The 133,729-nt window shown below is 40.0% G+C and overlaps 1 protein-coding gene across 3 annotated transcripts; it reads left to right on the top strand.

The window, feature by feature from the left end:
* The first annotated feature begins 14,161 nt into the window (after window positions 1-14,161).
* tafa3a (TAFA chemokine like family member 3a) lies at window positions 14,162-129,002 on the top strand. Of its 3 annotated transcripts, none has more exons than XM_077197983.1 (5): window positions 14,162-14,581; window positions 99,182-99,294; window positions 120,255-120,404; window positions 124,705-124,829; window positions 128,255-129,002. In XM_077197983.1, exons 2-5 carry the CDS (start codon window positions 99,183-99,185, stop codon window positions 128,264-128,266), a joined length of 399 nt encoding a protein of 132 aa, XP_077054098.1. In that variant the 5' UTR covers window positions 14,162-14,581; window position 99,182; the 3' UTR covers window positions 128,267-129,002. The 3 variants fall into 3 exon arrangements, with proteins under 3 accessions (XP_077054098.1, XP_077054100.1, XP_077054101.1); XM_077197985.1 differs by lacking the exon at window positions 14,162-14,581 and adding an exon at window positions 45,589-45,704 and having other exon boundaries at window positions 128,255-128,406; XM_077197986.1 differs by lacking the exon at window positions 14,162-14,581 and adding an exon at window positions 90,303-90,379 and having other exon boundaries at window positions 128,255-128,406.
* The last annotated feature ends 4,727 nt before the right edge of the window (window positions 129,003-133,729 follow it).

Below are 133,729 nucleotides of genomic sequence, written 5' to 3'. Positions count from 1 at the left end.
GTGAGAATGGTGACTTTCCCCGCTCCCCCCAGCGTTCCTAGGCGGAAAACCAATCTTGCAACATGAGGATTAACGTCCCGGTAAGTTGGAAAGAGGATGTCTCATGAGAAGCGAGAACAAGCGAGAAACACAAACTGCTTTACGGCAATTCGACAGAAACACACACGCCGCCCCCCAATGTGTATGATGTATTACCCACCTCGGTAGACATAGCTTCACACGATAAAGTTGGCCGGCTCCGATAATAACAACTGCACTAGAGCAGCAGTAGAAAGGGGGAGGAGGGTGCTGCAAGTGAGTTTTTTTACGACATTGTGGTGAAATATACGCCTCACAGCTGTAGGGGGAGCTCATTGACAAAACATGCAACAATAAAAGTGAAAATCAGCAAAGAAATTGCTAGAGTTGCCGAATGCCCCTTCAAATAGACCTTATTCACAGTAGTGCCCCCGCCATCTTTGATTTGTAACGGGAATGATCAATGAAAGTGAGGCTGTGACATAGCATAGGCCTAGGCCTACACATCATTAGTGTGTTGTAGTAGCCTACTGTTATTTAATGTGTATGTGGATTCAACGTGATGACGTAGTTCCCGGCGCATTGCAGATCAGCTCAATCCACACAATTGTAGCTAAAAGGTATATATATATATATATATATATATATATATATATATATTTTTTTTTTTTTTAATGACCTATCGTTTCGCTAAACAAGACCTTCCTCCTCAGCTGCGATCGTGCACACAGCATTTTCAAGCACTTCAAAGACCTTTGAAACTGCATTGATTTGGACTTCAAAACAGTGGTTGACATTGAAGTCCATTATTCGAAGAAAAATACAGAAAAGTTTTCCTCAAAAACCTTAATTTCTCTTCCACTGAGGAAAGAAAGACATGGATATCTTGGATGGCATTGGGGTGAACAAATTATTAGGAAATTTTCATTTTGAGGTGAACTAATCCTTTAAGTAATTTTACCTATAAATTCAATAGGGGGAATGAATGAATATGTCTATCCCTCACAGCCTCGCTTTCATACCTGTCATGGCGCTGCTCTTAAGGTCTATACTTCTATCCACATGACATAGCAAACGAAACTGATTGCAAGAAAACTACGGTTGCTATCGTTTTGTTACCTCTCTTTTACTACTTTAGGCTCTGTTTGCCGAAAATACACAATATTGACTTGTAATTTAGCCTATTAGTGCTGAACCTTTTGAAATATCGGTTAAAACCAACACTCTAAAAAAATCGTTCTTTAAAAGTTCTTTACACGTAGTGATAGTTCTATTTAGAACCCTGTATATGCTGAAATAGTTATTTGCATAGAATTTAGGGTTCTGTATTCCCGCCTTTTTGTTTTTCAGATCTGTAACTGTCAAAGCCCCCTCATTAGGCTACTGATTTTCTGGACCTCAGGTATACAACTATACACAGACTGTCAACATATCTCAGTCTCAACAGGGAAATGTCTTTTTCTCGTTTTAGTTCAACGAACATGTAGTGTGTGAGCAGCTCTGTTCAGTTCTCTTTCATCATCTCGTGTTCGAGATCCACCTATGGGAAGGGCATCCGTACCTGACCTCTGCAGAAGCCACCAATTGCACCAAGTCTGGCTAGACAGACAGAAGCGCGCTGCCAATGCCAGGTTTGGCCACACCCCCTTACCTACGGGCATATAACAGCTGGGCGCGCTGCTATTCCTCAGTTGACATTCGCTTCTTGCGATCTCTGCATCTCACAGCTCGGTTGATTTTACACTGCTCACCCCGTGTCTTCAGGAGGACATATCGTCCAGATCAGCCTCCGCCGGACGTGACAGTTGTTTATTTTTCAATATAAGTGACAGTTTTTTTATTTTCTGGTATGTCACTGTCTAAGCCTGCAGCCTCTCCAGGGGATAGCCTATCACGGGCCTGCCCGGCCGCGTGTGGTGCCCTTATCGCGGCTAAGGATCTTCATCAGCTTTGCGTGGTCTGTTTGGGTCCTAAGCACGCTCAGGAAGCCCTGGAATTGCAGTTTCTGCCTTATGCTGCCTAGGAAGCTGCTTAAACAACGTTTTAAGGTGGCAGTGACACAGTGCACCGGGCTCAGCCCTTCTGACTCGGACCGGGGACACGGTGATAACAACGCGCTACCGGGGGCCGGCGAGCTTGGCGAACCGTTTCAGCTCCCGAGTGGGTGATGCGTACAGTAATGCAGGGTTACAGAATTCAATTCGCAGTAAAAGACCCCGCATTTCAACGGCATTCGTTTTTCTCACACGGAAGAGAACACCTCTCATATTCTGAAAGAGGAAATTTCATCTCTCCTAAACAAGGGAGCGATTCAGGTGGTGGCCCCCAATCACACGAACCAGGGCTTTTATTCCCGTTATTTTCTGGTCCCGAAAAAAGGCGGCTCTCTACCCCCTATCTTGGACCTTCGAGTGTTGAACAAACAGTTGAGGAAATACAATTTCAGAATGCTGACACAGGGCGCACTCGCCCGTGCCATAAAACAGAACGACTGGTTCACATCAGTCGATCTGAAAGATGCTTTCTTTCACGTAAGCATCTATCCTCCACACAGGAAGTTTCTTCGTTTTGCCTACCAGGGCATATGTTACGAATTCACTGTTCTTCCGTTTGGACTCAGTTTGAGTCCCCGGTCTTTCTGTCTGTTCGCGGAGTCGGGCTTAGCAACTCTGAGAATATCAGGTCTGAGAATCCTGACTTACATAGACGATTGGCTCATCATAGCCGAATCAAAGGAGAAGGTGTTGCAGGACACCATCCGTGTGCTCGCGCACATCACGTCGCTCGGGTTCCAAGTGAATGTGAGCAAGAGCAATTTCACGCCCAGTCAGAATGTCATTTTCCTGGGCTTGGAGTTGAACTCCGTCTCCATGCGAGCGCGTCTCTCTCAAGCGCGCGTTCGCTCTCTGATGAACTGTCTGTCGCAGTTCAGAGAAGGGGCGAAAGTGCAATATCGCAGTATGCAATATGTCTCAGGCTGCAGGCTGACTTCATCCACCCAAGTTGTGCCGTTGGGACTCCTGAGGATGAGGGCGTTCATGAAATGGGTTTAGTCACTACATTTCAGCCCGATTCGCGACCTTTGCAGCTCGGTAAAAGTGACACGCACCTGCTCGGCAGCCTTGCGCCACTGGGAGAGCGAAGACTTTCACGCACGGAGAACCCCTCTGGGGGCGGTTACGATGCGGAAAGTTGTGACGACAGATGCGTCCTTAACAGGCTGGGGTGCCACCCAGGAGGGCAGAACGGTGAACGGTCTGTGGCCAAACAGACTACGTTCAGCGCACATAAACTATTTAGAGCTTTTAACCATTTGGAAAGCTCTGAATCATTTTCTGCCTCACCTGCAGGGACATCACGTTCTAGTACGGTGCGACAATACCACGCCTGTGGCTTATATCAACCGTCAGGGCGGCATGCGCTCGTCGAAACTCCACACTCTAGCTTACAAGCTTTTGGTGTGGAGCAGACGGGTTTTCCTGTCGTTACGCGCAACTCACGTTCCAGGCATTCTGAACAGAGGCGCGGATCTGCTATCAAGGGGAAACCCAATCTACGGAGATTGACGTCTTCACCCCAGTAGATAGTGGAAATGCTATGGATGAGATTCGGACGGGCGAGCGTAGATCTATTCGCCTATTCGGATCTATTGTCCCAAGCCAACGGGGAGATTTACCACCCCCACCCAGACAGGGTGGCTCTCTGGGCCTGGCCCGAGAGAGGACGAACCTGAACGCACTTGGGCTTTCGCCGCGTGTCGTCGCCACTATTCAGAATGCCAGGGACGTCTCCACACGGTCCTTATATGGCTGTAAGTGGCAAGTGTTCGAAGGGTGGTGCGATGGGCGCTGTCTCACATCTTATCGGTGGTCAGTTCCTGATATTTTGTGTTTCCTTCAAGACCTCATGGAAAAAGGGAGATCCTTTTCCACCATTAAGGTCTACTTGGCTGCAATTTCAGCCTGTCATGTGGGTTTTGAGGGCTCTACTGTCGGGCAGCACCCTCTAATCCGCAGATTTATGAAGGGTGCACGCCGCTCCTTGCCAGTCATCAGGAGAACTGTTCCGGGGGGGGGGGCGACCTCTCCATGGTGCTGGAAGTGCTGTCTCAACATCCTTTTGAGCCTCTGGGGAGTATTTCCCTTAAGCTGCTGTCCTTCAAGACAGCTTTGCTCTTGGCCTTGGCATCTGCTAAACGTGTCAGTGAGCTACATGCACTCTCGGTTCACCCCTCGTGCATAAGTTCTCCCTCAGTGGAGATAAGGTTTCCCTTAAGCCTAACCCGGCCTTCATGCCAAAGTGCTTCCCTGCGTTCACTTCGGAGGTGTTGGAGCTGTCCGCTTTTCACCCTCCACCTTTTACCTCTCTAGAGGATCAGAGGCTGAATGCTCTGTGTCCAGTCCGTGCTTTACAGGCATATATGACCAGGACCAACGCTTTCCGGAAGAGCGACCAGCTCTTTGTTTCATGGGCCCCACCGCACAGAGGGAGTCCCATATCGAAGCAATGCCTCTCACATTGGGTTGTGGACGCTATAACTATGGCTTATGAAGCAAAGGGAGTGCAGCCCCCAAGGGGCATCAGAGCTCATTCCACAAGGGGCTTAGCCGCCTCTTGGGCTTTGTTTAGGGGAGTGTCACTTCAGGACATCTGCTCCGCTGCCAGTTGGGCTTCTCCTCATACCTTTGTGCGTTACTACCGGCTGGATGTCACCAGAACCTTGGTAGCACATTCGGTTTTAGGGGTGGGGTCTTCTTAGCTCTTACCTGTAACCCTGTTGGGAAAAAAACAATAAGAGTGAATGGGCCGGCTGACCATGTTCATTCCTGTCATCAAACATTTACTTCCCTTTATGGGTACAGTTTATGTCCCTTGGTGGGTTGGGGTTACTATCATGTATGTGCCTCATGCATGTTTCATGTCCTGCTTGTCCACAGCAGTTAGGTGTGGCGTCACCTTTGCAGGTTCATGATTAATGGACGTGTCAGGCACCGTCTCTCCGAGGTGACCGTCTTTTTCTGGCTTTCAGAACCTCACTGTGAGTGTATTGGGCAATCGGGGAGCTGTCCATGTCTCTCCCATAGGTGGATCTCGAACACGAGATCATGAAAGAGAACAATAGGTTACTATCGTAACCCCGGTTTGCTGAAACATCGAGAGGAGAGATCCACCAGCTTTGCCCCGCTTGCCGCACGAGAAGCGAATATACTTACTGAGGAATAGCAGCGCGCCCAGCTGTTATATTCCCGTAGGTAAGGGGGTGTGGCCTCACCTGGCATTGGCTGCGCGCTTCTGTCTGTCTAGCCAGACTTGGTGCAATTGGATGCTTCTGCAGAGGTCAGGTACGGATGCCCTTCCCATAGGTGGATCTCTCCACTCGATGTTTCAGAGAACCGGGGTTACGATACTAACCTCTTAAGGATACTAATCTCCTCTTCTCCACAAAGTAAGTAACAGAGTTATGGAATGTATGGATATGGATCCATATTGATATGGATTCATATTGTTTGATTATTTTTAAATTATGACTAATGCTTATTTGTGACTGGGATAAAGCTATCTATATTTTTTTCCCCTTTTAACATGATAAAGGGCTCATACTGTCCATTTTTGCTAATATTGGCCATCATGAACAAAATTGTGCATAATCAAATGGAAGAGACACAATGTTACTCTAAACTCAATTGTTTATTTCAGATGCTGTCAGGTATCATAACCTCATCATCTGCAGAGGGAAACTCAGAATACACAGGTAATGAAGGACGTAAAGACAGAGGATTGTGAAGATATTTCACTGGACTTCACTGGTCTTCATTACATCTATATATCGTGTCATCTATATCTTTGTTAATTGTTATTTATTAATGTATTCAGCTAACAACTGTTATTAGAGCACTGTCATTTTTGCCACAATCTGCCATGTCAATAAAAAAGAAAAGTACCTAGGTGACACAACATGCTGTTTTCTTTTTCAAATGTAAAACCCAAATACGTAGAGGCAACAATATACTGTATAAGACCAGGCAGATAGAGGATTAAAAAACAATATTAATACATAATATATAAAAATAATGTTAACAATAGTAATATGAAGAGACTAATATACTAATATTAATAAAAATAAATATTGTTGAAAAGGTTATCTATAATATAAATAGAACTTTTGGCCCTATAGCACTTTCAAAGCATGGTTCTTTATGGAACCTTATAAAAGGTTTTCTACTTAGCACCAAAAAGGGTTCTGCTATTGTTACAAGCCGAAGAATCCTAATTTGGTACGGTTTAGAACCATTTTTCTTAAGAGTGTATAGGAAAAAAATAACTTGACTCACAATGTGAGTATAAAAGAGTACCTATACTACTTTTTATTTTAGTGAAATCCCTTTAAGACGAACTACATACACTGTCTTCAATGTGGATATCAAATGTGACACATTAACACATGATTTAGCATCATCTTTATTGAACCAAAGCCAAGGTGTTTCTAACAAAAGCTCTCTGCGGGGGTGCAGTGTTTCCCATGAGATCCTTGAGAAGGAATGATGCACTACGGTTTGAGACGCCGTCACATTGTATTCTCAGTAACACTCACAGTGAGAGACTAGAGAAATACACTAAATCAAAGATGCCTTCAGATGTTCTCTGTTCTCTCAGAACCCCGATGCGCTTCTTCTGAAGAATCCTCTCTCTTCTCCATGTTCTGACACCATGAAGCATCCATCACTGAGAGATACGGCCTGCCCTGTTGTTCCATATGACACTGGTAAACATTTAAATACCATGTCTGGAACTTCTATCATCAAAGCGTGTCAGGGTTTAGCCACATGGTTCTCTTTTTGTGTGTGTGTTCTTACTTGATCAGGGCTAAACAGATCTGTGGCATAAACATTCACCAACACCACAGGCTTCCTGCATGCAGCCAGCACTTAGCAAATATTTTCACTTCCTCATATAGCAAGCAGCTCAAAAAAAAAAAAAAATAAAATAAAAAAAAAAAAAAAAATATATATATATATATATATATATATATATATAAATATGGCAACCACCAACACCCTAGCATCATGGTGGCAAGCACTCACATTTTCTTCGGAAAATGTAAAAAATCTTTTGTTACTATTATGGTTACTATGTCTTTTTTTTTTTACATTAAAATATTATTTTTATCTAGATAATCTAATTTGAGTGAGCCTGTATTGTTCAGGATGTTGCTTTATCTCCATCCGTTCTCTCTCAGTTTCTCTTAGCACTCAAAATGAAGCAGGTTCTTGAAAACAATCATCTTTGAGAGATATGAGCAGTATTATCATTGCAATGATTGCCCATAAGAGTGATTAACATTTAGTTGCCTAGCAGGCATCTTAATGTGGAGAGCAGCTCTGACCACCTCTTCACAGTCAGAGCACACACACTTATCTTTATGTTAATTCATCTCATTAGTTTGAGGCCAGTATGCAAAACGATCAAATTATGTGGACCTGGAAGGAATATTTCATCAATAAGTAAACAAACAAACTTATAAATGAATGAATTAATAAATATACAAAATCAAAGATAAGACAACAGGTTTTGAAATCTGCCATGTTTGCTCATGGACAGTAAATTCTGGACCACAAATTTTATAAGCCAATTACTAATCCCTGAATAATTTAAATTTTAGTTTGTTCATCATACTTGGATATTACTCATGCAATATAGTATTTCTAGCCCTTATTCCAGGAATCACATTCTCTCTTTTTTTTTCACCAAAGATTGTTTCTTTTTAAAATCCAATTACAAACATTTTGGGTAACACTTTCTTTTATTATCCTTTTCTTTTCCAGGAAGGTCCTATTGAGATTAAAAGGGAGTCCTGGCCAAGATGGCAGTACTAAAAATTACACATAAACATATAACACACACACATATATTTTACAATAAGGTTTAATTTGTTAACGTGTATTAACTAACATGAACCATGAGCAATACATTTGTAATGTATTTTTAAATCTTTTTTAAATTGTTTGTTCATGTTACTTCACTGTGCATCAACTAATGTTACCAAATACAACTTTTAATTTTAATTATGTATTAGTAAATGTTGAAATTAACAAAGATTAATAAATGCTGTAGAAGTACAGTTCATTGTTAGTTCATGTTAATTAATGTAGTGTTACCACATTTAGTGTAAAGCATCAGCATACAAATCAGCATTTTCATTAGAATGATTTCTGAAGGATCATGTGACACTGAATGATGCTGAAAATTCAGCTTTGCATCACAGAAGTAAATTATTTTAAAAAGCATATTCAAACAGAAAACCATTATTTTAAATTGTAATATCATTTCGCAATATTACTATTTTTTTTTATCAAATAAATGCAGGCTTGATGAACATAAGAGATTTAAAAAACATTAAAAATAGTAATGTTTCCAAACTTCTGACATGTACTGTATGCTAATATATTTATTGTGAGAGATGCTGAGAATAAATTGGATTATAACTACAACTACTTTTCCTTTATTTCAACTTTTTCAAATGAACATCACAGTACACAGTAAAAAAAGTATACGATCAATAAGTTGACAACATATGTTTTTACATTTTACAGTAACTCACAAAAATAAGTTAAGCCATTTTCAACTTGTATAAGTTATACAAGATTCAACATTTTTTTTAAAGTCAGTTTAATGTAATTTAAGTTGAAATGACTTAAACATCCAAGTTGATTGTACTTAAAAATTTAAGGCAGCAACTTTTATGACATTTACACTGAAATGGTAGATTTTAAAAACAAAATCGAACATTTTTTCCATTACAAAAACAAAAGAATAGGGTAGATAAAATCTTTCACTCACTCATGAATCAAGGAAGTGTTCCAGGACTCTTTCTCATTCTAAGCTAAAGACTGACATCTACTGGCTCTCACATGAAATTGCAAGTAAAAAAAGTACAAAAAAACTTGACTATAAACCTTGCTGTAACAATTTCTGTTGTATTGTTCTGAAAATCATATATGATTATTTTCCATTATGCTAAAACTTATATATATACATTTTTGGAAAACGTATATTTCCAGCTGAAATATTTCTATTTGATTTTCCACAGGAAATGCAAGGTACTGGATCAACCATTGCATGACCAGCTGCAGATAACAGGTTATATTGAGAAAATCTATCGATTAAAGTGTAAATGAACACACACAGTAATGTTTACATAACTCTCCATGTGTGTTGTGAACCTGTTGCATCATGTTGGCAATAACAGGAACTCCTATTGAATTATTGATTCTCTCTCTCTCTCTCTCTCTCTCCACATTACACTTCAATTTTGTTTTAAAGCTCAAGACAAGCTGCATTCATCACATTCACAGAGACACTTTGAGTTCAAATGAAGAACATGGTTTTGTTCAAGCCATCTTATTTTGACTCATTGAATAGCTGTACTCCGTTAGACTGGAGTCTAACTAACCAAAATCCGTTAACAAAATTATAAAAGCAAGAGGGTGCATATGTTTCAGAAATATTTCTTCTACCACATCTTAAGAGGTCAAACTAAATATTTTATGAACTCCATCCATCTATTCTCCAACCCCCCTGTCCTAGGGTCCTAACATAACTGTCCTAAGTGCTGGAGTCTATCCCAGCATCTCAGCCCGAAGGTGGGAAAACATCTGGATGGACGATCGCTATAATTAAACTTAAAATTAAGATTTATATATTTGAATTACAAATAAAATTTCCATCAATTACACTGTTTTAACATCAGCAAACAATTCAACTTAATGTGTTGCATATTTATCAGTCATGCATAAATGAAAATAATAAACTTAAGATTTCTACACTCAATAATCATATAGTTTATTGTTAACTTTACATCTATTTGATTTAATTTAAATAATGTATAAAAATTGCTTAGAGCAAGCATGAATCTGTTAATTTTACTCAGTTAAAAATTATGAACATGGTTCAATTATGGATAGCTGTGGATCAAGCAATAATAATTTAGTGAAAATACATGGATTTATATATGATTAATAAATCTGGTTATTTTGTATTGGAAATACATTCAGATTATTAGTACTGTTACAGAAATCTTACCCGTTTCATTTATGACTGAAATATGCATCACATTAAGTTTATTAGCTTGTTTATAATAAAACTGTAATCCAAATGGATTGAAGTTTTATATGCAATTCAAATACACAAATCTTAAATTTCAGTCTAAATATATTTTGAGTATATGAACTCTTTTTTAAATTTATTTTATATGTTTATATAATATAAGTTTATGGCATGCCCTCAGGGTTGTGTGATTGCAGAATAAAAAAAAATTAAAAAAAATAAATATATATTAATAAAACAAAATAAATGTAAAACTACTTTTCTTGCAACATTATATATATTTTATGTTCAATAAGAGTTTTTCAAACGTATCAAATAATTCTCAAAAATGTAGACCTAAATAAGTTTTGAGTGTACGAACTCTTATTTTCTATTTATTTTATATAAAGTTTATGGCATGCCTGCTTTCATTTAATTTAATTTACGATATGTATAAATACAATTTCAAACTCAGGGTTGTGTGATTACAAAATAAAATAAAAAATAAAATAAAATGAAATAATGATTTAAAATAAAATAAAATAAATAAACAAAAATAAATGTAAACTATCTACTTTTCTTTCTACAGTATATAACTGTATATATATACTGTTCAATAAGAGTTTATCAAATGTATCAAATAATACTCCAGAAATTAGCAAAAATGTTGTCCTAAATTTATTTTGAGTATAGTAACTCTTATTTGAACATTTGAATAAAATAAAATAAAAATATTGATTTTCTATAATAAACTGAAGTAAATGTATCTGCTTTTCTTGCTATATATATTTTATGTTCAATGAGAATTTATTAAACATAACAAATACTTCTCATAGATATTAGCAACAATGACATGTTTCAGTAAGTATATAAAGGTTAGATTTATAAAAAATGACACCTTGGCCTTAAACCTTGCTCTATGTATTTCCACACACTCAAAAACAGTGTTGTGTCCCAGTCAGCCTTCCATTCACAGCCACAATTGCTTCATGCCCTTGCGTCTCCACACAGTGTGATGGACTGCTTGGCCCTGAAACGAATGAATCTCAGGAAACATATAACACTCTATCTCAGAGGCTTGACTTTCACCCTTAAGCGAATGACTAAATGAGATATGGACCAAAAGTGCTGGCTCCAAATAAGGACAAATGTGAGCAGTCCTTATCCTCAGCATAACGCAGATGTGAGCCACTTGTCACTTAGTTCTCATGTGCCTTTCACTATGTTTTTTAACCCGTTAGAATTCAGAATTTGTGCAAATGACCCAAGGGCATGTCATTACATCACAGCTGTTATTTCACAATCATGTCATGTATCGCAACCTGGATATAGCGGCGTCCTGCTTCAATCTTGTTTTGATGCACTGCCATCAATTCTTTGGGAATATTACACGACCAGCGAAGATGGAGCACCGTCAGAGCAAAGGTTATATAACGCAGTCCCACAGACACACATCCATCATGATAATGAGGACAGATTACTCCAGAATACAGCTCCTTCATGTTCCTCATCTTCTATGTGCTACAAACCCACAGCTGAGGACGGTTGTGTTTCTGGCACTTGGAACGGTTTTGCTTGTTAATTTCATATAGCACAAAAAAATCAGCTGATCATCTGAGCATAAGAGCTGCAGATGTTGGTAGTTTTCTAAATCACATCATCACTTTACATGGCTGATATGTTCATTTATTTGGGAGAATCGAGAAAACTGTCACTATGTGAACAGAGGTCTATTTCTAAGACCATAATTTTTTTTTAAACATTACGACAGTATATATAGAAAAATCCTCCTTATCCCCCACCCCCATTCTCATTACTGTAATTCCCAAAAATCATTCAATTCCATCCATCCATCCATCAATACTTAAACATTATTGTATTGTTGTATTGTTATACTGTGTGTATATGTATATATGAAAAAAAATCAAAAGGGCTTTTTTGAGTTTGACTCAATATAGCCTATACATACAGTATATATTACAGTTACAGTAATATATATTTGTTACAGTAATTTGAAACAGTAAATTAAGTTTCGTTTACTAAAATCAAAAAAAATTTTTTTATTTAATTATTTAACTGTGAAGTATATGGTATTATTGCTAATTTTAGCACATCTAGATAATAATAATTCTGATGTATTCCAATAACAAGAATCACCTTTAAGAATAATGGAAATTACAAATAGACTCATTACGCTAATGACAATGTGTTTAATTTTCATGAAAATAGTGTCAAAAATCTTCATGGTCATATAGGCTTTATTTCTTTTATACAGAATATATATTTTGTCATTTACTTTTTGGGGGAAATGAGACTTGAACATGTTTTTTTGATACCGACTTCATGTTGCATTTGAGTCATTAGATGACCTGATATATTGATTTATTTATCTGTATTAAAAATTTATATTTGTAAAAGTTCTTAAAATGGACCAACAATACAAAAGGCAACAACAACAGCAAAAAGCATTGATCGGTTTGTGCAGGGCACGAGCCATCAGCGGGAGGGTTTTGTTTATGATGCTAGTAGAGTGTCTGGTCATAAAGGTGAACACTAATGTACTGTGCATCATCCCTGAGCCAAAGCAATCACTGACCTCATTGATTATTCTTCCCATCTGCCTCTTATGGAAGTGGGAAGCCAGAGCAATCTGATGAAGTCATAATAGTGCTGGAATTATCATATGGAACCATTTTATGAGTGAGACCTAATAGAGATTATAACAGTACAGGCCATATTCGGAGCAAAAACATGCACGTGCAATGATGCACATTTCGTTTTGAGGCAGCTGGGAAAAGTGCGGCCATCTTTGCAAAGCAGAATCATTCATGCAATATCAAACTCACTTCTCAGTGCAAATCATGTTGGAATAGCCTGAACAAATTAAATAAGTGATTAGTGATCAAAGTTCTGTGCAATTTGGGGTTCAGATGTGTTTTGATCTGTATTCCACTACTTTTGATTCCAAAAGTATTTTGAATTTTAAACAAACTTAACTTCTTTGCATGTGAAAAGTCTCAAATCAAGTTACATCTGCAAACAAATTATGCTAGAGTTTTTAAAAACGAGAATGCTTGTTTTCGTTTGACATTTTTCAATGATAATATTTCTTTTGAGTTTTTTACAATTTTTACAAAATTGTAGCTCTAAGATAATAGCACATTTAATCACAGATAATAGCACTGTTATAAAATATGTTAATATTAAATATTTATCACAAGTATTATTATGAAAAGATATGCCTCTAAGCAAATGTATGGAAGCACATTTCCACCAGACAAGGGGGAAAAATATCACGCTAATTAATAATTATGACGTAAAAAGTCGAAACTATTAATGCGAAGTCATATTTATGAGATGAAAAATCTAAATTATGACTTAGATCATAATAATGACATTAAAGTCAAAATTATGAATTAAAAAGTCATATAATCATGAATAAAATTCGGAAATTATGACATAAAAGTAATAATTATACATACAAAGTAGAAATTATGACAAAAAGTCATAATTATGATATAAAAGTAAAAATTATGACTTATATGTCAATTTCGATTTTTTTAAATCTCATAGTTATGACTTAGTATGTCATAATTTCGACTTTTTAAGCTCATAATTATGACTTAGTATGTAGTTACTTTTATTACATAGATATACGCATGTAGACAAATGTATGGAAGCATTTGGAAGCACATAAGTGAAAAAAAGCGAATTCATTATGACATAAAAAGGCAAAATTGACATACTAAGTCAAAATTATGACTTAAAAATCATATTTATAAATAAAATAGCGAAATTTCACAAAAAGTCATAATTATGAAATAAAAGTGTCATATGTGGAGGAAATAAGCCTGCATACAGATGTAAATGGGTCCTATATTTTGTAATCCAATGGCGATGACATTCATTTATCACGTGTAACGAGTCAGTAGCCACCAGGGGGCGCCATTTCTCCACAGCGCCGGGCGCGCACAGAATGATCTCCCATGGGTTCCTCCGGATGCTTGAAGTGCTGAACACTTGAGAGGCAGGCGAGTCGAGCACCTCACCATCCCTCTCCACACAACACAGCGAGCAGCCATCCTGAACACATGACTGCAGCAGCCCAAAGCCCTCACTTCACAACCACATGAGAAGCCTAGAATGGATATTTGAACCCTTCGTTATAATAACTGCAACTAAATATCTCACCATCCATGCTTATTCAGATCCGTTCCAGCGCGCAAAGTTCAGACGCATCTGAAGGAACTTTGGAGAGTGGGAGTTTGAAGGACTCATTTGAGACTTTCTGGACTGGTGCAGGAATCGTTTTAATTTGATTTGCATTCTTGTTTGAATCTGTAGGTGATGCTTTTCTCTGGATCGTTTTTGCGCGAAGGGAAATTATCAGTCTTTGCCACTGCTGGGGTTTTACTTCTGACAATGAAAAGCAAATGAGACCGTTATTAACCCTTCACTTTTATTGACGGCTCAACGACAGGTAAGTCCTACATTATTTTATATTATAAATTAGCTTTGAAATAAGAAAAATGCGATGCAGCCTACAATTGAGTTACTGAGAGATAAAGGATGTTGGAAATGGTATGAGATTTTATAATAATTGTTTATTTATTTTTAATATATTGTTATAATTTTAGTTCCAAATTAAACAAATAATAAAAACAACACACACACACACACACACACACACACACACACACACACACACACACACACACACACACACACACACACACATATATATATATATATATATATATATTAACATAATTGACAGCTACTCTACCTATTCCTGATTTAAAGTGTATTGATGCAGATTTGCTATGTATTTATTTCATAACTGTGGAATTTTGATTTATAAATGATACAGAGCTGGTGATATGAAGATGGTAATGGTAGTGAGAATACCAGAGCTGATGATGATATATGTGGATGGATTGGGTAGTTAATAATAGAGAGATGATGGTGTCCAGTAAAGTTGGACATATGGTGTAACACATGAGGAACACCCAGCGATCGATGTGAAATCCTCTGTGCTGGTGGGTGTGAAAGTTTAATCGGCTTGTTTGGGTCTGTATGATTGTTGATTGTTGTTGGGGTTGCAGATCAATGTCACATAACCCATAATTACTGAACAAGTATTATTATAGTCAGTCAGCATCTATGCTGCAGGCCACAGTATACAGGTGCACCTTTGCAAATAAATTCAATGACTGTGTTCGTAATCTTCAAAATGCTGCCTTATCATTATCAGGCAGTACTGTGGGAAATAATCCAGGAACCGCAAAGTTTGCCTGACATTCCTTAACTTCTTCCCTTAAAAACCAATCCAATCTCAAATGAAGTCCCTCCCTACACTTTTTGGTTGCACTTTATTTTACAGTATGTGCACTTTCATTGTACTTACCCACAAATGTGTAAGAGGTAAAAGGTACTGTACTGTAACTGCATGAGTTATGTGGTTTTCCCCAAGTCACACTATTGAAGTAAAATGCTTTTTGAACATTCCCTGTGTTCCATTCCGAAGGGCACATCCCTATGCCCTAATCCCTTTGAAGGGTTTACCTTTAAAAAATGAGAGCTTAGAAGGGACGAAGAAAAAAAAAACTGTTCTTTAGAACGCACTTCTGCGTCATCCTGGAGGCGCAGTGGTTGTGTACGCGGCTTTCCTGCTCAAAGAATCATGGGAGCGAAGTGTCCATCGGTAGTTCCCTTCAAAATCCGTCATTCTGAAGGTTCCCATTGAAGTGGCCAGTTTTGAGCACTTCAGTATGCTGGCCATGATTGTTCTCACTCTGAAGTGCCCTTCAGAATTTATCTCATATGAAACGCAGCAATTGTTTCATGTTGATTTTAACCTCATATTTACTGATATTGCTCCATCTAGTGGTTTTTAAAGTCATTAGTACATATATATATATATATATATATATATATATATATATATATATATATATATATATATATATATATATATATGTCTACTTCACTAACAACGATTCCATAAATCTGTTCAGTTCAGTGGTTGGTTCAAAGAATAAAAATGGCATCTGATGGAGCGGTTGAAAGTAAATTAATTTATGAATGCCACTTTTTCAGCTTGTGTTGCGGTTATTAAATATTCACTTGGTTGTCTAAAGCTCATTTACATTTGTTCTATAGATCATCAAAATTCAAAGCCTTCTGAGAAATTTCGAGTTCTGAAGTCGTAATTCTGATATGTGATTTGATGCATCGGATGATTCACAAGTGATTTGGTTCATTTAAGTGATATTTTTGGAAGTAAATGGACATAGATAAGCACTTTCATATAACTTTAGCTCTTTTCACATTCTGACAAAGAAAGGCTTTTAGGAAGCCTTTTAGCGCTATTGTAACAAAGTGAACAGCAAAGGTTGCACAACAGGAGTGTAACTGATCTTTTATCAGTGTATTTTATCATTCACATGCTGCCGACAGAGAATGATGAGAAATTAAGTTTTGTCACGAACGTTCCTCATGAACTGGCAAAATAAGTAGTGTTTTCTGGCATGCCTTTTCACTATTATTCATCAACAGTGCAAAAAATGCCTACAGATTTAAATAGCACAGCAGCGGCTGTGTCTGACAGCTGAAAAATGCTGCCTCTGCAGGCCGGATACAGAGAAGGCAACGAGGCACGTCCGAATACTAAGTCAATACTAAGTCTAAACACCCTGAGATACTTTCATCTGATTCATTTTTGAAGGCAGCACAGATGTATCATGCACTGACTATGGTATCCCACAACCCTGCGTGCTCGATTCCATGATAGTAGAGAGAAGAAATAAATATGGCGCCTGAAAGTTGTAGGTGGTGGTCAGTTTGTGTGACCAACTTTTTCATTTCCAGCAAGAAATGACTATTGAAGTAATTAAGTATTTGCTTTGTTATCACTAAATCTCTTTCTAATTTGTTGTAGATCATTAAAGCCTTATGCTGTATAAGTTTTGTGTGGTACCTCCTGCAGAGTCATTGCCTGATAGGGCAGCGAGGCAACAAATCAGCAGCCTAAGCTTTCAGACGCAGCCAACATTTCCAAATGACAAGTAGTTTTTTGGTACAAGCTCGTACTTTTGCTCAGAAGGAACTGTAAAAAGGGACTTTTTTTTTTTCTTCGGCACTCTGTGACTGTCTGTCTACAACTCTGCATAGCCTCATAATGGAACATACTGATGATGAGCAGGTTTCTGAATACATAGGTTGATAGGCAGGTTAGACATTCTGTCCGAATGCTACGATTGGATGAAAATGTTTTGGTCCTGAGTCTTCCAAAGAAGATGCATGCACATTTTTTTTAATATTTAGACCACTTCTATTATTGATTTCTCTTTGGACGTGAAGAGAGTTTCAACCAGCATAACAAAAAGTGTTTCTGGAAAACATTTCCCTTTAATCCATTAAATGAAATATAAGAATCATCAAATACCATTAAATATAAATTGTCTGTATAATACTGTATGTGTTCTTTTATTAATTTCTGGGGCTTGTTTTTTCATTTTGGCTAGTCAGTCCAATAAGTGACAATTAACTACAGCTCTTCCTTTTTTATTATACAAATGTGTCATTACAAATGTTTACAACTTTATAAAACTGATCCAACATCATGTAAAAACCATGGGTTCACTGAGATGGCTGCATCCGAAATCACAAGAAATTTTCAGTCACGTGACTACCATGGATACCTGGGGGGGCAACAAACGCTGACAAAATGGCAACAAACAGTGGCCAGCCAGTATAGTGAGGCTATTTTGTTTCAAAAGCACATTAAAAAAAACGTTTAATGACACTAATACACTAAAAACAATACAATTAGTAAATATTAATAATATCACTAAAATGATATAGGCCTAAAAACAGTCTTTAGTTCACGAACAGCACAACTCTGTCATCTGTGAAAATCAAAAGCAGCTTCAAAAACTTGTTTAAAAAGAAATATTCTTCAAATTTTTTACTGTCATTAATGTAGATCCACAAGAGAAGATATTAAGCCAGTAAATTAAGATAGTCGCTATACCGTTATATCCATCGTCGTCTCTGAGAGAATGCGGCGTTAATGCAGCGACAGATGCTGAAAGCTCAGTTCGTTTCTACTTTCACTTTCAGGGAATGAGCGCATTTACATGCACGTTCTTAACCCGATTATGCTGAATAATAGTGCATCCAATCGCACAACAACTATCTGGCATGTCGTTTACACCTCAAAACACCAACTTTTGTATATTAAAACTGGCGATGTCCTGGCAAGATCCTTGATTAGTTCACTGGGTTTCGTTGCTAGAGAACGACGTTCTTGCCCGCCAGCCACTACTTGTGACGTCACGTGCAAAGTATGAAGAGACACTTTACTTTCCCACGAGGCCACTGCAGAGGATTTATGAATGATGGTGAAGCGACGCAACTGACACTGGTAGGTCCCATGATAATGACAACATGGCGAATGTAGTACGTCCAGATTACATGTACACATTCATTCTATATAGAACATACTTTTTTTAGCGGTCGTGAAGTAATTACTTATTCAAAATAAGTACCTACTCAAGAGAGTATGAGATTTCAGATGCAGTCAGAGTGTTAGTAATCAAGACCCATAGCTTATTCGCTTATAGCCTGTAATGAAATCCTCAAAAGGAAGTGTCAAAAGGAAAATGAACCATGCCGTAAAACAAGAGCAGAGCAGCAGAAATGAAAGCGAACACCCCTGCTTATCTTGTCAGCAGGGCCGGCCCTGACTTCACCAACTCTCTGCACAACTTCTCCTCCTTTTACATCCCCTCCTTTTGTCTCCATCCTTTTCATCTGCCCTTCATCTTGCTTTCCGTGTCTCGTGTGCGGTCAGCTGTTTTTTGCAATTAGCGCTATCATCGCATTTCATCCAGCAGAACAGCGGCTGTAATAACCTTACGGCTTTTGTTGCATGCTGATACTATTCGCCCTTGATTAATTGCGCTCCCAGGAGAGCGACTGGAGAGCCGCCGTAGATCTTCCCTTTCACGCCCCATGACAAGTGACCCATTACTGTGCTTTATAGATCGCCGTCAGCAGCCTTTGAAAACGCCTGTGGGCCTGTTGGGCGATGATTTTATTGTGCCGTGTTATTTGTGGGAATTGCTGACAGACAGACCAAAGGGCAGCTGCGGATTTTTTTTTTCCGGTTTGTTTCACTGCGAAACGTGGCGCTGCTCTGTTAAAGTCAATGTGTCTGCTGGGCAACTTAAATTGGTTATGCTCTCCGGGTCACGCAAACAAAGGTCACAGCATTGCAATCTGTCTCGCATCTCAGAGCATCATTTGACAGTCTGATGACAGATCGCAGTGCATTACAGAAACAGACGCTCGCTTTCACCCACATATTGGCGTTTCAGATCATTTTCTACCGCGCCACTGAGAGAATTGGTTATCAAACAAGGCCAAAGAAAAATTCCTTGTGTGTGCAAGACAAGCACACTTTCTGATTCTGATTAATCCAATCATTAAAGGAATTGTTCACTCATAAATACAAATTCTGAAACTTCAGAATTCAAAATTCATTATTTACTCACCATCATGTCATTGATTCAAAACCTGTATGAACTCAAAAGAAGACTTTTGCACAATGTCCTGGCTGCTTATTTCTATGCATCTACTTTGAAACAATTTTCAAAAGAAATTGCTAATAAATTTCACAAATAATTAGAACAGCAACACAATGAATTAAATGGGAAATTTTGATGTTGAAAGGCTGGAATAGTATTTTCCTGTAAAACTTATTCAATGTTTTTTTATTTATTTACATTGCAACAAAGTACCCTATAAAACAGTTCATATGACTTATGACTAGATTTGAAATCTTCTGAAGCCATATTTTGAGGAAAATACCAAAATGTAAGCTATTATTCAAGTCAAGTCACCTTTACTTATATAGCGCTTTATACTGTACAATAAAGATTGTTTCAAAGCAGCTTTACAGTGGTAACATGAAAATTATGCATTTTGTATGTTGTTCAGCTCAGTGTTGATTCAGTTCTGTTGAAAAGATGATCAATTATTAAATCAGTTCATTTAATCTAAAAAGGAGTTATGTTGTCGTCCAGCTCAGTCAACAGCGTCAGTACAGTCAGATCAATAATATTGTTGAATAATATTAAGTGTCTCCAACTAAGAAAATCAGAGGTGACAGTGGCAAGGAACCATTAGGTTACAGAATGGAGAAAAAAACCTTGGGAGAAACCAGGATCAGTTGGAGAGCCAGTTCTCCTCTGGACAACGAACACAGTGTGATTATGATTCGGACTGCATCACAAGTCAGAATTCAGATCGGGATCGGTAGCATTCATTGGAAATCTTTTTCAAATCTCATTCACTCCTGCATTCATGCGAAACTGGATCATCAAGAAGTGTCATTCTAGGTTTGATGACGACAGACATTTTATCTTTAGGGGAACCATTCCTTTACTAGAGGTTGCAGCAAAAGTAGCTTTCATATTTTTCAGAATATTGCTCTTAACAAGATGAAAATAATCCCTGGCATTTCTCCTTCCTCTTACAAAGAACAATGTTGTTTTTCTACTAATGAACATGAAATCCCAAACTGAAAATGACAGCATTTTAATGAAGAGTGCTTTTCTAAGCACTTCCTCTGACAAGATCGTAAAGGCCAGTTAGATTTGAACAGATATTTCTCGTTTGTAGCCGTGGTCAAGCTCAGGTACTATCCGTTTGAGAGCGTGTGACCTTCTGATCTGTGAGATATAGATAGATGGCGGTCTAGCACGTAGGAAGAGCTCTCAGACTTCCTCTAAGGCAGGTCAATGCGGCAATCGTTAGCAGTAATAGGATGACAAGATGCTTTTCTATACAGACATTTGCACTAGCAATTATGCAGGACTTAACATTTGCTTTTAAGGTCAGGAACATTAGAACAAGACTAATGGATCTGTGAACTACACATGAAGCATATCTTGAGTTTTCCTCTGCAAGTGTACGTATGTGTAAGAAGCAGGTGCATGAATCACTTCTGCTATTGCACAATGATTTCAGGAATAGAAGCTTCTGGTAAGCAGGTGGTGTCTAGCTGACTTTTTGTTTTTTACATCAGTGGTTCTCAAGTGGTGGTCCACAAACTATAAATGGCTTGAAGGTCTTAATGCAGTTCTAATGCAAGTTATAATATGATTATATATATATATTGTTTTGTTATATCTATACATATAAATAAATAAATATAGATTTCCATCCATTGCCTCTTCATATGGGTTGCATCCAGTTCTGGACATTTTATCTGTCTCGTATGTCCAACAATATGCAAAAGTGATAGTTTTATTACATTTTACATCTTATTTTAATTTACTTTTTGTATACTTCTGCCTCCTGATGTCTAATGTAAACTCATTGTCCTGAAGCGAAACCAGTTGAGAATGTCTCTGCATCTTCTATATTGATACAACTTATATTTCTAGCCACACCGAGTGATCATAGATCATCATTGTTTGGAGGGAGGGGTGTTTAAGATCACTTCACATGCATGAGATGGCAGGTGATTTATTGCAGAGACGAGGCAGAAGTGCGAGAGGGCCGTCCAGCCTGTTTTGTTTCCTGGGGAACAGAACGCTCTAGTCGTGTCCTCGACCTTTAGCCTGTCGAATTCTAGAGGCTGTAATTTGGAGATATTGCTTTGCATGCTTGTGAGAGGGAACTGCAACCGATGCGAGATAGATTTGCCATTGTCTTCCTGCCTCAGAAATGAGGCTCGGCTCGGTGCAATCATACTGTTGCTGTGTCAAATTGAAATCATGCAGCCAGTCTGGTCTCTGTTAGCAAGGAACGGATGAAACACAGGGACTTTGTAACAAGGGCTCAGCAAATAAGAGCTTTTTAGTCAAAAGACCAGTGTTTTATATGTTATCTAGGGCATGACCAGATCTCGTGCAACGTGTTGGGTTAGATAGGATGTTCAATAAAACCATATGATTACTTGCTTTTGATACTTCATTTGAACCGATTATTATTGCCTCTTTATTACATATGTATTTAAGTCATTTTAAATGCAATTGCTCATTTCACAGTTCTATTTCCTTACCATAAAATAATCAACCGATAAAAACTAAAATAATCACTTGTGACAGCCCTAGTTAAAACATTTCAAAATGCATCTGGGTTGTTTTGCATTTTGCGATTTTCAGTCGAATAAAAGACTATTTTTCTAGTCATATATTTCATCATGGAAGATTTCTTAAAAATGGTGTCAAAATCATCTCGTCTCATTTCTCGTGAACCCAATATCTTGTATTGTCTCGTCTCGTGAGTAGAGTGTATGTCACACCCCTAATGTTACCCTTTACCTTTTTGTTGTCTCATGAATTGAAATAGTGTTTCATAAATGTTTCACTGTTTAAATGTAGCTGGAAAACCTAGATGTATCTGCTAACAAAAATATGCTCTGCTTTTGCCAGTGAAAAGTAAATATACTAAAATGTATTTGAAATATGTATACTACAAATACATTTGCATATTTATGTACTTAATATACATACCCTGCAATTGTACTTTTAGTATAATAAATTGGTATACTTTAAGTCTGCTAAATTGGAACAACTAATTTTACAATGCACTTTAGTTATCCAGAAATAGTGCTGAAGTCCATATATATATTTGATTGTGCTAAAGTGGAACTATTGCAAGTATACTTTAGGTACATATCTTGCATTTAAACACTGATATTATAGAGATCATACTATCCTTACTAATAGTCATATTAAAACACATTTTAGGCTTAATATTTTAGAAATGTGCATTATGCAATAAAGATATACTCTAAATAAAGTGTAATTATAATATTCATATCAGTAAGTGTGAAGTGATAATGTCAGTAAATATGTTAATGGATTTGTAGTATACTTAGTATTAAATAAATGTATTTTAAATGTATTTTCACTAGGCTAATTTTCCCATTAAGTTATAAAAACATTATTTTTGATGAACGTCCAGTTTTTCTAGGTTATGCAAAACGTTATTAAATACCAGGGGCCGGTTGCACCAGCTGTGCGTAAGTTACAACTTAGCCTAGTTTTGACGTAAATGGGAACAAAGTTACAACTTACGAACTACTAAATATTTTTACGTTGCACCATTAAACTTAGTTTAAACGTAACTCTACGTTCCAACTAAATATTTAAGGCAGCCTCCGATCAGGAGTAACGGTTGGAATAAAATATCAGACAGACTAAACTGCATCAATAAGCTCTTCTTTTACCTGACATACTTCAAATCTTTAGACATATATGATAATGCTGACATTTACACTCGCTTACATTTTAAGAGAGAGAACATTATGTGAAAAGATAACTTTGTTAGCGGCTCTTTAACACCAACTCGTCCTAAACAGCGCCGCTGTGTGCATCGGTCCATGTTGTGCATGTCAAATATCAGTCATAATCCATAAACGTACTAATATCTTATGTTTTTTGTATCAATATTTATTTATTGATGCTTATTTCATTTTGAATACAGTTTCTGAATGTTATTTACTTATAAAAACGTCTCGGTTACGTATGTAACCGACGTGTCGTCGGGGGAGTTCCCTGACGAATTGGGATCACGCTAGGGAGCCAATTGCCTTCGAGAGAATTAAAAACGAGCCAATGGACATTGGCATGCAAGATTTGCATTCCGCGACCCGCCTACCAGCGCGGGTATAAAAGGCGGAAGTAAACATTGCGCAGTGCTTTTCGCTGAGGAGCCGAACAGTGTTCAGTCCTCCGCGAAGGTACAGCGACATGGCGAAGGGACGACATGTCTCCGTTCCCTGTACTCAGGGAACGAGGGTTACATACGTAACCGAGACATTCCCTTTCGTCCTGGGAACTCCGACGTGTCGTCGGGGGAGTTCCCTGACGAATTGGGATCCCTAATAAAACGCCATGGTGCTGCCCCTTCTAGCGCCCGGCTAAGCTACCCTGCAGCAGTTTCTTGAATTAAGTTGCGGGAGCTCGCACGGGAACCGCACTGCTGTTCCGCAAGACCCGCACAGTGGACATTGGATAATACTGGTAAAGCGTTCCCTCAAGAGAGGACTACAGATGTCTGTCAGCAAGGCGCCTTGAGCCAAAGCCCAGGAAGCGGCAACACCTCTAGTGGAGTGAGCGCGCAACCTGGGAGGACAAGGCTCACCCAGAGACTCATATGCTCGGGTGATAGCATCCACTAACCAGTGGGCTAACCTCTGCTGTGAGATGGCTTTCCCCTTCTGCTGGCCTCCGTAACAGACAAAGAGCTGATCTGAGGTTTTGAAGCTTTGCGTTCTGTCAATATAAACCCGCAGGGCACGGACGGGACAGAGAAAAGCCAGGGCTGGGTCTCCCTCCTCCTGGGGCAGCGCTTGCAGGTTCACTACCTGGTCCACGAAGGGAGTGGTAGGAACCTTGGGCACATATCCGAGCCAGGGTATCAACACAACGTGAGCCCAAAAAAAGCCTGCAGATCCCCGACCCTCTGGAAAGAGGCCAATGCCAACAGGAGCGCTGTCTTAATGGACAGGATATTAAGCTCTACCGTCAGCAAAGGCTCAAAGGGAGGACTTTGAAGAGCTCTAAGTAACAGTGCAAGGTCCCAAGAGGGTACAGAGTGCGAAACACGAGGTGGATTTAACCTCCTGGCACCCTTAAGGAATCTGATGACCAGGTCGTGCTTCCCTAGGGACTTACCTTCCACTGCATTGTGATGCGCGGCTATTGCTGCAACATACACTTTGAGGGTGGAGGGGGACAGCCTCCGCTCCAACCCATCCTGCAGGAAGGAAGGCACGACACCGATAGGGCAAGTCCGGGGGTCCTCCTGACGGGAGGAACACCATTCGACAAACAGGTTCCACTTCAAAGCATAGAGGCGCCTCGTAGAGGGGGCTCTAGCGGAAGTGATGGTGTCTACCACTGCCTGTGGTAGACCACCTAGAACCTCCGCGTCCCGTCCAGGGACCAGACATGGAGTTTCCAGAGGTCTGGACGCGGGTGCCATAGGGTGCCCCGTCTCTGAGAAAGAAGGTCCTTCCTCAAAGGAATCGGCCAAGGAGGGGCTGTCGCGAGGAGCATGAGTTTGGTGAACCAAATTCTGGTGGGCCAATACGGCGCCACAAGAAGGACCTGCTCCTCGTCCTCCCTGACCTTGCACAGAGGAACCTGCCTCGAAAAGACCTGAGGCAGGTGAGCACTGACTGGAAGTGTTCCTCTGTGAGGCGCGCAGTCCGGGCGACCGAGTCCAGCTCCATACCGAGATAAGAGATTCTCTGCACGGGGCAAAGTTTGCTCTTGTCCCAGTTGACCTGAAGCCCCAACCGGCTGAGGTGCCGAAGCACCATGTCCCTGTGATCGCACAATACATCTCGCGAGTGAGCTAAAATGAGCAAGTCGTCGAGGTAGTTGAGGATGCGAACGCCTTGTTCTCTCATGGGAACAATGGCCGCCTCCGCGACTTTCGTGAAGACGCGGGGTGACAGGGCCAGCCCGAAGGGAAGGACTTTGTACTGATACGCCCGACCCTCGAAAGCAAACCGAAGAAACGGTCTGTGTCGAGGAAGAATCGAGACGTGAAAGTACGCGTCCTTCAAGTCGATCGCTGCAAACCAATCCTGGGGACGGATGCATTCGAAAATGTGTTTCTGCGTGAGCATCTTGAACGGGAGTTTGTGCAGGGCCCGATTCAAGACTCGCAGGTCCAGGATTGGTCGTAACCCACCGCCTTTCTTGGGTACAATGAAGTAGGGGCTGTAAAACCCGGACCTCATCTCGGCAGGAGGGACCGGCTCGATCGCGTCCTTCGCCGGCAGGACATCGATCTCTTTCCGCAAGACAGGGGCGTCCACCGACCGCACACGTGTAAAGTGGATGCCCCTGAACTTGGGGGTCCGGCGTGCAAACCGAATTGCATAGCCGAACCGAATGGTGCGGATGAGCCACCAGGACGGACTCGGAAGCGCTAGCCAGGCTTCCAGGTACCGCCCCAACGAAACCACCCGGACCACCGGCGTACCCGCGGAGGGGCAGCTAGGTGGAAGACAGGGACCCGGGTCTGGTGGCGTTGTAGCGACCAAGAGTGGGGTCTGGGCGTGCTTGACACCAACCTGCTTCCACCTTCTGCTGCGGACTGCCGGGTGGCGAGGGGAGGGGGAGAGACGAGGAATGAGGCCCTGCTGCCTCCTCGTGTGCTGGTCTCTGCGCCTCCGGGCCCAGCCGCAGACCGGCTATCCGCAAACTGGGAAGAGGGGAACGGGGGTATAAGCGCTCGGGGGCGGCACACCCTGCCGTTATGGCCCTCTTGGACGGGGGAGACTGTGTGCCCACCAGTCTCGGCCGTGGATGACCTGGAGGAGGAAGAAAATGTGGGTACCGCTGACCAAGTGGCCAGCGGCGGAACAGAAACAAAAAGGAAAGAAAGATTTTCCGCCCGGCCCTCCCCCGGGGGAAGGAGGCGTGCAGGGGCACCCTCCGAAAGAGCAGGATCCAGAACCTCGACCAGGTCTTCCGTCTCAGGGATGCTTCCCGGCCTTCTTTTTACGGGAAGGGGCGGGAGGCGTCTGAGCGGGCTTGGCCGCCCTCTTACAACCAGACCTCCGTCCTCTAGGGGTGGACTGCTGCCCTGAAGGAGGAACGGCCGCAGAAGGGCGACCTCGGCGACGAGCAGCCGGAGGCTCTACGGCCACAGAGGACGGACCAGCAGCAGTCCGCCTCCTGTGCAGGACGTGCCGTACCGCCTCTGACTGCTTCTGGGCGGTGGAGAACTCTTTGGCGAAGCTCTCCACCGCGTCGCCGAAGAGGCCCCCTTGGGATATGGGGAACTTGAGAAGCTTGTTCTTCTCTGCTTCCCGCATATCCGCAAGGGTGAGCCACAGGTGGCACTCCTGGACCACCAAAGTGGACATCGCTCGACCCAGGGAACGTGCGGTGACTTTCGTCGCCCGGAGGGCGAGGTCCGTCGCCGCACGCAGCTCCTGCAGCAATCCCGGGTCGAGACCACCCTCCTGCATGTCATGGAGTGCTTTGGCCTGGTGGACCTGCAGCAGCGCCATGGCATGCAGGGTGGAAGCGGCATCTCCACACGCCATGTAGGCATCCCTGGTCAGACCAGAGGAAAACCTACAGGCGCGGGAGGGGAGTGAAGGGGCACCCCACCAGGAGGAAGCGGTCTTTGGACACAATTGCATCGCAACCGACCGCTCCACTGGGGGGATTCCCTCGTTCCCGTGCGCCGCTCCGCCATCGAGAGTGGTGAGGAAGGAGGAGCGAGGTTGCCTACGCCTGGTCGCAAGGGGGGCCAGCCAAGACTTCCTAAGCTCCTCATGCACTTCAGGGAAAAATGGTACTGGAGCAGGCCGCGGGGCAACAGCATGGCCCGCTCCGAGACACCAATCATCCAGCCGCGAAGGTTCGGGACCCGGTGGAGGGTTCCAGACGAGCCCAACATTCGCAGCTGCCCTTTCAAGCATAGCGGCCATCTCTGTATCCGGCTTAGCCGCAGCCACCACGCCCGAAGGGGGTAGACCCGCTGAGTCATCACCAGAAGATGACCGCTTTTCCTCCGATGCCGCGATCAACATCTGATCCTCAGGCGGTGCCCTGAAGGAGACAAACGGAACCGCACGAGGTGGTCCCGGAAGCCCCGCCGGGACATTCACCAGACGGGACATTCCGCACGGTAACCCTCATCCGCTCACCAACAGGAATCACTGAAGTAGCCGTCTGCTGAACTGAACCGGCAGACGAACTAGATCGGGGATTCTCTGAAGGGACTCCCCCATATTTCATGGTTCGCAGTCTCGAACGCAGCATCGCCAGAGTCATGTTCCCGCAATGAGAACACGACTCGTTCACAAACGATGCCTCAGCGTGCCCTAAGCCCAAACACGAGAGGCAGTGTTTATGACCATCTTCCTTAGGGAGAAGTCGACCGCATCCAGAAACGCTCGGGTGAAAGACATCCGGAAAAGGACGCGAAACGCCTGTGTTGCTCTTTTAGATAGGAAAAAGATACTCTTTTATGTGCCGAGGCACAGAGGGACCACCGCGGCAAACACAACGGGGAAACTGCAAGCACCTGTGTTGCACTCACCACCAGTACCAGCCGTTAAAACAGCTTCTTTTTTTTTAAGAGAGAAACGGCCGGCTGCGGGAAGCGATGGTCGCTCAACAGCACTGTGATACCAGCACCGAGGATCCTTTCTCCTTCCAAAGAGGACTCGTTGGTTTTAAAACTTCTCAGAGACAGCAGCTTAGCTCAACAGAGAGACATACTGGACGGCTCCGAAGCAAAAAGCATTGCGCAATGTTTACTTCCGCCTTTTATACCCGCGCTGGTAGGCGGGTCGCGGAATGCAAATCTTGCATGCCAATGTCCATTGGCTCGTTTTTAATTATCTCGAAGGCAATTGGCTCCCTAGCGTGATCCCAATTCGTCAGAGAACTACCCTGACGACACGTCGGAGTTCCCAGGACGAAAGGGAACACTTATGTTATGATCAAGTATCGTATTTAATGGAAACTTATTTTTACCGTTAGTAACGTGAGGTAAAAGTTGTTAGAATGAAGGATAAACTGAAATTCACGGCAATTCAACACAACTTCTGCTCACCTATTTGAAGGCTGCTACTGGTTCATCGAGGCTAAACGTCATAATATGCGACTACGCATTACTTTACGGAGAGCTTAGGACCTACTATCTACGTTCTGCCTTACGAACAAATGGTGCAACGGAATATAGTACAGAGTTAGTTACAAACTAGCTAGTAGTTACTAAGCCTCTAGTGGGACTTTACGTTCCAATTTAAGAAAGAACTTACGAATGGCTGGTGCAACCCTACCCTGATAACTTTGAAAGAACGTTCTGTTAACATTATTCTGTTAACGTTATTCAAGGTTCTAAAAACATTCCTTGTTAGCTGTTATGACAACATGCCCATAACAAGAAGCCCCAGTATTCTCATTTACTGTCGTCACTTAGCTTGTTTTCATTCATTTCAGCGCATCCACCTGGTATTTACATTCTTGCAGAGCTAGCATGGATAATGAAGCAGCATTGGGGATTTTTCCTCTATCGAATCTTAATCTTTGAGTTTGTAATTAAAAGTACTAAAGCAGTCTCAAAACAGCATGGTTGAATTACCAATTCAGAGCCACTGCAGAGCATTGAATCTGCAAATATAGCAGCTACAGCACACATTGAGATGGATGTCACACTCCACGTAATGTGTCCAAAGCTCAGTTGCGTAGCCAATTGAGAAAGCTGTGATGGCTCATAGGAGCCGTGGCTTATCTCACTGTGTGTGTGTGCAAGAACAATGACAAAGCCTCTACAAAATAACAATAAACAGTCAAGTAACAGCACAGACCAAGAGGAAGAGAAAATGATGCTGGTCCTAATGATGGCCACACAGTTAGATAAATGAACACTTTTATTCAGCAAGGATGCATTCAATTGATCAAACGTGACAGTGAAGACATTTACTGTATAATGTTACAAAGATTTCTATTTCAAATAAATACTGTTCTTCTGAACCTTCTATTCATCAAATAATTAATAGATGTAAAAAAAAATGTTATTTAATGTAAGATGTATTTAGATGTTAATTAAAAAATGTATCACGGTTTCCACAAAAATATGAAGCAGCACAAGTGTTTTCAATAGTGATAATAATAAGAGATGGTTCAGGGCTCCAGACTAACTTTTCCACTGGTTGCACTGGTGCTACCAACTTTCTCAGTTGGTCGCACCAGCATATGATTTGGTCGCACCTTTTTTTTTTTTTTTGCTACATGCCATGGGATTAATCAATGCATGCTGATGAATAGTGGTTTCAATGGACCAAGGCTAGCAAAGGCTTTCTGGGTTGCAGCAGAAATACCTGTAATATATTATTTATCATTGCCAAATTTCAGGATTTTCATGGATTTTGGACAGTAATTTTAATCTGTAATTTTAAGCATTTTACATTTGAATTATATACAATCTATCTATTTACATTTGAATCATATTCTATCTATCTATCTGTCTATTATCATCTTTCTATCTTTTAAAAATCATTAAACATTCAAATGTATGCATTACATTTTAAAAGATTAAAGTATTATAATAAACTGATACAGATTTTTCGTTATCAAAGTTTATAGTTGTAACAAAAAGCATAAATCTCACACTCCTTACCTTCTGCATTTTATAATAATTTCCTTGTCCTCTGTCGAGCGATCATGAGAGTAATCACTCGACAGAGGAAAATATAACCGCTGAAAAGACGTAGGAGGAAGGGGCTCTGTGTTTCGTGAGACCATTTGTATCATTTTTATATGCCTTAATTCGTGAATTCGTAATTGGCGCGTTTCACCATCAGTGTGCAATGCGCGTGACGTCTACGTTCGTCAATAAATAAACTGCACATGTATTGCGGAAGAACATTGTAGACGGAACTTCTCTCCGTTAATGTCTATGGCGAGTCACGCAGGCACGGGCCTACTCCGCAGCCGAGACGACCCCGGGATAAAATAGTCAGAATATAAACACTTATTATAGGAGTACCGTAGTGATTCAGAATAAGGCCCTGTTTACACGAGAACGATTCTGGGTGAAAACGTAAAAATATTTTATCGGATGTGCCTTTCGTTTACACGGCGACGGCGTTTTGGAGGCTTAAAAACGCAAAAAAGTGAAACCACCCTCCAGAGTGGAAATCATAAAAACGATCCACCGTCGCGTTCCCATCTAAACAGTAAAAACGCAAATCTGCTCACTATGGCTCTCGTCGCGTACGTGTTTACGTCACAGGCATGCGCCATTACAGGAAAATAACCCCAATATGTCGGATTATTGCCATACGTCGGACCTTCAAGTTGCCCTAGCAGCTCTGATAAACGTACAAGAGTCTTTTCAGCAGTTGTACAAAATATTCTCAGATACTGGTGTTGTTGTGTCGCAGTGCTTCACATTGCCACCTAGCCGCCTGGAGTGCATACTACATCGAATTTCACACACTTTTGCGTCACCATATGCACGCGGATTTCCCCCCGATAACGCTCGTCTAAACGCAGAATAAAAAGCGCCACTTTTGCGTTTTCTCTTCAGATCGTTTCCGTGTAAACATAGCCTAAGTCAAAAGCACGGTTTGGAAAATGTATTCATGATGTAGCCTACTCGTTCATTTTGAACATAACTTACGGACTGCAGCAGCTGATACAACGGCGTTCTGTTGCTCAAGCGTCCACTCGCACAAATGCGACCACATAACATTTTAACTCGCACATTCTCAAAAAATGGTCACAGTCTGGAACCCTGTGGTTCTTAAGCAGAAAATCAGCAGATTAGACTGATTTCTGAAGGATCATGTGACACTGAAGACTAAAGTAATGATGCAGAAATTTATCTTTGTATCACAGGAATAAATGACATACTTTTGTATAAAATATATTATTTTAAAATAGAATTACAGTTTAAAAGGTTCCTTTAAATTGTAATAATATTTCACAGTATTACTCTTTTACCATATTTTTGATCAAATATATGCATAATTGGACAGCATAAACATCTTACAGACTCCTTAAATTATATTATAATTTTTTTTTAAATTTAATAATTATTATATTTTGAAGACAACTGAAATAAAATGAATCTGGCTGGCAATAGATACACCTAATTATTTATACTCTAATGTTCAGTTTGGCATTAATGCAATAAAAAGCATATTTTTCAAAAGAAGTCATGGTAATGTTTCCAAAATAATTTCCCCTCCCACCCACTATTGTAATGTTATACTAGATGTATAAACCATGGCTGTCTACAGAAAATCCTTGTGATTAATCCCATGATTTTGTTATTTAGAGGGTCAATTATATTAAATCTGTAATGTAATGGATTAAGTTACTAACTGCAATTTTTTCATGTAATTTAGAATCAGTAACATACTACAATTTTTAAGTAATTTACTCAACACTGACCATTCATATGTGTATGAAATCTCATCATACTGTTTGCAGCCAAGCAGACATAGCAACCAACTCATCCAATGATGTGAGTTTGGGGGCGGAGCTTTCTTTTTCTCCAACCAATAAGAAAACAGGCGAAATGATCTGGAAACCAATTCAAAAACAGTCATTGTTTGCAATTCCATTTGATGACTCTATAGTGGTGCAGAAGTTACTTCACCTTTAAATTGTTTTTAGAGGGAAAATCCATTAAACTGGACTTAGTTGTTCACCACTTAAGCAGCTAGTTGGGAATCATTAGTCTAAAATCGCATAACCTTAATTATGCAACAGCGTAACCTTGCGGATATTTTGCAAGTGATTCTTCCCTGTGCCGATGTGCTCTTTCTTGAATGCAGCTCCATGTGTGATTGGATTTAGCAGAGAGCAGGGCAGCTTTGTGAGCGCAGAGAATGTGAGTGGGCATCCTGGAAGCTTCTGTGCCATCACATAATGCCTGACTGATGTGAGGAGTGAGAGACAAAGAAGAGAGAGAGAGAGAGAGAGAGAGAGAGAGAGAGAGAGAGAGAGAGAGAGAGAGAGAGAGAGAGAGAGAGAGAGAGAGAGAACGAGATTCTGGAAGAAACAGAAGGAGGGAATGAGAGAGAAGGGATAAAGGGACGGATAAAGAAAGGGGGATACAAAAACGACAGTGCATGAGAGAGGGATGAGGAAGACGGGCGACAGAGGCCGCATGTTTTATAGATGCCATTTAAAAGAGCGTGCTGGAGTGGAGGTAGACTGCAATGAACTGTGACCGTGACAAAACACCAAGACAATAAACAAACAAATTGGTTGCCTTGGAGTCGTCGGTGTGCCATCCCGCCTCCCACCGGAGCGAGAACATCCCCATATCCTGCACGGTGTGTTCCTTTGAGATTAAAACAGGAAACACATCTCTCTCAGTCTCCTTCTTTCTCTCTGGCCACCGGTTCTCGATTGCTCTCATTTTTTTCTTTTCTATCTCTCTCTCTAACTCCTAATGTCCCCAAAGGAAAATGTTATTGCTCAACGGTTGCTTTTTCATAGCTCATGAGATCTCAGTTATGTTTCATTCAAGTATCAACAATAGATAAAAAAAGTGAGACAATTGTTGATGACATTTTTTTACAGTATGCTTTTGAAAGAAGTCTCTTATGCTCACCAAGACTGCAGTAATTTGACCAAAATACATTAAAAACAGTGATGTTGTAAAATATTTCCCCTAATTTGTATATATTCTAAAATGTCACATGGTCCTTCAGAAATCATTGTAATATGCTAATTTGGAGCTAAAAACATTTCTTATTATTATCAATTCTGAAAACAGGTTGTGCTGATTAATATTTTGAGCAAATCTTTTTTTTAGGATTCTTTGATGAATAGAAGTTCAAAATAACTGCATTTATTTGAGTTAGAAATATTTTGAAACATTGCAAATGCCTTTACTGTCACTTGAACAATACAATGCATCTTTGCTGAATAGAATAATGTCTTATATATTATAATCAGGGCTTGACATTAACTTTTTTGCTCACCAGCCACCGTGGCTAGTGATTTTCCAAAGTTACTAGCCACTCAGCATTTTCACTGGCCACAATTGTGACATTGATACCTTGGGCCTTGGGGAAACACTGCCATATAGAAATTTTATTATCTCACAATTTGGCGCAGGTATATTAGGCTGCTGTCACTTTAAGACCTGACACATGGATCCATTATACTGTTACACATGGATTTTTTCCAACGGTTTACTTTGACTTAAAACATATTGTGTTTTAATGAATACTCATCAAGACTTGCATTTTAACATAGTTTTGTGTGTATTTGACTGTTTACTACTGAGAGATGGCTTTATGTGCACACACTTTGGGTGAACAGATAAAATAGAAATAAAAACAGACAAAATGAGACTTAGTAGAGAGCTATACAATGAATTGATTTCAATCAGTAGCACAGTTAAGATTATTTTGTTGGATTTGATGAGAAATATTCGAGATTACATTGAGATTTCTTTTTTCCTTGCACACTTTGGTATATTTGCTAATCTACAAGAGCAGTTTGACATTGTTTTTCCCCCTGAAACTCTAAAAGCGACACATGAGATTACTGGAGTCTTTTTCTCAGGGGATAAGTCTCCATTTAATCTCATTTCTCTGATCTCATAAAGAGATCTCATTCGTAATTTTACTATATTTATATCTCCACCTCTTGTTTTTATCCCTACTTGCAAATACACCAAATGTAATTGTGTATATGTTACGGTAGTTGTTTTTTACTCCAGTGACATCTGTGTGTTGCTTGAGTTTCAGGAGTAATGCTGCCTTCATTGGAATTATCGTAAATATGAGTTTCCTAGTAAAAAATGGACATGAACACCCTCTCATATTGTATTTACCACTGGGAATCTCGGAGATAATTTTGATATCCGAGTTCCTGAGTTGAGCCTGCCGTAAACTATAAACATGACGGAGGGGAGAACGATTGCTGCTGTGACAGGTATGCTTTATTAGTTATTTCACAACAGCGACATTGCCTTGTCTTATCATTAGAGTAATGCATAATTTGAAGCATATTGTAGAGCAGAAATAGCCTGTATAAACTTCCAGAATCGTCAGCAAGCTGATTATCTAGACAGCTCTGTGAATTTTTATTTTGTGGTCAATGAATGGGACACTAAATATCATTTTGGCTTTAATAAGATTTACCCAAAAATAGGGAAGAATAAACCCATGATTCCTGTTGTTTCCGACAACAAAGCACTTGACTGGTAATCACGACTTCAGAAGTGGAAGGATATTTCCGATGGCACACGAATTCAGCATATTTCTTACAGTCCGTGAGCTGGTCACTGTTTGTCCACTGCTTGCCCTGGGCTCCATCAGGCTGAGTTTATGTGGCAGTCTTGTTGTGAGGCGCAGTGTAAACACAGTGAAATTGCTCAGGGCCACATTCCTCTCTCCACACTCTCTTTTCGATCCCACCGGACTTATTTTCAATATGCCACTCTCAAAGCAAACCATATTACCATAAGCTCTCTCAATATACCAGGGCTGTGCAGAAAAATATCGTCCCAGGCTGAAATTTTGATGAACAGCTTAGCGTGACTTTTTCAATTTTCCAATGCCTACCTGATATCAGATCGACCGCTCATTAGTTTACTTTCACTTACAAGTTTGGAAAGCATAGACGGGCAAATTTAGATGCGCTTGGAATTTAGGCATCCATGATATTTCTGGTACAGCCACATTGTTTCAGTCAGTGTGGCTTACTGGCTTATTATTTTTCTCAGGGTGAGAACTAGTTTTCAAGCCAGGGTGAGAACTAGTTTTGTTAATTAAATTGTGAAGAACTTAGATTAAAGTCTATTCAAATCAAGAGAAAAAAATTCTTCTGTGATGGCAAAACTGAATTTTTAGCATCATTACTACAGTTTTCAGTTTCACATGATCCTTTTGAAATCTTTATAATATGCTGATTTAGTGCTAATAAAAAAAAAAATTATAACCAATGTTGAAAACAGTTGTGCTGCTTAACATTTTTGTGGAAACCATAATGCATTTTTTTCAGGATTCTTTGATGAATAGAAAAGAACAGCATTTATTTGAAATATAGATCTTTTGTAACATTATAAAAATGCCTTACTGTCACTTTTGACAACCCCACTTTACCTGGTATTAGACATGCCTTACTATTTAACAAAATACAAGAACTATAGCACACTAAAAACAAATGAAACAAGAAACCAATACACTTACACACTACTGCTGACATCTGCTGCTTGACTGCTTCTCCAGTAATACTTTGTAATACTATACTATTCCCTTGATATGAAATTACTCACCATGTTTTTGTTATACTTTTCACCTCTATTCTAAAATTTTAGCCTGAGGAGTTGAACACAACAACCATTAGGATCAGCATCTGACAAGAACATTTGGGTTGTATAAGGATTGTGTCGTTAAAATGCCTGTAGAAACTCCTATAAATGTACAATTTACAGACAAATGATTTATTGCTTCATTCATTTTATGTAATTAAACAGGACATATATGTAATGACTATCTCATTTGTTTACTATGAGCACAACATATAATTGAGACATGAGGTGTTTGCAAATGGAGAGCATACGCTGTAGAGTTGTACTCCACCATTACAAGTCACGGATGTACCGCCCACGTTCCTGACAGCATAATCATGGCAGTGCTGGAACTGGCCTCAGAGGCGTCCCACTTGCCCGCCCCTTCTGTGGGTTCCCGCTCCTGCCGCACACCCATGCCACGTTTGTTGTAGCGTGTCGGCGTTTGGCAGCCCTTTTTCCTTCCCCTTTCTGTTTTCCCAAATCTCCATTATCTCCAATGCCGCAGAACGTCCTAAGGCCTTTACTGTCAGTTATCAACAGCTCTTAACGTTCGGTTTGGCTTTGCGTTTTCAGATAAAGAGTTGTGTTGTGACGGAACAGGAAAAGTTTTAATTTGGTGTTTCTTCAACTATGGGAACTTTTGCCCTGTGGAAAATTAATTTTCTCAAAACACTTTTCAAATTCTTCCCTAATTTTGTCTGCTAACATATCCAACAGTATATACAGGGGAATTCTGCCGTTTTTGCCATTTCTTATGAATGTCAAATCACCATTAATTCTGTAAACGACGGCAATGGAAGTTTTCAGGGGACAAAAATGGTCTTGCTAAGGCTAATTTGATAACATGCATTTTATGTATCTAAATACACAGAATCCATCCATCCATCCATCCATCCATCCATCCATCCATCCATCTATATACCTATATCTATCCTGATACTGTTGTCTTACCAAGTGACTTTTAAAAAAACTTAATGGCACAATTGATGGAAATGATCATGTTGGAATTGTTTCAAAAAGAAAAAAAAATACAATGTAATTGGCATATAGTTGAAGAGACTGCACTTTCTTTTCTCTGTTAATTCGCATTGCACTTTTTACGTCATCTCCTTGTATCTCTCTCTCTCTCTCTCTCTCTCTCTCTTGCTCAAGCAGTATTCATGCATCCCAGCAACCTCTGCCAGGTCCGCCCCACGCCTGTAATCATTAGGCTGCAATTTGGGGCTGAAAATCGCAATTATAGGCTACGGCAAATCGGTTGTTATTTTTCTCTGATGCTTGTTATTTCTTTGTCTGGGCAGAAACGACCCCTCTCTGATTGTAATTAGGGGAATATGAGACAATAAAGCACACAATTATGTGAAAGGTTTCCACATTTTTGCGCTTGTCAGGCAGGGCTGGGGGCGGTAGTCCCCTGGTGTAAACTGCAGCAGTGAAGAGTTGACAGATTGAAATGGGCGCCCCTGGCAGTTTTTGACCCTCTCATGTCTGATAAATAAGCTGGCAGAGCAGAGATCGAAAGATCGACAGAGGAAAGATTTTAATCTCTTTTTCTCTCACTTTTCCACCACCTGCCAGGGCACTTTCTTCTGACCTAACATAGAAAGTCTTCAAGTTACTCATCGTCAGACAATTCTTTGAAAGAACAGCAAGAACTTCAAAGGAGGTCTCTGATCATAAATTCATTCCACGCCGCCTTGTCTTAGCCTTGATCTATGACAAAGAATATGAAACAGATATCGGAATATTCGCTTTCGTTATCTCTCCCCCTCCCCACCTCAAACTCCACCCTCTACTTGGACTTGGCTCAAGGGCAGCTTTGGGCCGTTTGATCAAGCCGTTTTCTCTCATATGTATATGTGAATACGTAGAGATAAGACTAGATTGTCAGGACTCAAGATCGAAGCAATTCATTAGTTGGAATGGAGCCGTTTGAAAACCTAACAAGCGATCACATAAAGATTCCATATCGCTGGCACATTTTGCGGGGGAGGAATCAAATCCTTCACGGTCCAATTGAGCTTGTCAGTTTTAGCAGGCAAACGCAACATGTGCTTCTTTTAAGCATTTCTTATGACCATTGTGGCAGTCTAACACTGTGCTGAGATTAGTTTTTTTGATTGAGCGCTGAAATTGAACGAACCTGGAACACAATCATTAACAACCATTGTCATTGGTTTAGGCTGTTACTATTGTGTCAAGCCTAAGTAAAGTCAAAGATGGTTTGTGTCTTTTTAGCAAAATGGAGGATAAATGCTTTTTTTAATGCTTAAACTTTATTTCAGAGCCCCTAAAGGCACGTGGGAATGGGCAAAAAATGAGATAATATATTTCAAAGCTTTTGCATTATCTCATAAAACTTTTGCTTTCACCTGAGAAACTTTTGTTTCCCTTAATTCTCGATTCTCTTACAGATGACATGTTCAGCTGTGAATACATCTCTTAAATGATATAATGGCTTGGCTCACATCATTTATGTGATATTTTTTAAGAAATTAAAATAATTCAATTAAAAATATTTTAAGCAATAATGTAATGTACATGTTTTACATATTTTCCTGATGTTTTAAAAAAAGATTCCATAACAGGAAAATATTTAATGACAAAAACAACAAAACTTGACAAAAACAAAAACAAGACACTCGCCATCTACCGGTAAATTACCATATTAGCCGATATATTGGAATAGTACTGTTGCTAACATAAGCAAAGTATGTATGCATACATAAAATTCATGGTGATTTGAGAATTACTGTTTGAGAATTAATGACTTTTAAAACATTCTGACAATGTCTCCTTCATATCTGTCATATCATACTACAAGAATTCAAGATAATGGAAAGACATTTTGTGTCCTTTACTTGCCTAATTTAAAGGTCTGAGGTAGATATCTTTACAAAATAATGAGATTTTCTGGAAATGAGCTTGCTGGAATTTTACACATTTTTGCGCTGAAAGTATTAATTTTACACATTCGTCTCATTGATTTCGATTTTCTATGGAGCCAAGAAGCTTACAGAACAGCATCAAGCAGTCCAACAAACACTCCCCAAAAAACAAATAATAATAATAAAGAAAATTGTTGTTACTAGGGCAGTTCCCCCAAATGGACATCTTTGTACATTAGGGAACGTTTACATGACAATATCCGCGTTTCCATTACCATTCAAATTGCGCACATTGAAATTGAAAATACGGCCAATGGAAACACGTAAATTTAGCAAAAACTCCCATTTATCGCAAAAAGTTTTTACGCCTGAGGTGGTTTTTCCAGGCAACTCGAAAAAGGAATATTTTGCAAAACTGAAATGGAAACAATGGCATTTACAGGTCAGCTGACGTGGATGTTTTGGACAGAAGACAGAGTTCTTTATAAAATTCATAAAATACAAAAGAATTGCAGGAATACTGGATTCTAAACCTTAAAGAAATGCCACAATCAAAAGCTTGAAGCAGATAGGAGGGAGAAACACCTCATATGTGCTGCTCACAAGTATAAGGGGCTTTCCTTACCATTAATGCTTGAAAAACACGCCTACGTCTCGTTCAATTAAAAATAATGACTGGTGCGGTGGCTGAGATATATATATATAAACCATATAAACCTACCAACATCCGTTGCCATGATTTTTGGAATGACTGACCGCGAGAGGAAAAAAATGACGTTTTAGTCGCATAACATCGGTTAATGGAAACTCTGTCATTTCGCAATGTTTTTTTATCGAATCGCAAAAGTTTTGCACAAATCTGTAATGGGCGTATAGACAACAACATCGTCCAAATGATTCCTGTTCACACGGATCCGGATTTTATGGCAGTAAAGAAATATACTGTACATATGGCTAATTGAGAAGAGGTGTACTATTACCTTTCCAGACTAATATTGACCTGGTGGAGGAAATTTTCCATAGACTTACATTGAAGGAGGTTCAAGAGTCATATTTATGCTAGAAAATAATATCATGAGACTGAAATGTTTGAATTGTTAACTTTGGACACTCATTGATAGATCACCAGACAACCAAAAATGCTGCTCTTTACAAATTAAGCCAATTAGGCACATATGGTTAGACATCTTGAATATTTATGTCACAGTCACTCTGTGCAAAAAAACAAAAACAGAAAAACTTTTCAACCATTACATTCTCAGGGTTTGCTTCTAGAACAATTTTAAGCACAGTCCCACGGCCTTTTCCACAGGGCATAGCAGTGGGTTGGATTCCAAAGCAACATTTTGAGACAGTGTCAAGAATTACTATGTAAGGAGAGAGAAGACAATGGCTTATCTGCAGCGCCTCTGCATCTGTGGAGGTGACTAATTTCTCTGAGCTACGGAACCATCACTTAGAGTTCAGCGGGAAAAAATATTATAACGTGTGAGAGAAAGAGGCAAGCCAAGATTGGATGAGCTCTGCTCTACTTTTCACAGGAAGGAAGAGCTGCCCACATCGCTGGAACCTGACATGCTCTCTTTTCCCACTCTACGGCCTCCTGTCTGTTTGACAGCCTGATCCATGTTTACTTCCTCTCAAAAGCTATACGGACAAATCATAGACGGCCATGAACCGTCTCTGCCTCTCCCTCAATCTTTTTGTCTGTGTGCGAATGTGTGTTCGAGATGCCAAACCTGATGTTTCCTCTCTCCAATTTCCACTTTCTCAATGCATGTCAGCCAAGTGGAAAAGACCTGTCAATCAAATAAAGCATGCACACAAGCCAGTATTTCCTAAAGATTTTTTTCTTTGCAGAAATCCTTGTTGCAACCGGGTCCTTACTACATCCTTTATTTTTAACATTTGTTTATTTATTACAATTAATGTTGTGAATATAATTGATTAATTTAGAGGAATTCAAAAAAAAAATAAAAAAAAATGAATATGCACCTTGACCACTACAATACATGGCATAATAATGATTTTTTTTCTACCACTGGAGCAATTTGATGTCATGCTCATTACAAGTATTATTAGCTCACAAGAGTCATCTAGTTGTGTGTAAAGCTAGTGAAGCCAATGCAATAGAAAGACATGTTGTCTACAACATTTTTTCATGCCATCACATTCAATTCAGACCGCCAAGTCACAACTCGGGAAAAACATAATTTCTTTTGTCATGGCGCTGTGTAGGAAAGACTGGCACACACATAATTAAACGTCAAAGAACACATGCGGATCTTGCAGTAAAAGTAATTCTACACTTCCAAAATTACTCTGAATTCTGACAACAGACAGATGTTTCCATTGATTCATTCTTTCAACGGAACGTGTTCTCTTGAACTTACATAAAACTTATTTCACAAAACTTTGTAGATGGCTTTTCTAGAGGGCCACAATTAATGTCAAATACCATTCAAAAGTTTTGGGGTCGGTAAGATTTTTTTATGTTTTTAAAAGAAGTCTCTTTTGCTTAAAGGGGTCATCGGATGCAAAATTCACTTTTTTTTAATTGTGTTTGCATATAAATGTGACCATTAATCCATTCACTCCTTTTTTTTAATCCTCAAAAAGCCTAAACACACATGCTCCGCCCACGACCGCTGACGGACTGTCCCGTATTAGCATATTTCCACCCTCAGCCTTTTGTATACTATCTGCCAGCAGGTTGCCATGGAGGTGTGGATACGCCCCATGGAAGAGAGGGGTGGGGTGAGCAGTTGCTCATTATCATTTAAAGAGACATGCACGTAACGTGTCGCTGTCAACAGAGCTGTTTTTGAGGAGGTAAAAAGGGTGTTGTTTTACACAACCATGGAGGAATTTTAACCGAAGTATATTACAAACTTTACATGAAGATGACCCCTTTAAAAAGGCTGGATTTATTTAATAAAAAAATACAGGGAAACAGTAATATCGTGAAAAATGATTGAAATTTAAATGAACTTTTTTCTGTTTTAATATATTTTCAAACAATTTATTCCTGTGATCAAAGCTGAATTTTTCAGCATCATTACTCCAGTCTTCAGTATCACATGATCCTTTAGAAATCATTCTAGTATGCTGATTTTCTCCTTAAGAAACATTTATTTTTTATGTTTGTGGAAACCATGATACTTTTTTTCAATATTATTTGACCCCAAACTTTTGAACGATATATTCATAATCATTAGATCATCATCAAAATGAAAAAACGTATTTCTTTTATTAGCCTATACCTAAAATGTTCAACTTTATTGAAAATTAAAAATACACAGAGATAAAAGGAAGGTCTTTAACGACCACAATGATGAATGTGTCTCAGAAATTTGGCCATAAAGTTGTACGATCCGCATAAGTGGGCACTTAGAGGGAAATCTTTCTAGTGCTAAATTAAGTTTTAAAAAGGGGCTGACCTACAACCTACATCTCCATAACTGAGATCTCTGCAATAATTTTGAAAGGATGCTCAGTTTCCAAACAGTTTGTGTTAGTGGAGTTTTTTTATTTGAACAAACCATTCTCATTCACTTCCATGTACTATATTTTGGTCATTGAGCTCTCTCCCTTGTGAAGCACATATGGCTTTCACGATCCACACACGGGAAACAGGGGTTAAATCCAAAAGCAGTAGTTTTATTAGGGATAATCCAAAATCGTAAACCAGTCCAAAGCAAGGGTCAAAATCCAAAAGGCAATCCAACATGAACAGGAACAGGAACAAAACAAGAAGCAAGGAAACTGGATGACAGAAGTAGCGTGATACATACAAGGACTCCGTGACACATACTGAAACAGACAGGGTTATATACACAGGGAATCGACAATGATAATGGGGAATTGGCTGAGTGCAATGATCAGTGATAAGGAACAGCTGAGTGCATGATGAGACAAAGGATCGTGGGAAATGTAGTTCATAAGTGAAGGACACCTTGGGAAAGGAGGACATCTAGTGGACATCAGGGGAACACAAACCCAACACTGTGACATAACCCCACCCTCTACGGAGCGGCTACCAGACGCTCCACGACAACAACAACAAACAACACAGAAAACACATCACAATAAAAGAGGTTCAGGAGGGAGGTGGAACGGTGGAGGATCAGGGGGAGGGAAGGTGGGCCAGGTCCATGAAGGGAGACAGGAACAAGGGGTGAGGGTTTAACCGGGGACCAGGGCAAAACAAAAAATCTATCGGGCATCCAGGGGGAAACATAAAGTCCATCGGGAGGCCAGGGCGAAACACACAGTTCATCGGGAGGCCAGGGCGAGACGCAAAGTCCATCGGGCGGCCAGGGCGAAGAAGACCTCTCGGGGGGCCAGGGCGGTGACGACCCCTCGGGCGGCCAGGGCGGTGAAGACCCCTCGGGCGGCCAGGGCGGTGAAGACCCCTCGGGCGGTCAGGGCGGTGAAGAACCCTCGGGCGGCCAGGGCGGGGAAGACCCCTCGGGCGGCCAGGGCGGGGAAGACCCCTCGGGCGGCCAGGGCGGAGCAGACCCCTCGGGCGGCCAGGGCGGAGCAGACCCCTCGGGCGGCCAGGGCGGAGCAGACACCGGCTCAGGAACAGCAGACACCGGCTCAGGAACAGCAGACACCGGCTCAGGTACAGCAGACACCGGCTCAGGAACAGCAGACACCGGCTCAGGAACAGCAGACACCGGCTCAGGTACAGCAGACACCGGCTCAGGTACAGCAGACACCGGCTCAGGTACAGCAGACGACGGCTCATGTACAGCAGACACAGGCTCAGGTACAGCAGACACCGGCTCAGGTACAGCAGACACCGGCTCAGGAACAGACACCGGCTCAGGTACAGCAGACACCGGCTCAGGACCGGACACCGGCTCAGGAACAACAGACACCAGCTCAGGTACAGACACCGGCTCAGGAACAGACACCGGCTCAGGAACAGACACGGGCTCAGGAACAGACACAAGAACTGTAACAGTCACAAGAACAGACACAAACACAGAAACAAACACTGGCTCTGTCGCTGGAACAAGCACTGGCTCTGGAACAGACAATGGCTCCAGCTCTGGAACAGGCACTGGCTCTGCCTCCGGCTCTGGAATGGGCATTGGCTCTGCCTCCGGCTCTGGAACGGGCATTGGCTCTGCCTCCGGCTCTGGAACAGGCATTGGCTCTGCCTCCGGCTCTGGAACGGGCAATGGCTCTGCCTCCAGCTCTGGAATAGACACTGGCTCCGGCCCTGGAACAGACACTGGCTCCGGCCCTGGAACAGACACTGGCTCTGGCCCTGGAACAGACACTGGCTCCGGCTCTGAAACAGCAGACACGGGCATTTCCAGGATCCGAGCCAGACGCTCCAGATAGTCCAGGTCCATGAAGGCAGACGGCACTGGCTCTGCCTCCGGCTCTGGAACGGGTACTGGCTCTGCCTCCGGCTCTGGAACGAGCACTGGCCCTGCCTCCGGCTCTGGAACAGCAGACACTGGCTCCGGCTCTGGAACCGCAGACACAGGCATGTCCAGGATCCGAGCCAGACGCTCCAGATAGTCCAGGTCCATGAAGGCAGACAGACTGTGAACAGTCTCTGACTGGGCAGACGGAACGTGAACAGTCTCTGACTGGGCAGACGTGACGTGAACAGTCTCTGACTGGGCAGACGGAACGTGAACAGTCTTTGACCGTGACGGTGAGATGTTGGCTCTGAGCTGTCCCTCACTGGCCCAGGGTCGAAGGGGGGCCAGGGTGGAGAGTGGTGTTGAACTTCTTCTCGACCACCTCCTCCTTGCGACCTCCCCGGGTCCCACGGAAAATGACTAGGCGGGTTCCCTGAAAATAATCTCTCCTCTCCCGCTCAGTGGCAGGGGAAGAGAAGTTTGAAAACATACCGCTGGATTTAGGGTGTGACGGAGTCCTTCTGTCACGATCCACACACGGGAAACAGCGGTTAAATCCAAAAGCAGTAGTTTTATTAGGGATAATCCAAAATCGTAAACCAGTCCAAAGCAAGGGTCAAAATCCAAAGGAGGACATCTAGTGGACATCAGGGGAACACAAACCCAACACTGTGACAATGGCTGCTTTGACCTTTTCTTACTTCAAAGTCTGACTATAGCACAGGGGTGTGAAGGAGCATATAATTGGTTGGACATACTGAATGAATATGCCCATACTGTACTGAATGAGCAATGCTTTCCCTGCCAGTCAGAATCACAACACATCATTAATGAATGACTCTTTTGAGTCAGTTCACTCGTGTGAGCTGGCCAAACAACATAGCAACATTGTCTGAATCGGTTCTGCATTAAGTTAAAATCTTTTAGACAGTTCATTCACGCACTGAATCATTTGGAGCTTATATTTACTTACAGTCTTTTGTCATCAAACATAGAAATCCATTCTGGTTAGAGTCGAAGAATTTAAGTTAAATCCCATCACATGTAGCCTGTGAATGACTCTGTATGATCAGGCATATCCAACCAGAAAATATATCACAAAGTCAAGTAAAAAGGATATTAGCTTATACGTATTAATTTAAAGAACCATTATATTACTGTGTGTCTGCTGAATTCCGTCAGCTGTTTATTAGAATCAGAACGAGAGATTCACGATTCTGTTCTCTTCAATGACTTGAATAAACACGGTTGGAATCGGTTCATCATGATCCAGTTCGAATCATTTCGTACAGCCCTATGCTCCGACGTGCTAACAGTCGTTTGAAGCGGTTTCTCATTCCGTAAAATATTAACACGAAACTTTTTAACACAAATAGCGCCGGATTAAGTAGATATTCCCCTACAATCCATATAAATACATATTATCGTCTACGAGCGATGAAGGTCTTCACAGTGTGGAAACACCTGCACGCGCCACTCCCGAATTAATCTCCAGGTAAATAAAAACTCGAATGTATCATGCCGATTACCATTACCATATTTTTTGGACATGTACTGTGGTTCTTTGAATAACATTAGAGTACTATTTATGTAAATGTCAGAGACAACTGAGAACATGATAGTCATTTAGGCCTGACGTTACCTCTGTTGTTTTAAAGGGTAGTTTTGATAAACTGTATCGTGTGAGTAGGCTAAGTGGTTTAGAGATAATTTGTTATCAGTTTGTGCACCTTGCATCTGGCTTGTTTGTTAACCACCATTAACACCAGCTGGCAAAAGAGTTTTTTTGTTTTAGTAGCCTACTTCTTTTAGAGACGTTTTTTCCCCCCTAAGGCCATGTGTCCACCAAAGCGTTTTTAGCCGGCTGAAAACGCTAGGCGCTCTGCTGAAAACGTACTCGGTTACCTAACGTAACCTCGGTTCTCTCTAGAAGAGGGAACGAGTATTGCGTAAGTATAGCTTACGCTACGGGAAAGATTAATCTTTTCGAGATATTGAAGCCAAAAAATTATCCTTAATTTTTGTATCCATTGTCAACGCAGTGCCGCAGCTAGCAGACCTTGAGCAGGCTGTCTAGCGTGCTCATAGGCTGCCCTGCGGGAACTGCTGCAGCCTACCACTGAGCCCGACGTGACGTCACGTCCAATGAAGGGCGCTCGCGCCTTCAGAGCGTCGAAGCCCGCCAGAATGGGCGTGGCTTAGCGTATATAAGCAGGCTCGGAGCCTGAATTCTCTGGTTTTCATCGACTGAAGCGAAAAAACGCTTGTGCACAAGCACGGCAGGTTACGCAATACTCGTTCCCTCTTCTAGAGAGAACCGAGGTTACGTTAGGTAACCGAGTACGTTCTCTTACGAGAGGTTCTCTCGTTTTGCGTAAGTATAACCCCTTGTCAACGCCGTGCGCGCCAGCATACACTTATGAGTCCCAGAAAGATACGGGGATCCCAGATCAGCGGGAATAAGCGCATGTAATATAAGCGCAGTAAAAGCACTCACAGGGAATACAGAGCGGCGATGCCGGTCAATGTATAAGCATATAGCACATAACCTGATACAGCGCAGCTCAACCAGAAGAGCTAGTCACATGAGAGTAGTTTGCGCATGATAGTACCTGGGCAGAACTGACCTCTCACTTAGACTGATAGTAGTTTCACCTGCAGGGCGGGAACTTCCAGATTGTATAATCTGACAAAGGTGGACGGGGAGGCCCAGCCCGCCGCCACACATATGTCATGGATAGAAATTCCACTGGACCATGCCCACGAAGAGGCTACCCCTCTGGTGGAATGAGCCCTGACGCCCAAGGGGCATTGCAGACCTTTTGCTGTATAAGCAGCTGCAATCGCATCTATTATCCATCTGGATAGACTGTGTTTCGAGGCGGAGAGACCTTTGGTGCGTCCACCAAACAAAAGGAAAAGCTGCTCGGCGCGCCTGAAAGGGGCCGAGTGCATAATGTAAACTCTCAGCGCCCTGACTGGCAGAGGAGATTAACATCACTCTCGCCATCGGATGCTGGCAGAGCCGATAGCGAAATGACCTGTGCTCTGAACGGTGTGCCAATCACTTTAGGAACATAGCCATGTCTAGGTTTGAGGATGACTTTCGAGTCATTCGGGCCAAACTCGAGACACGTGGCGCTAACAGACAGCGCGTGTAAGTCCTCCACACGTTTGACTGACGACAGAGCGATCAGAACAACGGTTTTAAGTGATAAGTATTTTAGATCCGCAGAGTCTAAAGGTTCAAAGGGGTATGCTTTCAGGGCCTCGGGGACCGAAGAAAGATTCCACATAGGAACTGAAGGGGGGCGCGGGGGATTCATCCTCCTGGCTCCTCTGAGGAAGCGGATGATGAGCTCGTTCCTGCCTATCGACTGGCCGCGCGTCGATTCTGAGAATGCTGCGACGGCTGCCACATAGACTTTGAGCGTGGAGGGGGACCTTCCCTTTTCCAATAGCTCTTGAAGGAAACTGAGCAACCGCGGAACCCCACATTTCAGTGGGTCCAGATTTTTTTCAGTGCACCATTTAGAGAACACAGACCATTTAGACGCGTAGAGCCTTCTGGTAGAAGGAGCTCTAGACTGCGTGATAGTGTTCAGTACTGCGTCTGGCAGGGCAATGGGTAACCATTGGTCAACCATACGTGCAGAGACCAGCGCTCTGGATGGGGATGCCAGATCGAGCCGCGAGCTTGAGAGAGGAGATCTGCTCTGACTGGAATTGGTCACGGGGCTGTCTGTGAAAGCCGCGTTAGCTCCGGGAACCAAGTCTGGTTCTCCCAGCGGGGGGCTATGAGGAGCACTGATTGGCGCGTTTCCCTGATTCTCTTGATCACCTGTGGTAACAGAGATACTGGGGGGGAAAGCATATAGTGGGCGGCTGGGCCAGGTCTGGGCCAGCGTGTCCTCGTTCTTTGAAAAGAACTTTGGGCAGTGAGCGTTGTCCTGTGACGCAAATAGGTAGACCTCCGCTTTGCCTAAAAGGCGCCATAGCAACTGGACTGTTTGAGGGTGCAGGGACCATTCCCCCGGGGGAACATTGTTCCTGGACAGTCTGTCTGGGCCGTCGTTCAGATGGCCTGGCACATGCGCCGCTCTCAGCGAGCGCAGGTGGTGCTGAGACCAAACGAGGAGGCGTTCTGCCAGATTGCAGAGATTTCTGTATCTGACACCGCCCTGGCGGTTCACGTAGGACACCACAGACATGTTGTCCGAGCAGACTAGAACATGTGGGTCCTGTATAAACGGGAGGAAACGCTTCAGCGCATTCTCGACCGCTATCATTTCCAGACAGTTTATATGAAGGAGTTTTTCCCGGTCTGACCAAAGGCCAAAGGCCTTCCGGTATGAGACTGTCCCCATAACCAGTCCCCGCTAGGCCTGTCGCGATAATCAATATATCAATTAATCGCACGATAAAAAAAATGAGCTCGATAATTTTTCCGGCCGCAAAAATTTCCATTTGCATGCTTGTTTTGTTTTCCTCGTCTCTCTCTCTCTCTCTCTCTCTCTCTCTCTATCTCTCTCTCTCTCTCTACCAAAGAGACTGGATGACAATATCAACGCTGACCGCCACACATTGATTTTCGAGTGTTTTTTTTTTACTGAGCCTATTCACAATTGTATTTGATTGCAGAGCGCCATAGCGCGTACATCTCTCTCTCTCGCGCGCGCTCTTTCACCCTCATATGATCCGTCTATGGCTTAAATCAAACTTCATTCACGCACACATATATGAAACACTTGTCTTGCATACACATATATTAAGTAGTCAAACATACATGTACACAGCTGAATGCTCAAACAAATAACCTACATATGAAATGCACAACGACACACCTAAAGTCGCTCACGCACATACACGCAAACTCTACACACACGAGAACTAGATGCGCACACACACACACTCTCCACGCACATCATATGAGACACGCGTGCGCACAAAAACTCTCCACGCACATATGAGATGTGCGCACACATAGACATCATATGATGTCTATGCGCGCACACACACAAACTCGCGCACACTCATATGAGCCGCGAGCGCGCGTGCACACACACACACACACACACACAAACTCGCGCACAAACTCAATGAGACGGAGCACACACACACACAAACTCTCCGCGCACATACTCATTTGAGACGCGAGCACACACACACAAACTAGTGCACATACTCATATGAGTTGCATGCTAACACAGTAGGTACATGATGCATATGATTCTCAGTGTGAACGGAAGTCACACATTGGTAAGTGCATTTTTTGTTAACAGAGACAGAGTCCATTGCTTTTATTGTTTTTGGTTGTTTTGCTCATTTAAATAGTCTTTAGAAATTTTTATTGATCTTTGAAAAGGTGTACCTGCATTATTATGTCATTATCATTATTTTAGATGAAAATGGTCTCAGACAATATTATCGTTTATTATCAATATTATCGTTTATCGCAATAATTTCTTGGACAATTTATCGTCCAGCAAAATTTGTTATCGTGACAGGCCTACTCCCCGCTGGTACCAGTCGGCCACTAACCAGGGCTGAAGAGCTGTGATACAGCTCTGAGTCACTCTGATCCGGGCACAGCCTGACTTCCAAGCTCGGTGAGTCACACGAGCGGCCAGCCAGCGTTGTATCGGGTGCATACGTAGCAAACCCAGCTGAAGTACCGCAGCGGCTGAAGCCATATAACCCAGCATCTTCTGGAATGTTTTCCAGAAGAAAGGATGTTTTCCTCAGCGCGGATGTTTTCCTCAGCGCGCGCGCTGAGTTGACAAGCGGGCCGTCATAGCCACGAAGTCCAGTTCTATTCCTAAAAAGGAAATTGACTGACTGGGCATTAATGAGCTCTTGGTCCAGTTGACCGTGAGACCCAGGCTTTCCAGGTGACTGAGGAGCACAGCTCTGTGAGACAGTATTTCTGACTCTGATTGTGCTAGAACCAGCCAATCGTCCAAATAGTTCAGAATTCGCATGCCCTGATTTCTCAAGGGGGCGAGTGCTGCGTCCATGCACTTCGTCAATATGCGGGGTGCTAAAGACAGACCGAACGGCAGGACTGTGTACTGATAAACCTGTCCGTCGAAGGCGAATCTCAAGAATGGCCTGTGACGGGGTATTATCTGAATCTGAAAATGGGCATCTTTCAGATCGAGAGATATAAACCAGTCTCTCGGGCGAACGTGCGCGAGGAGTTGTCTGGTTGTAATCATTTTGAACGGTCTTATCATAAGAGCTTTGTTCAAATGTCTCAGATCTAGTATGGGTCTGAGACCCCCGTCCTTCTTGGGAGCGAGAAAATAACGGCTGTAAAAGCCTGCCTCACTCAGAGAAGGCGGCACCGGTTCTATGGCCCTTTTGCATAGCAGTTTTGCTATTTCTGAGCGAAGTAGATGTGCTACTTCCGCATTCACTGTCGTCGTGGTCCGTGCTTGAAAGCGTGCTTTATTGTGCTTAGCACCCATTCTGATACCCCTGGAATCGCTTCCCATCCTTTTATATGTGCAGCTAGGGGCAGAATGACCTCCGGGTTCTGATCGCCGCGCTGTGCGGGCTCGAGAAACTGGACCGGAGGAATGAGCTTTGACGGTGGTCCAGCCGCGGCGAGACCCAACAGTCTTTTCTCTCTCACTGTTGCTAGGAGGACTTCGCTTGCTCAGGTTTCAGCGTGATCTTTGGCCGCGGCCCACGTGGGGGGTGCGGTCTGCTGCGGTTAGCTGAGCGCGATCTGGGGCAGCCGCCCTGTCGCTGCGAAGATTGGCTGGACTGTCTCGGCTGAACTGGGCACTGTGTAGTGGCTCGTGCAGGCGGCCGGTCACGTGGGCGACCTGCAGCGGAGCTAGCGTGACGGGGCAGGAACAGATTCATAGCCTGAGAGGTTTTCTGAACTTCAGAAAAACCAGAGTGGGAGAGAGGAGCGTCGAGGAAGGCAGCTCGCTCAGTCTCCCTCATGTCAGCCAGCGTTAACCATAAGTGTCTTTCTGTGACAGTAAGCGAGGCCATGCACCGTCCTAGGGCTTGAGCTGCAGCCCTGGAAGCACGAAGGGAAAGATCCGTCGTGCTTCTCAGGTCCGTTACGGCAGCTGGATCCGGGCCTTTCTTGTCCCATTCACGGAGGAGATCGGCTTGTAGGATCTGTAGGACAGCCATGGAGTGCAGGGCGGAAGCTGCTTGTCCGGCGGCCGCGTATGCGCGACCGACAAGAGAGGATGAAGTCCTGCAGGCTTTAGAAGGCAAAGCAGGCTTTGAGCGCCATCTCTCGGAGGGCGGGCAAAGGTGTGCAGCAATCGCTTCCTCAACCCTGGGGATCGAGCTGTATCCCTTCTCGTGGCGCCGTCCACTTGGGAGAGTGACGCGGAGATAGAGGATTGGAGCCTCGCGGAGAATGGAGCGTTCCACGATTTTGAAAGCTCAGAGTGCAGCTCTGGAAGGAAGGGTGCAGGCCTGGCAGGGGGCGCTCGACGGCTGCTTTCTCCAGAGTCACCGCCGTCGACCGCCCCCTGCCAGGTCTTTTGTGCGCGGGCTCCTTGGGCGGCGACCACTCGAGCCCGAGGTGGTCAATGGCCTGTGAGAGGAGGCGCATTAACTCAGCGTCCACTCCAGTGCGGGCCCTGCCGGATTCCTGGGTCAAGAAGGCGGCGGAGTGCTGAGAACTCGACCATCCCTCACTATCAGAAGCCAGGATAGAACAGATGTCCACAGCGGCGGGTCCTTCCGCCTCATCGTCAGACGCGGGGGCAGAGCGGACCGTAGCCGGTGCCTGCGCGCCGGTGAAGGTCGGCGGAGAAGGCGAGGCTCGAGGGAGGGACTCAGGCGAGCGTGTCGCAGCGGCCACAGGCTCCGGAGTCTTTGGGAACGGCGCTTCGTCCTGCGCGGTCCCCCAAAGGGCGGAGTGACAGCTTCAGTTTTGCAAGCTTCGAGTCGAGCCCGCAGGGTCGACATCGGAAGCTCTTCACAGTGCTCACATCCTCCGGTAGAGAGGTCAAGAGCAACGTGGTCCGGTCCCAGGCAGAGAGTGCAGATAACGTGGCGGTCTCCGACGCTGAGAGGGGCTCTGCACGAGCCACAAGTGTAACGAGGCATCTTGAAAAAGACATCTCGCGCTCTTTTAGATAGAATAGAAAGGATACGTCGCTGGATAGCGTAGCTGGCATGGAAGGCTGAAGGTGGCGAAGATAGCCGGCGTCCTCAGGCACTGTCCTTAGCTGGCTTGTCGCTGTTTCGACGGCTGCGGCGGCGGCTTCTCTAGATCCAGCAATGCGAAGAGCTCGCTGAAGAGATGAAAATCAGATAATTCAGCCTCCGAGCCTGCTTATATACGCTAAGCCACGCCCATTCTGACGGGCTTCGACGCTGTGAAGGCGCGAGCGCCCTTCATTGGACATGACATCACATCGGGTTCAGTGGTAGGCTGCAGCAGTTCCCGCAGGGCAGCCTATGAGCACGCTAGACAGCCTGCTCAAGGTCTGCTAGCTGCGGCACTGCGTTGACAATGGATACAAAAATTAAGGATAATTTTTTGGCTTCAATATCTCGAAAAGATGAATCTTTCCCGTAGCGTAAGCTATACTTACGCAATACGAGAGAACCTCTCGTAAGAGAACGCCTAGCACTGGGCGCTTGAGAGCGTTTTGGCAGCGCCTAGCGTTTTTTCAGTTGAGACGATTCGTTGCTATGATACAGAATATCCGCAGCACAGTTTACTTGTAACTGATTTCGTAGCTAATTCGTTTCATACTAAAAATGTATTTTTCATCCATTTTGTTCGGTTAGCTCTGCAGGTTGATGTCTTTGTACAGAAAGAATGTTGTGACAGTTGGTCGGTGTGGTATTCGTCGTGTGTAAAAAGTGACAGTGATGAGCGCAGCGTTTTACACCAAAGTTGAACATTTTTCAACTCTCGGCAACCAGTAAAAAACGCCGGGCGCTCAGCGCTTGAGCGTTAAATACACGCTCAGCGCCTCGTTACGCTCATGGCGTTTAAAAAAACGCGGCGCTCCCATTTAAAAAAACGATTGGAATTTTATGCCAGCTGCATGAAAAAACGCTTAGGTGAACACACGGCCTAACAATTAATGACATGTAGGTTTATAGTCCTTTGTAGTCACAAAATGTAGTCTCCTTTATATACATGTAGGCCTATATAGTTATACAGTATGTAGTCAATAAGAACATGGTCACGAACAACAGGTGAAATTATGAAGGTTGTAGAAAATGTGTCACTGAAATGTGTCCCTGGTGACCAGTCAAAAGATAGAAATCTCGAAATCCCCAGCACTAGCTCGGCTCCTGCATATGCATCCATCTACACAGCCACATCTGTGCATTCATGTAAAACTTTGAAAGCACTATTCTCCATTATTTATAGCCTTGTATTTCAGGCAAAAAATTAAGGGATGGTGTGTGCGTGTGTTGTTGATGAAAGCAGGAGTGTGTGTGGATGGACATGTCGTTTTGGCCCCTCATTAATGACAGCGAGAGAGCATGAGGCCTCTCTAATGCATCCTCTTACCTTGTTCTCTCTCCTCCGTAAGCAGCCTTTGCCTTGCCCTGACAGGCCAGAGCCGGTTCTCAAAACTGGTGTGATGGTCGACAGACAATTTTCTAGGTTTTTTTTCTTCAACCTCCTTTTTTACCTTCATTCTCTTGGGTGGGAGCACCGCTTCTGTGAGATGGAGGGATGAAGTGGGAAGAGCAGGGACGAGAGTGGCAGGAGAGTGGATAAAAAGACTGCTGTTCTTTTTCATTTGTGTCTTCTTTTTTTCTCCCCCTCATTTTCCCTCTTCTCTCAGCCAGCTTTTTCTCTGGCTGTCCTGGTTTTTGGTTCTCCAGGGCCAGGCCCTATATTCGACCGCCATCGGTGTGGGGCTGAGGTTTCTCTCAGATTCTTTGGTTTAATCAACTTTCAGCAGGCTGATAAAACAGAAAAATTCAAAGTGGATATCCAGCTTTAGTTGCTCTCTTGTAGTGATGGACGATATGGCTGGTGTCGATATCTTGAGCATATGGTGGCTTATTGCTGATATAATGCCAATGCAATGTATGAGTTCATTTGCAACTAAAGCTATTGAGTCTATAGCAAATATTTATCATAAAGCTGTGCTGATTTTGATTGCAAAGTAAAATTATGCAACATTGTGATTCCTGTAGTGATCTTAATGCACTTTTATTTGGTCATTAAGTTTCCTGAGGAGTTTGTCATTAGACAGTTTTTGCGATCTTTTCTTATCTTCGTTTGAGAGCATATTTAATTAGTGTTTAATTAGTATCTTTGACTAGGGGGAAAAAAGCTCTTAGGCCACTCAAGTCAACCTGATGGCATTACATGATGGTAAACTTTACAATTTTTATGGAAGTTATGAAAGCATGGGTGAATTTCATTGGAAAGTGGACATCACAATGTCCTATACTTTAAAGTCCCCATGAAATCAAAATGTATGTTTTTTGGCTTTACGTATGAATATGTTATTTTGGGTGAACTATCCCTTTAATATCCTTATGGAGAAATTTAATAAGAAAATTACTCTCAAGGCTGCTAAAAAGTTGGTTATGTTAATAAATAACCTCACATTTCAAAATAAATTGTCAGGGATCATGTTGATCATAAACCGCACATTACTTCCTTGAAATGACTGTTGTATTTACATTTCACTAATGGCCTTCGAATGCCTTTTCCTTCCTGCAGTGATTCTGAAACTGACATTTATAATTCGCCTCATAACGTACAGAATGAGTAAGTTAATTTAGCAAATGTGGGGTGCAAGTAGTATAGATTACTGTTTACATTAGGGTGCAAATAGCATCTGCCAAACTTTATTTTAAAATGTTTCATTTAAGGTTTTGTATCTGTAAACAAATACAATGTACAGTTCTGTAGCTCATTCACAACGTGGCTGTTCTCTTTGCCACAATTATTTGCTAAATGACAATAAACTAACACAAGAGCAGAATGATCTCTCTCGCCATCGGATATTAATAAAATTCTCTTCCTGTCAGGCTGATAATAATGAGACTTATCCTTTGTAAATACCTGCAAGTATGTAAATGGCATAAAACGAGGGCTACTGCACAATGGCTGTCAGCAGAGTCTGCAGTGAGAACTTTATTAAACTTGCACAAGAAAATCAATTTGGAAAATATAGAGGCAATTATTTTGTCTCCCACACAGCCTGACAAAATAACTGCCAAGTGAAGCTGGGAGGAGAAATAAATAATGAAAGCGAGAGAATGAGAGCAAGCAGTGAAGAGACGTGACTACAGGGGACACATTAAGAATCTCGCAGCCGCACAAACCCAAACCGAGGCATTAACACGTTTATTGACATATGTAAATATTATTCAGGAACATACCTTTAAATGTAATGTTGCATTATTGTGTTTGTTCTACTAATTTATAAGTAACTAATTACATCATAACTTATAGAATGTAAAGTTATTTTACTATTACTGTCCTTAGGCTGAGAGTTAGTTTTTCTTATTTATTTAAAGTCACCATGAAATAATAATGTACAATTCCTATTATATGTAATATTGCAGTATTCATTATAAAAAAATTATCTGTGCACATAATTGTTTTTTAAAATCCATGTGTATGAATTCCTCATAATCTTTTATTAAAATAACTTTCCCCCTTAACCCCATCTCTTTTCTGATGACTTTTTTGGTGCGAGGGCAGAACCACCTGTCACTCACATGACATCACTGCAATCAAGTCCCGTCCTAATTTTTGTTTCTTGTTTGAAAAGCTGTCTGTGTTTAGATACACGTCACAATATGGAAGAAAAGACTATTGCAATATCGCATCTGACATTTTCTCCATAGTTTGCAAGCAACAATTATGCCCCTGGGAATACATTTTGGAGAATTAAAAAATACAAATTTGTCAACATGAAATCAAAACTAATCCCATTTGCTGTCTTAATGCGTCTTTCTGGTCTTCATCAAGATATTTTGAAATTACAGTGGTCGACTGAATTTTTTAGCGAGAAGTGTGGCCAATACAATGTTTATAATACATGGGTGTAAATTTTTTTGGTTGTGGCAGTTTCACAAACATAAGATTTTTTGACATCATGAAATGGTTTAGCTCATTAATATTTATGCAAAATTATTTATTAACATCTTTGATAGATAAATACTCTGTATGGTCTTTTGACCTGTTAGTCTGCTGGTAACTTTTTTGCTTTGAGTGCAGGAGATTGGGGTTCAAATTATCCCAAATATTATTATTTATTTACTGAACCAAGATTGCATTCATATGCCATTGCATGCCAGAGAACACATTTGTTTGCAGCAGTTATCAACTGTAGTAAAATGCCCTCTGAGGACTTATTTTATGTTGGGCATAAACTTTTTGATCTATACCTTGAGTCCACAGTTTAAGCAAAAAAACAAAAATATTGCTTGAAACCAATAGTGTGTTTTTTTTGACAATGATAAATTGCATTTTGCGTAATTAACTCTACTCATCGGGTATATCAGCAAAAGAGCGACCCGTGACAACAACACTAATGGAAAGAATGTGTTTTTAGTTTGGTTGGTAATCATAGTCGGAGAGTGAACCAACTCCAGGGAGAAGTAGGGCTGTGTGTATCTGTCAAAAAATACAATAAATATCCCGATACAGAGGCCACGTTACGATTTATATCGGAGATACGGGTCTGTACTAAATTTGAACTTAACAGAACTCACTGCATACTAGAAGGCCACTGCTAATTATAGGCACTGTGTAACAATATAGGTAATGGCGTAGGTTTGGGCACTCCCCAACAGGTACAATATCCTGATGTTTTCTTGTTTTTTTAAGCACATAAATAATAATTTACTCATTCTTATAAATTTATATTGTAGTGTACTCATTCAAATATGTATAAAGGTAGGCAGATTGAACATTTTCAATGTTGTAATGGGAATATTATTGTTACTGTAATCTTTGTTAATCTATATAATAAAATAATTTCAAATTACTGTAATTTTTCATGTCCATATATTTATTTAGTAAGTAACAAAATAAGTTGTATGACATTGTCAAATGGTCATTATCCCCAAATAAACTCCTCCAGAGTGTTGTATGTTTTGAACTCTGTATGTTTCTATACCCTAAACAAGAAAAACGGATCTGCCGTAACAGGAAATTTCACTGTTTAAGTTAAAGCATTCTGCATTTGGTTCAGTAGATTTTAAAATATCCCTACCCATGTTAAAACAGAACCTACGTTAGGGCTGTCGCGGTGAAGGAATTTCCCTTGCGGTAATTTTGAGTGGCTCAATAGCGGGATATGCGGTTTTACCGCCATTTATTTATTTACATTTATTTGTTGCTATATAAATACATGTTATGATGTGGTCAGCATACACAAAAACAATGTAACCAATGTAACCGAAACTAAACAGCGTCTCTGCGCACTGAAAGACTGTCACTCAGCGCGCAGTTGTTACGGCAACGGACTGTCTTTGAGTGAGTCATTAAACCGTTCATTCAACGAAAACGTTCAAAAAAGCTGATTCCTTAAATGATAGATGTAATGAAACAAGGTGTTAATTATTTTTTAACTTTGAGCTCCACTTTTCAAGGCTCAGCTGGCCAGCAATGCTTCACTTTTGGGCAAAGCTGAAGCAATGCTTCACTTAAAGCTCCAGTCGGCAAGTCTGGCAGATTGAGTGGACTTAGGCAAAATTTTGAATGTTTACAACTCTCATGTCCCTGCCCCACTATCAACGAATATCCTCCCACCGAGTTCGTGGCTTCGTGCTCGTCAGTGCCAGTGCACCAGATTTTCTGTGAACGCGCCCGTCTCATCAGCATCCATCAACACCATGAAGTATTTTGTTATTGTTGTTTTGTCATTTTGGAGTAGATTGTTACGAAATGGATTACCCACCAATTAAACGTAAATAAACACCATCGTCTGTCTGAAACGCTATTATTGCTGTATGTGGCAGACATGGTCATTGTACATTTTTCTGCTTATATATCAGAGCTAGTAAGATAGCACATACAATAACAGTAGCTTTACTACTGTTCTTACTCTCGTAAGAAAGATAGAGTAGCATTGATTCTTCCTAAAAGCCGAACTTTATCCCTTCATCTGGACATGTTTATCCACCTAACGTTACATTCACACGGATTTCAGTGCAAACAAACGAACCTGCCCAACAAGTGCTAACGTTAGCTATCCATACCAACACATTTGGGCAAACATACTTAGATTACTAACATAACACTTAGAAATAAAGGTACTGGTTGATAAAGCACAATTACCTGTGGAATTACTAACATAACACTAATAAATAAAGTAACTGGTTGATAAAGCACAATTACCTGTGGAGAAGAAATGTTGCAAGCTCTGCATCCAGCTTGAACCCAATTATATCACGTAAATCTCTCCACCTTTCAAATGCCGATCTGATGTTGATCCTGGTTTATTTACGCGCTTTCTTTCTTTACTTCTTTCTTTTCAGCAGGTGTTCTCTTTTCCTGTGTTGTTTTTGACCTCCTAGCTCTTGAGGTTAACCAAGGAATTGGAATCTTTTCCGCCATCACTCTTCATTACTGCGCGAACTTCAGGCGTGTGCATGTGATTGTAACGTGCGCGAGGGGTGGTGTGTGCACGACCTGTGATTGACAGTCAGATCTCACACCCCCCCTGCGCTGATTGGACCCTATGATCCGGGACAGGTGGATTTTTCCAAAACAAATAACACGCTCCAGGTGGAGTTAGAAGCTCGGGTTTTTTTCTAAAACCACTTTATTTATGTTGTTCTGTCGGATTATAGTGTCGATTTCACTGAATATGATCAAAAAATTGTTGCCTACGGGAGCTTTAATAGAGACCAATGGCATTGATTCAATGCGTGACTCGCTGCTTTCCCCCCACGGCTTCCTCGCGCTGTGTAATGCTGACCAGCGCTGACGCCATTCATGGTAAATACACTTACACGTTAAAAGGATGGTAGCCTACGACAAATATTTCGCTTTCCTTGGAAACGGCAACCTTTTCACGAATATACATGACTTGACTTCAAAGACAGACGCAAGTAATCGCACGCGCTCAGTCGATCACATTCACTGTCTGTTTAGGCTTAAGTCCAAATCCACGAATTCTCTGTACAAATCACCATGATAAACAGTATTGTTATCATTATTAACTTATTTAACATTCAATACACATGGTACGAACCACGAAGGGTGGCCTTATGAAAAAAGAAAACGCGGTTCGCGGTTGCTGCGGTTACTTGCATTCCTCTGCGGTTGGCATGTCAGTAGCGCGGTACTGCAATATTGCGGTTATCGCGACAGCCCTAACCTACGTCCTTGGAATTAATTATGTTGTTTCTTTAGAATTTCATTTTTGACGGCATAGGCAATTATCGAGGAGCTAAAAAGCATTTTGTTGAGTGCTGCACTTTTTGTAGGGCTGATGGAAATTACTTTGGACTGTCGTGTTGGACAGAGAATGAGCCATATGAAGACTCGGGATCCATCAAGATGAACTCACGCTCTACAGAGAGCTGATGAATGGACGGAAGTTTTGATTTTGGGGTGTGTCTAACTGACAGGCTCCTCCCATCTCCACAGGGTCTATCTGTCTGTCTGTTGCTCTCTCTTTTCCCTTTCTGCTTCTGTTTCTGGCCCTTTGGGTAGGCTGATGTAACCGTGTGACAGAATCGTGCAAATAGAGGAAAGAAAGAAGAGGATGGAGGGATGAATTTGTAAAAGAATGAGTGGGAGATTGTGAGGACAGGAAGACACAGTGGGAAGATCAGGTGATCTGATTAGACCAGGAAAGCATGACTGTAGTTCTCAAGGGCTTGACTGTATTCTCAGATGGCTGATTATTTTTGCCTACATTTCAATTTGACCTCAGTGGTTATACAAGAATGGGAAACCGTTCATCCAAAGACAGTGAGGCGTATTGACTAAAGTGACACTTAGCGTACAAAACAGCATTTTAGTCACTAACCTTCAACAATTCAGCTTAACCAGTGACTTTATTTAGTCAATAGTAATACATCAACGCATATAGTGTGGGCAAGTAAACTGACTCAATTCATTCATGTTTAATTTTTAGTCGACATAACTGCATTTTGTCCTCTTGTCCTCCCACATCTGCTGTAGGGGGTTTATTTTGACTGATTCAGGGGTGAATTTTGTGTGAGTTCTCTTTAAACTCAAATCATATGGTGTGTGTTTTGTGAAGGTTGTTATTTGATTTAATAGCCAGTATGTCAGTGAGCTTTGAAATATTCATATTTTTGGATATGACAGCTGTGAGAGCTGGAATATGGGTATGGGTGTACACATGACAGCTGATGCAGAGATAATGATAAAGGTGACAGGTTTGTGCCACTGAGGGACTCTTTTATTGACTTATTACTGTTTTTTTGAATATACAGTAGCTGCTGTAAAACAGTTTTTATGTGAGTTACAGTACATCTTTTGATAGATACTTGAGCTGAGCAGTATAGATAAAGTTGATCTCGACCTTTCAAAAATATTTGTTTCATTTCTATATCAAGATGTCTATGTATCTGAAGTGCTGGAGAGGTAGATTTATTGATGTATTATTGATTTATTTTATTCATTTATAATGGAAGGTAGACTTCCTTGAACATTTAGTGATAAATAAATGCAGTTATCATTGGATCTATTTTGAATCAAAATAATTGAATCAAAATAAGTGCTGTAAAATCATTGCAAAGTTGTTTAACTTTAGATTTCTATACAATATCATTATATTGAATATTCAATATATTTATCGTCCAGCCCTGATAGATACAGTACACTATTTAATTTGATAGGAATGTAAATGAGGTTGTTAGGGATGAACATAGTTTTTTTTTCATAGGAGAAAGGTGTGGAAAAGCATTATGTCATGAATTCCAATTATAATAAATATATTTAATAAATATATTAATCCTTAAAGTTACAAAAGTTATTGGCTACACAGCCAAGAGCAGTGTGTGATTTTTTTTAATAGCCTCGTGCGCAGTGAGCCTACATATTAGCACAGTTGCACTGCGGGCGTCCCGAGTTCGAGTCCCGGCTCGTGGACCTTTCCCAATCCCGTCTCCCTCTCTCTCGAACTTTGCTTCCTCTCAACTAACTGTCCTATCATAATAAAAGGCAAAAACGCCAAAAATATATCTTTAAAAAAAACATAACATTAAAACAAAGACAGCAGCAGGTTTATTATAGGCTGCTGTCACTTTAAGAGCTGCACGAATCCAATATACTGTTGCACATGCATTTTAAATTTTTCAACTGTTTATGTTCACGGATATAACGGATTATGGTTACTAGGATACTCGTAAACTCGACTGTCAATTTTTTTATGTAATTTTATAAATGTAAAAAACGTGCAAATGATAAACTTTCGGGATGCCTCACTGGCCCGATCAGGCAAGTGACAGTCAACTGTCCCAATGGACATTTACGCTGGCCCCAGGCCTTATTGTCAAGCCCTGCTATCATGTCTTATGAATTATTTATTTAGAATAGCAGTGTTCACTATAAACTATTATTATCAGCACTTAGTACTGAGCTACATTTGTGTGCCACAACAAATACTGAATCAGCTAAACGACACCTCAAGTAAAATATTAATACCCTCAAACTTTATGTGGGTTTCTAGGACTAGGCCATAAATACTTTACATAGTATATTATTTTACAATTGCTGTTTCAGGGATTTTTATTTCATTTTAATGATGATAAATACATTTTGTACAAAATTGAAAGTGTGCAGTTACAGAATACTGTATATTTTGGACTTACAGATAAAATAAAAAAGAAGTATGTGTATTACAAATACTTCAAATGGCAAGATCTAGTGTGCAAATATACCAAATCAAATGTGTTAAATTACCAACAGCAAAATTACCCTTAACACTGTAGACCCTTAATCTAACTTCTGTTTAATTAGCACTAGTGATTACTCTGCAAATTTTGGTATTTATGGGCATATGCTCAGCAGGCATTCCCAGAATCCACAATATGTGTGTTCATAACTAATATGATTCTGCATCTTATACTGTTGATCACCTCATCTAAAAATAGTCGATTGCGTAGTGTGGAGTCTCAATGTAACATTTCTTTATTTTGTTTGATTTCCTCCATTGTTTATCGTATATTTTAGTGTTGTCTAGAGACTTGATTTGATCTTAATGATGTGGCATCAGATTGTATAATGATGTGTTCATTCCTCCGTGCCACTTTCTTGTTTTTCTTCCTGTACTCTAGAAGAAGAGCACAAGAGAGGCCACCCGGTAAACAAGGCTAAAAATAATGACTCCTAAGCAAGGTTTGATTCGGCCGGCTCTGTCTTGTCCCACAGGAATTACTCTCTGAATGCACACGGCACCAGTTTTGCCTCGAATTTGCCTTTTCTCTGTCCTCAGAAACACACAAATGCCCATTCAATGGCTTTTGTTTAATGAGTTAAGCATTTATTTGATAGTCCACTTATACATGGCTATAGTTTTCCTCTCTCTTTGCTGAGTGTACGTGTGTGTGTGTGTGTGTGTGTGTGTGTGTGTGTGTGTGTGTGTGTGTGTACGTGTGTGTGTGTACAGGCCAAATTTATTGATCAAGTTGTTTTTTTGCACCCAACAAATCAATTTAGTAGCAAAGCAAAGGCCTTGTAGAGATGAAGATGCAGTATAGTAGGACTTTGCATTATGGTGGTTTATACCATGTGATGATAGAAATTGGTTCAAATGGTAGATTTAGCTATGCTGCACTGTAAACCTTATATTCATAAGGACTCTAACTCTCAAAATAATGAATTGGTTTGAGTATGACAAACTTAAATTAAACAAATTAGTTCAGTAAAATTTACTTTTATGAGTATTTAGAACTTTCTTTTTCTTTCAAGTTCACAGAACTGATATATTTTAAGTAAACTGAACTGTTTCATTGTTTTGAGTTTTTTGAGTCTATTTCCCAGCATGCTTTGCCAATGGCACTTGAAAGGGAGAGTAAATGCTAAAAACAATATAATGTTTTTTTGTGTGCAAGATTAATGTTAAGTGGGTGATTTAGTAGTGATTAATGTTTTTTAGGCTAATTTAGAATAATTTCTGTTAAAGGTTGTATCAGCGATTTCAGGCCCAAACAAAAATTATCAGATTCATCTAATCTTTCCTAATGATCCGCTAGCTGCCCGCCCCATAAGCAGGCTGTCAAAAAACCAAGTCTCTGTAGGCAGCCTAGGCTCTGAGATCTGCACACAAAACAAATGGGTACAACCACCACTCAAAATCAAAATAAACAGTGTTCTAACCAATCACCGACAAGGGCGGGTGTTGTTTGTTTTTGCGCTCGTGCACGGCGCCTGCACGCGAAGTCGGAGCTGAAGAATAAGGCAGCATCTATCAACCCTATGCTATCAACGGACCAGATACATTTAACATGGAAGAGGCAATCCCCAAAAAGAGAAGGAGGATTAGGGCGAGGGAATACCCTCGTTTTTCGTCAAAGAAACAAATAATAATCGGGAAGGCTTTTAAACGGTGGAGAGAAAATTTTTAAATCGGACGCCCAGGTTGCACTGTTTCTTTTGGACAGGTGAGTAGCTGCTAGTGATGACTTTTTTGTATGTGAACTGTGTGTGAAAATATAATTCTTTAAAAAATATGAGTGAAGCTCGACTAAACTTGGATAGCTCTAGCGAATATCAGATTGTAGGGAGGGATTTAGTGTGTGAGATTGGCATGCTAGTGAGCGAGTTGATTCTGACGAATTGGAATCCGTTGAGGGAGGGGCGAGCTAACTTTGTTTGTTTGGGATCTCGCTTCAAACACAAACAGAAGTGACTTCACCCACAATCGCTGATACAACCTTTAATGTTGGTTTTAGGATAGTTACCATAATGGTTAGTTACCATATTTCAGCCTTTTAATCATTTTTATAAAAAGAATGAGTCAAAAAACATAAATTACTGACGTTTACAATGCACATTAGCTTATCTTTTATTATTAATAGGAAAATTCGGTCCGATTTTCCCGTGGCGTCTGACGTTGCTATGCAACCATGCACTGCGCTCTCCACAATGACAAAAAAGTTTTAGTAGCTAATGCATTTTTTCATCTCACTGCGCCTGGAAAAAAATAGCGCGTCACTTCAATTATGAGCTTCCTACATTTGAAATAATGCACTTGAGCGCGCAAAAGACGCGATATGTGAACGGCCCCTTGGCGAGTTACCTCCAATCAGGCCATGAGCTACTGGTAGCTCGCGAGCGACGTGTTGTAGACCCCTGGTTCATACTAATAAAAGTGTTCACATTGAGATTACATGAAAATTTAAGTTAAATGTATTCAAGTTAAGAACAATTTAAATGTATAAGTACAAAATAAAAATCTGCCAGTTCTACTTACTTAAACTTTTTAACTTTGATTTAACAAAATTTGATTGCCTTAAATTTGAGTTTTGCCAACTTATTCAGGTTTACAGTGTGTTTAGTGTTTCAGTGTGTACACTACCGTTCAAAAGTCAGGTCGGTAAGATTTTTAAAAATTCATTTTTTGTAAAAAGTCTCTTATGCTCACCAAGGCTGCATTTATTTGATCAAAAATACAGTAGAACAGTAATATTGTAAAATATTATTACAATTTAAAATAACTTTTCTAAAAAGTAATTTTTCCTGTGATGGCAAAGCTGAATTTTCAGAATCATTAGTCCAGTCTTCAGTGTAACATGATACTTCAGAAATCATTCTAATATGCTGATCTGCTGCTCAAGAAATAAATGTCGAAAACCGTTGTGCTGCTTAATATTTTTGTTGAAACCATGACAATTTTTTTTTTCTTCAGGAAAATGAAAATGACAAGTTCAAAGGAACAGCATTTATTTGAAATGGACATTTTTTGTGACATTTTTGTTCAATTTAAAACATCTCTACTGGAAAAAAATATAAATTTAATTAAACTAAACTATAATTTTTGAAACTAATAATTTGTTTCACTTTGTGTTTTTTCATTAGGCAGGACGAATTGATACTAACTATTGACCTATTGTACTTCGGTGTCAGTACCTCGGCCAACGAATAAACAGTCTTGGGCGACTGATGAAATGAAACTTTTTAAGAAAAGACAACAAACTAATGTGTAAGCAATTCATTTAGATGACAGCTAAATATACTGTAAGTGCACATTAGATAAAATCACCTGTCAGACCAGAGGTTTGTACAAAACACAGTATTGCAACCTTTTTGAGCTTCAATGGTAATTTATATCCATGATAAAAAGAGTGCAAATGATGTCTGCTTTTGAAATTGGTTTATATATAAATTATATTGGTTTATATATATAGTTATATTTGATAAATGAAGCGTTATAATTCAGTAAATGCATTAAAGCAATAGATTACCCAAAAATTATACTTCTGTCTTCATTTACTCTAACTCATGTTGTTACAAACCTGTAAGTCTTTCCTGTCCTTCTGTGGAACATTCAACCAATTTTGTCCAGTCAAACAACAATCTTCAAAATATATTGTTTTGTGTTCCGCAGCAGAAAGAAATGCAAATGTTTTGGATAAACATGAGGGTGAGTAAATTTGCTGAATAGAAACGAGTGAAACGATTATTTGAAAAAAAAGTGGTAAATGCTGGTACTCTGGTGCTAGAAAACAGCAGTAAATCCAAGCTTGCAAACTGCAGTTGGGCTCTATTACAGGGACACCATGGGTAGTGACATTTAGAATTATGATTCATAAGTGAGTACTACGTACAACTGTGTGGCTATACTTTGATAACTGTAGCTTTTGACTCAAGCTTTTAAGGGCCTTTCAAGTCTCAAGACATCCCAGAATTCTTTCGGTAGACTGGCTAAAGCATTTCCTGTGATGTAAAAATGGAGCTGTAGGATGACAGAGTTAGCTTTTGTTGAAGTGACGCTCACCTCCCTGTAGGTTTGATCCATTTGAGAGCCTGTCTTGCTTGTGTTCTCCACCGTCAAATTGAAACTGCTTCGTTTCTCCAAAGCTGAGAGATCCGGAGATCAAGCCATCTCGCCTGTGTCTCTCCTGCCGGGCCTGGTCTCTCTCACAGCTCCAGCTGAAGACTCGACAATGGCGTGATGTTCTTCGCATACCTGCTGTGTCAAAAGATAAAAGCCTCTCGTCTTTGTGGCGTCTGAATACAGATTGTGGTGCGGTGGCACTCTCCATTCTCTGACCTCCTGCCCAGGCATCTGCCATTTTTTTGCGCTAATGAATTGCCTTTTCCTAATTACAAATGTCACATTCTTCTCGCAGACAGATAAGCCAAAATGACAGCTAATAAATAAAAGCCGGAGAAACAGAAAATGCACTGGGTCTTCTGGATTAGAGAACAGATGCTAAGGCTGCTTGTGTCGTGCTGTATTTTCCCCATGTTTGGCGGAAGCCTGTGAGGAACATTGCCAACCGATTAACAGCTTCGTTTGGTAGATTCGTTGATTTTGCACCCTCTGATGTGAAATAAAAAGGAAGTATGACATCACAGAAAGCTTGACAGGAACATGCAGAACTGTGCCTGAAGGCTACTGTCGTTTCGCCCTCTTTATTGGAGAGTTGCCCTTTCCAGCTTTGCGCCGTCTAATCCTCGCCCAAACTTTTGAGAAGAATGTCAAAGTTCACTGATCTCATTTCAGGTCTTATCCGAGTAAAGCTGTACAACGTCTTGAAAGAAGAATCTGTTCGTTAAAGTGATTCTAACTTGAGAAAGACAAGAGGTGCGCTCGGAGCTCACCTCCAAACCTCTTGAAACCCTCAATATCATCTCGACTAGCTCACCTTCAACACATCACTGGTTAACATTCAGCTCACCGTCAGTTCCAACCTGACAGGTCACAACCCAACTGAGAATTAAAGATTTGTTTCCCTGAAACGATGGAATATTTTCTTTCAAGCTAATGAGAGGGGCTCAGGGCATTCCTGTTCTAAAAAATCCTTAGCATACTCATCCAGAGTGCTAGCAGTGCCTGCGGTCGATGAGCCGTTCGTGGTTCCACCTGAACTTCAAGGCTGTCATAAGTTAGGCTCAAGAGGCCTTTCTTCTGAAGTGGATAAAGAATCTTGCTACTACTGAATCATGTTTTATCATGTTTAGGGATGCACCGATATGAAAATTTTGGCCGATACCGATAATTATTTTGAACGATAAATCTAAATCTAAATCTTGTTATATAGTTTTTGAGAGCCTAATTGCAGAAACAAAAAAATGTCTCAAACACATATGCAGTACAGTAGCCTAGTTTGAACCCGTGTAAGTTTTAAAATTAATTACACCACTATGGCCAAATAAAACGATGCCTAAATAATGCAAACAAGTCATTGAACAAAATACTTGCTTATGAAGAATCAAAATGCATATGCAATGACTAAAATAAAATAATCCATTATTTATTGGCTTTAAGATATAAGACAAAATTTCTTATTGGGCCGATAACGATAACTTTAAAAATGGCTGATACTAATATGATGGCCAATATATCATGCATCACTAATCATGTTGCTTCCTGCTATCTCAGTGCAAAACCTGTGGCTCATTTACTTTAACTACAGTAGTGGCCAAAAGTGATGACTCGAAGGGAATATTAGTTTATGTGCGATTAAACAATCAAAATATGTGGAAAACATTTTATTTTTAACATTTTAAATATGTTAAACTTAAAATTTGTTTCATTAACTAAATTGAATTCAAATTGTTTATCCAAAATTTAAATTGTGTCAATTTTACTCACCCTCATTTCATTTAAAATCCATAAGACTTACTTTCTTCAAAAGAAAGATCATTTAAAGATAAAGTTAAGTGTTATCTTTTGTATATTATTTGATCTGGTTGGGTAAATTACAGCATATAATTTACAGCAAATTGCAACATATACTGTCACTTTTTTAAAATTAATTTTCTTTCTTCAAATTGCTATCGCATTTTCTACTACCTGATTTGCATAATTCCTTTTTTTTGGTGCTAAAACAGCATCAACGTGTGTGTCTAAACAGTGCTGTCAGCCAACGCAATGTGTTATTGATGAATTCCCTTCTCAATGTTTGCCCATCATTATATATTGTCCTTTAAGTTCAAAATCAAATCAACCTTCCTTTTCTAAAATGTGATAATTGCTGATGAATTAGTTGCTCCAAATGACAAATGTGCAGCTTTTTCTCAGTACAACAGAGCTGCAAAATACAAGAGAATTAATTATGCTAAAAATGAACCCACGGCACACAAACTGTTCACGGCGGGAGAATGCTAAATTTGCTGCAGTCTTTTGTTTATTTGATCCATCAGTTTCCCCTGTTGTTTGCAGATGCAGTTCTAAAAAAAAAAAAAAAAAAAACCAAATAGGTTGGGAATTTTGTTGTTGTGTGCAGCTACATTATGTTCTGCCTCCAATTCCAAAGAGTTAGATGTTATGCCTGATACATTATAATGCTTGTATGCTAATATGCTTCAGGTTTGTTGCTGTCAGGAAATGAAAAACGGTTGGTCACACATTGAACTGTTTCCCTCACCTTATCTCTGAGCCCGGCCACAATACAATAATGAAAACCGCAGGCTGTTCCTTTCAGAGTTTGACTTTCTTATGGTGATAAGGTAGATGTGAATACAATGTGAAAGGCTAATGGATGAAGATGTCCAACAGGCTCATGCTGTCATGCAACTGAATTAAATAATGCCATCATAAATCAAGGAACCCTGCCATAAAACTATAAGTCTTTGTCATTGTACTTACACACACACAGCAGAATATTGTGCAGACTTTTTTTGTATTTCTCAGTAATCTTCTCCATAATCATCTCCTTGATTAATCATCTTGATTAAAAAAAACCACAAGATGCTCCTAAAAATTTATTAGTGAATTATGTCTCCTAATAATTATTAGTGAACCTGGCTAATACAAGCCTCACTATTATTTTTTAACATCGTAGCACAAACGGTGCGTTATGAGTTAAGTTACTGACATGAATGATACTTTAAATTATAGTTATTTGTGAAAAGAGTACTTTAACTGATCAGACTTACTTTTCTCATGGCTGACATTAAAATGTTAAATCCTTTAAACTTACATTGATAGAAAGCATGTTTTCGGAGCATAATATTGCCACTCTAGCAACTGCAAAATAATAAAGTCAATGCTTTTTGCGCTCTCGCGCAAACGTTTTGTGTTCCCCGAGAAACTTTGTGTTCGCTCGCAAAGAGCTCAGAAGGTTTTGCAAGCGAATAAAAAGTTTCTCAGGGAACGCAAAAGCATTTACTTTTTATTTTTTCTCCAACACTATGTCCCTTAGGGGCTCCGTAATTATATATACCATTTAAAATTATTTTGAAATCATTTATATAGTTTTAGGTGTGGATGGGTATAGTTTTAGAATTATAAAAGCACTGGTTCAGAAACTGTTTAGCTGATAAATTAGAAGTTTACCACTATCCAAGCAAAGTTTTTTTTTAACTTTGACTATGGAAAGTATAGGTGTGTGATATGACCAAAATCGTATTTCACAATATGAAAATTTATTTACAGTATAATACAATATCACAAAAATATTAATCAAATTAAGTTTTTCAGGTACAATAGGTTTATTTTTTTACATGTAGTTAGAAATAGTACAGAAATGTAATAATTAAATATAAAAATAAAATACTAGTAGTATGCACTGTCTTCACTGTATGAACTCAATATACATTTATTCTTATATAAGAAAAGTTATTCAGTCAAGAGTCGCAAGATATTTTCTCTATTGTTTGATTAACATTAATGACAGCTTGTATTAGGCTGCTGTCACATTAAGACAAAACACACGGATTCATTATACTGATACACATCCGGTTCACAGTGTTTACTTTCACTTGAGACATAACCGACTGTGTTTACATGGATACTCCCCATGATGGGCATTTTGACACAATCGCGTGTGTATTCGACCATTCAAGCGCAATAAAAGAATGATGAAAGATGAAAAGATGAAAGAACTGAATTCGCATGTTGAGAGACGAGTTTTTCTGTGCGTGTGCTTCAGCAGTGTGTCAGTCAGGTACAGTAGGCTATATATCGCCATGCTGTCCAGCCCTAATAGAAAGTATTTTTTGGTCTTATTATATGTTGTAATCGTAACAACTGAATAAAGCTGTTGTACAAAATTGACTTTATCTAAGAAGATTTGCCTGTTTTGTATGTCTCTTCTCATTGAGTTGAGGACATGGAGTATAGGAGGTTATTTGAGATCATATAATTGGAGACTACATTCGTTTAGGGTTAGTGTAATTCTTGCATTTGTGATAGTTGCAAAGTGAAATAAAGGGAGGTTTGGGGGGTTTTACTCATCAGTTTTGTTTTCAGGCACTGCCTATCAGAGATTATGGATCTTAACTAAGTTTTTACTTTGTCAATAAGAATGATCTTGTGCTATTTTGAGCGTTTGCTTGACAAATGATTCGGGCATTCATTGAAATTCATTTGCTTTATCTTTTGGATGGAAGGGCTTATCGTCTTCACATTAAATGTAAAATCAGATAAGCCCTCTGGAAATAAATCTGTAGAGAGCACATTATATTTATGGATTTTCCAAATACAATTTTATAGCTTCTGTCTGTACCGAGTGGAATTTATTTCAGTGTTTATTGTAAATATTTGTCTGTACTGTTTCATAGTAAGAGATCTGATGGAAATAAAATTACTTGCCATTTGCATCCATTCATTCATTTATTTATTGCATTTAGGCCTGAAAGTTACTTTTTAAGTCAAGCACTTCTAGATACACAAGCTCGATTTAACAACTCAATTTGACACAAAAAGAGTCATTTAGCACAAGTCCAAGCTGTTCTTTTCCACCAATGAAAGTGAATAGTGGCCATGCAAGATTTTCAGTGAACAATGACTTACCTATGCAAGATGACGCACTGCTATCATTGTTTCAGAAGTCTTGAAATATAGCACTGTAGCACATGAGTCATACGGACTGTATTTTTTTTTATGTTGCATTTTTGGAGCTTGACTGGCCCGGTCCCCATCCACTTTCATTAAGTGCATTGTGAACGTTCTTCAAAACATCTCTTTGTGTTCCACAGAAGAAAGAAAATCATAGCGGAGAGTTGGTAAATGATGACCATTTAAATTTTAGGGTGAACTAACACTTTAATGGCACTGGCATTAACTTGATTGCCCCTGAAGTAATGAGGTTTAGCCTACCATTATTAAGTATTAGCCAAGCATTTGTGTCTTTGTTGGCATACTTGCATAGAGCATGTTCTTAGACACTTTCTTACTAAATCTGCCTGCAATACAAGGCATATTGCATTTAAGGGCAATGCCCTGAACCTCAGCAGCATGACATATTTGAGAACTCCTAAGAGCACTGAACTGTCTGTGAACCGGCACATTTACAGTGCCACTATGGTAAAGTCGGTGTGATATTTAAAATGATGTCAACGCAAAGGAACAAATGATGTGAGGAACATGTTTCAGAACCATGGACAGCAACCTAAATAGGCACTACACATTAGCAAGTGCTTAACGTCTAGACTCTGCTAGTTCTCCAGAATTATAGAATTGGGTGCAAATGGTTTGTAATTTTTTAGGGTTCTTCAGTCTGCCGCTGGCACTTATGTTTAGTGCGGTAATGAGGCTCTGTTGACGGGACCTTGTAGTCGAGCTAATAGAGCGTGGGATAGATTTGACCAGCTCATCTCATTAATTGTGGCTGTGTGACATACCATTACCACTTCGACCCAGATTAAGTGGACTATATTTTAACATTCAGAGGTCAGCGGAGCTTGCTCACGTTCAGATTGTCCCGGTCACCGTGACTTTTTAAAGTCACTTTGAAATGTTTTTGCCACCCATTTTACTTCGATAATATGACATGTTCCCAAGTAAAATGTAGGTGGGGTGATCAGGGCTGGTGGTCAGATGGTAGGGACTATAATGAAAAATTACAACATTACATTATTGCAAAAAATTCTGATAATTCTTTGTAATACTAGTGAATCGTTGAGGTATTTGTATGAAGAAAATAAAGAGGGGCAATTTTGATGTTTAAATCTGTCTCTTTTTCTGTTTTTGGCATGATCTAGTGCCCCATTTTTGCATCTGGAGTGCTGAAAGGATTCCAGCCACAATATTGCCTTGAAGAGATAATTTATGTAGAGACAATCATGCAAATCAGTGTTAAACATACACATTAATAATTGTTCTATATTAGGTTTAAAATAATGTTCTGGGTTCAAAATAAGTTCTATCAGTAGCGTCTCTGGCTTGCTGTGAATTACCACAGATCATGTTGACCTTCAGTTTGTTAAATACACTTGCACAATGGAGGGGCGACTCTGAAATGGTTAAAGCAGTGTTTGCATTAGCATATTATTATTAGAGGAATGTAAAAGACATGTTAACACTAATGCAATTGCAATTGAGGTCAATGGGCAGGGCATTCCATTGGGTTTGTGTTACAGCATGTTTATGAATTCTTCTGTACAAAAATGATAATCATATTTATGCTCAATAAAGTGATATTTACACTGTAATGTTGTCTAAATTATTCTTTAGCTGTGTTACTGTTCTAGGCAAAACAATACGGCCTTCACTGTAAAAAGTGGTAACCTGCAATTGTTTCTTTAAAGTGTAATTTCTACCTCATTTAACTTTGTTTTCTTGGTATAAATTAATGTATATAGATTGGTTCAGTCATGTTAAATTATATTTTTGGCTTGAATAAAGTTAACTCTTTCCCCACCAAACACGTAATTTTACGGGTTTCAGTTTTTTTATTGTTATACGCTATGGGGCGCTATGACACAGCTTCTGAAAGAGTACTGAATCTCCTGATCAAAGCACATACGAAGAAGTTACAGAAACAAGCAATATCATATGCATGTAAAATAATGTCATCACCAACATTAAACCGCTTATATTTAAAACTGTAATGTTACTGAATGAAATGTCGACCCAGGATGAGTTACAGGACTGTGCAAGCATTAGGGGTGTTGATGGACTAGATCTACTTCATCTATGTTTTGATCATTGTTCTGAATCCGATCCAGACGTAGTATTTGGCGAAAACGTGATTTTCTCTGGTTTTTGCTCAAAATGTTGCTTTTTTAATGAAACTTACCTATATTCAAGTGTTTATATAAAAAGAATGCATAAAGCTAGAAAAAAAAAATTTGTTTAAAAGCCGAGAGTCTGTTCTTTCTTTTGATGTATTGCACGTTCAGCCTGTCATACAACAAAATATTCTGGGGGCCATTATTTTTTTTGGAAAAAATTATCAAAAACGCTTGCGGTGACTGGCAACTTAAAAGAAAAATGCTGACGGTTACCTTGTAGGTAAAGTTTGCTTTGTTTATTCTCACTCATGTCATTCCAAACCTGTGTAACTTTGTTTCTTCTGTGAAACACAACATGGTCCGAAGAACTGTACAGGTCAAAGTCTCAAAAACACCATAACAGTAGCTATGTTTCCATCCATATTTTTATGTGCAATTTGGGATATTGCATAAAAATGAATGTAAACGGCAAGATGCCCATGAATTCTAAAAATGCACAAAAGTGTCCGCTCAATTGCACGATGGGACATAATAACCGGACCAATCGTGTTACACAGCATCAAATTTGGTTTTGGTCATTCTGAAATGCCTTAGCCCAAAGTCTGTCGTCGAAGTGGTTCGGTATAATTATCTCCCAGAGCTGTCTTGCACAACTGGATTCCCAAACAGCAGGTATCCGCCACTGAAAGCAACGTAAGCAAGATAACATGACACCATTTATTGTATTTCGTCTGCGCGCTCTGAGGCGAAAGGTTATTTATTATGAAAAAAAGACCCGCAGTGGCTTCTCCTACTGCAGCAACTTCCATTTTTCTTAGTGATATCTTGCTCTAGATTATCAGGAAGTGACAGTTTTGTTCTATTCAACTCACTGGATGGAAGCAGTGTCTTATATGTTTTATACGATATTCCAATTTTGCGCAACTTTAAATTTAAAGTTAAATTTGCAACTTTGGATGGAAACCTAGCTAGTGGTCCATATGACTACTTATGTGTCCAGACCCCATTTAATGTAATTGAATGCAAAACATGAACCAGTACATTCATTATTCATAAACAGTTTCTTCCAGAAAAGGAACAAAGTCACGTGGGTTTGGAATGCCATCCAGAACATTCTTTTCACCCCAAACCAGTTCATTATTTTCTTAGTGCATGTTTTTGTTCCAAAAAAGTGAAGTAAGATAGAGAGAGTGAGAGTTGGAGAGAAGGTTTTATATTGAGTGAAAGCGAGGGGACAGACAAGAGGAAAAATAGTTATAAAAAAAGGAGTTGACATAAACTGAAATAAATAGACGTCACCTGGGTGGCCCCTGGGCTACGCCCCTGAACTCTGCGCTTTGGAACTGCAATTGTGGAGGCAGTGCCCTGCCCCAGGCTACCTGCAAGGGGTTAACTGGCAATTATGTCTGTTTAATGCAATGTCAAGAGCATCTATTCACAAGCGAAGAAAACGCTGTTCCCCTCCAAGCTCTTTCCTCTGTTCATTTTACACATAAGCAAGCACAGGCTCATGCAGATGGCTTGCCGACAGCACAATCTTTCCCGGAATCCCTCAGTTGTTCTCTGATATTCAAAAGAATACATTTGTTAAAGGAGTATTAGGATTTTGAAGTCCATCAAAGGGCTCTTTGTTAGTAAAAATGAATTGCTTAGTGATGCCTTCTTTTAAAAAGAATTTTTTCCAGTTCTATCCAATTCTAAATTGTTATTTAGAGAAGATAAACTGCAGTGGCCTCCTTTGTGGGCAAATAGTTCACCCGTTCCTTTACTTACTTACTTCCAGTGTGTGTAGCTATTTCACTATTTCTTATTTTAACTCATGACTCATGCGTGGTATTCCAAGTTTCCTAAAACCATGCAGTAGCTTTGTGTGATGGGGAAAAATAGATAAATTGAAAATTATCATTATTCGCTGATAATTTTTTCCAGCACTGCTTTCATATCTCATTTGCATATATTCAAATATGGTAAGTCAAAATGTGTCAAATGTCATGTGGTTCTCATGGGTCTCATAAGCAATCACAACATGGCAAATTTGAATATGCAGATATTTGCAGGAATAAGAGCTATGGCAGTGATTAAAAAAAAAATTCAGTCTGTTTGCATTTTGTCTCTCAACACAAAGCTACTGTAAGGGATGTAATGTTGTACACAAGTCATATGGTTTTGTGGTGCTATTTTTAGTCTTTCTTAGTTTTTTTGTCACTTTTTTAAATTTAGCACCACAAACATTGTGCTTAACATCCTCTTTTGTGTTTGACACTAGACAGATACTCAGATTTGCAGCAACAAAAAGTTGAGTAAATAATGACAGAATTATCATTTGTGGTTGTACTGTTGTGCCTACTAAGTGTCTAAATCGAGTTTGTAGCTGCTGTATGTTCAATCATATTTTTGTTAATCTGCTATATGTTTTTTTCTTTATTCACCGCAGTTTCCTTGCAGCTGAAATATAGCCTTACGGTCTTTATTAAATTTTGAATAATATATGGAAAAAGTGTTTATTTCTCTTGTAATGCATGTTGATAACAACAAAAAATATTGTGTCATAAAAGCAGCTACCGATTTAGTGAAGCTGCTAAACACACAGCTTTATGTAGACTAACGCATCACAAGTTTATGATGATATCCAGTAATATTTTTCCATAATGCTGCGGGTGGGTGTAAATTTGCTGCAAGACTGCTTTAGGCAAAATAAATATTAAACTATGCGTAGCATCAAGTCAAGACTATGTGCATATGAATAAATGCAAGGTGGAAATATGCTTCGGCAAAGCCTTGAAAGCAAGAGTAAATGAAGCAGTTAGGAAGTCAAACATGCCATTTTCTTTGTCTATCAGCTCTGGAAATTAAGAATGTCATATATAGTGGTTGACCGATATATCGGCCGATATTTGTCTTTTTTGAAATTTGAAAACGTTTTTCTGATGTGGAACACTTTTGGTCGACTTTTATTTTGACGGCGCTCCGGACTTTTATTTTGAAAGTGAAGCATTTGCCTTCGCTTTTACAAATAATATAAAAGCAAACAATCAGACTAAACTACTTTCTCATTTACCATTAACATTCAGCAAATGTGCATCTAACTCATTTAAACAAATATCTGAATATCTAATAAACATTTAATTTCACAAACCCTGCATTTTTAATCGCATCCAGCTGTGATATCTTGTGAAATGTGCATTTGTAGCCTGGATAAATGTATTTCTGCGAGTAACAGTCTGTCCGTGCAAAGTGAGTGAATGCAAACAGAGGATCAGCTTCACAGGAGATGCGATCGAAAAACTTTAAATCCTTCATTTTAAAATATGCTGTGCTATATCCAGTTGCCCACTGTGTCATATTCATATCGTTTTCACTTACATCGTATGTAAAATTAGCGTTACCTTGTCTTTATTTGAAAAAATATGATTACCAGTGTGCATGATTACCAGATTACCCCAGTTACAGCGTTTTCTTCCTTTTTATTCACATATTCATACATTTTTAAGTAATTACTTTATTTGTGAAAAAAACAGTTATAAGATTGCAGATTCAAGAAGTTGCCATGTAAAGTATAAGCATGTTAATTTGAAAGATTTGTTTTTAAATTATTTAATTGATTAATATTGATTTAAAAAAAAAAAAAAAAATATATATATATATATATATATATATTTAAAAATATTGGCTTTATATTGGCCATCGGCCACCCTGCTCTCTAAGATATCGGCCATCAAAAAACCAATATCGGTCGACCACTAGTCATATGCATGCATGCACACATACGGGCCTTAAATACTCCACCTATGGTACATGGTGAATATTTTCTTACAGTTCATAGCTTTATTCCTGTAATTATATTGCTGAGAAACTGATCTGTATGCATTAGGAGTGGCCTGCGTAATGAATTTAAAGAATTCAAGATTGTGGAACGTTAACAACTGAAATAAAGGAATAAAGGCTCAAAATTGCTCTGAGAATTAGCTTGTCTAAACATGCCAGAGAACTCAATTACATATCTAATTAATGTCAGCAGCGTCTCACAAGGCTAAGAGCTGTAGCGGTTTTTATTAGCTGCCCTTGAAAGGAATTTCACATTTTGCAAACAAGCACATATGTTGTTCAGATTCAGTACAAATGAATGTCATCTGCAAGGCTTTGAAATTTAGTGCTGCTTGCTGAGGAACATATCATGATTACTAATGCTTATCTTTTAAAAGATAAATAAATAGTCTGAAAGTGTAACTCATCCTGTAGGCTACCATTTGTTCTCCGGATGTGAATAATATTTCAGATCATGTGGCATGTTGAGTAGAGGTGTATTATTATTTTTCTAAGTGGTCAGACTTACACTTTTCACCTGGCAGTCAGATGATAAAATGGGTAAAGAAAATTCCACAGGCTTACATTGAAGCAGGGACCCGAACCATATCTAGAGACTTGCGGATGGGTTCTTTTGACTTTAATCGGTAAGCAACCACCCAGAACACCCTAGCAACCACATAACAACATGCTGAAAAAACGGTACTGTACACAGCTGTATCAGTGCCATGGATGTAAATTTGATTCGAACATCTTTGAGCGCAAACTCATGCAGTCTATACTTTATATTGATAAATGAAAATAAAGTTATTGGAATATTGGTAATAATTAGGAGCCTATTCAACACACAAGCACACACACACACACACACACACACACACACACACACACACACACACACACACACACACACACACACACACACACACACACACACACACACACACACACACACACACACACACACACACACACACACACACACACACACACACACACACACTCAGATAGATAGCATTCTTGTTTTTGACTTTAGTGGTCATGGGTTGCATATTCAGCTTGAAATAAACCAAACAAAATTGCTACTAAATGTTTTTTTTGGGTCATGAATGGGTGCACATTTGTTTGCATTTTATTTCGTGACTTCTCCAGAACAGAGAGTGTGTTGCTGAGCGAGGTGGATCGTGTTTTGCTCTAGAAAACCGTGTCAATTGAACCCTTTTGCATCCATAAACCAGCTTAAAGAATCAAAAAGAACTTGAACGGAACAAACACAAAAAGAAAATCCTTTCCCAGTTAAATTGTTGGTGTGTGATGTCTTGCTGATGCCAGCAATGGAATAATCGTAACATGGTGGCAAAAGTGTAGGCCGTGGTAATTCTTTTGCGTTATTTTATCATCCTATTATTCCTTGTGCTTACTCATCAAGTGGTGTTTTTTCCCATGGTAGAATGGTGCAAAAAGCGCCTCTTTAAACTCAGATTATCCTGTTACCCTTTTGTGGACCATCTCGCTCTCTCTCCCTCCCTTTGCTCGCTTCCCCTTTGCTCGCTGCATTGGTCAATAATGTAAGACTGCATGCTCGCTGCTTCTTGACAGCAGGGCAGCAAATGGAGCAGCCAAACCTGTCTGCTGGTTCTGTGAATAATGCAAGTAAGGCTGTTCACCAGGCAGTGCTGTTCCAGAGGCACACCGTCTTCTCTCCGCTTGCTGACTAAGACTAATGGGGAGAGAGAAAGATTCCTGATCCTAGATCAGCATTCTCACTCTGCAGACCTTCACAGCAGGTGTTTTAAAGAGGCCTATTACCAAAGCCAAAGCAGGTCTGAGAGTTTGTGGTTTGCATTTCCCTCTTTTGCTTAGCTTCAATTCCACTGCTCTCAACCCATTAATGTGAATCATTTGTTTACTTACTAAAAGCTTAGTGCTTAATAAAACACAAGCTTATGGTAATGGCTGACCAGTTTCTGGAGATCAAGGCAGCCGGTACATTTGAAATAACTGCAATATTGTAGTTTGACTTTAGTTTACATTAGTTACTTTGGTGATATGGACTAAACTATAAAATGAAAAATTATTAAATATGGTCATTTTATTTTAGTGTAATTTTAAATTATTACTAATATTTCTTGGTAATTTCGTTTAATTGGTCATTAATTTATAATTATTTTACATGTCCTGTTTTTTTCCAGTTAGTCTTTTGTACTATCACTTTAAAAGTAGCCATTTCCTCAACTATTCTATTCTATTCTATTCTATTCTATTCTATTCTACAGCATTTTCTTGCCAATAATCAAGTTAAAAATATATAAAGTTTACTTCTGAAAGTCTAGTACTCTGTTTAGTTCAGAAGGTGCTGCATATCAGGAATGACCTGTATGATATAATTTAACAAAAATGAAACATTCTTGAATGTGGATGTTTCATAAAAAAAAAGCAACATTTTGAACAAATTTTTTTTTTCAAAGACTACAACGTGCATAAGAAATGCTATTATCGCTTGTTTCTGCTTCGTTTTTGCCTGTGTTTAGATCCAGAGATCCTCTACTCTTTCAGACATTGTGTAATAGCGTCCCCTACCGTATAACATTGAAAACACGGAAAGCCGGAAAAATTATGTCAATGGCTGGGAAGCGTTGAGACACTTAAAACATTTTTAAAAAGCTTGAACTCTTATTTTTCACAAAACTCAAGAACAAGATTAACAAGAAAATGTGCATTATTGTGGTGCTATTGGCCATTTGCTCTGTGTGTCTTGAATATTGGTCGACTGCTTCTTGTTAATAGAGCCTCCTGTACGGTTTTAATACTTCACGGATATGATTTGAATATATACAGAGGTGTAGGCAGCTGAAACCTGGTTTTAGAAAAAAGAATGTTTCAGACAATATGTCATTTATTGCATCATTCTTTCATCTGTAGCTTACAGAAAAAGTCTTGTTGTTATTGTCTGTACAGATGACAAGTGCAACATTGAAGAAAACACAATTATCGATCAAACTCGCAGTCATAGAGTGAAAATCACAACAGATCATTCTGTTCGAGCACTTCTCTGATACAAACTCTGCAGTGTCCAATGTTTCATGGTGGTCTGCTGTGAAGAAAGAATATGGCTGGCTGATGTTAATTGACACTGTCAATTGTGTTCGAGTCCAAGAGAGAGCCATAAGACGATTGACACTTGCAAGAACAGAGCAGCATGATGTCAGTTACTAAACTGCTCTGCAAAATCATGTGCTTATCATACACAGGGGCGTGGTAGCGGGGGTAAAAAGGGTACCGAGTACCCAGGGCCCGAGGCAGGGGGGGGGGGGGCCCTTAGAAGACGCCGAGCTTAAGTCAAAAGTATTAGTATTAAGTGTTTCTTAAAACGTGTGTGTGTGTGTGTGTGTGTGTGTGCTTAATGTATTTGTAAACTTTTTTAGAAACACTGATTACTACTAATTAAACAATAATAAATGTTTTAATTACAGTGACAGTGAATGAAGAACCTTTTTTATAGCCTATTTATATATTAACCCTATAGAGACTACAATATATCAACTATGAATTAACTATAAAGTAATAGTTTGTTAATGATACTTAATAACTTATTAGAAAGTGTTACCTGTTTTCTTCATTGTGTAGAAACCCTTTCCCTGAGTTCAGCAAAACATCTATTTGATGTTCACAGTTTAATCTGAGAGATGTTAGTCTTCACATGATAAAACAATTTGTGTTAATATGGATAAGAGACCTGAGGTAAACTAGCAGAAGTAGGAGGGGTAACTCGATTTATGCACCGGCGTCACCTTCCGGTCGTCATGTGCATATTCGTTGCTTCCTCATGTGCGCAAAACACATATAACCTATATATATATATATAAACGGTTAGGTCCGCTCAAACGATGTAATAAAGGGGTCATCTGTAATTTTCCTTCCATTTTCTTCAAGTAAAGTTTCTAACATACTTTGGTTAAAATTCCTCGGTAAAACAACACCCATTTTACCTCCTCAAAAACAGCTCTGTTCACAGTGACCCGTTTCGGTGCATGTCTCTTTAAATGATGAGTAACTACTCACCCCACCCCTCTCTTCCCTGGGGCGTGCCCACACAAGACTGCCATGGCAGATAGTATACAAATGGCTGAGGGTGTAAATATGCTAATACGGGACAGTCCATCAGCGGTCGTGGGCAGAGCATGAGCAATATGACATCATATTACTCAGAAAATCCAAACGGCTTGATTGAGGGTGTTTAGACTTTTTGAGGATAAAAAAGAAGAAGAGTGAATGGATTTTTTTCATTGTATGGTGGCTGTGTCCACACACTGCTAAGACACATTTATGCAAACAACATATAAAAGTGAATTTTGAATCCGATGACCCCTTTAATTAAATTCAGATTGGATTGAGCTGGTAATAGGCAATTACCTAACGCTAAAAGAAGTTTTGTGCTTCTAACAAGTGCTTTTGACCTTCTTTCGATCTGAATGGTATGTGGAAAACACTTGAGTTTTGCCACAGACTTGTCCCACTGCCTAGAATGCAACTGAATGCTTTTTTTAAGCGTCTCCATACTTGAAAAAACATGGAAAACTACTTTTAAACAGGAAATTACGGAATATTTACATACATATTTACTGCGGGTCTATTCGCACTAGATTAGTATAACCTGAGGTAATTTTTCTGGACCTTTTTACAGAGGGTAAAACATTGTCCCTATGATGATTACTGAGATGGCACATTCAGACGGGACTAAAATCACTGAGAAGCTCTGGTAATAATTACCTTACCCCACCTCTTCATGTTCAACTAATCCCATCCGAATAGGGCTTTAGACGTGTGTTTACTAGGTTGATGTCCTTTGATAATCTATTGATTAATAATGATACATTAAAGCATTAAGCCCCAGGAAGCTGTGCAGTGAATTTAGAACAGCTAAGGGGGTTTTATGCACCCCACTCAACTCCTGTGCCTCTGATCAATGCATGGCCATCATCAAATGCAGGTGACAGCCGTAGTGAGAACATCACTAAACGCCTGAATCCAAGACACAACCGTGTCAGGGAATGAGCTCAGGGCAGTCCGGTCACGGTGTGGTTTAAGCAGCCACCCCAACCACCACAAACAACCCACGAAAATCTCTTGATTTTAATCCAAGAATGTCCATTTTATGGCTGTTTAGAATATCAGAGAGAAAACTTCTAAAAAAAAAAGAGCCCACTTGGATGAGTCACTTGGCATCTCTAAAGTACCAAGCTCTTTAACTTATCTTGGCCTTGCGTATTTCTTTAAACAACAGCATGCAAACTGGAATGCAACTAATCAGCTTTTTGACTTCATACACAACACTATTCTGCAAAGCTTCATTTTGTGCAAAGAATTTCACTTCAAGACTTTTCTAATGCCTTTAAGTAGGTACAGTATTTATTTCAACTCTTAAATCTAGCTCATGCCAATTTGTGGGTTCTGTCATCAGTATTAGAGCTTTCAGACTCCAGGGCTCACAGTTAGGAGGAGGAGGATTTTCTTATGACTGACAAAAACAGAAGCATAATTTTCTGCTCAGGCAGACACAGTGTCAGCTGAAAAGCACTGAGGGAAGCCTGGAGATCCACTCAGCATGCCTTTGATCGCATTACGGCTCTTCTGGCCTTCAATATGCTTTCAATTTGTGTCAGATTTCCCCCTCGTGCTTTAGCATTAGCATTTAGCAATCATCTGCTTGAGTGAAATCTTGGTTGGTGGAGGAGAGAGCAGTTTGGGCTTTGGGGGAAAAAATACTAGTAGTTTGGATAGCGGGAGGGTTTTTAAAATAATCCAGAGCCCAATATTCAGATGAAAGAAACAGTTAAAAGCAGTCAGGGTTGCATACTGATTGCTTTGGTTATTTAGAATTCACTTCGCTGGGCTCCTAGAGACCTTTGCCTGGAAAATGCAATGGAAAATGACAGCTTCTAGCTGAGAACATAAATCTGAGAGTTTTCTGTACAAACGCAACTAACACTTTGAAAAAGAGATCTAAAGAGATTGCAAAACTAATGAATTGAGCTGTTTAGTCTAAATTTTAACACCAGTCATGTATGCTAATAATAGAATTATGAGGTGGTGGTGTGTAATTAGGGCCTGAGCACCAATGGTGTGAGGAATTGGAATTGCTCCGTTTTTGTTGTTGTAATTTTGTTATATCTGGTTAGACTGTAACTGTAAGAGATTGTGATGGATTTTGGGTCACTAAATACAATTATTTTTGGCTACATAAGCGTGATGTATTTATTTATTTGGGTACTGTTTTTTGTCCTTGGTACATTGTCATGAATAAAAAAATCCACGGGGACAGATAATCGAAATAATAGGATTAAATTGTATAATTAACTCTTGCTAATTTAATGTAATGTTTGGTTTAAAATAAAATCAGGTTGAAACATAATAAAAGTTATTTTCTTAATCTTTCTACCATTTTCATTTTTCACCATGCAACTGTTTTATTAAAAATACAATTCAGTATAACTGTCCCAAAAAAAGATGAAAGGGACATTTTTTTTGTTCTCTCCCCCCGCGCCCCCCCCCCCCCCCCATGCCAAAAAAATTCCCTCTGATCTGACATTATATGTGACATATTCTTTGCGTATCCTCTTTGGAGTTGTATGCTAGAACAAGTAATTCCGAAATCTTTGACCTCTGTTCCTCAGCGGGACCAATATGGAGAGACCTGGAAAATGAGAGACACTTGCAGAATGAGTCGGGCACATCCTCAGGGCAGTCTGAGACCAGCAGAGCCAAGACAGGATGAGTGTGTGTGTGTTTGTGTACATTCATGTACCCATACGTGTGTGTCTGTAATCCAGGAGTTTTAAACAATGGGTCAACCGGTCAAACGTGTATGTGCTTGAGTATTATTGGGAAAGTTCGCAGACTTTGCACTCACTGTCATGCCATTCCAGATGACTTGCTTTCTTCTGTGAAACACAAAAGAAGAGATTTTAAAGAGTGTTCCAAACAACATTAGACCCCTTTGACTATTTTTTCAACTGTCCCTTTAATAATTAAGCCTTAAATCTCAATGTGCAAATCAATTTGAGCTTTTCTTGTCCTATAACCACATGAAATGTTCTTTGGCCGCCTAGGTTAAGTAACATTGGCTTATTAAGATAAGATGACACTCAACTGGATTCTAACGTGTCTTTAGTTTCAAGACTCTCCTTTGCACATCATTCCATTCCTTGTTCCAACAGATGTTTGTAGACTAAAGACAGGTTTCCAGCGGCTCAGTTTGTGTTGTTGCGGAGTCTTTCATCTGGAAATGAAGAGCACAGGCGTATTTTTAAGGAGTTTCCAGTGTACCACAAAGTGGAAAGATCAGATCCAGAAAGATTTTCACCCAGAAAAACAAAGAAAACCCTTTGTATTCTCAGCCCGGTGAAATGCATGCAATCAGTATGAGGTTTGACTTTTACAGAAGAGATATGCAACACTTCGACTAGCTTCCCCTGTATTTCACAGCCACTTCTTGAAAAGGCTGTCTTGAAGCTGCAAGGAAAATGAGGTTCAGCTCTGACATTCATACAGGTGTGTAATCTTGTAGAATTGTCTTTCTTGAACCTATATTGCATTCTCTTTTCTTTTTCTCATTTTTTCCCCCCAGTCTTACAACAAATTGTTCCAGTGGTTCAAAGTTATGTGTGCCTGCCTGTAAACCATATAGCATCATATATCGTCCTTTGAGTCAGAACCTGGGTGTAAATTAGGACTATTTTCAACGAGGACATTTTTGTTAAGTCTAAGCTGTGAACCAAGACTTGCTACTTCCTACTGTTAAATCACAAGTTAATCTGCTTATTTTCATGTTGCACTAAAAAATACTCATTTACATTAGTTGAAAGTTAACTATAGCATCAGGATCAGGGTGGGAAATTAACTTTTTTGCCCACCAGCCACAGTGGATGCTGGATGCCCAATTTTACCAGCCACTTGTATTATCTACCAGCCACTTTTTCTGGAATTCAAATTTATGAATGAGAATTGTGACTTTGATAACATTGACGGCCATTACAAATATGTAATTCGTTTTATCCGTTTAACAATATGAGTTATGCTGCACTCAGGCGCCAATTTATGTTTTCCTCCGTGGATGCTCACGGGCGCACGCCTTTAAAAAAAAAAAAAAAAAAAAAGCACAAACAGTGCTACCATAATATGTGAGCAACATGTATGTACATGTTTGTATTTTTGAGAGAATTGTATGCATGGTTATTTTACAGTTTAGTTTTTAATATTAGTTAAGTCTGTATGATCATAAATGATGGAGTATTTAAATGTATTTTGCTGCTATTTGAAAAAAAATTCAGCAAAACGCGCCAGCGCGTTTGTCGACCCCAGAGGCTTAACTCGATAATAAAGCCGTAAAGTAGGCTATCTTTCAACTCAGGACAGCACCACTTCTCACAAATACAGATAGGATTGGAGATGAAAAGTTTAACTGACACATAATCGAGCTCCGGACCACCCACGGTATCGGCCTCTATCCTCGTGGCTGCTAAAACTATCGCTAAACTAAAAAAACGATAGCTATCTAGCCATCACAAAACACAACTTCAAGTTAGTAAATTACTTGCACATCCAAACGTAGTCCCGAAAAGGTCTGCCCTTTTTGCCGATCGCATGGACGTTTCTGAATAGAATTGGTCATATTCATTATTGACTCTATTTTAAGGTTAGTTGTTCCTCTAATGAACAAATTGTTTGCATTTTCGGACGACGCATAGGTTCGACAGTAAGTACAGTGCATGGACTGTTCGACGGGAAGGTAGGCTAACCATTCCCTCGGTTTCCCTTCGTCATCAATGCGCCACTTGTTCGAAAAGTACCTTCACTTTTTATTTACTTTGCCCTCAATAGTTTGTACATTCATATACTGCTGACTCCGCGGCGGGCCTCTTAACACCGGGTATATGTCGCCACATTTTTTTAATTTTCCTTTCGTCTGTAGGCTACCTCATCTCAGCTATATGTGTCACGGTCCGTTCAGCGCCGTGTCCGTGCGCTGTGTCCGTGACGCACAGCGCTGAAAACCAATCAAATTAGTTACTTGACAAAAGTGCATTATTTTTACTTAGCAACAGCATTCTTTGACAAAAGATGTCCAATCCCTTACAAGGAATGTTTTAAATAGTAACCAATAAAAATATGTTTTACAATCTACCCGCCACTGTGGCTGGTAAACAAGGAGTGTTTAAGGAGTGTTGGTCTGGCTTTGGTCTTGGTCATATTACTCTGATAATATGAAATGTTTCTTAAGCATCAAATCAGCATTTTAGAATGATTTATTAAGGATCATGTGACACTGAAGACTAGAGTAATGATACTGAAAATTCAGCCTTGCTGCACGGGAATAAATTACATTTTAAAATATATTAAAATAAAACAGAGCTATTTTAAATTGATGATATTTCACATTATTTCTACAGTGTACAGTATTTTTCATCAAAAAAATGCAGCCTTGGTGAGACTTTTCAAAACATTAAAAAAAATCTTACAGACTCCAACGTTTGCATGGTAGTACAGATTGCTACAGTATGTTATTTTTTTGACAGTTTGAAACAGTTGGCTAACCATGTTTGGGACTTTTGAGACTAACCTTAACAGATTGCTTATAGAAATTCCTTTAAAACATTGACAACTGAAAGTTATTGTTTTGCACATCAGTCTAAACTCAAATGCAATAGAATCCATTTAAAAATCTGCAAAAAAAAATATTGTTATTGATTTCACCAACTGACATCAAACGCTGAGCTTTGAAGGTTCCATATTAGCTGGCATTAGATGTTTTCAAAGCGACTGAACCAAAAGGCTTGTCACACAAAGTGTTCTGCCCACCATATGTTGTCTTATTAACTTCAACACACATACATTTTGATTGGGTTTCTGATCAAAAAAGAAATCGTATTGTTCTGTCAGTGATAACAATGCTGTCTGACAGTCTTCTATAGATAAATAGATTGTGTCTACATTCATTTGTTTGTTCTTTTTTTTTAGAGATCATGAAATAAAAGATCTAGTGTTTAAATATTACTTCTTGTGGAAATCCTTTGAAGGAAAAATCATGTTTGGTTGCAAATAGACTAGCCCCTTTGAAGTGAAAGTCTAATTTAGATGATTTTATATGTAAATCAAAGTTTTAAATTGTATTTGTTTTTTGTTTTAAATTGCCAACTGACTAATATATTATTTAGTTTGATGATCACTATGTTTTGAAGGCTAAGCACCTTCTTTAACTGAGCATTTGTAGAAAATGGAAACTAATATAGTATTTCAGACCGATTTTGAATCCTATTTGTGGAAAGTGTCTAGTGCCCAAACGTCTGTTTTCCCCTTCTGGCTCTTGCTTGTCAAGGCCCATCAATGGTGCTGTGGACCCATAACTACACCTGAGGCCCTCATTTCTTCCTTTGAATACATTCCTCTCTCTTTCCTTTCAGACATTCTCCATCTTTGATTCCCCAATTCACCCAGCAGATGTCTAGATCTTAACTTGCTCTCCTGTGGTTGGCGAGCTGGCAGACACGAGCCTCGCGTGCCCGGTTCCTTCGAGCCCTGTGGGGAAACGCGCCTACCTGGGCGGCTCTGTAATTTTGTTTTGTCTTCGCTTCTTTCATATGAGCGCACTTACCTCCACGCAGCAAGGTCAAGCGAGTCTGGAGAACTTGTATGATTCTACATCTGCAGGACTAAATGCATTTAACGCCTCCGTTCGTACGAAGAGGGTGAGTTTGAGAACCAGAGAAAGGAGTGATTTGACGAGAAGGACCAAAATAAATATGTCAGACATCTTGCCATCTGCACGAGGGGCATTCCAAAGGGACTAATTAGCCAGCCGTGGTGGGCTGGATTGCTCGTTTGAAAGTGATTCGCTCTTCTAGGGGAGAACAGGTGGAGGAGTTGTTTTTTCCCCTTCACTCACTTTATTGCGTTTGAGTGGTTTGGCAATTGCACTTTTACTCTTAATGCCTGTTCTTCTTTGAATGTTTCATAAAATGCCTTCATTGGTGTCTTTAACGCTGCCAATCAGTTGCTGTTGTTGGTGTCCCTTAGGTGTATAGTGTTTTACACATATTGCAGTGAGATGATGAGTCTGGGGAGAAGACGCTTAATAACTTGTTGGTTCTTTCCTCCCTCTGGTTTATGTGTTTATACACTTTAAAAGTGAGTCATACTGCCTCAGAGGGAGTGAAGAATTGTGGGTCCACAAAGGAAAAAGCAGGATTTAGAATAGTTTACTACTATTATTTCCTTAGTGTGTTGTGTTGTTTGCATTGTATGCACATTTTATGTGCTACCACTTATAAAGATAGTGTGCAAAATGTGCATTTTTCACCTAAGAATGCAAAATACCGTTATGAGTTGTATTGCAACATATGTGACATTTATTTGAAATAGAATTATTTTGTAATATTATATGCAAGTCGTTACATTGACTTTTAATCTTTGCTAGATACAAGTATTAATTTTAAAGGTATTGGGATTAATATTAGAAGTATTAATATTAAATCCTACTGACCCCAAATTTTTCAACAGTAGTTTCTGCATTATGTAGTATGTATACTGTGCACAGAATGCAAATGTTTGTACTACAGTTTGAAATGTTTACCGTTGCATACTGCTTCACATATTATTAAAAAAAATAGTAGGCACTATACAGTTTATACTAGCCAAATTAATAATGAACTTATTGGATGCCTCTATCATACCCTTAATTAGATTGTGTTTTGAGAATTTGATTGGATCACATGAGGGCTTGTCAAAGACTACATTGTTTGAATCTTAACACGTTAAAAATGCAATTGAATTGTTCTGCCCTTAAACCAAAACACGTCCGCTTAGTAAAGTGTTGTTGCATGCCCGGGTTTGTTAGGAAAAAAAACATTCTGACCTCTTTGGCTCCTATTTACCAACGTCTCTCTTCAATCAATATGTGCAAGCCCTTTGGGTGAATGCAGGGCGACGTCAGCTATTTACAGTGTGTGTGTTTTCAATACTTCAACTCCAGTGACTTGTCAACGACCTCATAAGCTTGTGAAGCCCATCGGCTTTGTGCGGTTATTGCGGACAGAGAGTCTAATTGTGCTTATGGGTGGGAGAAAGAAAGCATGAGGGAAAGAGAGAAAGAAAAGACGCTGGGGTGATGATAGTTTTTGCACACATAAGTTTCTAATCAAGTTTTAAAAAGCACATATTTAATTTTTTAGTGTTGTTTGCTAGGCAATCATCGATGTTATTATTTCATGTAGGATTTTGAAGTCTGTTCAAAACATGAATTAAACCTTTTTTTTTTAAATTGTGTGGCTTCTTGAGGAGAGGTGTTCGTTACAGACGTGATGTTTTGCACCTGGCGAACAATCAAAATGGAAAACTGTACAGTGAAGCAAAAACTTAGCAACCACTTAGCAACTCCCTGGCAACAGCATTTTAAAACGAATATACTTAAAACGAATGTACCAACTGCGTAACAACATCCTACCAACAACACTAATAACATGCTTCATCACTCAGAATACTTTTTCATCTGCATAAGAATGTCTTTGAAGCATCCCAGTCAGAACACCCATAATCAAGCATCATCGTAGCTCGAAACACCTTACCAACTGCATAGGAACACACTGACAACCATTTAATAACACCATAGCAGCTACATAGCAGCATCCTGCCAACTAAAGCTACACAATAAATCATTAAAAGACCACAATCTCTATTCAAACACCCACGTGATCTTTAAGTGACAAGGATTTACCTGTCTATTAAACCTTTGACAAAATCACACTGTAACATTCAAAACTCAAACAGTTCATCCAGTAATGAAACACGTAAAGTATTTATGAGTGAGTCACTGAATCATCCATTAAAACCGAGGTTTTTAAATAATTCAGATTAATTAAACAATTTAAAGAAACTGCAGCGATTAACATTTTGTCAGAAACTCGTTCAGAATCGTGTGAGAATCGTGATCTCTGTTTGAAACTCGTGATTCCCTATTCAGAATCATGCAGCTCTACTGGCAACCACTCAGAGCTCGCTAAAAATCAGCATAGTCAACAAAGCCTTAATTATTTCATGGCTTAAATTTTAAAAACAGGTGACAAGCAACGGCACACCTACGCGTTCATCTGGGTGTGAGTACAAACACAATCAGAGTTCTTTTAAACAGCAATCAATTAGTCACATGACGATCACCTGGTCATGTGGCACAGGACAAACGGAAGGAACCACCAAGCAACTTGAAGCAACTTGTATCACCTTTTCTACTGCAAACTGCATGATTTCCATGGCAACATACTACCCAGCTAACAAAAGTATGTTCTAAGAACGCTTTGCCAATGTTCCTATTAAGTTATGAAAATATTATTTTTTCAATGTACTAAAAACTATGTTTTTTAAATGTTTTGAAGTTTTTTTTCTTGTTTATGTGAATGTTCCATTTTATAATTTTGAAAACATGATGGAAACGTTACTTTTGAATGTTCTCTAAATGTTCGGAAACAAGTAGTAACATTTAAAAAACATTACGCGATCATCCAACTACATTTTTGGGGAAAAAACATTCCATGAATGATGTTTAAGTAATGTTTTTGTGCTAACATTTTGAGAACATTATTAACTCTTTCTCCGCCATTGATGGAAATGTACGGCTTTCCTTGTTTTCACTGTTATACGTTAGGGGCGCTATGACACATCTTCTGAAAGAGTACTGAATCTCCTGATCAAAACACATGCGAAGAAGATGCAGAAACAAGTGCTATCATATGTAATCATATATGCATATGTAAAATAACAGGATCATCAACATTAAACAGCATATACATCAAAACTGCCTAATGTTACTGAATGAAATGTCGACCCAGGATGAGCTACAGGACTGTGCAAGCATTAGGGGGTGTTGATGGACTCGATCTGCTCCATCTATGTTTTGATCATCATTCTGAATCCGATCCTGACGTAGTCTTTGAGCAAAAAGCTGAGAAAAATCATGTTTTAGTCAATGTTGCTTTTGCCACAACATTAGCCAAGTTATCTTGGTAGCAACTTCATTGTAACATGGTGAAAACACACTATGCACTAGCTGCATAGCAACACCCTAACCACCACCAGAACACCCTGGCAACCGCATAGCAACCGCATAGCAACTCAATAGCAAAGCCCCGGCAATCGTCTAGAAATCCCCTGCAACTGCATAGCCACACCCTGGCATCCAGTCAGAAGTCTATTAGCTGCACAGGAATATGCAACCACCCAGAACACCCTACATTGTGTCAGTCAGTTTTTCATGGGTAAGCACTACTGTAAAAATCTGGTTCTCTCTCTCTCTCTCTCTCTCTCTCTCTCTCTCTCTCTCTCTCTCTCTCTCTCTCTCTCTCTCTCTCTCTCTCTCTCTCTCTCTCTCTATATATATATATATATATATATATATCAATGTAGTGTTCATTAACATGTATAAGATATTTTTTTGGCTTACAAAATGCAACTGAGGGCTTTTTCTCTAATCAAATAGTACTGATTCAGAAAACGTCTGCCTTAATCAAAACCTCAAATTAGGTTATTCGCATGCTTCTGCTGCGGCCATAAAAGCCAAACCAGTGTTCCCTTTCGTTGTCACTCCGAGTTACGTCGGATGACGACGAATGGGGTTTCGCTTAGAAAGCCTATCAACTTCGAGTATTACAAAACGAGCCAATGGCAAAGAAATGCCATGGGTCTGCGGAATTTGCATGGCGTAACTCCGCCCCACCTCGTGGGTATAAAAGGAGGAAGCCGGCAGCAAGCAGATATGTTTTCGCTTCGGAGCCAAGTGTATTCTTCTCTCCACAAGCCATCTCTGAATTGTCAGCTTTACAAACGAGTACCTCGAGTGTTGGTGTGACGGCGATCTACGGCGAGAGCGTGCTTCCTGCTGATCTGTTGCAGTGGTCTGCCAGTCGGTGCGTTTCTCCCCGGGTGCTTCAACACTTGAGTTTTCTCTCACTAAAAGAGCTTACACGTGGCACGTCTTTTTAAAGACGGCTCGCCCGTGCATTTCTGGTTGCAGCGGACTGGTATCGGACTCTGATGGGCACGAGCGCTGTCTAGTGTGTTTGGGCTTTGATCATGCTTGAACAGCGCTCGTGGGTGACTCATGTTCTCGCTGGGAACGTGATCATCGCGTCATATATAGGTCGAGACTCGGTGAACTCGCAAGAGTGAGAGTCCCCTCATCCACCCCCCGATCTTCGGCTGGTGGCCAGGGTGACCTGAGGGTTACGGTCTGGATCTAGGCGCCGACTATGTGTCCGTGACCCCAGCCCCCCTCTTCAATGACGGTGCCCGCTAGTGAACTGCTGATTCCCGCGAGTCTACCCTCTGGTGGCCCGCGTGTTTCAGTTGAAGCTACAGAGGAAGATGCCATGTCTGTTGCAGCATCACTAGGTGGGTTTGAGTCTTCTGGAAGTGAGGGCTCGTCACAGCTGCCACCTTCCGGTGTGCATACGGCTGTGCCTGAGTCTGATCCGGAGATGACGACCATGCTTTCCTGGGACGATGGGTTTTGGGTAAGGCCGCCGACCCTCGTCCACGGCAAACCCCAATACCTCTCTTCCCGGACGTGCATGATGAGATCTCGAAGTCCAAGAAGACCCCCTTGTCTTCTCGGGACCGCTCGCTGATCTCATCCGCCTTTCCTCCCCTCGATGGGGCCGCTGCCCATGGGTACACTGGGGTTCCCCCGGCTGAACGCTCTGTTGCGATGCTATGTGTCCTCAGAGTGCTTCTTCTCGGCGCAGTCCTAAGCACCCGCCCGTGGCCTGTAGTTTTTCGTCCAGGCTTGTGGCGAGATCCTATAGCGCCACGGGACTGGCAGCCGCCTCACTGCATGCCATGGTCATTCTGCTGGTCCACCTGACCCAGATGCTCATGGACCTGCACGAGGGCGGGACTGACCCAGGGCTCTTCACTGAGCTGCGCGCCGCCACTGACCTTGCTCTCTGAGCGACGAAAGTGGCCGTACGCTCCCTGGGTCAGGTGATGCTCACCAGTCTGTGGCTGAACCTGTCTGATGTGCTGGATGTCGCGCGGACCCGTCTGTCCGACATTCCCATATCCCAGGTCGGCCTCTTCGGCGGTGCGGTTGAGGGCTTGCCCAACAGCTCTCAGCCGCCCATGAGCAGAGTGAGGTTGATTCTGTCCCGACGGCCCCGCCGTCCGCTCAGATCCCTCGTCTGCCCACCGCCGAAGGCGCCCTCCCGCGGCTCCCACCCCGCCCGTTCACGGGCCGGCCCTGGGGGCCGCGGGCGGACGCCACAGCCCTCTCCAGCCCCGCCCCCCGCTACACGCCGGGTTAAGCGGCGCTCGTGAGACGGGCACCTCGGCGATGGAGCAGACTGAGGTTGATTCTGTCCCGACGGCCCCGCCGTCCGCTCAGATCCCTCAGTCTGCCCACTGCCGAGGGCGCCCCCCCGCGGCTCCCACCCCGCCCGTTCACCCGGGTCGGCTCTGGAGGCCGCGGTCGGACGCCACAGTCCTCTCCAGCCCCGCACCCCGCTACACGCCGGGTTAAGCGGCGCTCTTGAGTTGGGCTCCTTAGAGATGGGACTCAGTTCTTTCCAGGAGTTGGTAGCAGGACCACTCCTTTCCCCGGGGAGGGCCGGGGAAGAATCCTTATTCTCCAAAGAGCTGATTCTCCCGTCTCTGAGCACAGAGTTCTCGGACATCACAGAGCGCCGCCCACAAGCCGTGCTCTCCTCGTCCCCCTCTGTCCCAGAGGTGGTTGACATGGCGTGCCGTCCACGGACCGCTTCGCCGCTGTCCCCCTCTGTCGCCAGACCCCTGGCAGAGCAGGCCCCCGCGGGACGACCAGCCTGGTCCTCCCCTGGCCCCCTCTGCCAGGGCGCGGTTGCTAACTGTGCCCCCTCTCCGGGCCGCTATGCCGTCCACATCTGGGCCAGTTACTCCGCTTCGCTGCCCCTCCGGGGGGACGCCTGTGGCTCGCATGATCCCGTTGGTTCAGTTCCTGGGAGCCTGGCTAGAGCTTCCCCGTCTGTCCCACTGGATCGTGCGTACCGTCAGGCTCGGCTATGCGATTCAGTTCGCACGGTCTCCTCCCCGCTTCAGGGGAGTCCGCTCCACTTTGGTCGGTGGCAATGCCCCTATCATGAGAGCAGAGATTGCCACCCTGCTGGCGAAGGGTGCAATCGAGACTGTCCCTCCAGCCGAGATGAGGTCCGGCTTCTACAGCCCCTACTTCATTGTCCCCAAGAAAACCGGTGGGTTACGGCCAATCCTGGACTTGCGCGTGCTGAACCGCTCCCTTCACAGGATGCCGTTCAAGATGCTCACCGCCAAACGCGTTTTCGAATGCATACGGCCCCAGGATTGGTTTGCAGCGATCGACCTGAAGGACGCCTACTTTCATGTCTCCATTCTTCCTCGACACAGACCGTTCCTCCGGTTTGCTTTCGAGGGGCAGGCATACCAGTACGCGGTTCTCCCTTTCGGGCTAGCCCTGTCTCCTCGCATCTTCACGAAGGTCGTCGAGGCGGCCCTTGTTCCCCTTCGAGAACAAGGGGTTCGCATCCTGAGTTATATCGACGACTGGCTGATCCTAGCTCACTCTCGAGATCAGGTTTGCGAACACAGGGACCTAGTGCTTCGGCACCTAGCCCGTCTGGGCCTTCGGGTCAACTGGGAGAAGAGCAAACTTTGCCCCGTGCAGAGGATCTCTTTTCTCGGTATGGACATCGACTCGGTCGCCATGTCCGCGCAGCTTACGAGCGAGCGCGCGCAGTCACTGCTGACTTGCCTAAGACAATTCGAGGGCAAGAGTGCGGTTCCACTGAAACTTTTTCAGAGGCTCCTGGGGCATATGGCATCTGCAGCCGCGGTCACGCCGCTCGGATTGCTTCATATGAGACCGCTTCAGCTTTGGCTTCGCGACCGAGTCCCGAGGTGGGCATGGCAACACGGCACGTTCCGAGTACCAGTTACTCCGACCTGCCGTCAGTTCTTCACCCCGTGGGCGAACCTCGGTTTTCTCAGGGCCGGTGTCCCCCTGGCACGAGCTTCCCGGCATGTTGTTGTCTCAACAGATGCCTCCACCACGGGCTGGGGCGCCATGTGCAATGGACATGCTGCTGCGGGCTCCTGGACAGGACCCCAGCGGCTGTGGCATGTCAATTGCCTCGAGTTGTTGGCAGTACGCCTTGCCCTGCACCGCTTCCGGGCGTTGCTCAGGGGTCAACACGTACTAGTCCGTTCAGACAATACCGCCACTGTGGCGTACATCAACCATCAAGGTGGTCTACGCTCCCGCCGTATGTCACAACTCGCTCGCCACCTCCTCCTATGGAGTCAGAAGCATTTGAGGTCGCTTCGAGCCATCTTCATTCCCGGAGCGCTGAACTGTGCAGCCGACGAGCTCTCACGGCTTCAGCCCCTCCCTGGAGAATGGCGACTCCATCCCCAGTCGGTTCAGCTGATTTGGGACCAGTTCGGGGACGCGCAGATAGATCTGTTTGCCTCTCACGACTCGACCCATTGCGCCCAGTTCTATTCCCTGACCGAGGGCACGCTCGGCACGGATGCTCTGGCGCACAGCTGGCCGCAGGGCCGCAAGTATGCGTTTCCCCCAGTGAGCCTTCTTGCGCACACTTTGCGCAAGGTCAGGGAGGACGAGGAGCAGGTCATTCTGGTTGCCCCTTACTGGCCCAACCGGACCTGGTTCCCCGAACTAGTACTCCTCGCGACAGCACCTCCCTGGCCGATCCCTCTGAGGAAGAACCTTCTTTCTCAGGGACGGGGCACCCTATGGCACCCTCGTCCCGATCTTTGGAACCTCCACGTGTGGCTCCTGGATGGGACGAGGCAGGTTTGAGTACCCTACCACCAGCGGTGGTGGCTACCATCACTTCCGCTGGAGCGCCGTCCACGAGACACGTCTATGCGTTGAAGTGGAACCTCTTCGTCAACTGGTGCTCTTCTCACCGAGAAGACCCCCGGAGATACTCGATCAGTGTTTTGCTTTCCTTCCTTCAACAGGGGCTGGAGCGAAGGCTGTCTCCCTCCACCCTGAAGGTCTATGTTGCCGCCATTGCCGCACATCATGACCTCATCGAAGGTAAGTCGGTGGGGAAGCACGACCTGATCATCAGGTTCCTGAGAGGAGCGAGGAGACTGAATCCTCCTCGTCCTCCTCTCGTTCCCTCTTGGGACCTCTCAGTGGTTCTAACTGCCCTGAAGAGTGCTCCCTTTGAGCCCCTGCAATCAGTCGAGCTTAAGTTCCTGTCTATGAAGACAGCGCTCCTGGTTGCACTGGCCTCCATCAAGAGGGTTGGGGACCTGCACGCATTCTCCGTTGACGAAGCGTGCCTGGAATTTGGGCCGGCTTACTCTCACGTGATCCTGAGACCCCGGCCTGGATATGTGCCCAAGGTTCCTACCACTCCCTTTCGGGACCAGGTGGTGAACCTGCAAGCGCTGCCCTCGGAGGAGGCAGACCCAGCCTTGACACTGCTCTGTCCAGTACGCGCTCTCCGCGCCTATGTAGACAGAACGCAGTGTTTCAGGACCTCAGACCAGCTCTTTGTCTGTTATGGTGGGAAGCTGAAGGGAAAGGCTCTCTCCAAGCAAAGGTTGTCTCACTGGATAGTGGACACCATTGCTTTGGCTTACCAGCAGCAAAGTCGACCGTGCCCCCTTGGTGTGACTGCCCACTCCACCCGGAGTGTGGCGTCCTCTTGGGCTCTAGCGCATGGCGCCTCGCTAACAGACATCTGCAGAGCTGCAGGCTGGGCGACACCTAACACATTCGCCAGATTCTATAATCTCCGAGTGGAGCCTGTGTCCTCTCGTGTACTCGCTTCAACCAGCTAGTACCGGACCCGCTCAGGTGTCTTCGCTTGCTCGCCATTCCACTCCACGGACTGGATACGTGCGATATTTTCCTCAGGTGAGCTTCTCCGAAAGCCCTGAGCTCCTCCAGCACTCCTGACGTCGGCGCCAGTGTCTATTGCCTGTGCGTCGGCTAGGTGCCTCCCGTGTGCATGGTCCCTCCTCTGAGCGACCCCCACATGTGTATTTCCACTGTAAGCCTCTCTGAGCGTGTGTCTTTCCCTTGGCAAGCCACCTTGCCACCCCTGGGGTTGAAATATTCCACCTGCGGCTGGACACCCCAGTGTTTTCCATATGCTTCCTTCGGGTCATATGTGTATTCTCTAAGTCCCCCCCCTCCGGGCTGGCATTAATTGCATACTTCCCCTAAGCTTGGGATATGCTTCCCAGTGTACCTTGGTATTCCTGTGTTATATGGAGTCCTTTGTCCAGGCTGACAGGGATCTCGATTTACGCAGGGCACTGGAAGACAGCTGAGAAGGTGGCGTGATTAGACTGGTAACCCCATTCGTCGTCATCCGACGTAACTCGGAGTGACAACGAAAGGGAACGTCTACGGTTACGTATGTAACCCTCGTTCCCTGAGTAGGGAACGGAGACGTTACGTCTGCCTGCCACTTTCCGCTGTACCGCGGGGATCGCCTGAGCTCAGTCTTGGCTCCTCAGCGAAGAAACATATCTGCTTGCTGCCGGCTTCCTCCTTTTATACCCACGAGGTGGGGCGGAGTTACGCCATGCAAATTCCGCAGACCCATGGCATTTCTTTGCCATTGGCTCGTTTTGTAATACTCGAAGTTGATAGGCTTTCTAAGCGAAACCCCATTCGTCGTCATCCGACGTAACGTCTCCGTTCCCTACTCAGGGAACGAGGGTTACATACGTAACCGTAGACGTTCTTTTAGTGTAGTGTAATGAGGGACAGGGAAACCTCCAGAGTCTGACTTACTGCTGAACATATGCAGAAAAGCCTCACAGTCTCTGCCAAACATGCAGGCTCCCAGCCTCTCACATGGTTCCCGCCTTTGCTGTAATTTGAGGAGAGATGCTGGCAAAAGACATGAAAAGATGCCTGTGATACTGCTGTTGTCCCCGCTCCACAAGTATAAGACAAGCTTGGCATGTCGGCACGATGATTGCTTTTGTGTGTTCTGGTCTCTCCGGACCCCTCAGAGACAGAGAGGGAATTACTGGCCTGCAGCCTCTGATAGTATATCAGGATTACGGTGCTTTCCAGACAAGAGCGGACCACCACCAAAAAGCTAGATTGTGTCACTCGCTAACACATTTGAAGGATGGCTGATATTTGAGGAAATTAATGGCTGTTTGGATTTGTGTCTGGTGCGTTCTAAACGATTTCGCATTTTGAGGATTTATGGGTCATGTTGTTTGTAGTTTGACTGACTGTATTTCAGAGTAAAATAGGATATTTGATCTGACATTTAAATGGTAAATGGGCTATTTTCTGGGTGTTTGAGGCAATTAAGGGGAATTGTAAAATTGTTTGTTTGCCAAATGGTGTATAATGAGAATGTTTCCCTACAGAAAAGTAGCATGGCATTACATTATAATGAACAAGAAATCAAAATTGCCGTTTTAATGTAAACATTTGTCACTTGTAGAAAAAATACCATGAGTATCTTGCAGTGCTTGCACACACCTGATTTTAGGCTAGAAAAAGCTGTTGAACATTTCCACCCTTATTACCAAACACATCTCGACCTTTTGTGACAACATGCCCCAATGGTTTAAACAATATTGTGTTGTCAAAACAACAACAACAGGTTAGCAGGTTTTTCAGTTCAATTTAAAAAGGAAAAACAATAGATAAACAATGATTGTTAATACAGCAAAACTTATATATTATGCAAAAACATCAAACCACTGTTTTGGCTAATAAATATTGTAATTAATAAATTGAATTACGAATTTCATTTCAATATATCTGACAGACTTCCTCAATAAAACTATGAAAAATTACGGTTAAAATCTACTTCTATTATATTGTTGCCTAAATATGCTATAATATCCTAGATATAGCCTATGTGACAACTAGCCTCGTTATCTAAAATAAAAGTACTGTAGTATTACTATTTGATAGCATTACTAAACCATAGTACTTTTATTTCCATGTGTTTGATGGTGTATTTAAGATAAATGAGCTGTTTACTGACTGTTATTTCCCATATGTCATTGAATCATATGTTAATAATTGCCTCAATGTATTGTGTGTGTGTTTGTAGGATGCGGGAGAGGGAACTGCAGCGTGTGGGCAGGAGATTGCTGCTGTTGGGCATCTGTCTGCTGTCTCTTTGGGGTCAGCTGAGCCTGGCCTCAACACATCGCAGCCATATTGGTGAGTTGCATGCAAAAATATAAACATACACATTAACTTTAATGGGAAGCATTACAGAAAACAGACTATCAACTCAGATGTTGCCCACTTAACTGCTGCATTTAGCTTAGAATGAGCTTGATCCCCAGGTTCTGAAGTCCATTTTTCTTGGAAATTCATAGACAACTGTTGCCTTGTACTTGGGGTTGAACAACCGTGCGTCACTTGTTTTCGAAACCATCTGCTTGACCTTGTTCAAAAATAATATGGCATTAGCTTAAATGAAAATTTTCTGTTGGCATTAGCTTGAATGAAAACAGACAAAAAGATCTAAGCTTAAATTTCTCATATTTGAGTTTCAAGCTGCTGAATATTCAATATGTTAGTCCTTCTAAGCTTTTGAGATGGATCTGAGATTGTGATTATGGTTCATTACAGTATCAACTTTGTCTCAGATTACTATAGGAGAAATAAAAGCAAAGCTATTACTGTTGTAAAAGGTTCTCTTTTGTTGACAGCAGCTGATTTATAAGCAGCTATCATTACAAATAGGCTACAAGTTATAAGTGACCCAAATGCTTGTGTGTAAAAGAACACTGGAGTCGCTCTTAACTCTGAAACATGCAGCGCATATATTCATGTAATTATATATGCCTATATAAATATAACACCTTTGCATTTTGATGAAAAAAAAACAATTGTTGTTGGTTTTACTTTGAAGCAATTTTCATTCAGAAATTGATAGTAAATTTCACAAATAATAACAAAGAAATGTCAATTTATGAAAGTCTGAAATAGTAGTAGTAGTTTCTTGTAATTTGTACTCCAATCATTTTTTTTTATTTACAACTACGAAATAAGCCACTAAGCATTATGTTTTTATTCCAATGAATTGTGCAACCCTAGATCTATTCTCCATTTACTCTCATTGCTCCTGTCTAGGAGAAACCATTTAGATGTAAAAGTGATAACTTTTATGATTTCTCTTTCTGAAGTCTCTTGATGGGAGTGCAGCGTTAGGTCAGTGGAGCCCAGTTGCAGGCCAATAGGGAGCCAGAAGAGAAAGTGTCAGGCTTGTCACTGAAATGTCATTGTAAGGAGAAAGTGACAACGTGAAGGAGAACCCTGGGCAAAAGGTGGAAGATGTGAATACAATCGCAATAATAAGACCCCGTCCACATGGGCCGAGTGGCAAACCGTAGTGGACCAGGAGCGGAAAGAGAAAGTCGTGTTTGAGCACATACACACACAGACATTAGCTGCATATATCCTAGTGAGGCTGTGTCTTCCTTTCTCTGTGTTCGCCGAAAGCCACAAAGACCCATTGGGGAAAAGCCAAGCAACAGCGACAATTAATCTCCTGTTATCAAGTCAAAGGCCGACTCTAAATAAAATCATGCTGCTTTTCAGGTACCGTGACAAAGATAGCAACAAGTTTAGGAGGCCTCATCCTTTTCCCGTTGAATGTGTACGTGCGGTATGTCGGAGGTAGAAAGGATGATTGATTACAGAGCAAGTTGCCCAATCATTCACCCTGTGGTGGGGAGAGAGTGGCTTTCCACCCGATGCTGGCTCCTCAGCTCCAGGCTAGCACAGAACTAATCACAGAGTAACTCCCAGTGGCTCTAGGAGGTCAGGCCAAGGTGTTACCCAGTAAACAAACCTCTTTAGCCCCGCTATTTAAGAGAAGTGCGTGCCTCCTGCTGCTTTGGAGAGTCAACCTCTCAGAACACCCTTAAGAGAGCACAGATCAGCCCAATAACACCTCAGGGACAACAGCAATGCCAGGACTCATTAGTTAGTCATGAGAGAGAGAGAGACGGGGTAACATTGGGAGGAAGATATGGCAAGAGATGACAAAAACAGAGGGAGAGGGAATGAGGGAAAATCTGGCAACTTCAATAACTAAATAAAAACATAAAAACTTGCAGAAATGCATTGAAATGTCATAGTTGTTTTTGGGGTCTCCCCAACAAGCATGGACAATTTAAATGTGTGCATATCAAGAGAAAATGTTGCTCAAAGGTAGATCTTTTATTTTTTAGGAAATATTTGAGACCTGTCTCAAATATTAGTTGAGAAGGCTGCTTTGAAAATGCACTGCAAAATCCTTTTCCTTTTTGTTTGCTTTTGTCCCCAGTAAAAATATCATAACATCATTAAAATAAAATAAAATCCCTAGACAAGCAAAAACAAACAAACAAGTAAATAAAGAATATTTTTCAGACAATATAACTTGAATTACACTTTTCTTAACCCATTGGCAACCCATTTTGTTTTTAATGCCTAAACAATGTTAAATGGACTAGACTGAAAAATTTGTTAGAAAAAATGCTAGTTATTGGAAAAAGTCACTTGATACTGGAAAAGCTATTTAATTACGTTGAATAAACGTTGAGCTACTGTCATACTATTAAAAAAATAAGTTAAGTTAGCCATTGCTAATTGTGCTCTTTGTCAACCGTATTTCCTTAGATACAAATGAAACAACTGTTGACAACAAGATTTGATCAACTGCAAGAAGCCCCTTTTCTCTTAAACATATTTTATTGGACTATCCCATGTTTCATGCAAGTAGACAATATTTTATTGGACTGTCCCATGTTTCATGCAAGTAGACAACATTTTTATGTAGTAAGCTAATTTAAGGACTTTAGTAAGATTTTACCAGAAAAGGTTTTAGAATTACAAACCTCTTTTATAATATTAACTGCTGTATTGTACTTTTGGTTTGGTTTTTATTTTTATTGTATTTATTAAACTCTTGTATATTTTTTTGGAAATCCTTTTTTGCCATGAAGATAGCATCAGATGCTGACCTGGCATTAAAAAGCTATACTTCTACTACAGTAAGAGCTGTAAAATTTGGCATTGATATTAATAGCTTTGATCATTTGGTCTTGGAAGAATTTGTTGGGAAATAGTTTATATTGAAATTTCTGACTTTTTATTACAGACTTTGGTGTCTTGGCATATCTGAACTCAGTTTGTGAAACTCAAAGCAATATTTGAGAAATTTCCCACTTGCTCACCTCTTAATCTTATTGCACTCTTGGAGAAAAAATTGATATTTTATTTGTACTGTATTTCCTGTGTTGATTTTGAAGACGCTGATGTGATGCATCGATGTAAAATCTCTCCATAGGAATCATAAAACAATAAGATCATCTCTTGCTGTTGATTAGATGGAATGTTTCCCTCCTCTTCTCCTTAAATAGATGCGTCTCCATATTAATACACAGCAATCAAGCATTTTCTGATTTGTTAGTCAGTAGCTGCAGGGGGAGATTCTGCAACGCACGCTGGAATAATGGAGGCGTGAAAACCACATTGCAAGAACTGATTATCAGATTTAATCTGACAGCTGGTTTCTTTTCTTCAGATATAGGGCTTGAAGTGATACACCATGCAGGTCATAAAGTTATAGAGGTAACTGGTTTCTGGAATAATGTTATGTTGATGTTCAGATGAAATATGGCCCCAAACTGAATTGAATTTTTAATTTCATGAGATCACCAAAACAAAAAGGTTAACTTGCACATACCCACTTACACTTTAACACTTTCACTTGTATAATAACCTTCTTTGTCCAGAAAAATAATGGTTGACATTATTCATTAGCATGGTATTAGCCCCTGCTAGTAGATTTCATAATTCACTCCAGGTATTTGAGAGTTTCTGGGTAGTTATTATACATTTCATGAGGGTTCCTTGCTGGTATTGTTCAGGTAAATTTAATTTTAAACATTTTTTTTTTAATCTTTAAAGTTATTTCCATATTCGTTTACATGTTGGCTGGCTTGCCACAGACTGCAGAATTTAGTGTGGGCTTGCATGTCTACAAGGGAAATTGTGCATGCCTCAGTGCACTTTGTGTAGAATAATGTAGCTATAGCTTGTGGAAAGGGAAAGACAGGAGGAAGACATCTGTTTTTGGACTGTGACATTTTGGTGTCTGCATTGTTTCCTCCGGGACACTGGACCACATGGAACACATCTCACGGTATACTGGAGTAAAGACATGGTGGATGGATAGATAGATAGATAGATAGATAGATAGATAGATAGATAGATAGATAGATAGATAGATAGATAGATAGATAGATAGATAGATAGACAGACAGATAGATAGATAGATAGATAGATAGATAGACTAATGCAATTGACACTGTAAATAAGATAGATAGATGGATAGGATAGATAGAGTAGATAGATAGATAGATAGATAGATAGATAGATAGATAGACTAAGGCAATTGACACTGTAAATAAGATAGATAGTTGGATAGGATAGATAGAGTAGATAGGATGGATTGAGTAGATAGAGTAGAGAGACAGACATGGCATAAATGTCCTCAAATCATTTTTATATAGTTTGACTTAAAGTACTACATGTGACATTTAATGCAAGTAGTGATTGTTTCAGTTGTCATAGATGGCATTTGCTTTGGGTGAAGTTTGACCATTTGTTTGACACAACACTGAAAATGTGAAAGAAGTGAAGGGAAACCAGCCAGCATTCTGGCATATACTTTATGTGAAGTCCTTTAATATGGTTTAAAAAGCATCCCAGGAGTGTGCAGAGCTCATCTACTGTAGATAGAGGGTACTTTATAAGAAGCTGATAAATAGATATTTTTTTGGCCTCTACATAATTAACTTCCATATTGTTATTTATTACAGCAATATTTTCTGTAAAGCTGCTTTTGAAACAATGTCCATTGTAAAAGTGGTATGTAAATAGAATTGAATTGACGTTTCTTAAAGGGATATTTAACCCCACAATTAAAATTCTGTCATAAATTACTCACCCTCATGTCATTCCAATCCCGTAAGACTTTCGTTCATCTTCGGAACACAAATGAAGATCTTTTTAATGAATTCTGAGAGCTTTCTGTCCCTCCCTTCAAAGCTTCCCAACTACCAATTTGACACTTCAAAAAGTTCAAAAAGAGATCGTAAAACTAATCCATATGAATTGAGCGGTTTACTCCAAATCTTCTGAAGAGACTCGATCACTTTATATGATGAACAGAATGAATTTAGGCTTTTATTCACATGTAAACATTGATCAACTCACACATTAGTTGTTGTAAATGGAAGCTCAAGCATGTTTGCTTGACGTGCGAGAACCAATGAGGTTAATTCTCGAGTTACGTAGTACGATTGAGCTTCTGCAAGAACCAATGAGATTGATTCTCGTGTTACGCAGCATGCTTGAGCTCCTGCAAGAACCAATGAGGTTGATTCTCGTGTGTCAAGCAGGTTCGGTTGAGCTTCTGTTTATGTTCGTTGATTAATGTTTAAATGTGAATAAAAGATCTTCATTTGTGTTCCAAAGATGAACAAAAGTCTTACAGGTTTGGAACGACATGAGGGTGAGTAATTAATGACAGAATTTTCATTTTTGGGTGAACTATCCCTTTAAGTGTTGAGTGGACAATAGTAATAGTAAAGCTTGGTGTGCCCAAACTGCACTGGAACTGTAAGTATATAATTTTAAGCAAACCTATAGCAACAGTAGTAATCAGTTTACATTCAACATATTTCACATTTTCACTGTTTAAACAAGTTGTTGTTTCAAGTCATAGTCAATGTCATTATCGCCATCATTATAACTCATAATGATGAGTCTAAGTTAAACATATTTTTTTTTCTTTAAGACTGTTCATAGCTTTTTAAAATCAGTTACATAAAAACATAGATTAGTACAATTTGATACCGAAAAGTAAGAATGACTGCCCCTGACTAACTGCTAGTGGGTCATACTAGAACTTAAGACACTATCTTAACATAATGGCTTTGTTTATGCAACGGGCCCCAGAGCTCATACGACAAGCCTTTACCCATGACTAGCATCTCATTAGTAGCCATTGAGACTTCCTGGCGGTCAGTCTTTTTACTGATCAACATGATTTTTTTATATTTTGAGCAGAATAAAAGGGGATCATAATGGTTTTAACTGAGGGTGGCAATTAGCAGAGAAGTGCTGACAGCGGTCTAGCAGGCCTCGCTGAGAACAGTGTTAGCATTGCCATCACGAAGACTTTAAAATTATTCTTTGTTTTTTTTTAAACCTCACATTTATGCATTCTAGGACCCTGCAATTGTAGCCATCAATTTTTTTGATAAGTATGACAGGTGCTTTTTTTTTTTTGCTATTAAGGACTGAATTAAATAAGTTTTGGATTTTTTAGATGAATTTTAACCTTTTCAGTGGGTGTAACCTTTCCCTGCTTTATTGAAGAGTGCATGTAAGATAAATGTATTTTTAATTTACCATCCACTATGTAGCCTGTCAATTAAAGTTACTATATTGAAAGTAATATTGCATAGTTAGGCTAAACAAGAAATCAATTGATTTTGAATGTGCACATTGCTTTTTAGATTTCACTCTGTTAACTGCGGTGCTATGATAATGCAAGGTATTTTTTTTCTCATGGTTCGTTTGTACACCTCCAGTAGAGTTGCATTTCATGATTTGAGCACAGTTATATTATTACCCAGCTGAGGATATGTCAGGAAACTCTATTTTTCTCTCAGCTCTAATAAGGAGATCCTTGCTGTTATTACTAGAACAGATTGATGGCCTCAAATCGTAAATTAAAGATATTTGCTTTAATAACTGACCCTTTGAAACTACCCACTCAATAAGTGCAAGTAATAATACGATATCAATCCTGGAAGACATTTACGAGCAGACATCCTTAGCAAAACAGGAGGAGGCGAGAGAAGTATTGTTAGAGATGCTCCACAGGTTTTGTGCATTTCTAGGGTTGTTGGTTCCCTCCTCCCTTCATTGATTTCCACTACCTAACCTAAACCCTATCCCCCCCAATAGGTAGTTTGGCCTAAGTGAAATTTAATGTTTGACACTGGGACTTAATACAGTATTTAAAATTATTTCTATCTGTCCATTCGGTCAGTTCATAACATGCTAAGTGCTCATATTCATGTTCTGTACATTATTCATTGGTACACATTAATGCAAAGAATAAATGCTTTTGTCTTGTCTTTGTGGAGTGAAATCATGTAATTAATAATAATAATGATAAATGATTAAAAATATACCGTTCCACTCTAAAATGTTGAAAAAAAAAATTCAGGAAATTGAATTCAGATAACTGTTTTACTTCAACAGTAATAAGGGCACCAGTATGTTACCACATGAAAAAAGAATTATGTTTGTCCTATTTCCAGTGTTGATTTTACATAATGCATCAACATAGATTTCTGTGTTTGTGAAGTCAAATGTCTAAATATCTGCCTAAAGGGCTGTAACCCATGGATGCAGAATTTTCCTCCATAGGCCTATTCGTTTACTCGGAAACCATCTGCATGCTAGAGTACTCCTAAAATAAAGCAGATATACAGTACGCATTTTAAATATAATTGACTTTCTCTTCCTGGAAAATGGACCAAAAATATTGATGACTCATCTTGTACACTGCAATTACATTTTATCCAGCATACAGTGGCCTTTTGAGTCAGATATACTTAGAAATGTGAATTATCATACATCTACATAATAGCACATGTTGGACTAACAATATTCTCTTGAAATTTGTACCAACAAACCTAAAAGAGTGTAAAAAAGGTTATAATTGGTTTAGTGTCTGCAAGCTCCCAGCATGCATTATTACATGTGGTTGGAGTTGTTGGATTATTGAGCTGTTTGCTGAATTACTATTAATTAGTCACTATTAGGTATTTGTTGTGTGATATCTTTTGAAGTCCTAAAAAACTAAATATATAACTAAATATAAGAAAGAAATTGAAAAAACCCATCCACTCAAAAGTGGATGGTAATTTATTATAAATTAAAATAAGTTACCTGTGCATATCTGTTTTGCTGTGATGTAATTTAGCATTCATATCGTACATGCAGTCTAATCCCTGTCTGGTGACCCACAGTGACCAGTTATACCACTAGAAAAGTGATGCTGGTTAAATTATGCAAAACAAAATGTTCAGTGTCAGGGAGCGATGTGGTGTTTTCAAATATGAATTAATTATGACCAACAGCTACCATTCAGTAAGTTAATGACTCTTGAACAGACCTCAGTTAAAGCAATTTAGACTATTAAGAATTCATAATTGTAATATTTCACCTCTGGCTAGCAGCAGCTTTGCTTAACACTCATTGTAATTTGGCCGATTAACAATTAATGCTGGCAATATTTCACCTTGACCTGTAACAGCTTACTTGAATGAGTCAGAGCTAGTCATGGAGGTTTTTTATGCCTTTTGCCATGGTGTTTTTTTGGTTGGAAATCTATTCTGGACCTTGGAAAATAACACAATGTGTTTGGTATGGGTAATTTGTTTTGTGAACTATCCTAAAACATTGCCCTCAGAGATGTACAACCTTCAAATCTCAAAGTAACATTTGAAAAATTGCACCATAATTGAACTAAACCGATTTTTTAATACAGTAATGCAGTCCTGTTAAAATAGAATTTGTTTTATTTGGAGCATGCACTATATTTTATACGATTCTGAATCCGAGAGTGTTTGTTTCCTTTCCACCTCAGACTGTAGACGACAGCACAGGAAGGTGATTGGTGTTGTTTTGTTACCACGGCAGCATGTGTGATGACATCTCTCCTGTCACTCATTTTTTGCAGGCTCAGAGGAGAGTGTATGTGTGTGTGTGTGTGCATATGTGAGATATAAAACACTACTGACACTTTGAGGGTGGGGATAGCATGCTATTTAGAGCAAACATGACTGTAGTGAGAGACAGGATGCATTCGGAATGAACAAACACATGGGAAAACAAACACTGAATTCCCTGATAATGGAGGTATTAGGCTGAATGTGGCTCCAAAAATGAAAATGCACCATTATAGTAGTCCATATAAGTAGCCTTTGAGCATATTTTGATATTTCAGTATGTTTTATATGATATTACATCATGATTTCATATATTTTATCAGCTTTGGGAATTGTGGACTAGCTAGAATGTGCTGTTAAAGCCATAACGTAATATCAAACCTGAGCCTTTATAAAGAACTTTGTTGTGCTGCACACATATTTCTGTCATTTTGTCATTGATGATTAGGAGGCCATGATGGACAGAGGCCACTGGGTAAATTTTGCCAGGATGCCGGGGTTACACCCCTACTCTTTCGAAAGACAAGATTTTTTTGTGACCACAGAGAGTCAGGACCTCGGTTTAACGTCTCATCCGAAGAATGTTCTTCTAATGTTCTTCAATTATGTATATAAACATAATGGAACCTATGGAACTTTGTATTACAGCACAAGTTACTAACTTACTACTTCCTTATGTAACTACTTGGTTGTATATTCCTTATTTGCAAATCAGTCTGAATAAATGTGTCTGCTAAATGAATAAATGTAAATTTTGCTTAATGTATCAGCCAATATTTGGCCATCTTGAGAATGTTGATCAATAACTATGCCCACTTGGCTGATTAACAGAAGCATTATAACTTCATTGTGTTTGTTTCAGAATCTACCAATTGCCTTTTCTGTTTTCAAATATTCTATTTATTTGCTTATTTATTTAATTGATTATTTGCTTATTTACATATTTATTTATTTATAACATAATGTTACTTTAAGTACACTGATCATTCAATTCAAAAAGTAAACTTTGAATGCACGTGTTTCCTTCTTAAACATCAGTGAATGTTTTCAGCTTTTGTAGTAGTTGTGTGTGAGTCCCTCAGTTGTCCTGTGTTCTGTGTGTGTCAAAAGATGGATCTCAAAATCATTCAGTCAGAAAGGGTTCAAATTTGCAAAAGATGCTGGAAAACCAAAGATTGTGCAGGTCTTGGAGGATTTTTTTGAAGAACATTGGAGAGTTTAACTGCTCAGGACGAACAAGGGACTCGTGTAGAACCATCATAAAAAAAACAGGCGTGGATCATCCAGGTATACGACCGTATTAAGAATCAAGGGTATAAACTTACTAACAAGGTCATTTTTATAAATTCAACTATTTGTCGTGTGGACCATATGTAAACATCTGTTATGTGAAACAGTGTATTCAGGACAGTATTAAACAAAAATAACATGCAATTTTTATGATTTATGTACATTTTCACATGGGTATGTAAACTTTTGACTATGTATCTGTCCTGGATGTATGTGTTGAGAACTGTATGTTTCTGCACAAAAAAAAAAATCCTGGATTGAAAATCTCACAGCTCTTTTTGCCTTTCTCTAGACTCAATGTCATTTCTGAAATGCTGGAATAGCAGTATTCTTCGTCAAACAGTGACAGCGACTCTATTAGTTTCAGGGTGTTGCTCTTTTTCACAACAACTGAAATGTAATAACATTCAGAGAGCATTGACTGAGATAGGTGCGTGATTCCTCAAGGGAGGACCATTGATCAGGGGCAGCCATTAATGGTGCAATGTAGAGATGGATGGTGTTGGACAGAGGTTCATTTGAGCCTTTGGCCGATGTGTTCTGAATCTGTCAGCTACTGCAATCTGTCACCAAACCTTTGGCTTGACCACTATGTGCACTCTGGTGTCTGGGAAAGGATACAGCAGGGGAAGGAAAGCGAGCCAGAGAGATCTTTCAAATGGATACCGCTATGATGAATGATATTTACCGAGGGAGAATGGTAAGCAATGATCTGTAGAGTATTTTGGAATCACTATCCTTGCCTCATTAAGCTGTGTGCTTATGTGTTGACCCAGAATGCGAAAATAATATTTCTCAAACTGTTTAAGCATTCATGTAAATGCAGATTTGTTGATAATCGCATTATGGTTAATGCGATAATTAGGAAAAAATCACTCATTCGTTTTTAAAAAGAAATAATGCCAACGGAAAACTCGGGTTGTGTTAAATGATAATGATGCCGCTGGTGATGTCTCAAGGCTTCATCAGCGAAATGGAATTATTAATAATGTTGACTTGTGCTTAAAGGGTTGTAATGTTTATTTGCAGAATGCTGTCTGGGAAATAAAATGAATGTACCTTGAATTTGTTATTAGGAAATTTATATAGATAAATAAAGAAAATGTAACAATATTTGTATGGAAGATTTTAGTCTGTTTTCAAATAGTTCAAGAACTCAAGGTATGTGCTCAGAACAATTATACAATTTTGTTGAATATTTTATATTGTAAAACAAAACAAAAAAGCATAATATAAGCACTTTCAATAACTAGGCACAAATGGATATTTTGACCCTATATAATGTATATATATGTTTTACTCTTTCTACTTTTCTACTTAATTGTTAATATTGTGAAATTCATACATTTAAACAAATTATGTTTATTTAAATGTAGTGTGTGTGTGTGTGTATATATATATATATATATATATATATATATATATAAATCCCACATGTCAGGGGGAAAAATATATTTAAATTTGGGCCAACAACTCCCAGAATAGACAGCTACCGTACGGTGCATTTCCTGCCATCAAAATCAAGCCTTTTTCATTTACAGGTATTCGTGTGTGATGCTATTGTGTGCTTTTCAGTTTCTGTTTATACCAGCGTGAGGTTTTGGACCTCTGCCCAGACTCACTCCTGTTTTGGGAGTGTTGACTTCATATTAGTCTTTGCCAACCACAGAGGTACTTTAGCCGTGTATGTGTGTTGTTTCTCAGCAGAACCTGAACGGCCATTTCTTGCAGGCGAAAATTTGCTGTCAGTGCCCAAGCCCGGGCTTTCCACGGCTCGTTGGATATCAGAGTGCGTCTTGTGTGAGGGAAAAACACAGCGCATTTGTGTCAAAGCTCTGACCCGGTAAAGAACATTTGATGTGACATCTATTCATTTAGACTTTTTAGAGACCATCTCACCCCTCCTCACACCCAAACGCCTCTGATCAGGTAACCAGTGCAGCGTCGAGACAGAACGTTTGATCTTCCATTTCTGCAGAAGGCAGCTGGCTAGCTCTCCTATCGCCTCATAACAATTTCATAAGTGACTTGCTGTAAATTGCCATGGTGATAGTATGGTAATTGGGTTGCCACTCTGCTTCACTTGCTCTCTCTCTGGTCAAAGAAAAAAAAAAAGAGAGAGTCATTTCTCTTTCTTTTCACTGCAGTCACACTGAGTAATAAGTGTTAGGACAGACGGAGTGAAAGTGAGCTTGATCATGAAGTCGAGGAAACACTTATTTCCTGGAGCGCAACTTGGAATGTGGTTAGTAATGTGCAACTTAATGTAGTTGAAGAGCGTTTCTTTTACTGCCTCTACTGACCACACATGTTGTCTAAAAATGTAGCTGCACAATATTTTTTTTTTTGGTTGTTGAAGTTTGTAGCTTTGTTTCTTGGCATAAAGATTTGGTCTACAGACATAGGTTAAGGAAATTTCCTTAGGCAGAAAAATGTGTGTCGGTTAAAATGCCAGTAAGAAATTTTGAAATGTTTTTGAAATGTTCTCTCTATGCCAGTGAGCTCTGCTCCACTCATGTACCACTCACGCTCACCGGTAAAAGAACGTTCGCTTAAATCCTGCTCCGACATGAAATTTCTCTGTACTACAGTATATATATTTTGTTTGTAATGCATTTCTTGAATAAATGTCTCAATTACAGTAGGCCTATAGATAACCGTAATGATGTGTGTGGCTTTAAAGCAATATTGTAAAGTGGTATAAATAAGTGATGTGATTTGACTGGATAATGCCGAATTGCAGAGCTTGTGCAAACATATCCTCATTACTATGATCAGATGCTTTCCTCACAGCAAAGAACGACAAAGAACTTCGCAGACTATTTCATAAAATGAATCTTTGCTAACTCAGTTTCACCACACTCCCTTTCAATATCTTCTTCTTCGTTCTTAACTTGTGTTTGCTGTGAATTTGTAGACCTATAAGGTGTGCAACTACAATAAAACAATTTGAATTCCGTAACCTTAGACATATTGCTTATTTCACATATTCTCTAACCAGCATAAAAGGGCATTCGGGGTTGAGTGTGCGGCGCTGAGCGGAATAAGCGGAGCAAAATCATTCCTTCAGAAGTCATTCTAATATGCCTATTTGCTGCTCAAGAAAGATTTCTTATTATCAATGTTGAAAACAGTCGTGCTGCATGCTTAATTTTTTGTGGAAACTGTGATGCATTTTTTTCAGGAACTACAAGGTTCAAAAGAACGGTATTTATTTGAAATAGATACCCCAACTTAAGAACAGTAGTATACATGTTATTAGATAAATATTTTATAATTTTTTTTTATTTGCTATATACTGTGTGTGTGTGTGTGTGTGTATATATATATATATATATATATACGGTTTACTAATAAAGGCAATATATGGTGTTTTTTTAAAAGAAGGCAACTCAAAACAGAATACATTTTAAAAACAGAAATTTGCCACTATTTAGATTCCATAGATGATGATTGTTGCTATTATAATGAATTATATTATTTTTATTAGCGTATTGTATCAATTGTACATTTATGTACCACACCTTTTGATTAGTTTTAACATTGTCATGCATTGCTGGTTTTTTTTTTTTTTTTTTTACTACTAAGCACATTGTATTAGCCTGGAATAGAAGAGGGACACAACGGAGCCTTCAGTTCAAAACAGTTCGGTTATATCACGTGACTTCCCAAGGCATATTTCAATACAATATTTCACTGTAATAATACAGTTTAAAGCTGTGAAATCCTTAATTTTTTTCACTGTGTTGCTGTAATATTACAGACCTTGTTGTGATATAACAGCAGGTTTTAGATTGCAAGATTTTACTGTAAAATAAGAGTTAAATGCTTTAAAATCCAAGGATACTGTAGTTTTTACAGGTATTCATTGGGATATTACAGGGAAACTTAATTACAACAAGTTACTGTAAAATAATACTGTTAATTATTGTGAAATCCTGGTAATTTCTAACAGTGTACGAAAAGTAAGACTTCTGGGGTTTTTTTTATTATTATTTTTATAAGTAAGGTGTTCTGTGCATGTACCAGTGTGCTCTGGTCAGTGCACCATTAATGAATACTTCATGATGTTATTTAACTCTCGGATGACTAAATCAATATTACCCTTCCTTCTTCATTGAGCATAGAACATTGATGAAGGAACAGATGGTTCTTTACTGCCATGAGGAGTCACTCCATCTTGGACGTATCAGACTCCTTCCTTCAACACACACACACACACACACACACACACACACACACACACACACACACACACACACACACACACACACACACACACACACACACACACACACACACACACACACACACACACACACACACACACAAACACAAACACAAACGCACACACAGACACACACACACACACACACACACACACAATCTCTGCTCCATTGAACCGGTGAGGCTGATATTGTCTGTCAAGTGCCTTGGGATGGAGAGACTATCAAGACTCTAGCGATGAATGTGTGTTTGGTTCCAGGATGAACCTGCCGACTTCGTGAATTCTTTAATGAATGTTTTTCAGCATATTGCATTAGGCATGTGTCAGGCCAGTGGTGTAATATACCCGTAGCTGTTTGTGAACATAAAAGCTCTGCAAAATTATTGCAAAAGTTAGTGTCTCCCAAAAGAAAAAAACAATTCTTCCTGAAACGAGTTGTCAGTAATTCTTCCTGCACAAACCTATTTAGGTTTGTAACAAATTTGCATAATGCTAGTCTGGTCTTCATTGGCTGCCGGCAAGCAATGTCTCAACCCAACTTGTAGTTGTATCTGAGGCCTGGAAGAGTTGTCGACATGTCGAGAAGATGCTGTTTTCGGCGCTGCGAAAGCAAATCCACTTTGCATGCACTTCCAAAGAATGAGGACTCGGACTGGAATTGAAATGGAAAAACCGACGGCATTGTTGATATTCGTATCACTGTGTATTAAGTGCTGAGGAAGATCCAGAGCTGAAATTAAGATATGTTAATGGCTGTTTCATTTCTGACACGCACTGTAAGCATTAGACCAAACACAACAGACTGGGCCAACTGACCAATCAGAGCAGAGTAGGCTCTCGGAAAAGAGGGGTTTAGAGAGACGGATTGCTTTTCAAACCATTTTAAACACTGTGAAAAAAGATTTGATGTTGCAGTGTGTATTATGAGAAAATGCAAGAATTTTTTTTTTTTACCTCGGATGCATGTAAGCTAATTGTAGGAGACTAAAAGAAAATTAGGTACCTTTAAAATAGCATAATGGGGCACTTTAAAAATGATTGAATATCTTTGCATTAGAAAGAAGTTTGATTTTATGAGGAATCTGCGGTAGTTTATATACAGTTATATAGTGCAATGACATTTTTTACGTGAGACTTAAGTGTCAGAATGTTTTGTGATACAGAATCCAATCTGGTCTGCAATGGTTTATTTTTGCTCTTGGTTAAGCAAACTGTCCCTGTAGTTATTAGCTTTGAGGCTGCAAACAGAGCTTTGCATTTGAAACGTATAAGAGGAGTTAACAGATATGAAGAGGCTTTGTTATTGCTCATGGGTAATTGTTGCCTGTCACATGAAACGAAAGCAGATTGTACCTTTAAGGACATCCCTTTATGCTTTTGTTCAGCATGACAACATAATAGCTGTTTTGATGTGTCTTCGGCTAATGATGGTTTAATCATTTGTTTACTACATTCATCTGAGGTATATGGTTATATTTTGTCAGCCTGTGCTATAACGGTTTAGCAGCTTGCACTCATATTTTCGTCCAGCGTCTCCATCACAGTGTTTCTAGGTGGAAAAACAACCTTTGAATAGCAATTTTGTGAACACAAAGTCTGTCATCTCTCTCTTGCACCAAAGCAGAGGGTGGCTGTGTTATGCTAATTCAATAGGAGCTTAGCAGAAACATTTTATGCATTTTCTCCCCTTTTTTGTTATTTGTCAATATGTTCGCTGACTATTTGTGGTAAAAGAGCCGCTCTGCTCCAAAAAAGCTCATCAATGACCGACTGGAAAAGCACAAAAGTAAGGCATAAGGGGAAAAAATGCCTGCTTAATGCTCATACTTGTATCTGAGGCAGCAATCTGTTCTGTTTTATTTTTAAAATAGCCTTTACCCTTGTGGAGAATGTCACACATCCCAATGTTAGATGATTTTACCCTTCAACTCACATTAATGAGAAACTGCATGGAGACTCTTAGATCCTAACCACATCTGACAAGTGCCAGCAACATTTGCAAATCCTATGAAATAACCATATGTTTGTCATTTTTTGAAAGACTTTTTGGGCGATTGGAAATATATATATATATATATATATATATATATATATATATATATATATATATATATATATATATATATATATATATGTGTATGTTTTTGGAAAGGTATTTGATAATTGTAACTAATATTATCTGGACACTTTAGCCACACTTAAAATATTATGGCCTGGTTTTTAACAGACAGGGTTACGATTAAGTCAGGATTAGACCTTAGTTCAATTAGAACTTTGAAGTTGCTTTTATAAACATGCCTTAGAAAAAAACTGATGTGCAACTTGTGACTTAACAATGGCACTGACTTTTTTAGATACGTTAGTAAGTGCAAGTTTCCCTCAGTTAAAACAGCTCAAACATACATTTTAGTCTAGGACTAGACTTAAGCCTCGTCTTTGAAACCAGATGAAAAGTATCATTGCATTAGATAATATAAATCCATAAGTCATGAGAAAGTAAGTTGTTATATTTGAAATACTACCGTTCAAAAGTTTTGGGGCAGTACAGTTTAAAAAACAACAACTTTTATTCAGCAAGGAATCATTAAATTGATCAAAAGTGACAAGGCATTACAAAAGATTTCTGTTTCAAATAAATTATGTTCTTTTGAACTTTACAGTCATCAAAGAAACAAAAAAAAATTGTATCACAGTTTTCACAAAAATATTAAGAAGCACAACCGTGTGTTTTTTAAGTGCCAAATCAGCATATAAGATTGATTTCTGGAGGATCATGTGACACTGAAGATTGGAGGAATGGCTGCAGTATTTACTTTTTTAAATATATTAAAAAGGGCTGTTAAGCGATTTATTTTTTTATCTAATTAATTACACAATGTAGTAATTAATTAATCGAAGTAACCCTAAATTAATCGCACAACAATTGGCTGAGAAATGATCTCTTAAATATAATTTAAAGTCATTATTGTGTTAGATGAGAAAAAGCATAAAATAGACATTAGAAAAGTAGCTTTAGAAAAAAATATTTTATTTGATCAACAAAAAAATTATGACATAAGTTTTTAGGCTTCAACTGCCATGAGGGTGAGTAAATAATGACATAATTTTTTGGTTGAACTATACCTTTAAATTTTTTTTTATTTAAATAATTTTTAATTAAATGATACTCTAAATAAGAAACTGCCAGTAGGTGGTAAATGTCTAAATTAAGTCATTGAGTCATTCATTCATTAGATTCGTTCAAACGACTGATTCATTCAGGAATGAAGTAAATGGCTCTCTTTGCATTCATGCTATTTGGGACAAAAACAGCACTCGTATGATATTGTGCTCATTACTCGTGTGATATTTGTTAACTACATCATGAGTCCTGATATCTTGAGTTGTACGGGCATTCTTACTGCATTCAGGCTTCATCTCACACAGTGAGTTGTTGCCCTGCTTCGTGTTCGTCACCAATCAACATTATGAAATGTAAGATGAACTACTTATGTCTGTGGGCCGGGTGCATTAAATGAGTTAATAATTTCCACACGTTATTTTCCCCCATAACTAATTAATTAAATGAACACGTTAAATCGCCAGCCCCAATAATAATAAAAATTGGTCCCACTTTATATTAAGTGGCTTGTACTTACATCGAAAAATAAGTACAATGTACTTATTGTGTTCATTTTGTATTGTAAAACATTTTTGCTGCTTTTGAGGTACGATACAGGTAAGGTTAGGGACAGGTGTAAAGGAAGGGTCAACAGTGTAATTACAAATGTAATTACATACATTTATTACAGCTGTAATTGCATGCAGGTATTTTTAAAATAAAAGTACAATGTAAAAAATGTATGTACACAATACGTCCATTGTATCAAATTATGGTTACACTTTATTTTAAGGTGTCATTGTTACAGTGTAATTATACATTTAAGTAGTAAGTAATATTAAGTAACTACATGTACTTACTATAGGGTTAGGGTTGGATTAGGATTTGGTTGAGGGTTAGTTGCATGTAATTATGCATAATTTACTTTTATTACTATGGTAAGTACATGTAACATATGTAACAACTCTGTAAAATAAAGCCACTTAATTTAAAGTGGGACCTAAAATGTTTTAGAATTAACTATTACTTTTTTTTTCTTTTCTTTTTTTTACTGTTATAGTGATCAAATAAATGTATAATAATAACAATTTATATCAAATATAGCTTCTCATTGATTTTGGCGTTTGTCAAATAGCATAAACTGAGTTTATCATCCTTCTAGTTTATCCATTCCTCACCTTCCTCAGTGTTTGTCAATGTGGGATCAATGGATGTGATTTTGGTGTTGAAAGCGGTGCCTATAAGAGCTATGCCAGCTTCCATTACTCTTAGCGCCCCGATTGTGCCCCCTCCTGCTGCAGAGGCAGACGTTCCCTGACTCTGCCAGACGACCAGCCTGAACACCTTAAGTGAAACATATTGATTACAGCAATTGCAAGTCCATGGAAATTTTGCACAGATGTCCAGAGAAAGACACGACACCATCTTAGAAAAGGTCTCACATCAGTCGAGTTTACGAAGCCAAGAAGTAACTGTTTAATTCTCTTTGTTGGTCCTCGGGCACCATGCTGAACACTGGCCACTTAATCTTCACAGGAGCCGATTGCTCACGTACACACACATACTGCCTATAGATTTGGTTGGCTTGTTTATGACCTTGGTGAAAGGGTTATTGTTTAATCAGTAGTTTCTCTAGGCCCCGCCAACCCATTCCTGCAGTGTAATGAAGGCAGCTATTCTGAGAGAGGGTTCCCACAGCAGGTTGAGGGCTGATCCGGGATCAGGTGCTCCTGTATCAGTGCTGATCTCTGTGGCGCTGCCAAAAACATTCTGTTCCAGGAACACACTTTCTTTGTTTTGCAAATTTGATTCAATTTCAGTGTGACCTCGAGTTAAGAAACACATTTTGATCAGTGCCAAACATAGAAACTGTTAATGTTCATTGCCAAAATGAAAAGCTTTTGAGTTTTTACTGAAGCTCATGAGCACACGGATAATATCTTTTACATTTATGCATTTTGCAGATTTTTTTTTTAACCAAAGACAACTTAAAGTATTTAACACTCAAAACACTCAAAATATTGAAATGTGTGTGCTCTTAAGGATTGCACACATGACATTGGTGTTGCTAGTGCCATGCTCTTCCACATGGGTGTCAAACTAATTTTAAGAGGACTGATGGAGGAAATGTCATTTTTTGCTGCTAGATTGTTTTTTCTACCTAGTTTTGAAGAGCAGATTTTTATCAAGAATTTAAAATTCTTAATACGTCATGCTACTTTCAAAAGGTGATTTAATATTTGAACTATAAACTTTTATCCCATTACTTCTGTGATAATTTGAATTATTGTAACAGTTAGATACTGTGTGGTTGAATAGACCTTTACATGACAACAGGTTTGAATCGGTGTGATCGTTCTTGTCCAAGGTTTAATACATACTGTAGGCGAATCGTTGTCATTTAGGAATAAGATTGGGTGGATGTTTGAATCGGGATTGCGATATTTTAACGATTGTTATCGCAGCTTTAGTGTCAATATTCTGTTTTAAATGGCTTATTAAAGTTAAAGTCATCCAGCTAAGAGCAGTGAACAGCTTCCTCTGTTTCAATATTTCCTGTTTCATTATAATTGTATATTTTCTTATGATCATTTAACAGTGAATTTTTACATAGCTGAAATAGAATATTCTTAATATATCATGCCAATAAATGAATGCAATAGTTATTTAGCATGTTTTAACTTGACTATTTACACTCTAACCATATTTCACGCCATTGCTACCAGGTAGTAACTTAAAAAATTCAAAAGGTAACTCAAAAACCCCAGCTTGGAGTAACCCAGCCCAGTTTGTTTTTCATATAGATTTTTTTAAGCACTGTTGAAGGTACACAAATAAATAAAGGCAGCAATGCACATTGAATGAGTCAAAGCAATCATTTTCTATAAGCTGTAGGAACAAACTCCCACCATTGAATATTCAATTTGCATCCGCTCAAACTTTTTGAAATTAACTTTGGCCCTGCAGTGTGTTCAGGCTGAAAGATAATCACACAAAGGGGGTTCAGCCCTTCACCTGCCAGCGTTTGCATTGGTAAATCTCTGTTTTTCTTTTCCAAGCCCACAATCGGCCTGCCGCTCGACAGACTCTTTTGTGCGCACGTTAAAGGCTCTTTATTGATTGGAGGCAAAATGTTTTTAATGTTGTTGATGAGATTTTGAGATTGGCCAGCTAATGGGAAAATGGAGGCCAGTTTTTCAATCAATTTTAAACTCAAGTCTTAAATTGAAAATCTTTACCAATGCAATTAAGGCTGATTTGAAACGTACACTAAAACTTTCAAAATGTTTTATTCCCTTTTTTTAACTCCTCAATTTAGATCTTCAGAATGATGTTTGAATACACACGTTCAGATCCTAAGTAATGTTCCTCCCCGCTGTTGTTCAGTCATAGGTGAAAGATAAACAAAACAAAACAATAAATAAATTGCCTGAAGACCCTTCTAGATGCTTGAAGGCCTATGATTGTCAATTAACCGTTTTACTTGTAATTACTAAAGTGAATCGTAAAACCCAACCTGATGATCACAGAGACCATTTTCTTCTGATTTCTGACCTGGGACAAATAAAACTGCTTGCATTAGCATTAATTAAATTGTACACTGCCTCCATGTCAAATTCATTTCCCTTGCAGCCGACGGCAGCAACAGAATATGCATTAGTGCCTCATCGTTTCCTTTGTCGGCAAGGGGAGTTTGAAACAGCTGGTTGATTTTAATAGACCCTGTGTCCTTGTTGTTTTTCCTCAGTGCACGTCAAAGCGGGAACCTGTGAGGTCATTGCAGCCCACCGTTGCTGTAATAAGAACAAAATCGAGGAGCGCTCCCAAACTGTCAAGTGTTCTTGCTTCCCTGGGCAAGTTGCTGGGACAACAAGAGCAGCTCCTTCCTGTGTGGACGGTAATACTGTTTTTATTTGTTGTGTGTGTATTTGTGTTTTGTGTGCATGTCTGCTGTTTGATTCTATTAAGCTATATATATATATGATGTAAAAAAAACAACGGACATTTACCATGTGGAAAACCATTCAACTTTTCACTCAAATTGGACTTCTGTAATTTATATATATGTGTATATACTGATGAGCCAAAACATCATCATGACCAGTCAGAGGTGAAGCAAATATCATTTATAATCTCCTAACAAGGCCACAATCTAGTGATTGTTCTCGAAACAAGTTCTCGTAATCAACGTGTTTGATGCTGGAGAGATTTGATTGGCAGGAATAAAGATCTGAGCGACTTGGTCAAGGGCCAGATTGTTATGGCAAGGCGACTGGGTCAGAGGAGCTCTGAAACAGCAAGGCTTGTGGGTTGCTCCTGCTCAGCAGGGGTGAGAATTTGCCAACAGTGGTCCGAGGACGAGCAAAACACAAACCGGCGATAAGGTGTTGGGCGCCCAAGGCTCATTGATTCGCCGAGCCAACAGAAGGTCTACTGTGGCACAAGTTACATCAAATTTTAATAATGGTAATGGGAGGAATATGTCACAACACACAAGTGCTTCGCACTCTTCTGCGTATGGAGCTGTGTAGCCACAGACCAATCATAGAGCCTGTGATGACCTACAGCGGGCGCTAGAACTTGACCTGGCTTCCATTTTATTTTACATCGGTGGATGGCCATGTAGGTGTGCGCCGTTTACCTGGGGAAGTGGTGGCACCAGGATGCAATGTTGGACAATGACAAGCTGGTGCAGGGAGTGTGAACCTCTGGGCAATGTTCTACTGGGAAACACTGGGTCCGGCTATTCGTGTGGACGTAAATCTGTAAATAATAAATAATGTTGTCCGTAAATAATGTTGCAGACCAGGTACGACCCTTCATGCCAATGGTGTTCCCCTAGTATAAGTGTCATCTTTCAGCAGGATAATGCCACACTGCACACATTGTTCAGGAATGGTTTGCTGAAGAGTTCAAGGTCTTCCAAATTCCTCAGATCTCAATCCAATTGAATATCTGTGGGATGTGCTGGACCAACAAGATTGATCAATCTACAGGACTTGAGGGATATGCTGTTAATGTCTTGGTGCCAGACACCACAGGACACCTTCAGGGGTCTTGTAGAGTCCATGACTTGGTGGGTGGGCACTGTTTTGGCATCACGAGGAGGACCAACAGCATATCAGGGTGGTGGTCATAATGTTTTGTCTCATCAGTGTTTACATGGAAAGAATGTAATACTACGCTCCATGTCTAAAAAACATGGTAATATCATGGTATAATTTACAAAAGAACACGGTAGAAAATGTGCAAGAAATAGCCAGCTGCTTTTGTTTAATAATTTTAATTATTAATGCTTCTAAATTAAACTGTCAATTTAAAAGTGGCTGCTTTTTTTTTAAAGTCTAGCTGCCCCTCTTTATCTCAGTCTCATCTCTCTGGGCTGTCACATCAGAGTCAGGGTCCGTTTGAGTGTGACACTGTCATCCTGCTGTTCGCTCAAGTGCAGCGTGGGCTGCTTGTCTAATAACATGTCAACGGCCCCCTCACTGGACAGGTCAATCGATCTTGATCTTCTTTTCTGCCCTCTAATGCATCTGACAGGTGCGGCCACCCCCTGCTGAGCACCGAGACCACAGCGCATGATTCTATCTGCTGTACGAGGACAAAAGCCACTGCGCTTATGACTGAAAGACATTTGACCTCTCTACACTATTTTTATGCTCTGGATCAGGGGTCGGCAACCTATTTGTCATAAAGTGCCATTTTTAAGTTTCCGAGTTCATCACTGTGCCATAACCTCCCCCCCCCCCCCATGTATAAATAAACATAAACATTTTAAATATTCATAATGGCTAACACAGAAATAGTACAGAAATTAAAATGTTTCTCATGACATTTGTTTTAGATTTGTCATCTTTGTTTTCAAGCCTAAATTCGACTTTGAAGAACAGATTGGACCTGGTCATTCGTGTTTTTACTGACTTCTTTCAGTTTTGTTAAAAGTGTTACACTTCCACTTGGCAACATAACTGCATCTCACTACTTTTAATCAAGACAACTGTGTGTTGAGCTTCAGAATGTAAGCTAAACTTTCAGTTTCATTTGCGCAGTTTGCACGTCGGCTTGCTGAAGAGATGCGTGTTGCAGCAGCGCTGTCATATCTATAAACCGGGAGCCGTTATAACAATCGCATGTTTTTTTTTTTTACCAATTTGGGAGGAGTAAAATTTACATTTGTGACTTCAACAAGCATATATAATGCATATATGCATTTTGTTCATTTTCATCTGGAATATGTAAAAGTGTGCTCTCAATCAGAGGACACTTGTCTCACGATTGGATAGCTTTCCAATCAGAGAAAAAACATGAAGTGATCAGGTACGCATGAACGGAGTTTCCACATGCATCGCAGTCATTTTAATATGTATGGAATGTTTAATAAGGACTCTATACACTTGGTTGAAATTTATAGCATTAACTATTTACAGCGGAACGAGCTTTAAGGTGTCAGTTGGATAACTTGTTTGCACTGATGCACAGTGGTCAGCGGGACCACTCTGACCAATGGTTTGTTAGAGCTGCACGCTTTTATTGACTTGTGCAGTTTAATACTCACACTTTAATAATATTAATAACTCCTAACTTAATAAAACAAGCTGTTACTACAAGGAATTATTACATCAATATGTAGATCTGTATATAGGTGGGAGGTAGGCTACTTTATCTGAATGAAATATATACACCCCTCGCGCTTGCTTGCGTGCTAGCGATTAACATACTGTGGGTTTTAAAAAACTGAGACCACATTGGAAATCATGTTTTTTTTCATGCGTCCCCCCCCCCCCCCCAAGCTTTTTGGCTAATTTCTTTATTCTGATAAGTAATTTGGGTCCCACTTTATATTAAGTGGCTTTAAGTACTATGTACTTACATTGAAACTAATACTTTGATACAATGGACTTATTGTGTACATACATGTTTTTACGTTGTAGTTATATTTTAAAAATACCTGTATGAAATTACAGCTGTAATTAATGTATGTAATTACATTTGTAATTACACTGTTGATCCTTCCTTTACACCTTAACCCACCCTTAAACCGACCAATACCATCACACCAGCCCCTAACTTTACCCGTATCACACCTCAATAGCAGCACAAGTGTTTTACAATACAACTCAACACAATAAGTACATTGTACATATTTTGGAAATGTAAGTACATAATACTTAAAGCCACTTAATATAAAGTGGGACCGTTATTTGTAATAAAAAAACGTGTATTAAAAAAAAATCCAAAATAGAAATTTCACTAAGGATATCAGATTTTCGGAACCCACAAACAGAAGTTTTCAAAGAAGTGCCTGTAGAAAGCTGCAGAAAGTAGCATGTGCTATTGAAATATAAAAATGACCATTAATTATAGTTGCAATATTCACTGTAAAATTGTGAATTAATGTGGAATTTCCTTCAAATAGTGTAAGAATATCAGTGTTGGCCAATTACCATAGATTTATCGTAAATATAAATGTAGCAAATGTTTTTTTGGTAAAGTTTTGTAAAAGTGTCCACATTTTGACCATTATAATGTTTCTTTCTCATTTTGAAAGTTGGGATGGAAGCATTTAGAAAGCATTTTACTGCACACAACATTTGCATACATCCCTACATTCAAGGTCATGAAAGTTTGTGGTCGGTTTTCCTAAAAATACATCTGGTAAAAGTTTCAACACATTTGGATTTAAACCTAATAGATGTAGACTTAAAGGAAAAAAACTTTTGTTTAAATAGTCAGTCAAACCATCTTCCCCTCTGCTCTGAATTAAAAATTAAGGCCCAAAGCTTGACAATGTCTCCCCTCTATTTCTCGATTCCTCTCAACCCTCAACATCATGCCAGGTCCCCCAACCGCAACCCTTGTCATCTTGACATGAAGGTTGAACTCTTTCTAGAAAGAAATAGTGAGCATCAAGCCTACTGAATTGATGGATTCAAACCGTCAGCGTTGAATCAAAGACCACCTCCTTTATTAGCCTTATTGTTTTAGCGAGAAAGAGATAGAATGAGTTAGTTTAATTTCTTTGTGGACGTGACTGAGATCTTCTGAGGTTTTCTCCTCTCAATCTTCATTGATTCATCCTTTAAAATATTGGAAACCATGGTGATTTGGGGATGTGTCTTTCCCATTTTGGCGGTTCCCACAGAGTGAGCGGAGTGTTGAGATTCTTCTTCCTGTCTTTCTCTCTGTCTGCGCAGCTTCAATAGTAGCACAGAAGTGGTGGTGTCAGATGCAGCCGTGTATGGAGGGCGAGGAGTGTAAGGTGTTGCCAGATCTAAAAGGTTGGAGCTGCAGCACGGGAAACAAAGTCAAGACGACCAAGGTGAGAGGGAACCCATCAAATCACAGTACTGTATCCATCAGAGTAATATCAATACCAGAAAACACCTCCAAACCCAGAGGGTTAAGAAATGTTTCAAAATATCTGCAGCAACAGAACCGGTCAGACCATACAACAGAAATAAAGTGGGCCAATGAATATATATATATATATATATATATATATATGTGTAATAATTATTACCATTATTAATAATAATTCATATAATTTTAAATTGGTCAAGTATTATCTGTTTTACTGTTGATTGATTTAAAAGAAAAAAGCCTTTTGCTAACTAGTGTTAAGGCCCGTTCACGCAAAGAACGATAACTATATTAGCATCCACACCGATGAATGATAGCGCTCTGTTTATTTTTAGCGCGTGCTGCAGTTTTGACGTCTGCCACTTTAAATGCTCTTTAAAGCAGGATGGATTCTGATTGGCTTTCAAATGTTATCACCAGCTGGAAAAAAAAATGATTCCAAAGACATTGTTTCTCTGTGCCGTTATAGTTCTGCTATGGACTCTATTCTTTTATATTTACTATGGTTTTTAGAACTATATCTTTATCATTATTGTTATAGTTATCATCCTTGGTGTGAACAGGCCTTTAGTCATCGCTTCCGTTCTTCCACAGAATGCACTAGTTTTCTGCTTTCCTCGACTGTCATGCTTTCAGCTTGTAAGTGGTCCTTGCATTTGACATCGACTTTAAATAAAACACAATCTGGGACCCTAGACAAACTTTAATGTGCAAAAAAGCCCAGACAAAAGGAACACTATGTGGCATTGCATTTAGGAAAGTCAGGGCAGGGCAATGATGCACTTCCGCAGGCTAATGCGAGTTATTGTTTTTATGTTTGCCGGCGTGTGTTTTGCGAGCCACTGTGTATGCACGGTTGACACGCTGGGCTTGTAACCGTCCATCAGGCTGAGAAGTTTGACTCACCAAATGCTTGCGCTTGAGTCTAGCCCTCCATTATTCATGGGGCAGAGGGGCCTGCGTGAGGCAGACCTTTTTTTACTTTAGCCCTGTTAATAATTCATGCCACTGCACTCACACGTCAACAGCAGGCAGACCTCTGAGGTGTAGGGAGCTTCTCTCAAACCTGGGCTTGATTTTGGGGCCCTCCAGGCCACCATCCTTGCACATGGACATGCAATATAACAGCAAGAAGAAACCCCAGAAATGACAAGGGCATGATGGTATTGTTTAATCTGTGAAGTTTATCAGAGGTCTGATCACTCTGATCATTACTTTTAAACTTTTGCAGCAGGTCCATTGACCAAATTTTGTTCAATTGGACATTTGATGCATTTTAAAATTATTTAGCCATGTTCTGGTTTTAGCATTTTGTGCTAATTTTGAAGTTTTTGTTTATGCACTCAAAATTCTACAGAATGGGGTTTATTTGCAGCTAACTTTCGTATTCTGTAAAACAGGATTGCATCGCTTTCGGTTCAGGTCTTTTGTGTGCTTTGTTAAATAGAGAGCCGTTTTACACCATATACCTTCAAAGAAGGGAGCAAAGATGAGCATAACCAATGTCCATCGCATTTGCAGGTTGATATCTAAAAGGTTTTATTTTTCTTCTTCACACTTACACTTAGATTTGCCATTAACACTTTCTCCGACAAGTGAATACAATGAGATATGTTTTCCTTTTTGCTCATGTGACAAAGACAATAAAGCCTATTTTAACGATATCAAATTTTCAATGGTCTATAACAATAAATATGAAATTTCAAATTCTGAACACGACAGCAAAAATTAATTTAGAAAACTATTTGTAGTAATAAAACTAATAATAATCAGAAATTTTCTTGAGCAGCAAATCAGCATATTAGAATGATTTCTGAAGGATTATGTGACACTGAAGACTGGAGTAATGATGCTGAAAAATCAGCTTTGGTCAGCATCACAGGTATAGAATATATTTGAAAGTATACTAAAGTACAAAACAGTTATATTAAATTGTAAATATATTTCATTATATAACTGTATGCTTAGGTTAACTTTATTAATCCCACACCGGGAAAATTCAATTATTACAGCAGCCCCCCCCCCCCCCCCCCCTCCAAAAAAAACAAAAACAAGTATGGAAAACACATTGAATAAAAAATAGTAAATAGTAGTAATAAATATAAGAAGTGCTATATAGTGTTGTTACTGCAATTAAAGAGCGGTAACAACAACTTAACTTTTATCTTGATCAAATAAACACAGCCTTGGTGAGCATAAAAGACTTTAACATTCAAAAATACTTATGACCCTAAATTGAACAGGAGTGTAATGCAATTTAAATGTGTGTATTAAATTGACTAATACATTGTATACATTGCTGAAAATAGAATATAGTGTTGAGAAATAAGACAAATGTGGTATATGAACAGTTCTCAGAAGCTGAGTCTGATCTTGCCCACCCAAATTTCTGTTTAATTGCCTGTCAAGTGAATCCACCAAATCTCATATCTGAACCAGAGAGGAATGCAGGGAGTGAAGGAGACGGTGACCAGCACACCTTCCTCTTCCTCTCTGTCCTCCGGCTGCCTGCTGGCAGTGACCTGAAGGTGTAGATTACACTGGGCTTCCCTTAGCAGCCTGCCAGTCTGGCCTCATCCACAGCTATAGAGACCTGGCCCACCCTGGCCTCTGAACCCAGAGCCGTGCTTTTGTGTTACAGAGCTGGAACAGGACCAGACTTGCATCCTAAACCCTTTCAGATCCAGAGGAACTAACGGCTCCAATCCCTCAGTGTGTCTCTATTTCAGGCCGCTACCGCTGAGCTCATGCTGGTGGTGTGGTTAATGACACTTGTAGGTGACAGTACAATGTGCCTGTGTGAGCATGTGTCAGTCCCTTACTAACACTACATGCCTTAGAGGAATAATTCTAATAGTAGAATTTTCCAATTTTATGCTGCTGGAGGCCCTCTGGTATTCAAGAGGTAATTTGTTAACACTCTGTGATTGTTGTCGTTATGTTATGATGATATAAACTGAAGTGTTGTGATATGTAGTCCAGCGATGACACCGCACATTTAACATTTCAGACAGACTGAAAAGTAGGATTGGGACACACACACACACACACACACACACACACACACACACACACACACACACACACACACACACACACACACACACACACACACACACACACACACACACACACACACACACACACACACACACACACACACACACACACACACACACACAATTCAATTGAATATTGAAGCTGCATGTTTTTTAATAATCTAAATTATTTATTATGAAATAATTGTTTTTTTCCCCTAGCTGTGTAGCCCATGCAAATGTATCTTCTGGTAAAAAGTGTTGACTCTGATATTTATCAAATCCAGCCCTACTGTAATAATATGCAGACATTTACGAAATGATAACTTGGACTCCTCTTTTTCAGGTCACACGATAGTCTGGGACCAATATACATTTGGGACTTGCAGCATTATTATTATTTTTTTGATCAAAGCAAGGGAAATGAAGATACATAAACTTCAAACTACTTCACAACTATTGGGATCAAGTTGTTGGACTTCTGAATACTAATGTCACTTGGAATGGACCATTTAAAGACATGGAGTATTTCTCCCCCCCCCCCCCCCCCTCACTCTTCTACAGTATTTTCGCTTTGCCAAACTCCCGTTTTTGTTTTACAACAGTGTTGGACAAGATCATACATCATGTAAAGTAAATATTCCATAAAAATCAAGATGTGGACCAGTTCAGAGACAATTCTGCAATTTCGGAACAGTGGATTACATTTTTGAAGCGAATGTGGACTTGAAAGGTTCACTTATTACTTGAATCATATGTTCCAGAGGCACTAATATTCAGTCCCCCTATCCTTTGGTGCCAGTATTTTCTTTCTTCTATCTACTATGGACAGACTTTTTGATCCGTGCGAGGTGTGTGATTTTTGGGTATGGTTTTGGGGGCACTCTGCTACATTTTGAAACGGACTTGAGCAAGAGCCGAGTATAACGATAAGAATTATAGGTATTAATAATGGATGAAAAGTTGAAGTGGTCTACGGGAGCAGCGAAAAAAAAGATAGCAAAAAGATTTATTGTTTGTTTTTAAAAGCCTTGGTGGCCAATATTGAGTCAAAGTGTCAGTATTATCTCAAATAAAAGTATCTCTATGGGAAATCTTGTCCAGTTGTAACTTTGAAGAATGATTACTTTGCCACCATAAAAGAGAAAGTGCATTTAAATGTAACATCCACCCACCAACAGAACAAAAAGAATAAACAATCAGACATCTTTCATTATCCATTAACACATTCGTCAACTTTGATGAAATCTTCAAGAACATCAAGATGTCACATGACTATGCTAATGTTCACATTGAAATTGACATGTAGCCTCTTTCTTTGATATACATATTTGTGTGTAGACGCCACTTTATTAGCATTCAGTCTGTGAATCACGTAGCGCTTATGCAGCTGTCACAGAACACTTCAGACTGACTTGCTAGGGCAGGGCTAATGCTATTAGCATAATACCATTTGCCAGCGATTTTGTCTGGCTAATTTACCATTAACAGTATCAACAGTAGAACAAGGAGGGGCACTGCGAGGTTAGTCAAGATGTCATTTACTTTGACAAGTAAGTCACACAAAGGATAGCTCCGAACATGGCATAAACAACATTCAGGCGTTCATAATGATGGACTAATGTACTAATGTGTTTAGCTAATTGCAGACAGTGAGCAAGCTTTCAAATGAAAGAATGTGTCATTAGCCAAGACTAGGAGATAAAAGCATTTAGGAGTGTGTGTGTGTGTGTGTGTGTCTGTGTGTGTGTGTGTGTGTGTGTGTGTGTGTGTGTGTGTGTGTGTGTGTGTGTGTGTGTTGTGAAAGTTTTGAGTACTTTGACTGTTTTTTCAGGACATTGTGCTGCAGATCATGGCATTAGGACGAAGGTCTGTCCTCTGAAACGGAGAAGTCACAGACCTTTCTTGCCCTTGAATCATGGTAGGTGTTTGAAATATTCATGAGGGTGTTGTGGAGTAATAACGAAGTATCAAGGCTAGAAACTTTTACTTCAAGACTAAAAACTACATCTTAAGTAGTGTCACAATAATAAAGTATTTTTCCATCCAAATGTTTGCTTTACGGCTGAACTGAGGTAGTAATCAAATGATTCTAAAAGTGTTTTCTGTAGGTGTGGCGTTCAGAAGTATGATTCTTTTTAGTGAATTGGCTCATTTGGTCTGGGAATGATTCAACAATCCATGTGCAGCATTTCATGATTTTTTTTATAAATAGCGAAATGTTTCATTAAACTTCGACTCATTACAGATTAGAATTTGATTGAGGGTTAATTACATGTAATTAGGCATAATTTACTGTTATTACTATGGTAATTACATGTAACACAAGGACACTGTAAAATAAAGTGTTACCCAATTTTTTTTTTAAGTAGTGTGAAAAAAAAGTAGCAATATTACCGATTCGTGAACAATTTGTTCTTTTGAGTCAGATCTTTTCAGTGTATGATTTGTACACAAAATGGACTGCACAAATATATGTATTTTGGGTTACACTTTATTTTAAGATAACGTAATTAGATTGCACTTACTGAGTACTGAGTAATATTAACTACATGTACTTACTATAGAGTTATGTTAGGGTTAGGTTTTGGGATAGTTACTTGTAATTATGTATAATTTATTGTTATTACTATAGTAAGTACATGCAGTAATGTGTAACTACGTCACCTTAAAATAAAGTGTTGCTGTATTTTGTCTTGTCCTTTCCTGGGTTTGTTGAGTCAGTAAGTTACTGGCTGAAAAAACATCTGGACAATTCAGTCCAATTTGAGAAGGAATCGTTCAGTCCTGATTCATCAAAATAATCCAAAGCAAAAGTACTATTTGTTTATACTGTATAGTTGGTACTACATTTGGTTTGAAACTCACTTTGCGTCCATTCTATATAGCCTACTACATCCTCCATGTTGTCATTGTCATGTGATCCGTGACCCATGGTGTTAGTTGTCTCGCTTCACAAATCCTCTCCCGTGGCCTCATAGGATAGTAAATTGTTCGTTGAATGCACCCCTCAGTATCTCGCCGGAAGTAGTAGGTCATCCGGATACTTTTCACCTACTGCTTTATGAATTCTATGAATTCGGACATACTACTCTACCCTCATACTGTTTTTTGCCTACTATATAGTATGGAAGTATGCATATTCAGACGCAATGTCAGAGATGACTATTTTTTTTGTTCTTGATTGTACACAGATTGTAAAAATAAATATTTTTTGATAGTGATAAATTTAGGAATCTTCTTAAACGGCTTCCATGTACTTACCTATTTTTTCCAACTTCATCTAACTCTTGCTTTCTGGAAATGGTAATGGAAATGTCTAAGCTTCAGTGAATTAAGCTTCACCAACATCAACAGCTTCTACAATTACTATTTTTAACTATATAGCATTTGTTGGTGTATGTACGCATATAGGCAGCATGTTTTGAGATCTCTTGACTCTTTATCTCAAAACTCCTGCCTTTAGAAAACTGTAGGTGTGTCTTCATGTTTCAAATATACACAGTTAGCAGAGAGTGTAGTTAAGACTGCCATGTTATATAAGCCCAGCTGTGGAGTCTAATGAGTGTTATCAGACTGAGGACAGTACCAGATATGGGACAGCAATGATATCTCATAGAGTGACCAGGATTAAGCAGACTTTACCATGCTCCGTCTCTCAGCTGTTAATCCATCTGGGCCAAGGGCAGTCGCAGCAGCCCCAGAATTCACAAGGATTTCCAGAAGATCCTGAATTAACCCTTATGAATTATCACGCCTAGCATCCTTATCTACATGCGGAGCGTGCTCGGTCACTATAGAGCAAGCTGTGACTTAAAGTCCACGGGCGTCCGAGCTCATTAGGGGGCAGGGAAGACACAGGTAGGAATCGGTTTGTTTGCCTCATGTCGCATCACCTAACACCAACCACTGCTTTCATCACCATCACCTGCATCAGAATGGTAATGGGGACATTAGGAATACAGTCACATTACAAAAGGTATTGGAATTGGAGGAATGCCAGAGCGTGTGCTATGAGAGTGCTAAAAATGCCAGGTTTTATTTAGATTCATTTGAAATGTTTGTCGCTTCTGAGGATTTCTAGTAATTGAGACAAAGATTTGCATAATGATCAACAACCTCAATGAGGTTAATGGATGGTGTGGAAAGGCCAGTTATGTATGGACACTTGCTGTGTTTTTTTCCCTCCTTGACCTCTGTATGATGCCAGATGAGAGGGATGAATGTGAAATTGGAGAGAAAGAGATTTATGTAAATGAAGTTTATCATATTCCATGTTTATAAAGTAGCATCCAGACCTTCCCATCAATTCCGAAATCCCGGGAAAGGATTGCATTCATGCGCATTGTGTGGCTTAAGTATGGGGTTTTGGCACTAACTGGACATGGATTAGGTATGTAGCATGCATGTTGTTCATCAAACATGATGACCAGATGGTACATGGAAGATTTTAAAGGAGTAATCCTCCCAAAAAATAACCTTGTGTCATTATTTACGCACCCTCTTGTTGTCAAACTTGTATGGCTAAGCGCAAAATAACCTACACTCAACGTTTTGGCACAATATACTGACAATATAGTTCATAGTCACCACATCTGACCAAAAAACACCATAGAAGTAGTTCATACAATTAAAACACTTTTTGTTTGTGCTCAAGTATTTCCCCCTCATGTAAACGTCACTATTATTGAGTTGCACTAGAGTTGCAAAATGTGCCAACAATTCGTTTTTTTTAAATCATTTTGCAAAGTCCAATTTATTAATATTTATTATCTAATTTACATATTAACTTTTTGATGTCAGTTGATGCATTGATGGATCCATAATCAAAAGGTGAAGAAAGCAAACAATGTGCACGTCATCTGCACCCTAAGTGGACACACATATGGCACAGAAGGGCCAAAGCAAGGTTCTCTAAAAAGCCATTAGATCAAAGAGACACTAGTGGCATGTGTGTTGCAGTTCGACTTTAATAAAAGCGCTGTCTGTTGGCATTTCCTTCTGTGCATGACAGTGCATTGATAAGCATATCAGCATTATGCTTTGAATATGAAATCACGCATTAGAATGAATGCTACACGCTGGATGTTTCATAATCCTTGGACATCCTGATTGAAATGCACAAGCCGTCATTTGAAGGATACATGAAGAGGCAGCTAATATAATCTATTGGAGCTGTCATGTCAGTGTAGTTTTATAGTCCAAATTAACCCGTCCTCATCTATAGCATTTCTGCCTACATGCAAATTGTTATCCCAATCCCCTCATAATCCTCAGATTTATACATTATATCACGTTTATGGAGATAAGCAGTGTTGCTGCTGTCTTTTGATGTGCGCTTTGAAGTGAATCGTGTATGCAATTATATGTAAAAGCTTCGATAATGTTTCTCTTATCAATGGAATGACTCATGCTCAGTAAATCACAGCTCTCATTTAGGTCCTGTGCTGAAGCAGCCCTATATGCTGAAGAGTTCTTCACTGAGTAATAAATAGATACTTCAGCTCACTCTTTCAATAGCAAACTTTCAGAATTTCGGCACCTCTACGAGAGCATTCATCAAGGCTTTCTTTTGTATTGTTATGTCAGTTTTCCCATCATAATTGAATCCACACTCTCACCACAGGGTAGTCGTGATGATGAACATAATTAATTAAGTAGAAATTAAGGAGACATACTCCCAAAGATCAGACCCTTGAGATGCAGGGGAGGAGGATTCAGGTTACGCTTAGTAATCTAGACCGCAGTCTTGTTTGGTTTAAAGTCATTAAATTACAGTAATGACTAATTTCTTATTCGTGCGCGCAACTCGCCAGAGACC

Source organism: Siphateles boraxobius, unplaced genomic scaffold (genome assembly GCF_051911475.1).
Source record: "Siphateles boraxobius isolate OS27281-9 unplaced genomic scaffold, OSU_SipBor_1 41, whole genome shotgun sequence".
Classification (NCBI taxonomy): Eukaryota; Metazoa; Chordata; class Actinopteri; order Cypriniformes; family Leuciscidae; genus Siphateles; species Siphateles boraxobius.
This window is presented reverse-complemented; position numbering and strand designations above follow the sequence as displayed.

What these genes read in the sequence shown, in the direction of transcription:
- tafa3a (XM_077197983.1), top strand. Translation starts at nt 99,183, where the DNA reads ATGCGGGAGAGGGAACTGCAGCGTGTGGGCAGGAGATTGCTGCTGTTG. An exon ending in AACACATCGCAGCCATATTG is followed by an intron (nt 99,295 to 120,254) that starts GTGAGTTGCATG and finishes GTTTTTCCTCAG; the next exon opens with TGCACGTCAAAGCGGGAACC. An exon ending in AGCTCCTTCCTGTGTGGACG is followed by an intron (nt 120,405 to 124,704) that starts GTAATACTGTTT and finishes CTGTCTGCGCAG; the next exon opens with CTTCAATAGTAGCACAGAAG.